The following is a 138,129-nucleotide window of genomic DNA, read 5'->3' as shown; positions in this document are numbered from 1 at the left end:
TCAAGTGCAGGTGTCACACCTTTAACTGCCTCATCCATATTGTTACCCTGAGGAAAACCGGCTGAAGATGAAACTGATAGATGGAGGAGAGCAAGACTTAGAGAATGGCAGAGGCCTCATTGAAGCACATTGAAAAGCTGTCTTTTCTCTGAACTTCTCAATTATGCGAGCTCATATACAGCCCCTATATTGTTTGTCAGTTTGAGTTAGCTTTTCGTGTAGTATTTGCAACAAGAAACAACCTGATGCATGATTCATTTCCTAGTGCTGGCAACAAACAATCCTATAGTCTAGCTACAAACTTTCATATTTCTGGCTCTCACACTTTCACAATCCTTCTAAACTGTTAGAAATATAAGGCAAGTGTGAAAAAAAACTCTTTTGCACAACTGATACATCTTTCAACCTTCGACAGAGTACATAGTAAAAAAAAAGATAATGACAAGGAGAAACTGCATGATAGTTTAAGGCTGAATCAATGGATATACAATAAACTTTATATCTATAAGAGAAGATATACCTTATATTCAAATGTCCATGTAATAATTACCAAACAGAGAAAGAGAAAAATAAAAAACTCATATACTTAGACTGCAAAGAATATTTCAATAAATTTCTCAAAAGTTTATTGGGCCATATTTTTCTGATAAACAATGTAGTTAAATTAGGTATTAATAACAAAGTATTAAATGGGAAAAAATTCATTTCAAAGTTCCAAGTAAAGTCTCTAAATCTTGGACCAACAATAAAATCAGTATTATAATTCGAGACAATCTTAAAACAAGAATAACAAGAACACAATGTATTAGCACTTTTTGAACATGGGCAAAACTAACCTCAGAGAAAATTTCATAAACTTAAAATGTTTTATTACTAAAAATAAAGAACAAAACCAAGAATTTTTTAAAGGACACAAGAATAGAGAAATAAAATCCTAGATACAAAAATCAAAGTAGAATCAATAATCCAAAAGTTTTGTTTGAGTTAAAAATAAATGCACAATATAATAGATAAATTTTATTAAGAAAAGTGTAAAATATAAATAAGCATTATTATTAAGAATAAGAAAGAAAAACAGTCATATATAATGGAAGAAGTTAACATCACTCGAAAACACTATACTAATAAATTTGAAAATTCCAGTGACATGAATAACTTGGAACACACTAATTTCTGTGTACACACAGAAATTTTTCCTGAACTTAGGACTAACTGTGCCTTCTACATAAAATCTTGCTATGGTCTGAATAACTGTGTCTCCCCAAAACTCATGTTGAAATCCTAAATTCATAAAGGTGATAATATTAGTGGGAGGGGCCTTTGGGAGGAGATTAGGTCGTGAGGGTGGAGCCCTCATGAATGGGATTAGTGTTCTATAAAAGAGACCCTACAGAGCTCCCTAGCCCTTCCACCTGTGAGGCTGCAAGGAGAGGTATGCAACCTGGTAGAGAGCTCTCACCCAATTATGCTGGCACCCTGATCTTGGACTTACAACCTCCAGAACTGTGAGTAGTAAGTTTCAGTTGTTTATAAGCTAACCAATCCGTGGTATTTTGGTATAGCAGCGCAGATGGACTACCACAAACTTCTTCCCCTGGATCTTTGGTGGTTCTTTCTTGTCAATGATGTCTTTGCCTTAAATGTCACTTCCTCAGATAAGTTTTTTTCTGGCTACTCATAATTCTCCAACCGTCCCTCAGCCTGTCATTCTCTATCATATCACATTCTTAATTTCACCAAAGCATTTTTTGTTACATGATATTTGAAAATTTTATTTCTTGGTTTATTACCTGTTTTTGCTTCTGAGAATGTAAGTTCCTTGAGAATAGGGGCCTTGTATGTCTTTACTGCCCAAAGCTCATAGAACAGAGGCACATAGCTGGTATCAATAAAAGGCTTAAATAAATAAAATATTTTTTTAGGAAAGTAAAAGGTGATAAGAATCACAAAACATATATCCAATAATCATGGAATTACTTCAAAAAATAGTTCCAAGGCATGACAGTTTTAATGTTGAGCTCTTTAAACTTTCAATAAATGGAAACTCTCCATGTTGTATAAAATGTCTGATAGCCCAGAAAATGATGCCCACTTATTCAGTTACACATTTAGAAAACCTAAAAGAATAAATTGCAAAATTCTTAGAACTAGAAAAAAACTTGTCAAATATTTAGATATAAAATAGATTATTAAAATTAATATTTTATTAAAATAGTAAAATAAGTATTATTTATTTAATTAATATTATTTAAAATTTCAAATTAATAAGGATTTACTTTGAAATTAAAATTTCAAATCAAAATCTGAAAGGACGTTGTTGGAGATGGACAAGTTAGTCTTAAATTTACCCAAATGTGCAGGAAAAAATTGACAGCTGCTAGTAAACAAGTGTACAGTGTTTGAAGAAGGAAGAATAAGATCTTAACAAGAAAGGCTGTGTGTTTTTAACAAGCAGTTTTGGGGAAAAATTGCGTACTTGGAGGAAAAAATATCTACTCTCTACCTCTTATACTGTAAAGCAAAGATTGCAAGCTGGCCACCCTTGTACCATAATTGGGCCACAAATGTATACTGCCTGTTGCATTGTATTTTAAAAATCAGAAAATTTTACATCAAAATATAAAAGTTGAAAAAAAAACAGCTTGGGAAGAAAAAGTAAATCGGAAGATAGAGCAGTGCTGGACCCACATTCCCAGATGGAAGCAGTTGGCAGGAGCAGAGGGGTGGTGGCTCCCTTGGTGCTCAGCAATTCGGCACAGTTCTTCCTGCCTCCCATTTTTATTTCTTTTCTTTTAATTTTTTTTTTTTTTTTTGGTACGTGGGCCTCTCACTGTTGTGGCCTCTCCCGTTGTAGAGCACAGGCTCCGGACGCGCAGGCTCAGCAGCCATGGCTCACGGGCCCAGCCGCTCCGCGGCATGTGGAATCTTCCCAGACCGGGGCACGAACCCGTGTCCCCTGCATAGGCAGGAGGACTCTCAACCACTGCGCCACCAGGGAACCCCCTGCCTCCCATTTTATGCCAGCTTGCCTCACGCATTCAGACGAGTGGCTCCAGTCCTGTAGCCATTTGAGATGAAAAACTCTGGATGGATCAAGAGTTAGATATAAAAGATAAAACCATGAAATAAATTAAAAGAAAACACAGGTGGATATTAAACTGGTTCTTGTGAGTTGGCCTAACTCTTGGGTTATTTTTGTTAAAGAATGGTAACCTCTAGGGGTTAGAGGTAAGTGAAGGTTAACTATTTCGTCACAACCTCTCTATCAGATTATAGAGAAAGCAAGTCTCGGACCAAATTCTTCCCCACAGGCAGCCATTTATCCAATTTTTATTAGAAAGTAGGCAAAACATCTCAGGGATCAAGTTTTGGTGTCATCCCTAAGCAAACAGGATATAGGGCTCCCTAAATTCTTACATACTATTTAAGAAAGGGTAGGAAGTGTCTCTGAAATTTTTTATCCAACATACATATCTCAAATGCCATTAGCTTCACCTATAAGAACTCATCTCCCCAACAAAAATCCTTTTCTACCATTTGTATATCGATTAGCAAAAGTTCTGGTGGTGATTAGAGACAAGCTAGCTGAAGCACTGGGGTTCTTTGGAGTGTGGCCTTTCTGACTGAGTGCTAGCTGGTCACCCTTTGGATGGGAAATTCTAATTAGGGCAAATAGCTACACATAACAAGTAGCTTAAGCTAAGTAGCACATACATTGTAGCACACTGTCTATGCTCAAGTTCTTTAAAGTGAACTATAGATACCACAACACTGGCATTTTGCAGAAAAGCACTTTCCAAGCATAAAAGAAATGGAAGAAATTACAGTGGAAAAGGAAGGTATCTGATACCATAAAAATGACAAGTTTCTGTACATCAAAAATACCATAAATTAAGAGGGGAATGAAAACTGTTGGAAATATTAGAGCAGTTATTTCATAAGTGAAATATGTATTGTGTTTATTATACATACATAAATGTACACATTTATATGTATTACATATATATGTGTGTGTTTCTAGCTTCCTCTTTGTCTTTTTATATGAATCTCATTATGCAAGATATGGTTACATGGATTTTCACTAAATGCTTGCTTTGGACTAAGCTGTTTCTTTCACTCCAGCATTCTCATCTGGCTTCTATGCTATGTTGCCGCTGCTGATTCTCTTGAGTGTTACTCTGCTGGCCACAGACCCTCTGTTGGTCACTATTGAGGAAACCCCATCCTGATCTTAAGCAAAGAAGAAACTCCTGCAGTCCAAATAACTGGGTTTTTTTGTTTTGTTGCTGGGGAGGGCAGTTTTTTTTGGGGGGGGTTGTTTTGTTTTTTGGTTTTTTACCATGCACCAATTATGCACCACTCACTCAGAGGTACCATCCATGAAACAGAAGGACTCCACAACCACTGTCACGGATATAGGAAACTCCAGAAAGTAGCTTATCTTTCTTCATTGTTGCTATTGCACCTCGCATAGCACACAGAGATTCCCTGAAGCCACCACAGGCAGGAGTAGTTCTAAGATAACATCTTGGCATCAGCATGATGCCTGCAGCTCCAGAGAGTGAAGACCCTTCCTCTTCCAGACAGAGGCCTATCTCATTTCCTCCTCTAGCATTAACCACTTCCTAGAATGACTGATCTTGAGAAAATCCTTTCTCTTGCTAAAAAATCATGGTCTTGCACCAAGATTCAACTTGTAATCACAGTGCTGTTCTACATTGGTACATTTCTCAAAACCTGTGTTATTCAGTCATTCACTGGACATCTATTGTATAAGGCTGCCAAAAATCCACTTCCCCATCTTTTGAAATGGTACCCTGAACTTACATTGGGAAAACTACTCCTTCACTATTGGATGCAACCACAGAACTATCAATCAAGATGTCCCTATTCCTGGCCAAGGGATGGACATGTGACCCAAGCTATACCAATCAGATCCTTTCCTCTCCTTGGAATTTGAAGCTCATGTGGAATGTGGGAAAAGGTAGAAAAAGCAGTTGGAGTGGATCAACTCCATCTGGCTATGACTGTCCATTCCTTTTCATTTTCCCCATAGAAACCTTGGCTTTTGACTTTTCCAAGACTGACTCAGGTTGTGTAAAGATGTCCCATGTTCTTCATTCCTCCAATATATCCCCCTGTGCCTGTTAGGCTGGGTTGATTTTTGTTTCTTGCACCTAAAAGTCTAAGTGATACAAGTTCTACTCATGATAACATTTTTATGTAAGTGTGCTTTTTCTCTACATTTCCTGTTACTCAGTTGCATCTATCTACCAGGATAGAATCCTGCATTGACCTTACCAACACCATTCACTGATCTGGTCTACTTTCTCTTGAGATGCTGGATCTATCCCAGGATGAGGCTAAGATCAGATCATGCCTGGAATGTGGTTATTGAGGTGAAATAGCTGTCATGACTCATTTTCAAATGATAATAGTTTTTTTTGCTTTTTCATTGCCTCAAATCAAATGCACTCTTTGAGTCCCTGAAGAAAAGAGAAGAAAATGAATGAAAGTAATGACCAGTGATGTGGAGGGTCTCCTTTCCCCTGTCCTTGCCACCTGGCAGGAAGGAATAGGCCAATGCACGTATAATCAGGGCTGAGGTTTATTAGTTCTGGGTGAAAAGTTGAGTTTACCTTTGGGAAAGACACTCCCTTGTTTTGTGTTAGGCTTCTTAAAAATGTCTCTTTAAGTATTTCTTTAATCTCTTTAACCATAGGTCTAAAGCAGAAAGCTGCCTGTGAGACAATAGAAAAAAATTATATATATATATGTGTGTGTGTGTATATATATATATATATATATATATATATATATATATATACACACACACACACGTATATATCTGCCCCGGGTTCCTGGCACAAATCTCCTAAAATTCTTAGAACTTCCTAAGTGTTAAAAGAACTAGGAGTGTCCTTTTGTCTAATATTTGGTGTTTGACCCTATTCCTGACACAGAGTTCCTAAATCCCTTGGAATTTCCTGGGTGATAGCAGTGTCTTTTATTCTAATGCAGTGACTCTTGGTGGACTGCCTAATGTGGGCTGGTCACTGGAAAGACCAAGACATGATTAGAAGTTTAGAATTTTCAGCCTCACCTTCTATCTTCCAGGAAGGGGAGAGGGGCTGGAATTGAGTTGATGATAATCGCGTCTGCATGATGAAGCCTCCATAAAAATCCCAAAGGTACCAAGTTCAAGGAGCTTCTGGGATGTTAAACAAAGTGGAGGTGCTGGGAGAGTGGTGTGCCCGGAGAGGGCTTGGAAACCCCACAATCCTTCCCACATACCTTTCCTTATGCATCTCTTCCATCTGGCTGTTCATCTGTATTCTTTGTCATATTCTTTTATAATAAATTGGTAAACAGTAAGTAAACTGTTTTCCTGAATTCTGTGAACAGCTGTAGAAAATTAATTGAACCTGAGGAGGTGGTTATGGGAACTCCAGTTTACAGCTGATCAGTCAGAAGTACAGGTAACAACCTGTACCCTAGACTTGCTATTGGCCTCTGAGGGTGGGGGCAGCCTTGTGAGACTGAGCCTTTAATCTGTGGCGTAAGATGCTATCTCTTAGTAGATAGTGTCAGAATTGAGTTAAATTGTAGGACACCCAGCTGGTGTCACAGAATTGCTTGGTGTGTGGAAACCCCCCCACAGCTGATGTCAGAAGTATTGTGAGTCTGATAGTAATGTGAGAGTAAAGGAGAAACACAGGGATAATATAGGTTTTCTTTATATTACCCGTTATTCTTGGAAAAGCCATTTTCATATTTATATATCGCATGTTCTACACTTCCATATGATTTTTAGGATTATTTCTAAATTCCATAAAAAACCTGTTGGGGTTGTTTGTATTATACTGGATCAATAGCATAGGGTTACCCAATAAAATCCAAGATGCCAAGTTAAATTTGAACTTCAGATAATCAACAAATATATATATTTGTATAATTATTATATATATGTGATAATTTTTTTGGTGCAAGTGCATCCCATACAATATTTGGGACATACTTATACAAAAGAGTTTTTTAAATTATTTATTTGAAATTGAAGTTTAATTATTTTCTATTTTAATTTGATGACTCTGGCAACCTAATTTTGGAAGAAATGATATCTTTAAATATTGTCATCCTTTTCACAAACACTCTATCCTCTCCATCTATTTAGTGTTTATATCACTAAATCATTAGGGTTGTATATCTGGCTTATTGTGTTAGATTTATTCCTAAGTGAGTTAAAAATCTTTAAGTTATTGTAAATGAGAAAATTTGTTATTGCAGAGGAATCCTATTGATTTTTGTATAGTGATCTCATATTTAGCACCCTTGTAGAACTTTATTAGTCTATAAAGTATCCTGAATTTTTGTATTTACAACATCACTTAAAAAGAATGAGCTTTATTTCTTTCCTTCTAATCCATATCCTTTTATTTCTTTTATTATTTTACTGCATAGATAGGATCTCCAACACAAAGCTGAGTAGAAGTGGCAATAGCAGGTATTTTTATCTTGTTCCTAATATTTTAAAATCTATAATTTTATCAAACTATTATGTTTATTGAAGATTTTTAATAGATAATTCTTATCAGGTTAAAAATTTTCTACTTTTACTTTGCTAAGAGCTAATTATTATTATCATGAGTGGATATTTAAACTTATCAAAAATACATTCTGTACCTATAGAGATCATCATATGGTACTTTTCTCCTTTAATTCATCAGTGTGGCAAATAGAGTAACAGATTTCCTCATATTCTCAACTTAGTCAAGGCACACACAGAAACAAACACACACAAACATTGGTGGATTCCATTTGTTAATAGTTTGTTTAGAGAGTTTTTATCCCATGTGACATTAGCTTATAATTTTTCTTTCTTGTAGTGTTTATATCTGATTATGGAGTGAAGGCATTATTGGCTTTATAAAATGAAATCACTAGAGAGGAATTTCTGTTTTTACTGTCCTCTAAAATAGTTTGTATAATTTTAGGTTGATCTTTTCATTGAAACAAAATTCTCAAACTTCAGCATGCATCGTGTACAGATTCATCAGCTCATACCCAGGATTGCTAATTTAGTGGGTATGAAGTGGAACTTGAGAATTTGCAGTTCTAACAAGTTCTCAGGTGATGCTGATGCTTATGTTCTGAGGGCTCGACTATAAAAACTACTGCTTTAAATATTTGGTAAAATTTATTTATAAAATCTCATGGACCAAGTTGTTTGTTTCATTTTATTTTCTTAAGTAATGGGTGCATTTGAAACTATCAATATTAATTCACTATCTTAATGACCTAATTCTAGTCTAGTTTCCTTTTGGGTAGATTTGGTAAGTTATAGTTCTCTAAGAAATTGTCCACATTTTCACTTATGTTGACAGGATTATTCAGGATATTCTCTTACAATGTTTTAAATCTTTAGTACATTGTGCTCTGTTTTTCAATTCTAATATTATTTGTTTGTGACTTCTCTCCAGTGGTGTGCTGGAGCTGGATTGTACCAGCTTCCCAGAGCCAACTCTGTGTAACTCTTCCCAACATGTGCACCTCTTCCCAACATGTACACTGTGACATCATGTCTGTAGATTAAAATCAGAAATAGTGGGAATATTTAAACTATGGAAATCAGAAATCTTACAAATTAGCGCCTACCTCCACCCCAGAGAGAGCTGATTTACCAGCATAACTCCTTCCCTCTCTTTCTTTCTTTCTCTCTCCACTCCCTTCTCTCCCTTTTTCCCTCTTGTCCTCTCTGTCTTCCATCAAACTTGTTATATATTTTTCTATTTTATTAGTTTTATCAAAAAATAATTTTTTGAATTATTTGATTCTCTGGTTTGTATTTTTGTTTCTTATATTAATAGATATTTGATCTTAGTTGTATTATTCTCCTTATCTATTTCTAGGACTTATCCTGTTATTATTTTTCTGTTCTTGGAAGGATGACAGGCTCATTAATTCTTAGTTTTTCTTGTTTTGTAATATATACATTTTAAGCCTATACATTTTCCTCTGAAAACTGTTTTGATTGCACAAGTTTTGCTATCTGGGAGTCTAGTTGTAATTCATGACTTAATACTTAATAATAAATACTGTCCGTTATTATTTCTTCTTTGACTCATGACTTATCTACAATTGTGCTCGCTTAAATGTCCAGATATTTGCTACTATGATTTTGATTTGTTTGTATATTTTTTAGGGTATACATTATTGGTTTTTCATTTTGTAGCAGAGTAGTTATGGAATGTGGTATATGTTATTCATTTTGGGGGCATTTGTTGAGAATACTTGGTTGTCTGAAGCCTAATCAACCTTTGAAAATGTCTTATTAGAGCTTAAAAAGAATGTGCAGTCCCTAATTGTCGTCTAAATTATTAATGTTGTTGCTCACTTTAAAAAATAGTTTAACATTAACTATCAGTAACTATGCATTAACTGTCAGTTTCTGGGAGGAGGGTGTTAAAATTTTCCACTGTGAAACACTTTGTCACACTTCAATCTTCCTCTTTGCCTTCGAATCCCAGCCCCTATGATATATCTCGTTGAATACTCCATGGGCAAAGACCTAGCTTCAACTTCCCTCTCTACTATTGCTTTAGTTCTATGTTTATGGCTCCTGGAGTCTTCTTGTCTTCCTTTCAAGCTGAGAGTTGTGTTAAGCGATTTAAAAAATATTTCATTCAGAATTTTCTTTATAGTCAGAGGGAAGCCATCTGTGCCAGCTCAGTTTGCCGTGTTTGTTCATGCTATTCTGCTTTCCAATTCTGCCTTGAATTTCTTTTAACTAAGATAAAAGTTCCAACTTTTATCTTTATTAATTCCTTTCCTCTGTATCTTATTTTCATTTACTATATTCTTTTTTCTAATCTCTTGGATTGGACCCTTATTTTCTTGTCATTATTTTGTACTAATTTTGTGAAAACACTCAAGAGTTTTGATTTCCCTATGAGGAATTTTTTAAGGAGAGGTATATGTCTTGAATATCATTTTCTTAGTTTCCATTTGTAGCATTGCTCTTTGTCTGTTCTTCTGTATCTGTTTTTTAATCTAGAGGTATATGATGACAAGAGACCTGCAAGGCAGAATTGAGAAAAAGGAAACACTGCCAAGAAATATCACATACATCTTTTTTAAAAAGAAATTTTATAAGGGTATAGTTGATTTACAATGTTGTGTTAGCTTCAGGTGTACAGCAAAGTGAATCTGTTATACATATACATATATCCAATCTTTTTTAGCTTCTTTCCCCATATAGGCCATTACAAAGTATTGAGTAGAGTTCCCTGTGCTATACGGTAGGTCCTTATTAGTTATCTATTTTATATGTAGTAGTGTGTATGTGTCAATCCCAATCTTCCAATTTATTCCTCCCCCGCCTTACCCCCTGGTAACCATAAGTTTATTTTCTACATCTGCAATTCTATTTCTGTTATGTAGATACATTCATTTGTAGCCTTTTTTTAGATTCCACATGTAAGTGATATCATATGATATTTGTCTTTCTCTGTCTGACTTACTTCACTCAGTATGACAATCTCTAGGGTCCATCCATGTTGCTGCAAATGGCATTTTTGTTTTTTTTATGGCTGAGTAATATTCCATTGTATATATGTACCACATCTTCTTCCATTCCTCTGTTGATGGACATTTAGGTTGCTTCCATGTCTTGGCTATTGTAAATAATGCTGTAGTGAACGTTGGGATGTATGTGTCTTTTCGAATTATGGTTTTCTCCAGATATATGCCAAGGAGTGCGATTGCTGGATCATATGGTAGTTCTATTTTTAGTTTTTTAAGGAACCTCATACTGTTATCCATAGTGGCTGTACCAGTTTACATTCCCACCAACACTGTAGGAGGGTTCCCTTTTCTCCATACATTTATTTATTCTTAGTAGATTTTTTGATGATGGCCATTCTGACCAGTGTGAGGTGATACCTCATTGCAGTTTTGACTTACATTTCTCTAATAATTAGTGATGTTGAGCATCTTTTCATGTGCTTTTTAACCATCTGTATGTCTTCTTTGGAAAAATGTCTATTTAGATCTTCCACCCATTTTTTGATTGGGTTGTTTGTTTCTTTTGATATTGAGCTACATAAGCTGTTTGTACATTTGGAGATTGATCCCTTGTCAGTTGTTTTGTTTGCAAATGTAATATCACATACATCTTTGTGAAAATTACAGTTTTCAGAGTTTCAAAGTAAATGTTTAAAACCTAAGCCCTTCATGTGTCTATAAATTCTCAGAATTTTAAAAGGGGAAATTAGCTTTTATTTATGTTTTTAAAAGTTTATGAGCACATAATTATTTGTTTAAAAATACACTTTAAAATTTTTAACTAGAAGTTCCTCTTCTAGTCAAGATGAACTAATAGAGACCAGATTTTACCCACATCTATTGTCTTAAACAACTACAAAAAGAGACACACAGGAAATGTAAGTTTTTGGACATTGGATAGCAAATAGCACAGGACTATGACCCCTGAGAGAAGGGAAATAAGCAGTGCAAGACTTGTTTTTACCAGCTTATTGCCCAGAGACAGTTTTCATGCTGCAGTACAGTTATAGGAACCTGAACAGCCTAAGTGTCTTGCTAAATTGAAGAGAAAAAAAGTAAAAGTTTGGGGGGCTGAGTTGGCTAGAATTTGCTCGTGAAATTTCTGAAGAGAAAAAAACTGTGCAAAAAGAGTTCCAGAAGTTTTCAGAGGGATCTCTGGAGTCTTTAGCTGAGAAGTGACCTTCTCAGAGAAAAACTATCTGAGGAACATAGAGAGAACCACCATGAAGGAGTAGGCAGAATAATTCCTAGAAATCACTCAGGGTTGGGAACTGTTCATGTTCATATCAACAAACATGTAAACACCATACAACCCAGAGTTCATCAGAAAGAATTCTCAGAAGAGTATCACCTTAGTGGGACTACATTAGCCCTAGACTGAAGGCTGCTTTGGACACTGTTCAACAGTATCCTTCACTCTAAATTGTATGAGGTAGCCAAACACATGGCGCTCAACAATGGACAGAGGAGATTGGCAGAGGCTTATTGGCCACGTATACTCACAGCTTGGGAGTGGACACCATATGCCATGCAGGGACACATGGGGGCTGAGCCTGGGGACAAAGCAACCCCAAAGGGCTGGGGGGAGCAGTTTCCAGGCCATGAAGAAGGGAGGAAATTTTTAAATTGAAAGGCATTAATTACCAAAGCTCACTCAAGCAGGAATAAATTTGAATACCTCCGTATCTGTTAAAGAGAGAGACTGTAGTTATAACACTTCCCACAAAGATAATTCCAGCCTCATCCTGCTTACCTGGTGAGGGAAAAACAACATTAATGCTACACAAACTATTCCAAAAATTAATGAGTAAGGAATACTTTCCAACTTGTGCGTTAAAGTGATACCAAAACCAGGCAAGGCATTCCAAGAAGCTAAACAAAACAAGCAAATAAGAAAAAACACTCATCAATATGCCTCATAAGCATCTATACAAAAAATCCAAACAAAATTTTAGCAAGTTGAGCCCCTAAATATATTAAATGGGTAATACATCATAATCAAGTGGGCTTTACCCCAGGAATATAAAGCTGGTTTGACAGAAAATAAATCAATGTATTCACTAAATTACAAGATAAAAAAGAAAACTCATATCGAAAACATCTCAACAAATGGAAAAAGCACTTGACAAAATTCGACATCTATTCCTGATAAAAATACTCAGCAAAGAAATAACACAAGCATACTCCCAGAGCCTGAAAAGGAAATCCATAAAAACCTACAGCTGACATAATACTTAATGGTAAAAGAACAAATGTTTTCCCTCTAAAGTCAGAAACAAGACATAAATATTGGCTCTTCCTAAATCCATCATTGGGAGGAAGGGCTACATCATGACGGAGTTGCATATCTGGAGTGAAATTTCCCTCATTTATAACTGTGAGAGCACATGCAAGTGCCTAATTGTTTATTGCTCAGTGATAGAATGAATAGAAAGGTCACATACTGCCATATTCCATACCCTGAGAAAACCATAATGCAAAAAGAGACATGTATCATAATGTTCTCTGCAGCACTATTTACAATAGCCAGGACATGGAACCAACCTAAATGTCCATCAACAGATGAATGGATAAAGAAGATGTGGCAATATATACAATGGAATATTACTCAGTCATAAAAAGAAACAAAATTGAATTATTTGTAGTGAGGTGGATGGACCTGGAGACTGTCATACAGAGTGAAGTAAGTCAGAAACAGAAAAACAAATACCGTATGCTAACACATATATAGGGAATCTAAAAAAAAAACTGTACTGATGAACCTAGTGGCAGGGCAAGAATAAAGACGTAGACATGGAGAATGGACTTGAGGACACGGGTGGTGGGAAAGGGGAAGCTGGGATGAAGTGAGAGAGTGGCATGGACATATATACACTACCAAATGTAAAATAGATAGCTAGTGGGAAGCAACAGCATAGCACAGGGAGATCAGCTCGGTGCTTTGCGATGGATGACCTAGAGGGGTGGGATAGGGAGGGTGGGGGGGAGATGCAAGAGGGAGGGATATGGGGATATATGTACGCATATGGCTGATTCACTTTGTTGTACAACAGAAACTAACACTGCATTGTGAAGCAATTATACTCCAATAAAGATGTATATATGTAAAAAAGGAATACAACCTTTCCATGCTTCTCTTTATTTAATAACTTTTGGTTAACTTCTCAATTTGTAACAAATGATGAATATATTTTGTATCCCAAATTCTACCTAGCATTGATTCAAATTCCATGTAGTATTATCCCAAAGCCTATGTGTTTTGTTTTAAGAGAAAATGATTTTTTTTTAGGGAGGTTACGGTGAAAAAAATAATAAAACACTGGTCTGGAATCAAAAGTTCTGATTGTGGTCTTGGTTCCACCATTTAGGCAATTAACTTATCCCTTCTTGGCCTCAATTTCTCATCCAACAAATAAGTAAAGGGCTAGACTAAAAGACCCTCTAATTCTCTTCCAGGTTAGAGGTGTTTTGTTTGTTTGTTTTGTTTTAATAAGTACTTAGAACAGTATCTCTCATACTTTAGCATGCCTCAAAATCACCCAGTGAATTTGTACACAGATTCCTGATTCCTGCATACAGAGATTCTGATTAAGTAGATCTGTGGTGAAGTCAGATACTTTGTATTTCTGACAAGTTCTGAGGTCATGATGTTATTGCTGGTCTTCAGACTACACTTGGAGTAACTCTTATCTAAACTCTAGAAATTATACTAGTTGCAATTCTGTTTCAAGACACTAGATGATATATTTTTGGATTAAAACTAGTCAGAAATACTTTAGTAGGGATATGTGTTTTAAAGAGTCCATCATAAAAAAATATTTCTGTTGCTATAAAAAGTCAGTATTTATTGTTTTATATTATCATCTGGTTTTGGCTGGTTAATGAAGTACATGATTGGTTTATTTGTATGTGTTAGCAAATTTAATCTCTTTTATTGAATAACTTTTATATACAAAGTCTTTTGATTTGTATTTTGGTTTGTATTTTGAACATAGGTTAAGGGTCTTCTATCTTTCATGAATTCATTAGCAAGTGGGGAAGGCAGGCAAAAACACAAACAACTTTAAATAAAGCATCAAATTAAGATGTCAAAATAGTTCTTAAGAAAACACAACGTAACGCCCCTTACAAACAAGGGAGAATGAAGGAGAGATTAATTCTAACTGGAGGGTACAGAGAGGAGGAAACAAATAATATGTTATGACCTGATGACCAGATTCTGTTAATTAAGAAAATAGGAGCTGCCAGACTAAGGGAACCTATATAATAGATATGGGGACCTATTTTAAATTCTCTTCTATATTAGAAGACAACTAATATGTTTGGAACTTTGTTTTGCAGTACTACATGCATTTTTCAAGTGTATTACTTTTAAATACACTAGGAAAAATTAAGAAATAACACCAAGCAGTCATTGCGGTCATAAAAGTCACTTTTAAATCTATTACAAAGATTTAAAGATTTTAAATCATTAACAATAATATCTTCTAAATTTTCGTGTTCATGAAGAGGATAAGCAAACATAATTAGTCAACTCAGACACTGGTCAAATCAAATTTACAGTAGAATGAACGATATTTCTAAAAATAAATTTTGGTAAAAACTACCATGTAACATATATTTTCTGATTTAATACAATACATAATCATATGAGTTATACATATAAACTATTCACATAATATCTGTGTAATTATATGAGTTACACACATAAAATAAATAAAATACTTAGAAATTAAGGTTCTAGAGGCAAAGAGGTTCAACCAGATCCTAGGGCTGCACCTATGAGTTTTATTCTTTTTTTTTTCTTTTTGCGGTATGCGGGCCTCTCACTGCTGTGGTCTTTCCCGTTGCGGAGCACAGGCTCCGGACGCGCAGGCTCAGCGGCCATGGCTCACGGACCTAGCCGCTCCGCGGCGTGTGGGATCTTCCCGGACCGGGGCACGAACTCGTGTCCCCTGCATCGGCAGGCGGACTCTCAACCACTGTGCCACCAGGGAAGCCCCTATTCTTTTATTCTAGTTCTCTACTTGCTTTATGATATTAAGAATTGTGGTGATATTCATAATGATTGCTATAATTTGTTGAATGACTATTATGTGCTATCCACATAATATACATTTTCTTGAATAATCCCAACAATCCTAGAAAATAAGTAGTACTAATGTCATATTAAATATGGAATAAACAAGTCACCTTTCAAATGGTGTGGTAGATTTATACTTGACACCAGAGTGAGCACTTTGCCCACATCAATTACTTTATTTCGAACGATTCTGTTTTTGCCTTGGAAGAAGAAATTTCTGCTCATTTAATTACTTATCGGTCAGTCCTGTTACCAGGCACATATCCACTCCTTGCTTTGTGTGTGTCTTCTCGTGATGGTGCTATGTACTAGTAATGAATCGCATGGGCCCAGATATATTTACAGAATGAAGATGTATCAGAAATACAAAGGACAATGAAACATACCAGAACTGACGATCTTAAAAACATGGCTGTAGAGTCTGAATGAGAAAGCTATGTAGGAAGTCAAGCCAATATGCACAATGTAAACATGTGATTTAGGACCTGAAGACAACCTTTTGGGCCAGGTAATGCAGCATGTTTAGTTAGTTCTAAATGAAGTATGGGACTGTAACCACATAGTCTGTCATTTTCTTTCTTTCTTTTTTCATAATTATCCAACCCTCAGTTTGCCTCAGAGACATTTTCTGCTCTTAAACTCTAGCTTCCCATGACACCTCCTTCTGCAAAATGTCCAAGGCTTCAGCTTTTGCTGGTTTCTCCGACACCTGTGCATTACTAGCCTGTTTCTGCTTGGATGGTGTGACAGATGAATGACAGCCACAAAATTTTTGACCCTCCTTCTATCACGAGATAGGGTCTACTTGCCCTCTTCTTGAATCTGGGCTGGCATGAGGTTATTTTGACTAATAGAGTTCAGTGAGAGACTATGGCCATTCTAGACCTTGTTTTTAGGAGGCTAGCAGCTTCTGCTTTGGTTTCCTGAAGCCCCAGACCACAAAATAAGAAGTCAGGCTACACTGCTGGAGAGACCACATGGCAGAGCCTGTGAATGCAAGGAGAGGGACAGACGGGTCTAGCTGAGCCCAGCCCTCCCATTGACTGTGGCAAGATGTTAAGAGTGACAGTGAAGCTACCTTAGACCTTCCAGCACAGCCCAGGACAGCCCAGCACAGCACCAGGTGAAAACCCGTGAGTCAGCACCCTGTGGAGCAAAACAATTGCTCAGCTGAGTGTATGCAAATTCCTGACTCACAAAATGATGACATGTAACAACGTGGTTATTGTTTAAGCCATTAAGTTTCAGTCATTTTTAACACAGCAGTAGATAATGGATATTCTGAATCTTGGACTTAATTTTCCTTTTTAGGATAGTTAATGTCAGTTCTTCTCCTCTCTCTATCCAGGAAGATGGATGATTCCCTTCAAATCACGCCAAAAAAGCCATTCCTGCAATAGGTAAAGGTCTGTCTGCCTGAATTCCAGTTCCCAGTCTCTTGTAGCTGGTCCATCCCATTCTTCCTGAGTCCTGCTTATTTATATGTATGCCTTTTCCCACCTTGGTTTGTATATTGGTCTGTCTTTATAAAGTCTGCATGCCTTTTTTGTGTGTATGGATCTCTCTCTGTGATTGTGTTACAGTATGAATCTTTTTATATCAATTTCCCATTGCCTCTGTGGGATGTGTGTGTGTGTTTCTCTCTGTTGATACCCTTCTGCCCAATCCTTTATGTATGGGTCAATTTTTACATGTTAAATTAACTTTCCATTTTTCCTTTTCTGTCTCTGCCACTTTCTACTTACTTCTCTCACTCTCTCCCAGGACAGGTAGTACAGCAGAGCAGATTAAAGTACAGACATTGGAGCCAGATTGCCTGGGACCAGACCTCAGCTCTGCCATATACTGAGCGATGACCTTGGACCAATAACTTCACATCTCAGTGTTACAGTTTTCCCATTCGAAGTATGAAGATGATAATAGTGCCCAATCATAGAATTGTTGGGAGGATAAATATGTACCTACACACATACATATGTATAGGTATATGTGTGTCTGTGTACACATACAAATGTGTGTGCATATGCAAATGATAATTGGTCCCCAAGAAGCACTCTCTAAGCATAGGCAGGATTATAAGTTTTGTTTCTCACTGTGTCTCCTTGTCTGCATTCCCTGTATTCTGCTCTTTTCCTCCTCTGTTTTTCACCTTTCTCTAGAAAGTAACTGAAGTGGAAATTTAATTATTTTCAGAATAAATCAATAGAATTCAACATTCCCATTAATAATTTTAAAAGATAAGTAGATTGTGATACATTTCTCTCTCTTCAAAATTTCAATTGATATAAGAATCTTTAAGCTCATATGGACACTAACTTTTTTTCTCTCTTCTGAGGCACAAAGACTGAATATATAAAAAGAATCCTCAACCAGGCTTAATTTGTGGAGGGATTTCAACCCTTTTTTTTGGAGTGACACGTCTAACAGATGGCATTTCTATGAAGGACGGTTCTGTGGGTGAACTTGGAGCCCTGTGCAGTTTCTGCCAGACCATCTCCATGTTTATCATTTTCTCTTCTATTCAAGACGGCATATTGTCTAAGGCTAGGTTTCTCGGAAGGATAGCAGCCCCAGCCGTGTGATTTGTACAGGAAGTGCTCAGGAGACACTGGGAAGAGAGTCAGGCTAGCAGGACAGGGAAGCAAAAGAAGCCAGGGAGGGGCCTTAGCCTGATCTGGGGGAATGTCAAATTCTCTGGAAGGTGAAATTCACCTCGACATATGTCCTGACTGGAAGGGGAAAGAGCTAGGCCTTCACAGTTCTGTGTCGGTAAGTAAATGGCCAAGGGCTGGGGCTGTGAGAGGTACATAAGCTCTCAGGCACCTTCAGCTCCTTTGCTCCAAGTCTGTGGGCAAAGCAGCTTCAGTTGGCCTTAGGCAGTTTCCAAAAGAGGTTGAGGTACAGACAGGAAACTGGCAGAGGGCAGGTAATGGGGATCCAACGTGCTCTGGGCAGAACACTGAGAGTGTCCCCAGCCCTGCACATATCAAAATGCAGGAAATGGGAGTGATAACATTTTAGGAATAAAATTTGAATTGGTTCAAATTTACATTTAAATTTTAGTCCCTCATAGGTGTTGGTGCTTTAACAGATAGCAGGTGGCATTTTCCACATCTGTTTGCTCTACTTCTTGTGTCATGACGACACGGTTTATATGTAACTAGATTAGACACTAGTTTGTCCATTTTTTTTAAGAACAGTAACTATTGTCTGCCTGCAACTTAATTCAATCTCATTTTTCTTACATTCTAATTATACTTACAAGTTGGCACAAGTAATAATGATGTAATAAAGAGAAGAGGCTTTCCAAGGTTAACACATATCACAGGCTCATTGACATTTTCAGGTCAAGAAGACTTCTAAATGAGCGGGCAATAGCTAACTTGTTCTGACTGTGTTAGGATTTCTGACATGACCCAGGCCACCATGAAACAATGGAAGTTAAGGGAGATGTCATCTCTTACTGATTCCCTGATTTCAAAGGTGCCAAATGGACCATTAAATTCACTCCTAGGTCCTGCAAAGCCTCTCCCTGACTCATTCCTAAGGTCCTGAAAAGGCCAAGTAGTGAGGCAGTAAAGTTTGTACTCAGCAGCCTCAGTCTCTTTTTTCAGAGACTCTTTTTGCCACTGCTGGGGCTCCTGTGAATCTATCACCTTTGTGTTTATCCTCAACCAATAGAGAAGGAAACTGAGTATTAACTATGTCTAACCTGTATGGTGTTGTATATGAAATTGTTAAATAGACATATGCTGTAGTCAGTGTTGACGTAGGACATGTCATATATGATATTCATGTTTTAGTCAATATCAAAGTTGTTATCAATCCATCTGGAGATAACCCTTCTTACCAATGTCTTTGGGACATAATACCAGTGCTTTCCGAGAACTTTCTCTTTCTTTGTTACTGTCTTTGTTCCCTTCCTTCCTTCTTCCTTCCCTTCCTTCCTTCCTTCCTTTATCTTCCTTTCTTCCTTCCTTTCTCTTTCTTTCTTTCTTTCTTTCATTCTTTCTTTCTTTCTCTCTCTTTCTCCCTCCCTCCTTTCCTCCCTTTCTTCTTATCCATCCACGAGCCATCCATTCATCCATCCAAAAAAGAGACAGAGAGAGAGAGAGAGAGGGAGGGAGAGAGGGAGCATTTCAAGGTTAAGAAGTAAAATAGGCTGAAAGTATTTTATGGAACAAATTAGAGGAATCAACTCTCCATAGAAATCAACTGGTAGTAAAATTTGAGCATGTAGATATATATAAAAAAAGATACTCTGAAAATAGTAATGAGGGCTTTTAAATAAGAAAAACACAAATCCCAATGTAGGTGGCCTGATAAAAACTATCACAGCCGTAGAAGAGAATATAAGAGGATTCCAGATTGAAGCAGTACATATACTGTATATTCTCATCCACACTGGCTAAAGGGCTCTCATAAGCTCCTTAGTAAAAAGGAATTAAACGTCTAGTTTAGAACTTTACTATATTAGTATATCAGAATCCCATATGTATGCATACATATAGTTGTAAAAAGGTATATGAGTGTGTGAGTGTGCATAATATACGTATGTGTGAACTGCAACTTTTATGGAAAGAGATAAGGTTAGCCATGACAGAGCATCCCAAGCGCTTTGATTCTATTCTTAACAGGTACCCATACTCACAAAACAAAAACAAAAACAAACAAACAAATGAAAAATCAAGCACAGAAACAAACAAACAAGGGAACACTTTATTGCTATCTGGTATTGATTCCAAACTCCCATGGAGAGCTTCAGTGGCTGGGCTAGCCTAGACCATACTCTAATTCTTTGGACTTGGTTAATTGGTCTTCAGTGACGAAGTCCAGCAGAAGACCTACTTGTTTTCTTTGCTTCTGCTCCAAAGTTCAGATCTGAATTCTGAATGTCAGCACTCTGAGTCAAGGAAAGCATACCGTCAAGCAACAAACAGGAAGAAAGCGCAAAAACCAAGAAAATGTTTGGCCCAAGGCATAGGGCAGAGCTGGTTGTATTCCCTCCCTCTGCATTTTTTTGGGTTGGCTGGGAGAGGAACTCAAGGAAGATCCCTTCCTTGGTTTTTCTTATGCAGCTGGGTGGAAGAACTAACCAGTTAGGCAACATACACCAGATAAAAGCCTAATTTATCATCTCAGTTATACGAGGCCAGAAATATGAAGTGTCTGAAAACTGTTTTCTTTCTATAAAACTAAGCAAAATGAACTTCTTCTCTTAATCAAGAACACCCTTTGTTCCCACAGAGAAATGAAAAGTCCCTTAAATAGGTCTTACTCTTGATTTGCTCCTGAAGAAATATTAAAATTCTAAACTATATACAGAAACATCTATTCTCTTTTTGCCTCTTTTTGCCTGAACTGATGTTCAGGACTTCCAAAGCTGTAGTATAGCAGCTCCAAGTCCAGCAGGCCTTCGCTGAGTTTATTTGCTCTGTTGCTTTCCTCCTTCTTCATGTAAAGCACCCATTCATTCCTGTTTTCATCTACCTGGTTCACTCGGGGGCTGAGAATGATTGGTCCATGGATGGGAATATTTCCCAAACTGGGCAAATCAGAGCCTCTTTCCAGGAATTTAATCTCCTTCTATCTCCTCTCTAGTCAGAAACTGTAGGATGTGACTGAATAGTCAGGAGGCATTCTACATATTGACCGTAATGAGAAACCCAGGAAAATAAAGCTAATTCCCACCCCCTGAAATAGAGGTGAGAAGTAGGGAGAATGTCTTGAGAATATTACCATATACAGAAGAGTCCTCCAGTGTCTGGTTTATTCCTGAGGCAAGTTCAACCCTTATTCTTCCAAAGTCTACGTTGTTTGGTATTTTTCTAAGTTCTGAACATTAGACAAGTATCTTTCCAATAAAACCTCCCCTTTTGCTTAAGCTAGTTCAAGGTGGGTTTCTGTCACTTATATGTGATAGAATCCTGACTAATACATCAAGACTTTCAATTGCTCTATTTTTTTTTACATAAAAAGTTGCTCTACCAGTCCTAGTTGGGCTTCAACTTCAAATTCTATATTGAGAATGCTAGTTGATGGGGCTGGCCCAGGTAGAGCACCCCTTTTGTCTAGACTGAGTTAGCCTGAGTGGCCCAAAATAAAACTGGCCCAAAGCAGAGGACTTTGCCTATTCCACTCAAATTCATGTCTTGGCTTAGACCACATGGCAGAGACTGCTAGTTGCCTACTCCAGTTTTCATTTCCCTTTTCTTCCTGTAATGGAAACCCTGGATTTTATTTACTGCCTGGAAAAAAAGGCTCCATTTTCTAATCTTCCCTGAAGCTAGGTATGGCACGCAATTGAGGTGAATGGTATGTAAGCAGAAGGTTTCTTGGTTTGTTTTTGTTTTTACAGCTTCTCAAAAACCTTCTTTCACGATCAGCTGGCATGTGCTCTTTGCCCATTTCTTCTTCATGCCTCCTTCTTCTCAACTGGCTGTTCCCTTGTACCAATTCCCAGGGAATTTGACTCATTCCCTTGGACCATGAGGTGGAAGGCATGAGCTGAAGTTGATGAAACCTGGGTCTATGATATCATGGAGCTCCATATCAGCCCTGGAACACATATCTTCAGGCTTTTTTTTAAAACAAGATAGAAATAAATGTATTTCTTTTTTAAGTCAATATTATTATGTTATATGCAGCCAAACTAATCCTAAATGATGAGCCGTTGCAGTTGGAGAAAATTCTAATTGAGATCACATTTACCGGCAAAAATATACAGAGATTAAAGAAGGGACTTGAGTGACTAGACTGGGGCAGACGCGTCTTAATCCCCTTACTGGGACTGTGGCCCAAGCTCAGTGCTCTGAGGCTTGAATAAAATTAGACTAGAGTTATTCTTCATTGTGAGTAGAATTTAAGGTAGGCTTATGCAAGAGTCTTGAGTTCTCCCTAAGGCCAACATATTTATGTTTATTTGGGGTAAATAATCCCAAATTCTCATTTCATGAATGGGTCCAGTCAATCTCAATAAACATTAATCTCAATAATGTTCAGTGTCATTTTCTAAAAATGCCATCTGAATAATGTCACTTTTCTGCTAAAATCCCTTTAATGACTGAAAGCTCTTACCATAATTTCCAAAGATTGTATCTATTTGTTTCCTTATTTGTTTGTTTGTTTTGTTTATTTGTTTTATTCTTTCAGGACTAAGTATGAGCTCCGTGATGGCTGAGACTATGCCTGTCTTACTATATGACACCAGTGCCTAGCACTGTGCATAGCATACAGTGGATAGCCAACAAATATTTGCTAAATGGATGACAGAGATGAATGAAGAAAGCAAAAAATTCAGGAATTGGAGAAATCCTTAAGGTAATATTGTTCTATAGTGGTACCCAGACTGAACCAGTCAAGATCTGGTGTGCCAAAAGATTAAACCAAGTTGCACTTTTTATAAAAACTTGTTTTAATTGTGTTATATGTGGGGAGTGGGTGTTATGTACAACAGGCAGAGTTCTAGGCTAATCCCCAATGACCCATGACTTTGTATCGTCATGGGTCATGAGTGTGGATGAAGCTGTGAATATGATGGGGTATCACTCTTATGATAAGGTTATTAACTAGTTGACTGATCAATCTCAAATGGAGATTATCCTCAGTGAGCTTGACCTAACTGAGTGAGCTCATAAAAGAGATAAGAAGCATCAGCAAATACACTCCTACTGACTTAGAAGAAAGCAAACTTCTGTGCTGTGAACTGACTATGGGAGCCACATGGCAAGGAACTTCAAGTGGCTTTTGATTACCAGCCAATAGCTAGAAAGAAAATGGGTACCTCAGTCCTACAACTGCAAGGAGCTGAATTCTCTCATCAATGACTAAGCTTGGAAGAGAACCCTGAGCTCCAAATGAGAACAGCATCATGACCAGCACCTTGATTACAGTTTTATGAGACCCTGAGCAGTGGATCCAGTTAAGCTATGCCCAGACACTTCACCCTGGAGAATTTGAGATAATAAATTTGGGTTGTTTTAAGCCTCTAGGTTTGTGGCAGTATGGTTATATAGTAATAGAGAACTATTACAAACACTTTCACATCTGTTATTTCATTCTTGTAGAAATGCCCAGATTTATGTTTTTATTTTAGTGTTTACAGATAATGAAACTGATTTCAGAGAGGTTAAACAACTTAATGTTTACCGACCTCATAAGTGTGTGGAAGGATAGGGAGAGTTTTAGAAAGACCGTATTAGGAATGGAAACAAACACTTGCATCATGTGTGCAAGTGATGGAGTAGACTGAGAACTGAGGCTGCAAACACCTCCAAAAAGTGGTGTAGTTGCTTCTCTCCAGCTGACAGTGTTGACTGAATATCTTTATTCTAATCGAAGCATAGTAACCTAAGCTAAATCTTTTCAATTTTAATTGCTTAGAGATCAACTATTACAGCTCTGTTGGTGCTTTTTAGGTTACTTATTTGTACTCTTGGCTTCCTATTCCTATTTTCATTTTTCTATTTTTTATTGGGCATGTTTTTATTGAAATCTCTCTCAAATTCTATATAGTATGAAGTATAATAGGAAGAAAGGAAGCAGGAAAAGAAGAAAGAAAGAAGGAAGGAAGGAAGGGAGAGAGAAAGAGAAGAGGTGGAGAGAGGAAGTGAAAGAAAGTACAGATGAATGGAAGAAATAAATAAGATAAACAGGAAGGAAAAAAAGACAAATACTATAGAATGATGCCTTGTAGCTGAGGAAGCTATGACCCAGAGAGGTTAAATGACTTGCCCAAAGTTAGTTTACAAGATATAATGCGCAGTTCCCAAGTCTTCTGACTTTAAAATTTATGCTTTTTTTTTTTCCAGACTGACATAAATATTTGATTATCCTCATCCTGGGACTTTCTATTTTTAAAGCAGTGTGTGTATTTTGCTCGAGCAAATAATAAAGGAAGTACCTATTCTGCTTACTCTCAATGAAAAGAATCATCAGTGCCCCTCTGTTACCAGTTAGGCTTTGTAGTAGATTTGGGTCTTTTTGTATCGCTAACAGAAAGAGGCTGATGAAAATAAAACATGATGATTTGGATGAAGTCTAATCCACACATGCTTCAGAAATCACTTAAGTATAAAACCAACGCCTTGAAAATTTAATAGATCAAAGAGAAACCAGGAAAAAAAATGCAATTTTAGAAAGGAGAAAAGAATAACAAAGTAGAAGGCAATAGAAGAAAGGATGAAGAGGAAAAAGAAGGTTATAAAACAAAACTAAAGAAAAATGGATTTTTCACAATAAATCTCAGAATCCACTCTGGTATTTATATTTTATTTTTTCCAAGTCTTAAACAGTTCCTGTTTGTGACTCATTATTATGGATGCAATTTGGATTGTACTGTGCTTTAGACCATATGGAATATCAGAGTATCTAGAACACAATGATCCACCCAACTTGTAATTATTTCACTGTATAATTTGAGATGCTTGGTTTGGATTATTTTTTCTCCAGGGATCAAGGTATGTTTTCAAAGCTTTGGTACACAATAACAATTACTGTTCATTGAGGAGAAAGGTTAAGCTTGAAGAGAAAGAATAAATGCTAAGACCTTACCTAAAGTCTTCCCTATCACAGTTAATGGCCACTCCATGTTTCTAGATGCTGAAACCAAAACATATTGGAGCCATTCTTAACTCCTTTGTTTCTTTCACACCCTACTTATAACCTATGAGCAAATCTGGTAGCTCTGTTTTCAAAATACTCTAGAATCTGTCCTTCTATCACCAGCTCCATTGGTATCACCCTATTCTAGGGCACCATCTTTTCTCAGCTGCTTCCCTTGTTCTTTATCCTCTAAATCTATTCTTAACCTAGAAGCTAGAGTTATTCTGTTGAAATTTTGGTCAGATCATGGCACGTCTCTGCTCACTCCCTCCATTGGCTCCCCATTCATCCTAGAGTAAAATCCCAAACTCATTCACGTGTCTCCGCCCTGAAATCTCTGAAATCTATTTAAAATTGCCAACTTACCCTATACCCCTCTGGAATGAAGCTTCACAGGTATCGGTGTGTGTGTGTCCATTTTATTCACTGATCTACCTTGAGTACCTAGAAGAATGCCAAGCACAGGGTACGTATGTACTAAATATTTGTTGAAGGAATAAATGAATGATTGTTGACTTGAGCCTCTGAAGAATACAGCATAAACAGTTAACTAACCTTTTATTAACCTTGGTTGATTTAAACTTTTCTACTGATATTTGGGTATTATTTTATTATCCCAATAAAGAATTTATCATAGAACCAACATGAGACAGAATACAGCCATTTGAGGAAATGCAATTAATAAGGTACTGTTGGATTGTAGCAGGTACAAAGAAAAGTATCTGCAAGAAGTGAGGCTGGAGAAATAGACCAGATGGTGAGTTCTCTGATATGCCCTGCTAAAAATATTGGGTTTTATCCTGAAAGAAGTATAATATGGCCATTGCCCAGGTTAAATGAATTTAGCGCTCATCAAGGAAAAAAATATGTTCACGAGAGACAGTAACACAGGGCAAGCTTTATTAGGCAGTGCTTGGACAGGGTTGCATGAGAAGGGAAGTCTCTCACACGATGAGACTCTCCAGAGGCTTCTGGGCAAAGGGGCCCATAAGTACTTACTTATAAAAAGTAAGAAAGGATAAATAGCAATATTTATTTGAATATGGCTCCAGTGAGTTTCAGCAGAAATGATGAGGAACATCTTGTAGAAAACCACATGGAAGGCCAGTGTTTGACAGTAATCATGGAGTAATAATAATAACAAAGTTATGGCTTTAAGGAACATTAAGAAAAAAATTGAGAGGACTTAATCATTGGATAAATGTGAAGGTTGAATGCCATTTCTGACTTTAAAAAATGGATGGGGGGGCTTCCCTGGTGGCCGATGGTCCACCTGCCGATGCAGGGAACACGGGTTCGTGCCCCGGTCCGGGAAGATCCCACATGCCGCGGAGCGGCTGGACCCGTGAGCCATGGCCACTGAGCCTGCGAGTCCAGAGCCTGTGCTCCGCGGCGGGAGAGGCCACAGCAGTGAAAGGCCCGCGTACCGCAAAAAAAAAAAAAAAGTAACAGGAAATCTCATTTTTCTGGCTCTTCTCCTTCATGCACATCCCTCTTATCCTTGGTCACCTCCCCCAAACTGGATCCTTTCTCTGTATAATCTATGTTGCTTCAAGTCTGAATTATCCACTCCTCCCTTTCATCTCTCCCAACCCCATACTTAGAATGCAACATGTTACCAAATTCTTCATAAATTGAGCTCTCCATTTCTTTGCTTTAGCTGAAATTTGACTAATTTTCTCAAAGACAGGGGTGGCCTGGAGAGAGAGAGAGAGTTGGTATTTAATCAGGCAAACCTGAATCCTCTCCCCTCCTGAGAAAATCCCACCTATGTTCTGGGATTCGCTGACCTCCCATTTCCCCATAGAGCTCAGGGGTGAACTTGAACAGGCAGTGGCTTGAGGACATGAGTGAAATGTCACTTTTCAAGATTCTAAGCTAACTGATAAGGGGATTTTATTGTGGGTCTCTGAAGACATTCTAGTCCAGGTGTGCAGACACTCAGATTAGCTAATTCCCAGGACCTGCCCTTGAGGTGGAAATAGCAGCAGCCCTGAGGGATGGCTGGTCCACAGTACCATCCTTCATTAGCTCCTTTACATACCATATCAAACTCTTAGCCCTATGGAGCTTGTGGTCAACTAGAACCTCTATGGGTTGATTTTTTCCATGCCAATGGCTATTAATTCCCTTGCTCCTTTTTAGTTTGTTGTAGTTTAATGTAGGTCTGTGCTTTCTTTTCTTCTTGATTTTATCATTTTGGTGCCAGACACGACATAGCAGTTTATTTGGCTGTTTTCCAATTCTTATTTTCTCATCTGAAGCATCAGTTATTTCTCCCAGCATTCTCTTATATTTTTTTTCAAATTTCTTCAGCTTCATCCAACTTATTGAGATGAAATAACAGTAAAGGATGAAGGATAAAGATTTGGTGCACCATCATAGAAACTGCAGGTTGACACAGAGAATTTTACCAATATTCCTTCTATAACGTTGCTCAGCTAGATATGGGTCCATCTAATTGTAGCCACTTCTGTAAATTTATTCATGAAAATATCCAGAGAAACTCTGTTGAAATTCAAGACAGTGTTTGAAATTTCCCTAATTTATTACTTTATAAACTCTAAAAACAAAACAAAACAAAACCCCCCAAAATCTCCTACACCATAAAACATGACAGGAAAGGAAAAGTGTGATTTGTAAGGCAGAGCCTGATGTCTGGGAGCTGTGGTAATTCCTCGGTGGCCTGTACAGTCTCCCCTGAAAGTAATGTCTGGTCTTCTTGCTTCTGAGTCAATAGCTTAACATGAGTTTTATAATCTTGTTAGATATAAACGCATGACTTTGGTGTAGTCTTCAGAATCTACATTTGTTCCTCAGGGCAGGCGCTGTTATTTGGGCAAAAGAAAATATGTTTTGAAAATAAAGTAATTTTTAAAAGTGAGCTGTTTTGAGGAGGTGATAAAACATAATTGATGTTGTTTTTCAAAAGAATGTACAACAGATTTAAGAAAATTCTTAAAATCTGACTTGAAAGCAAGTTTTTCTCTTTTTTATTTAGGAGGAGCTGTGAAGATATGTGATTTTTACTGGCTATCTGAGTTTCTATCGGGCAGAAAACTAGAATTCTATACTTACCATTGGATCTATACAAAAAGCATTACATTAGGTTTCTGCTTCTAGACATCAAATAAGTTAATGGAGACAATTTAGCCCGATTTTTTGCTGCATATGCTGAGCACAAGATGCTTCCTCTCAGCAACTAAACACATGGGTGAAACATCTAATTTTTAATTGAATAGATGAAACTGTGCCAATATGTGAAAGACAGAGTTACAAACTGCAACAAAATATAACTGGTTTCATTAAACAGGATTGCATACGTTGGACTGCTGCTGCATGTATTTGAAAAAAGGAAAGCAAATATAGAGCCAAAAATTTATGCTTCATAGACTATATATCATACCTAGTAGGTTTAAACTTTTCTTTGTAAAAATTTTCTACTAGGTAGTGATAAGTTGACTTGGACAGCTTTCCTTCTTGTCAGTGACTTTTACTCATGATTCAAACACTGACTTACAATTTGATGGAGGAGGAGATATGGCATCCTTAAAGTGATACTAATAATATATTATACTTCATTATTATACTTTAAGTTTTGCAGTCTTTTATATTTTTAAAAGGACTCATCCTTTTTTGATTTTACTTGTAATTCATTTATAAAGTAACATACAAAAAATAGAAATTAATATAGTATATACAAATTTTGGGCAAAAAGTTGAGTAGGCAATATTGTCTAAAAGTTGAGAAACTTGACCTGGGTGTTAAAGAGGGCAGTGATATAGATTGATTTTGGATAGAAAAATCAGTTAAGGTGAAATAGCATTACCGAATGCACTTTTGTGGAAAAAGAGACAAATAAAGGAGAAGACAAAAAAAAAAGATCTTGCTGAGAATTACAAAGTGATATGGGGATTTGAGGAGAGTTGGAAGATGTGTTGGGAGAAGGATGTTAAAATGGAAATACTGTTTAAATTGCTATTTGTCCTCCATGCTTATTACAATATCTTTTGTTACACTTTTACTTTTATTACAGGTTAGCATAATTGCACTCCTTGTCTGTTAAGCCAGGAAAATCCTTTTTGTCCTTTGCTTTAGCAGGTGAACATGCTCTAGTCCAATTTCTTTCTTTGAAAGCAGACCCAAGTAAAAGATAACTTGACTCTGTGTGGGCCCTACTCTGGGTTCCCTTTCTCATCCACCAAGAGGAGAGCTTCCCCACTGCTTTGCTTCCACATCTGCAGTTCCCTACTTCCCATTCTGTTCTCAACACATTGGAATCTGAATTCTGTCCGTGCAACTTTGAGGAAACAAGTGGAAAGATTACCAGATTTGCAAACCCTGGCAACATGGGGCCTTTAGATTAACTGATTTTGTTGCAGCGTTTGATATTATCACAGCTTCTTTTGATTTCCACCCCTAAATGTCTCTGTGTTGTCACTTTCTTTGTTCTTTATTTACCTCACAGACTGACTTTCACAGTTCCCTTCATAACTTTCCTTTTCTCTACTCACTCTTTAAATATTGCTGAGTGTGTTCAATCTTTTTTCTTTCCTTTCAATGTATTCTGCTCAGGTCCACTCACTCATGCCCTCTTGTTTATTTATTTGATAATTACTCCTAATTCGATATTTCTACATTTTATACATTTTAATGAGACAGACCTGTATTTCAGACTACCTTGAGTTCATCCCTATTGAATGCCTCACACATCTCAAAATCAACAAAGCAAAGAAGCAATCCACTTTTACCTGTGGTCGATTCTCTGGGTAGTGACATCTCTATCCTCAGACACAGCGAGAGAAACATGGGATTCACTTCACTCACCAGCTTCTCCCTACTGGTCACCGCATTTTGTAGCTCCTACTTTCAAATGATGCTTGATATCTATTCCCTACTCTCCTTCACCTTTCTCTCTTCATTAATTCAGGCTCTATTTATTTTTGAGTTCAGTAATATAATTTTATACCCCACACTTAAAACTGCTGCTCATCTGAGTCTTCTTTTGTTCATTCTTTTAAAAAGTTCATCCTTTCTTTGTCACCAAAGGCATCTTTGTAAGCCAAATAGAATCATTCCATTGCCCTTCCTACAACCCTTCCCAGACTCATCACTCTTTTCAAGATAATGTCCTAAGTCTTTCACATAGCTTATAAGGCCATTTGTCACCTGTTCCCTGCCCACACACCCACCAAATCTCTTGCCAGGGAACACAAAAGCTACTTGGATTTCCGCAAACAGCATATGAATGCTCTTTTATGCCAGACTCTTCTCATGGCCTGTGACTCCATCACTTCTCTCCTACCTTGTTTCACTGGCAAAGAACTACATTAGTCTCCCCTTATTCACAGGGGATGCCTGAACTGCAGATAGTACCCAACCCTAGCTATACTATGTTTTTTTCCTATACATGCATACCTATGATAAAGTTTAATCTACAAATTAGGCACAGTAAGAGATTAAAAGCAATAACATAATAAAATCAAATAATTGTAACAATATACTGTAATAAAAGTTAAATGAATGTGATTATTCCCTCTTTCTCTCTGAATGTCTTATTGTGCAAACTTAATGCCTTTTTTATCTTGTGCAAACTTAATGCCTTTTTTATCTTAACTAAGCACTTATTACCCACTGTGCCTATAACTTTTGTAGTTTGAGGTGGGACAGCAAAACTAACACGAATTTCTTTTTCCTTCTTCACAATTTCACAGGTAGAAGATTTGTTCTTACCATAGAAGTTAGCAACCTCAGCATACAATTTTTTTTCTTTCCTTATTGAGAACTGTCACCTTTTCGCTTAAAGGAAGCACTTTACGGCTTCTCTTTGGTGTATCTGAATTGCCAGCATCACTACTCTTGTGCTGCGGGGCTGTTATTAAGTACAATAAGGGTGACTTGAACACAAGCACTGTGATACCAAGACAGAGGTATCATATGATATCGCTTATATGTGGAAGCAAAAAAAAAAAAAAAAGATACAAATGAACTTATATACAAAACAGAAATAGACCCACAGACATAGAAAACAAACTTATGGTTACCAATTACCAAAGAGGAAAGGGGGGAGGGATAAACTAGGAGTTTGGGATTAATGTATACACACTACTACACATAAAATAGATAGCCAATAAGGACCTACTGTATAGCACAGGGAACTCTACTCAATATTTTGTAATAACCTGTAAAGGAAAAAATCTGAAAAATAATAGATATATATACATACAACTGAATCACTTTGCTGTACCCCTGAAACTAACACATTGTAAATCAACTATACTTCAATAGAAAAATAAAATAAAATACAAGAATATTTAGAAATACATTGCTGATATCTACAAAACAAAAATATCTTATTACTAAAAAATGCTAACCATCATCTGACAAAGTAGGGTTGCCACAAACCTTGTTTGTCAAAAACGCAATATCTGGGCTTCCCTGGTGGCGCAGTGGTTGAGAGTCCGCCTGCCGATGCAGGAGACACGGGTTCATGCCCCGGTCCGGGAGGATCCCACATGCTGCGGAGCGGCTGGGCCCGTGAGCCATGGCCGCTGAGCCTGCGCGTCCAGAGCCTGTGCTCCGCAGCGGGAGAGGCCACAGCGGTGAGAGGCCACCGCAAAAAAAAACCCCAAAAACGCAATATCTGTGAACTGCATTGAAGCAAAGTGCAATAGAACATGCCTGTATATATAAGAACTTCCGTTTCGAGTGATTTGGAAATTCTAAATATTTTAAACAAAGCATATATAAGATCTTACGATAACAGCAACAACTTACTGAGTACCCACTATGTGTCTGGCAAGTCATATACTTTTTTAAAACTTTATTTTATTTCATTTATTTATTTTGCAAGCCATATACTTTGCTTCCTTTAATCCTCACAACTCTGTATAGTCTGGAATAATATATTCATTTTATACAAGAGGATAATGAGAATGAAAGAACTTAAATTATTACTTTTCCAGGATTGCACAGTTAGTCTGTGATGGAGGGATTTAATGATAACTCTTCCACTCTCCAAAGACTGTGCCCTTTCCATTAACTTTCACTCAACAAGGTAACCCCAGACTTATTTCCTAGTGTTTGCCAATGATTCCATCTAACTATTCTTCTTGGCTTTTTCTTCTGAAGCACATTTGGATTGTTTCTTGATGCCGACAAATGGACGTTTATTGATCGGGAGAGAAACAGGAGCCAGGAGTCACTGAAGAGGGCAGTCAAGGGGCAGTGGATGTAGACAGATGGAAAAATGGCCAGCACTGTGCCCCCCATGTTTGCACTTCCTCTTCCCTTCTATGGAGCTATGGGATATTTGTTTTTGCTTAAATATGTTTTACTTTGTGACATTTAAAAACTTGTAGAATGAAAAGCAAATGCTCTTTTTGAAACTTGCAATATGAATACCTTTTTATTTTTGTTTGCTGAAGTTTTGTTTGTTGAAAGAGAGGAAATGGTTAATCATCAAAGCTGAGGAAGAGTCTTTTAAATTTATTACAACTTGTAGCCTGGGTAAATTTGACCTACTGCCAACATTTACAGTTCCTGATAGAAGAGACTGGAATTTAAAACATCCTTTATGCAGCCTGCCTAAAACTGGCATTTTGGTTAATCAGAAAAAGAAAGAAAAAAAAAGTAATGAAATGTCTGATGACTTATCGCCCAGTGTTCTCCAGCGAGTCCCTCTAACTATTCATCTTGGCTGTTTCTTCTGAAGTGCATTTGGAGTGTTTCGTGATGCAGTCAAATGGGGTCTTTTTTTTAGATAGGAAAACTGAGTTCCCCATTTTGCTGGTATAGTTTAGGCCATATGTGAAAAATAGAATATGTGTCATCAGGAGCAGACTGTTAGCAGATGAGATGATATCTCAGGCCATATCTCAGCAACATCCTCTGCCAAGCTCTAGTCCCTATGGAAAGAGAAATGAGTGCACTTTTAAAAAACTCTTATGTGAGATTAAACATCCTTACATATTTATTTGACTAATGAGAAATATTTATTATCCCACTAGTAATGAACAGGTTTGTTTCATTATTTTAAAAAAATCAAGATTTATGAACTAGGAAGAAGAAATAACTGAGGGTATATAAGTTCGGAATAATTAAGCTGATTATTATTATTCACTATAAATTAGGCATGAAGATATGTATTTTTTGGAGGTCTTACAATTTACTTACAAAATTACAGAAGTTTCTAATGTTTTTTTCTTTGGCATTGGACATACAATGCCTATGTCACCTACAAAATTTTATGAGAGCTTTACACAAAATAAGCAAAGTGACTCTGGGGCAAGTATCCACACAATAATCCTTAAATTCAGTAGGAGAGACTCAAGCATTCCTTTTAATTATCTTGCATATGAAGAGTGTCTGACCAGTTGCTGTCTTTATAAATATTAACTGAATGGGATCACTACCCACAAGTTGGATGCATATGAGAAGCAGACGGAACATGGTCTTTTTGCTTGTCATTGCAAGGAGAAATAATTTAATGTAATAATAACTATTGTTTTCTTTTAGGATGGAAATGTTGCATCTTCCCAGTACATTACATTGGAGATTTTAGTTTCCCAAGGCAAAAGGGGGTATTTTTCTTGTCTATCAGCACCAATAATAATTAGAGCTAAATACAAACCATTTTCATATCTAAATGAAGTGGCTTAGTAACTGAACACTTAGTTTCAAATAGTAGAAAACAAGAGAGTTAAAATATCACTAAGATCAGCTCAAAGACATAATTACAGACAGTATTACATTATTTGGGATTTTAAAGTAAAATTAGTACATTTTTGGTTTGTGTTTGGTTAATAATGGAAAGCATGTCCTAAGTTTAAAAAGTGAAGCCCATACTTTAGTAATAGAACTAAGAAAAGTCAGTACTCTCTCTCACCCCATCCCCTCCAAAGCTGTGCCTCCAGATGTTATTTGGTATTTATTTTGCAAAGTTTATTTTTACAGTCCAAGCCGTTTGTGTTTTAAAGATACATTGGTCAGTTTATTTATAGAGAGAGAGCTTCTTGAAGTAAAGACAATTGACGCGGGTGTGGGTTAAAGCTACCCAGCACTAGAAAGAATGGGGGCGTCTGGTAACCTCTAGTATGTTCTCTCTCATTCCTCTCATGTTCTTTCATTATGGGGACCCTGGAATTTTCTTTTCCGTTTTTTCTTTCTTTTCCTTATCTTTTCCAGTCCTGTAAGGTTTTACATGATTCATCCTGGGAGGAAAAGCTGAGCTTCTGGACCAGTTATCCTGCAGAGGAAATGAAAGAAACACAAGGCAGAAGGGGTGACTGGGACTTCGAGCATTTGCTTACAAATCTGGCTCCTGTCCAGGTTGAAACTGGAATAGCTGGAGATTTTCCCAAGGCGCCCAGGATGGAGAACAGTTCCTCGTGTTTGGATAGCATCACTGGTGCTTCTCAAACCAGGCTTAGGACCAGGGAGGTGTGGAGGAGGGTGGGCAGTAGGTGGTTATGACTGTGCAGTCGGGCTGGATCAAGGTTGTGGAGGCTTCCTGTGCTGAACGATGCTGTCATTCCTTTCCTTTATGTGTTGCAAAGTAAAACAATATTAAACTGCAAAACAGGGGTGAGAAAGTTCCACAAAGTTCTCACTTTTCTCATTGTGACTACTTCACAGCCACCTCGTTAATATTGAATAGCATTTTTCCTTCAAAAATTGTTTTGCAATATAAAACAGCAATTTTTTTTCAAAGATTGCTTTTCTTTACCTCTGCTTTGCAAATCCTTTAGAATTTCTATTGGGAAATCTAGCACTGGGTTTCTGGGAGTACAGGTTGGACGCCATCCAAAGAAGAAGCTGGGAATGTGGTATCCAATGAAGGCTGGGGAAGCACTGAGGACAGTTATGGATTAGGGCTGGTGAGGTGTCTTTAGAATCATAATGCAGCACTTTGTAGTAAAACTGAAGTTTCATCTTGCAAATTAGAATGTACAGGGGATTCCACTTTTAATTATTTTCTTCTACTTTAGCATTATTTTTCTTTCCAAGCTTTAAGAAGTGATTTGGGAATGAATTTGTCTTCTCAATTCACTTTTAACTTAATATTTGAGTTTTGTATAGTGTTTTAAGTGACACAAGGAAAAGCAGGACAATATGCTACTTTTCTCTAAGGGTCCAAAATAATCTTACACCCACCTACTTCTCCATTTGAAATGCTACTCAAAGGTGTATTTTATTTTTTTCAATCTTTTGAAGCACTGCTTGGATAGTGCTTAGTTTTGCTAGCTAGTTTGGTAGTTCAGTCTTATTTTCATAGATAAAGACTTTTCCTTCAAACTCATAATTAAATCACTTTCTTTGCAAAGTTAGAGTTCTCTATTTTCAAATTTTCTTTTTTTTTTGTATCAAAACTTATAAAGTTATATAACTACAAAAGCAATAATATGTTTTCTTATCATTTTTACAGGCTGGAAAACGTTAATGTTTACTATAGATGCCAGGGATTGTAGAGCAATTATTACAAAATAATATAAGGCTTTAACCTCTACCTGGAGATCTGACAGAAAATTTTAATTGAATATGTAACCTATACACATGGAAATACTAAATCTAATTGGGTAGCTCTATTGGCCCCTCAAAGCACTGTTGCTAATTAGCAATACAATAAGGATGGTGGAATCTATCATTTGACTATTCATTTAAATGATACCTAATTAGTGGATGGTGTCATGGTCTGAATGTGTCCCTCTCCAAATTCATATCTTGAAATCCTAATGCCCGCTGTAATGGTATTAGGAGACAGGGTTATTAGGTCATGTGGGTGTAGCCGTCATGATTGGGATTAGTGCCCTTGTAAAAGAGGCTCCAGAAAGATCCCTAGCTTGTTTCATTCACCATGTGAGGACCCAACAAGAAGTTTCCATCTATTAACCACAAAGCGGGCCCTCACTAGACACAAAATCTGCCAGGGCCTTCATCTTGAACTTCTAGCCTCCAGAACTGTTATCTATAAGCTACTAGGCTCTGCTATTTTGTTATAGCAGTCCAAATGGACTAAGACAGACAGGAAATACATCTACTGACTAGTTTTATATTACTCTCCCATAGTGACTATATTAAACCTGAAACAATTGATGCTTTTCTACAGTAATTTTTCTTTAAACTTATTAATTTTTAATTATTCTTTGTTAATTTAGTCTTAATTTATTTATTATCTAATTGACTGGTTGTTAAGCACGGGGTGGTGGAAAGGGTAGAGGCAAGGAAATTGATACTGGCCCTGAATTTCAAATTGCTTTCGCCTGCAGGAATGGCTGTGACCAAACAATCTATTTTGATGATTGTGGAAAGGACAATTTTCATAATAAATTTGAAAAATCTGGAGACCTGGAGCAGCACATTCTAATGATCTCTTCCTTTCTATAAATCGTAGCATTTCGCATTTGATTGGATCATATGGATACAAATTAAGCTCTATTCTCTTGACCCTTCCTTTCACATGTTGCATATTAAGCTATGCTTTAAATATTCCACAGTCAACAAGCGGAAATATTGGTTTACCACAATAATTCATTTTCCCCCCTCCCACCCTAAAAACTTCAACATTTAAAAGGAGACTAAGATGGCAATCAAGAAAGTTAGGACTCATTTGCATGAAAATGACCCACTTTCCTAAACTGACTCTGCTTGTCTATGACTTTTTGGATTCATAAGTTATTCTCACTGCTGGTTTGGATAAAACTATAATCTATTTTCCTGTAGTATTTGGTGTGTTCCTAAAATGAGTCATAACCGTTTCTTAATAGTTATGGGAAAAAGATCAGTAGGGGCAAACTTAGTGATAAATAGGATATGCTTCTAAATAGTTACCACATGAGGAAAACCCCTTGGGTGTTAAATACCTAGTGTTTTTATTTTTGTTTTTCTGGGTTCCTTGTTTTGATTTTATTAAACTACTTCTTTAAGAAGTATAAAATAATGTCTTTCCTTAGTTTTATATTGAGTAGAGGAACTTACTAAATTACTTCTCCTCCAACTTGTTCCGAGATTAATTTTTTAAATCAAGTCGTTAAAGCATCACTACTTAATGATTTAAAAATCATTTTTTCCTTCTCAAACTAGCCAACCAAAAATCATAATCAAGCAAAGTACAGGACCAAAGCAAGGAAAGAGGCTACTGGCTAGGATGATTGGTATTGCCATCATGGAGACTCCAGTATCCATGTCCCAACGCTAGGAATGTGGCCTTTTTTTTTTTGTATAGCATTCTGGGAGAGAGGGGTGAGGCAGTACATGGTTGTCACTGAGTAGCTAAGGGTCCCCATTCTTTTGGGATCATAAGCTTTCTTTTATTTTCTTTTTTTCAAACCTTGAGACTGTCATGGCCAGATGGTTGACTGATCAGTTAAAGAACTTTCTACCTCTTGGGAGGTTGGGACTCACCAAGAGTGTGCATGGTCAGTCCGGGAACAGAGAGCACACATGGTAGCATCAACTGACTCAGAAATGTGTCTGGTATAAAATCAATATTTAGTGGTAGCTTATGTTATTGTATTTGGCTACCACAAAATTTACAAAGTGAATTGGTGTTTCCTGCCCCACCTTTGATGTAGCTCCACTGACAGCAGCTACAGAAAAATAAGCCAGAAGGAAAAACTGCATGCTGAATTCTCAAATATGGGGTCAACTCAGGAATTTGTGCTTTTATTAATCCCTTCTTGGGAGTGATATGGATAATTTCCTCTAAGAATAAACTCTCCAGTGGGATCAACAGTGTGAGGAATGGAGAAAGAAAAGGCAATGTGTTGCTTTAGTTAGTGACTAGCTAGCAACAATAGTGGTGTATATATTTATCGTGCTTTATAATTTCAAAGCACTTATAAATGTACTGTATTATTTCAGATTTTATTATAAAAGTAGGTGCCTCTGTAACATTTTTAGCAGGTTGTTGAGTTGGTTGAACAAAACTCTCTCTTGCTTAAAATCTATTCGTGATGGAAATTTGATAGGGATAACTAAAATAGTAACTGGTATTAATAGTATAAAAGCTAGCATACCAGTTAAACCTCAGTTAGCCAGAAATCTTTTGTAATTAAAGTTATTATTCACTTTTCTTTAAAAACTTTTCTAATATGTATTTACTAATTTTCTATTTTTATAAGTAAAACTTAATCTTTAGTAGATGATTCAATATCTTGGATTGTCTTAACATCATTTTGAACAGTATTTTTCATTGCATCAATGCAGATATAAAAGTGTAAGATATTTTCTCAAACTGTTTATATATCAGATTATTTTATGGTCATGTAATTCTGTCTTCTAAAATTATCATGTTGCCAATTTTCCAGCTAGTGGAATATTCTTATTAGTTGAGGTTCTCTTACAACTATATTTTGAGAACTATGAATAAAGTTGTGTTTACTATTTTTTTGCCTCCCCCTTTCCTTTCCTCCATACATTTCTTCTTTCTTTCCTTCATTTTTTAAAACCTGTTTATATGATGGACATGCTACATTTGAGAGACAGGATGGGCAAGAAAAGGTATGTGACAATTGAAATATTGATACTGAATGTCTGATGTAGCTGGGAGAAAGTAAGGCATTATCTGAATAAGTTGTTTTGGCAATTCCAATACTGAAAAAGACCTGTTTATGTTTCTTCCTGTATTATTTTAACTCTGAACAAGGACTCAGGGAAAAGACGATAGAGCTGACCAATATTCTGCTTACACTGAAAGAGAATTGAATTGTGAGTCATTCCACAGTCGTGAAGAGCTATAGCAATCCAGAACTTTCCCAAGGAGCCACACTTGCTGTTCCCTTTTTGTCTGAATGTTGGTCTTTTACAGATGGAACATAATTATCACTTCTCCTTTTCCCATCAACTCTCCTACTAGCTAGCCTACAGGCCCTCTGACAGACACACACACTCTCACACTCACACGCACACATGTAGTCACATTTGAGTTCAGATTCAGAGTTGAGTCTTACCCTGGGTTAAGGCCTCTGTGATTTGACTTCTCAGCTTCTTCTTTATGAGATACTAGTTCAGATCACAAGAAAATACTCCCATAATGTGTTCATGGACATTTTTGGAGCTAAGAATAAATAGGATTTTAAGAGCTATGAGCTGCAGTGACTTCCAGGCTTACTGGTTGCTGGTTCTGTGACTTGGGTGCTTCGCTGGGCCTCAGTTTCCTCAATTTAAAAACAAAGATATCAATAACCTGCTCAGAGGGCTTTAGGGATAATTACATGATGTAACTTAGTCAAAGGGTAAGTGGCTAGCACAAGGGAGGTACAATTTTTAGGTTTTGTTTCTTTTTCTAATTAATCTAGAAGTAGGAATATAATACAAAAATGTTAATACTACTAAGTTAGTGAGATGAAATGTCATTGTTTGCAACAGGAACAGTCTCATTTGATCCAACCACCAGCTTTATGTAATCTTACTCTTTCAGTGGAGGGTAAATTTATATTGGCTTTCAGACCAACTCTGTGTTACAAGAAGTAACAAATCAGCCTTAGAAAGAGGCCTTGTCCCCGACTACTTTGCCCAGAAATAGTTTCAGTCTGACTGAGATAGAGTCTAGTCAGTTCTTCTATTAAAATATATTTATGAGAAAGACATAGTATCTTTATGTCCATTTATAAAAAATGCATACTTTAAAGAATAGGTGATTTTTTAATTTTAAGAAGATCCAAGACAAAACTGGTATTTACATTTTGGTTCCTATTATTCATTTCATTTCCATGATTCTCACATATATACTTATTCCTTGAAATTATTACATGTATGCATCTATATGGATACTATCATATATTAAGATAAAATTGATTTATGTGTGTGGCTTGTGGAATTATTTTTATTGATATTTATTTATATATAGAATAATTATGATATTGAGTAGGGAACCTTTTAATTCTCATCTAAAAGCCTACACATTCCCACTTTTTGGAAAAGCAGGGCTGGGGAACCCAAAGAACACTGTCACTAATGCAGAGTCATTAGGGATAGCACCCTGAACTAACAGAAAGGTCACATGCTTCCCTGCCAATGATCATCTCTAGTCTACCTCTTTCATGCTGCACATAAGAAATGGGGACCCAGAGCAGTTAAGTAACTTGTAAGTGGTTAACACCTATGACTGGATAGAAGAGAGACATAGTCTCTATTATAAAGTAGAATCAGGAGACTAGAACAGGAGTGTGGATCAGACATAGATTTCCATTGCTGCACTCCCACGATTTTCTTTGTATCAAGAATTTACCAGCCATCTGTTACCATTAACAGTTTACCAGATCTTAGAGACAGAATCAGAGCAGAACGTTAATGCCTTCTGTGACTAGTGCAGGAATTTTACCAGAAGTTAAACAGGAGATTTTGCTCAAAGTTGAGCAGGCTGCTAGTTTGAAGATGATAATGATTCCATGTGCCTAAAGATCTATTACGTGTGGACTGAGAATTGCAGTTAAAATTGATGTTATCTTTGTCTTCACTTATATTTCCCCAACGTGTGACCATTAATGCTAGTTTTCATTTCTTTTTCCTTTGTAATATTTCTACCTGTAATTACATGCTGCTTCAAGGATTTAGATTATCTGCCATTGTCTGGGGGACCACAGGGTAAAAGTCTTGAGTCAAAACACCTGGGAAGACATGATAGTCATTTGCCACGACTGTTGTGTCCTAGTTTATTTAACCTTTATCCCAGTACTGCATATGCAGGCGTAGACCTTCCCAGTAATTGCTTGTTGAAAGAATGAAGACAGTGGTAAACATAGAAAATACACAAAAATAATTTGGCCACGTATGCTTGACTACGTAAGATCGAGGACAAAGATGGTGATAGAGACCACCCCAAAGTTCTAGAAGATGGGAATATACTTCCACCTAATATAGCTCAGTAGGAAAAGAATTGTTTCTCCTTAGTGACATAAATTATAGGTGAAGATAGAATTATTTTTATACATTGGGAATATATCTAGTTAGTTGAAACACATCTCATGTGGACAAGAAAAGAAAACACCAGAGTAAGAAACAGGAACACATCATTCAAAAATTTTATATCTTGGAAGAGGAAAAGAGAATTAAGCCAAATAGTCCATATGAACAGTACAGCTGGTGGAGAAAGAATGACCAGAAATAAGCAGCCAGAAACCAGATTCATTGCCAGCTCTTCAGAAAGCACTGATCTTTAGAGGGCTAGGAAGCCTGGTGGACAGGCAAGCTGTGTGTCCTTCCATGACAACAGGAAGGTTATGGTGGGTCATGAGATTCTGTGGCACATGCCTCCTTCTGCCCTGGGCTGGCTGTGTCCTCTTTGAAATACTGGTGAGGCCTCCAGCTAGGGTGACTTCAACCCCTAAAAGAGATCCACAGACTTAGAAAATATGGAGAAGAAAAGGCCAAATGTTCAAGATGCAGGAGGAGCTGACACACAAGAAAAGATGCTAATTGTGAGGCAATGAAGGGGGAGTAGTGAAATCATTTAGGGAGGCCCCTGCACCTATAACTAGAATTTTTTGATCAAAATAAGAAAACAAATTGAATAAATATCTCCTAATACCTTGTAAGTAAATCTCCAATGGCTCAGATAACAGTGGATTCCAAAAGCAAACACTGAGAAATGTAATATGTTCTGAATTACATAGGATACAGAATCCTCTTCCCTAATTCAGGAGTCTCTAAGAGTAACAATTTTCTAAAAAAACAAAATGAACAAAGCTTTAAAAACTATCAACAAATATATTTATTGTGGTGGCTTTCCCCCCATCAGATACACTCTGTTAGGAAGCAGTATCCCTTTCAGTTCCAGGTGGACCATTAAGCAGGTAATAAGGTTGCTCCCCACCCCCACCCCCACTGCACTGAGAGAGAAAGAAAACACATGACTCTGCAAACATGTTATATTTTCCTTGCTCTAGTTTTCATTTTCTATGAAATCAGAATTTTCTTCTAATAAGTATGATTTGTTTTTGGAAGTAACTTACAGGTACATGTTTACAGACTTATATAACCCAAGGGGTAGCAGAGGCTGAACCACACAGTGCTGACATAGACTGGAGACCTGTTCCAGGTAATCACAACCCTTCACAGTTTTGGAAAGCACAAAAGTCATCTCCAACTCTATGGTTTCTTCCACATTTTGCCAATCCCATACAGTATATTTAATTCTGTAAATATGTGCACTCTCATGCTTCTTGCAGAAGGACAAATGAGGGCAAGAGAACCAAGCTTATAACAGTTGTTTCTGTGGTGATAATTCCTATGATTCCAAATGCCAGGCCCTAATATCTGAGCACTCTCTAGATTTCCTGCACAAAACAACACTGTCCTTTGAAAGATGTTTCTCTCCTCTGATCTCCTGTTTCTTTTGAAGGGATACCATACCTTTGAATTTGCAGAACTATCATTTGCTTCTTTAAACAAATAGCTCAAAAAAATACTTTTATAGGAAAAAGATGTTGCTTCTCCAGATGTCGTCATTATGTTGTTACATCTTATAGCCTATTGATGATTATGTACAAAATTTCTTGTCTCTTAAAAATGCACAGAAGCGCGTAAGATAACCATTCAAAAACATCCCTTCTTTGAACTTCCGGCTCTTTGTTGTTAACTATGCTTGTATGAAGAATATAGCAACTATCTGGAATGTTGTTTAGACTGAGCAGTAACTGACACTTTGTCCATTTGTGGTCCTAATGGCTAGAGCACCTGTCCTGGGCATCTGGTGGAGATAGCAGCATCACGAGTTTACAACAATCTCATGGGACTCTAGTGTACAGTGCTGACTGATACCGATTTCTGTTGTTTATCTTGGACCTTTCGCTTCTTCTGCTGCTGTTTGTCTTTGTTTTCTCGTTGCTCTGGAGTTTCTCTGCTGGGCTCCAGACCTTTGTTATCAGGTATTGCATCCTTACTTTCTTCTTTATTAAGTTTTTTTCTTTTTCTCTCCCTTCCTTTTTTTCCTGAAATGAAAGGATACACCTTTAAAAAAACATTCAATCATCTTCTATTTGGTTATTCTAAGTTTTTAAAAACTAGTTGAATTTCTTTTAGGTTGCATACCATGCCCACAGATACCAAATATCTACTATTTAAATCATTCATTCAACTAGTCTTTATGAAGGCTGTGCTATATTTCAAGCAATGTAAACATGAAACACATACAACATATAATGAAGCAATTAATATATGATAGTTCTGAATTCCAGATGGTTCTATTGCTATAAGTTTGATATGAATATTATTTTACATGATAGCTATTTATGGATATTTAATAGAAATTATTGAATAGATTTCTTGCCATCTAAGAAATTTATTAATGTCTATACGTTATCTGGCTCCTACATAAGGCACTATTTTGTTTTCAAAATTGTCCAAGTAGCAGTTACATACTTGCAATATGCTGATATATCTACATGCCATCTACTAAAAGAGAATTAATTTGCATAAAAATATGGAAATAAAGGTTCATGAGGAATACCAGGATAACTATATTTTAATGCAAGTATTTATATGTTGAAATTAATTTCCATCACAAATTCTCTACATGCAGGGGTAGCTGTGTCTATAACTTATCGATAACCCTATGGTATTAGCTACCAGGGCAGGGACTTTGTGTCTCTATCAACTAAATGAGTAGATATTGATTGGAATATACTGGATTCCATGGAGGACCTTGACCTTGAACTGGGTTTGAAGCACAGATTTATTCAGATTCACACTCTTAGACATTTTGAAAAGTGGAATCAACACGACTTTAAAGGTTTTGATGCAGAAAAGCATATTGCAAGAAAGACTGGAGCCAGGGTGAAGAAATGGATTTTATTCTATTGGACTTGCGGAACTGTTAACAGTTTTAGAAGAGAGTAATTTGATCAAAATGCATGAGTCTGGCACCAAATTAGATGAATTGTTTTTTTAAATTTCAAATTAGTGAATTAACTAGATATTTTATTATCACGTTAACATTTTACACATACAACCTACAGTGTAAAATAATTTCAAGGGCATGGTTTTAGTAACCTCCATTCATACACATATCCCAGTGAAAAATTACTGATTCAAATCAATATAGTAAATGAAAACTAGGAACAAATTACTCCTTGGTGTGGGAGAAATTCTGATTGGGTGTATCCCTACACACTGAGCCATGTAAAATCTGAAATTAGTTTTGGTCTACAAAAAGTCACTTTGGACAAAAGTATTTTGGATAAATTATCTGCATGACAGAACCAAAATATTTTCACGTCCTGAAATAGGCTGCAAATATTGAATTCAGTGGTTTGGCTTTCCTTTTCTTGAGCTCTGGTTATGGAATTCTAGGAACCAATATTAATACTGCATTCGTAAACTCGGCCAACACAGTCTCCTCGGATTTTATGCCGCAGCTAGCTTTGCCTGAGACTATATTTACAAAACCTTCCAGTTACTTTATGAAAACTTGCCTTGTTGGGCTCAACATAACACACCTCCAAATTTTGGACTCTAAAAGGACAGTTAACAAAAATGAGAACTCAGACCACGTAAAATAAATATCAGTCAAATTATTTTGGATATGTAGAGATGAGCAAACAATATTAGAGTTGACTGTATGTCTAGGGTTGACTAGTTGTATATTGATTCACCAATTCCATTATTCTTTTCACTTAAAAGAATATTGCTGGATTGATAAGATTTCTACAGAAGAAATTCAGGGTGTTTTTTTTTTTTATGCTGGCTTTACACATTTGAAGACCTGACATAAACTTAGTAACTAAAAAGAGAAAACTGAAGAGTTAATTTACTTTCTTGAATATGTACCATAATTTAGTTTTCACAAATCTGCATGAACTGAAAGAGAGCAATGCTGGTTTTTATGGTGTGTGCTTGATTTTCTGAAGGACATGGCTGCAAAGGTTAGATTACATAATATTTCCATTCTGAAGAGCATTTTGGAGGTGTTCAAGCTCAGCTCTAAAAATATTGTCAGTGAAAATCATTCCAAAGTTCCAAAAAAACTACTGACCCCAAACAAAATGTTATTTTTATGGAAAGTATCCAAAAGTTCAGTGTTTAACATTGTTCTCTTGATGATGGTCCAACATCTTACAGCTGTGATCCCAACCATAAAGTTTTGGACATGTAAAAAATATATTGTTTCTTTCTTGGTCAGAGATTGATTTATATGTTTTCTAGCTACATGTGACAATGTACTCAACTTACAGTGCATTTCTGCTTATTAGCAAACTGATATGATTATTTCTTAATATGGGCAGAAACATTCTTGGAAATAGCTTGAAACCCAGTATCATAGTTTTATTATCCAAGGAATAACTATTTAGTCTGGGTGGTGAGTGAAAGAGGAGGTTCTACTAAAGTAACAGGAAACTAGCACATTGTGCATTGTTGTTGCCCAACAGAGGGCTATTGCACAATAGAAAAATGTGATTATTACTTTTTACAGGCCATGTGTTAGTGGTTGGAAATGCTAACTACCCTTTTGCGTAAGTAATATATTTTCCTCTTGTCCAAGAAATAAAAATGCAGAAGAGTGGCTCTAGTCCATTAAAAAATCACATGCAATTTGGGAAATTTGGTAAGGTTTTCATTAAAGAGGATTTCTTTTTCTATTCTGGTGACTTTTCATTGATGTGGTCAATAGTTATTTTTATACTTTTTTGGGTAATTATGCAAACTAAGCATTCCAGTTATCACAATCTTACATATATATGTTTGTGTTTTGTCATTCATTGATTATGTGTGTGCACACACACACGCGCACCAGAATTGTGTTGTAGAGTGTTCCAATGATTAAAAGAATGTTCATCTTCCCTCGATGTTCCACCCTCATGGGTGGACTTTGCATAGAAACCAACAAAAAGAAATTGCTATTAGCAATCAAGTACAATCTGAGCCTTTGCATAGAAATGTAATGTTTAAGAACACTGTCTTACATATGTAGAGAACAAATGTATGGGCACCAAGGGGGGAAAGCGGGGGGCAGGGGTGGTGGTGGTGGGATGAATTGGGAGATTGGGATTGACATATATACACTAATATGTATAAAACAGATAACTAATAAGAACCAGCTGTATAAGAAAAAATAAAATAAAATAAAAAAAAAGAACACTGTCTTTAGAGTCAAAAAAACATGGTGTTCAAATTCTAGGTCTGCCACCAGCTATTTGTGTGACTTTTGGCAAGTTGTTGATATCTCTCGGGATTAACTGTCTGATATTTAAAATGTGGATAATCATTACTACTTGCTAAACTTTTTAAGGATTGCGTGAGATGCTTGTAAAACACTTAGCATAGTGCATGGCACACATTAACCATGGGAGAAATGAAAACGAATGTTAATAACTCATTACACAAACACAAATTAAACCTCTATCCCATGCCAAAGGGTGGGCTAAAACCTGGGGATACAAGTGAGATATAGAGACAGACACAATAAATATAGTCACACACTAATGCAAAATTTGAAGCATGCACAAGATCTACTGGTTGCAGACCAAGAAAAGCATTGAACTCTGCCAATGGAGATCGAAAAAGATTCCCCAGATGTGGTGATGTTTGAGCTGAGCTTTAAAGAATTAGTGAGAGTTTGCCAGGCTGAAGAGGGGAAAAGGGCACGGTAGGCAGAGAACAATATGTCAATGGCATGAAGGCATGCAAGAACATGGTGAATCTGGGGAACTGAAGTAGACTTCCTTGGTTTGATCAGAGTCTATATACAGTATATTACCCAGAGAAGCTGGAACAATAGACAGGACTTGATTGCCATTTGGGGAGTTTGTCCTGAGGACCAGTGGTACTGAAAACTGGAGAAGGGCAAGTATCAGAATCTGAGAGCAAAGCAGAGTTTGGGTGTTTCTGTAACTAGTTTAACATGTGACCTTATTTTCTATTTCAGAAACACTTCTATAAGTAATAAGAACCCATAAAGTGAGTATTGGTAATGACTGGTATTTATTTTTGAGCCTTAACTTTTAAAAGAGTAGCTAAAGTCTATGTGAAGACCATATAGCCGCGTATTATTTAAGATTCTGTTGCAAGACAGTGTCACATAATTGAGTAGATGATTGACATTTTTGAGATCCTGAAGTTACTTTCTATTAATACAGTAGTATATAGCCATTTATGTAAACACCTCCTAGGGCCTTCTGCAGACCAGGTTTCCAAGCGCAGATGACTCTGAAAAATACAGATTCCTAGTGCCACTCCTGGAGATCATGATTCAGTAGTTTTCATGATGGGCCCAGGAACCTACAGTTAAAAACATGTTCACCGCCAGTTTATTCTTATGTGCAGCTTCATTTAAGAACCATAGCTGTAGATAAACAGAAGATCCAATTTCCTTAAACATATACCCTCAAAAAGTTTATTTCATATCACATGGCTTATCATTTCTTTCCTTATATTTTTTCCCATGGATATCAAATATGTTTTTTGACTTACTGTAGCTACTAATTTTTAAGTCAAGTTTTCTGATTAGGTGCATTTGGAATAGACACCTAGATACAAAAGAAAAATTAGTTGCAGATAGTCTTTTTAAAATATATCAAGGAAATATGAACTGAAAAGAATAAACATATTAAAAAGAACAAAGAGAGAAGGAAATGATCCTGAATTATATTTCCTAAATTACATATAACATATTTTAAGTTCCAAGTAAAAATAAAAACCACAGAAAATGCTCAATCACCCTTTTAAATATAATGTGGTTATGAATAAAAGAGTTGTTCTCCTTAGAATCACAAATATAATTTATTTATTGAGAATTATTCAAATTATGAATATCAGTTCACAGTTTTCCAGATGTTTAGAAATATCTGTGTCCAAGTCTTTATAAAAGCTGCTTCTTGGTGAATTTCTTGCAAGATACCACTAAGGGGAGCTATTGAGCTTAAGTAGCTCCACTTCCAAGACTTTTTCAAAAAGCTGAGAATGTATCCTACACTCTAAACTGAGGACTAAATATGACTGAATCTATGATTCAAACCAATTAAATAAATATCCCATCAAAAGTACAAAATTTATTGCTAGGTAGTTTCTCTTTATTGGGTGTAGAAGGAAATTCAACTGGAAAGGCAAGGCTTTATACCTTCAAAAGAACACAAGTGGCGTGAAAATGGGGTTAATCTGATGAATTTTGGATCTAGAGTTGGACCTGAAATTTATGTATAGAGGATGAAAATTCCAACTTTTTTCCTTTTTGTTAAGACATCACTGAAGAAATTTCACAAAGGAGGGGAAATTGCTACAGTATAACCTCTTCAGCAAATACGATTTATCGTGTAAATACATATTTAAGGGTCTTTGAACTGTGGGCACAGGACAGGACAGCTTGACCCAGTGGTGAAGAACAGAGCTGAAAGTCAGCAAGGCCAAATTCCTTCTCAGCTATATTATTCCCAAATAGAACTGACATGAGAAATGCATTAAAACCTTTTGTTTTGTTTTGTTTTTGTTTTAATAAAATAGAAACACTTATTTCTTTGCTATTATTTTAACTCAGGAATTTATTCCAAATAAAGGGAAAATATGAAAGAATGATAGGTTTAAAAAAAAAATAGGCGACAATTTCTCCAAATGGAAATTTAAGCTACCTGATTTATCTACTCTGTACAGGTGATCCTTAAACAACACAGGTTTGAACTGTGAAGATCCACTTATACATGGATATTTTTCAACAGTAATATTACAGTACTATAGCTTCTGGTTGGTTAAATCCCCAGATGCAGAGGAACAATGGATATGGAGGGCGACAATAAATTATACTTGGATTAACCCTCTGAAGTTGTTTAAGGGTCAACCATAGTTTAATACATGAATTAGTTCAATTGTACTTCCATTTAACTTCCAAGATGCTTCTGAGTAACTATTTGCAGAAAAATAATTTGATGTATCATTACATGCTCTGCTACGTGCTGTAATTTGGGGAGTTACCTTGAGCCCATTTTTGCAAAGATATTAAGACTGAAATAACATTTTGCCACCAATTGAAAATGGTTAATGTAAGAGATGTTAATCTATTTGTGTCATTCTTTTGGGGATTCTGAAACAAGTCTGTCCTGACTGAAAGGCACTGAGTGTAAATTTTCTGACATGAAAGAAGATAAACCCAAACTTCTTGCCATGGCGCCCAGGATGCTTGTCCTGTGACCTGGCCCCTGCTTATGTAGTCAGCAACCTTGAAGACCTCATCCTTCTCTTCCTAGTCACCTCTGCACTTCACCTGCCACACTCACAGTGTTTACAGATCCCGTATGTTTGATTCATTTCCCTAGAATGCATTCTCTAGTATCCCTTGCGCTAACTCAGACTTAAGTACTCACATGTCACCCCTTCAGGGAAATCTTCCTCACTCTTCTAACTTTCTCTTAAGCTGGATTATTTATGGTTCTCCTCTCTTTGCTCCTTAAACTCCCAATTAGTAATCCTGTTGCAATAATCAAGGAGAAGATGACTTGAGCTGTCTGTTTTTAAAAATAGTAAGAGCAATGACAGATAACTAAAAATTAATGAACACTTCCATGTGCCAGGCATACTTCTAAGAGCGAGCACTGTGTCTATAAGCCCTATTATAACCTCCATGGGAAGATGAGGAAAACGAGGGCTCTTCTTAACCGCCGTGTTCCTCTGCCTCCACAACTGTGTCTCAATAGAGCACAATGTGACACGACATCCTTGTATTCTTGTTTTATTTCACACTTAAACTACTGAATACAAAAAAACAAAAAAGAAAAGACAGTGTGTGGGTGTGGACTAACAGGAAAACATAGAGGTTTTGTAAATATTAGAACATACTTACTTGACCTCTTGAAACTTCAGTTTCCTGAGCTGCCAGTTGCTCCTCAGAACCTAAGAGCACTTTGCAGTAGATGTTTTGTGTCTTCACCATCCAGTTACCTCATGCTCTACCCTCTTCTGTTTTATTGCTACAAGTCTGTTTAGTTTTCATTATTTCCACTCGTCTCCCAATCACATAGAGGTAGGATATTGCATACATATATATATCTTATCATTCATATCTAACTTAGAAACTTTATTTGACTTTTAAAACTACCACTATTACATTTTTGAAATTCTAATAAAATTATCAGAGATTTTTATACTTTGTTACATTTAATATCAGAAAAAGAGAAAGAAAAACTGTATGAATTTAAATTTCACAATCCTACCGAAGCTTGAAGGCAGTCCCATTATAAATAATTTCATTTTATGGCAGATATCATAAACACCAATAATAACAACTTTTCAGAATCTATATTTCCATAATATGCTTCAGCATAATCAACTTGCTTTTGCCAAATCAAATACTCTCCTTATGAATTGATTGTGGTCAATAGGCCTTTACAGATTTTTTCCCCTGTGTTGCTTAAATAGTTTCATTACTGAAGATTCAAGATCTGAAATTTTGAATTCTCGCTCCACGTCCTAACAGAACTTTCCATGTGCCTTTCCCCCAAACGCAACTCCAGTCCATCTTCATGGTTCTGCTGTCTAGAATGCTACCCTGGACTTCTTGCACTCAAAAGGGACATTACCTAGAGTGCCAAGGGAGCTGTCAGAGATACTGGATACTGCATACTATTGATGCCTTCTTGTTGTAAGTCATCAGTATTAAAAGAACAGTTAAAAGTGCAAGGAGAAAAAAGAAACCCAAAATGTTTTACTATTTGCAATATTTACAATTTACTCATTATAAAAGTAAAGGGTATCCTGTATTTTACTTTATAATATTTAAAAAATATAACAGTGCATTACGATTTACATTACATAACTATTTTAAGCTCAGTATTCTTTTATGTGGGCTAATTTCTTTTGAATCAACTACCTTTTGTTTGAAAGTTCACTTGAAATTAGTAAGTTCAGTGTTGTTTTTTTTTTCAGTGCAAAATTTCTTAACTTCACTTTGAAATTCTACCCAGCATATTAGGTTAGATTACAAAATTCTTGGAAACTAAATCACATACAATTTACATGCTGAAAATTTCCTGATCTAAGCATGTTTGCATAGTGTGTTTTGAACTAGAGCTTGGGTCTTATACAATTTCATCTATTGGATAAGCAAGTAAACTTATTCTGATTTTCATTTGCTGTCAAAGAACGTGTTGGTAAATTTCACCTATTAAATCAGTCAAATTTTGTTCATTACTTTTGCCATGAAATTCATGAGTAGCTTGTGAAATGACTATTACTGCTCTCTTTACAAAAAATGACTCTGCATATGATATTTTGATTGTTTCACATACTGTTTATGAATTTACGAGGATATGTGTATATTGCTTATCTTCAGAAATTAGACAGTGATATGGCTGGCACCGCTATTTCAAAAACCGTTGAAACCTGCCTAGTAGCATTGTTGAGTGTCCTCCCAAAATTTTCAGTAGAGACCAGTCTTCTCGAAGTATTAATGAGTATCTTGGAAATTAATTGATGTGTTTATCTTTGTTGTAACACTCATTCTCTACCTTGTCTCCCTCCTCACAGCCCACCCTCAACTCATGTTGACTGCTGCTATAGGCTACCATCTTATACATCAAGGTAGAGAATATGTATGAGTCTATGGAATGTTTACGTCAAAATTTTTTTCATATCATCCTTTAAAATTTTTATTGCAGCAATTTAAATATAAAAAACACCACCCAGTTTTTTTCTAGGAATAGCCTCTTTGAAAATTCCTATCATATGCATATTGCCAGACTTAAAGTATGTAAGATAGTTTATTATGGATAGGATTTCCTACAAAATTATTTTAAAAGCAGAATACACAATTGTCAGACCATCTTTTGAGTGATTCCTTTAAGAAGTATGGGCAATGATTTCTTTAATACTTCACTATAATGAATGTTTAAAAAACATTTCATATTTTTGTGATAAATTATTTTTCCTACTTCTGTGTCATTAAATTTTTTTTTTTTCTTTTGGCTGAGCTGCGCGGCATGTGGGATCTTAGTTCCCCGACCAGGGATCGAACCTGGGCTCCCTGCAGTGGAAATGCAGAGTCTTAACCACTGGACCACCAGGGAAGTCCTCAATTTAAATTTTAAATGTAACAACTTTATTTAATATACCACTAGTCAACAATAAGTTGAAAGTACTGCCTGAAGTGTTGACTGCTTTGAAAATCTGAGTCTTAAAAATGTTTTTCTTGGTGAACTTTTCTTGGTGAATTTTCATTCTCTTGCTCTAAATCTTTCTGAGTTGACAATCATCCTACCCCAGTCCCACTAACACATGCTAAAGTAACACAATAAAGAACGCTTAAATTTGTTGACTTACCCAATTCATTTACCTTAGAGAACCAAAAACCTCAGTTATATCAATATTTGATTCTGAAAATTAACAATTGATATTTTAAAACTGTTTTTCATCCTCACATATTCCTCTCATGAGAGAACACAATGACAGTGTGTATTCATGTAGAGCTTAGTCAGAATAACACTGGTATTTGAATTTTCCCATTTTTCTTCAGTTAGGTGTGTAGGTTCACAGTTCAGTCTTTCATACTTGAAATACAGGTTCTGGAATCTGTTTATGGTAAATATCCACCAAACGCCTTTTTTTTTTTTTTTAAAGAGAATCACTAAGCCAAGAGCACTGTCTTCATCTTTCATGAAATATAGTTTTCCAATTAACAGGAAAGTCCTTCATTTCAAAAGTCTGAACAGAATGCTACTTGAAAATTCATTCCAGCTGGTTAAATTGAAGAACTGAAAGAATTCCAAAGAAAGAATATTCTCTTGGCATTTATCATTTGACTTTCATTTGGATAAATTTCCATTTGGTCCAAGAACTTGTCTCAGAATTTTGTTCTTCTGAGACAAAAAAAGAAGTGTTGATAGGCATGTTTGACTGTGCTGTACTTCCTCCCTTACCCAAATTGTGTACTCGGTTGTATTGACAGGAGGAGATGGCCTCATACTTGCTGACACATTGGCAGTGACTGATTATACAAGAAATGTCGATATTATTCTAGTCACTTTTATCATTTTATGCACTAGTTGACTGTGCTGTCTAATTCTCATTCTACCACATCCCACTCTTTCTTTCCTTTGAAGCTTTTTACTGCTTGATGGAGGAAAAATGTAACTCTAATCTGGAATTACATCACAGGGGGGAAAACAACTACCAAGCGTTTTATCTAGTGTGTGCTACTCCATATTTTTAGTAAAGATGTCACACTCTTTTATAGTTATAATTTAGTATTTTCAGCAATTTATTGATTACTTATGTAAAGCTAATTTTTTTAATGCAACTTCAGTACATTCTCAAATGTTTTCACTATTAATACTAGTTTCAGTAATACTAGTTTTAGTATTTTCTTTCTTTTTTTGTTACAGATTCTATCCCAAACTATTGACTTCTTAAATAGCTTAGAAAACATAGAGTACCCCATGTAGCCTCTACTATATTAAAATTTGCAAGAAATAAAGTTTCTTCATTAATGTAAATAAGATAATATGGGGTGTATTTCACCTGTAGCAGATAACACAAGCTGTTTTAAGTACTTTTTCTCTCACTCTGTTCGTGTGAATATCTGTTCTTAATTAGAAATACTTTTCACATGCATTTCCATAAGCAACAAGGTAGCTCCTTGTAATTATTTCATCAACAGTGGTTACATATACTTGAATGGAATACAAATGATTTAATTTCTTTAAAAGTTTTTGGCAGTTGAGTGTTCACTAATCTAGAAATATCCACCCTATAATTGAGATTAGTAATATTTTACCACATCTCATTTTACAGTTTTTCATTGTACTTCCTTTCTCATCGTATTGATGCATGTTAGTGTGGGGGAGGAGTTGGGAGAGTAGACACATGTGCAACAAATGTGTGTGTAGGTTTGTGTATACATATAAATACGTATGCACATATTTATTTATAGGCCCCTTCCCACCACAGATGGAAAAGTTCTATTTTTCTGGTGGATTTAAAAATATTAATTCAAAGACAGAAAGCCTGTTTTCCAATTTAATTTTCAGTAAGTCTGAAAGGAGATTTAGCCAATCACAAGAGTTCTTCAGAAACCCGAACCTTTAAAATTAAGAGACTCTGCTAAGTTATGTGACTTTTACCTTTTTCTTATCAAACGTATTTTCCATATGTTAAATTAAATTTAACTTAAGTTGTACCCTTTCTTTTTTTCTTTGCAAACTTTCAAAATGTTGTGGGAAAAATAGAACGTGGTGCTCTAATAAGCATCTGATTAATGCAGAAGAATTTAAAGAATTATGTTCATTCTTTGGATACTCAAACTTTTACATGTAGACTTCCCCTCCTAACATTGACATTATCGTGAGAAGTCCAATTTCACTCTTCTTTCTTTGCTGCTAATTAGTCCATTTCCTTCCATTGTTTTGATTGGGTCCCTAAGTGTATATTTTATGTATTATCTACATATATTATCTACTGAATTTTGATCTATATTTCCAGGCCCTTTTTAATAGGTCATGATGATATTGAATTATGCTTCTACTTTTTATAAAATAGGAAGAACAATGTAGTAATAACTGTAAATATGATGAACTTATCTTTGTAGAAACTCAACCTTAATTTTGTTTCCCTATAAAACTATTCAGAAAGAAAATACAATTCACAGGATGGGTTATTTCAGGTGGGGTGGATAACGTTGGGGCTTCCAGCAGTGGGTTCCTGATTCATTTGCATAATTTTGTGCACAGAGAACCTGGAGGCATAGGAGGCCTCCATACCTGGTACACGGGTAAGCACTGCTACCATTGCTCCAAAGAATGTGGCAGCTTTGCCTTTCTCTTTGGCATGAGCCTGTACACAGTAGTGACTCAATAAATATTGGTTGAAAAAATTAAATGAAAAGATGAATAATGCTCCCTTTTCTTGATTTAATGCTTGTCATTCTATTTGAGGGAGAGACGGGGAAGGACAGACATAGAGAGAGATGCTTTTGGTGTTATTATCACATATGCAAGCATGCTGTGATTACCCAGTATTTTGAACAACTTGTCTTAATAAATGACATTTATTATTATGGAGTCCTCTGCCAGTTAGCCACTTCCATACAATATTGGTTTCAAGTGACTACAATCCACTCCAGAGAGCTGCATCATGGTTGCAGGGAAATAATTTTAACTTGTCATGCTCTAGAAGATCATCTTTGGGACCAAACCAATGACGAATAACTAGAGTATCCCTAAGGCTGTATCAAGTAGAGAACTTAGGAGTCCAGGTTGCGACAGAGAGGTTACAGAGGATCCTCTCTTCTATTGTGAGAAGGAACTTAAATTCTAGAACAGTTTTAGGGATTTGAAGGCTCTAAGGTTTCCCTGAGGCTGGGAATGTGGACAACCTCTCAGCCCAAAACTAGGAAAGAGTGGCCTAAGAAAATTTTTCTGAGACTGGAGAATAAGAGGTGGTCAGGGAGAGAGTGGGGAAATGGAGGAGGAAAGGAAGGGACTTGGATGATTATGAAAAGTTGAAAGATGGCGAAATAGCTTTTTTCTTCCTTAAATTATCTTCTATAGCAGGCACAAATGATGCTTTATTTGGTGGAGTAGGGAATGTTGTCTTCTTTTAAAATAATGAAATATGACCCTGGCTCATCTTGGCCCAATCTTAGGGCTTTTGAAGTGGTACTGCACAGTCTCAGAAGCTTGATTTCCCCTTGAGTTTTGACTGACTGTGGCTTTTGTTGTAATCCATTGAATTTTGTGTTCGGTGGAATTCCACCAAAAGGAAGGGCCCTTGGGTAATATGATGAAACTGTCAATTTAAGAGGGTGTAGCAAGGGCAGCAAATGGCACGTGTAATGCAATTAACGAGAGAAAGTCTAGGAAGGACTTAAGCAAATGAGCTGAAAATGAAAGAAACTGTAACAGTTTCTGAAGGAATGAAATCTGTCTTAACACCATCTCCACAAAAACGAATCCTTATTGTTTAATTGAGTATTTAAGAATCAAATAAGATGCTCTTGGAAATAAAAAGGCCAAATGAAATAGAAAAAAATGTTCTAAAGGAATAAATAGTTTTTAATATCCCATGTTTTGGTTTTTTACCTTCTGAGCAAAGTGCACAATCTTCCTGTGTCCCTGAAGACCATATGAAGGTAGAAAGGGGAATATATGACCAATGATTGATATAAACCCTTCCCTTATCTCCAGGGGACTTTTAGGAAAAAGGGTAGTAGTCAGGAGGTGATTAAAAATGCTGAGGAGTAAGAATATTTAAGGATGGCAGGAGTAAGATTGGCAGATTTATCTCTTTGCTGTGCTGGGGATTGAGGGGATGGGAAGAAGAATCCTTTCTTCTCTATTACACCTTGGCCACCCTTAATCAAGTACATTTTGGGGCCCTGCAAACTCTATTGGTGCTTTTTAGATGCACAGGCCTTGAGGAGTGAAGCACAGAAGGCTGTCTCCCCGGCAGCCTTCCCTGAGTATGAACAGGTCTAGGTGTGGGTGATGAATCTCTCCTAACAGAAAACAATACCCATGATTTCTAAAAATCAGCAAATATTTCAGAGATCACTGAATGCTCTAATAGATGATTTTTGCTACTGCTCACAACACATAATAAGCAGTTGTATTCTTTATGTATGTTAATATATTTTACATTTTTGATTCATACATGGATTAATATATTAACATATTTTGCTGTACTAGTTGTTAAATGTTTTGAAAATCACTCCTTGCCTATATACATCCTTTAAGATACATTTCAAAGGCTGCTTCCTCCATGAAGCCTTCCCCAGTTATTCTCCAGCAGGTGAGTAGGGATGCAGTCAAGTATAGCTTCTATGACCTTGGACTTTGAAGTTAGAAAGATCTGAGTCTGATTCTCTGCCAAACCATTTAGTCATTTTCTATCCTTGGGGGATGTTGCTTAAACTCTCAAGACCTCATTTAAAAAAATATGTGCTTAAAAATATGTGTGGCATTCAATTAAATGTCAAACATCTGAAATGGGTATCAGAAAATGTATATTTTAGACTTGGCTATATTACTTAGCAGCAATGTGACCTTAAGTGAAGCGCTTTCTGTGATTCAGTTGACTCATTTATACACACGAACAGATAATTCCTATTCTTCTCACTACTTGGGATAGGTGTGAGGAACAAATGATATATAACTACTTAGAAAATTGAAAAAATAATAAAATTATAACCGCTAAAATAATGATGATATGATGGTGGTGGTGGTCTCTATGAAGATATAAAACAGTTGAGTAAATCAAATCACCTTTGAAAACAGAAGAGCCCTAATTTGACTAAAATAAAACCTTAATTTTTTAAGACTTTTGGTGGAAGTCCTTAACCCACTCAAGTCCATCTGCTTTAAAATTTTAAAAATCTTACTCCTTATGTATTGCTCAAACATGTTATTGTCTCTTCATTCTCATTTAGTTCAAGCCTCTTACCATCTCCAGAGTGTAATTCTGCAAAACTAGGGACACTGCATTTTTTTGCTTCCAGCTGTTTTCCACTTTGCTGTCAGGTTACCCCCTTATAGCACGGAGGGCTGCTCTGCTGTTCCTGTTGGTCTCTTGTTTTTTGTAATCTCCCCTGTGCCTGTATTTCCAAAGTTGGGAATACATAGCTTAGAAGGCCCTTCAGAATCTGACTCTAGTCTATTTTGTAGTGTTATTTTTTACCCTAATTTGCCTTTGCTTCAGCTATACCACATGTCTCATGAATATCTGATCACATCACATTCTTTCTTGCTTTTGTGCCTTAGATGCTCGTCCTTAATGGAAAGCTTCTTTAGCTGGAAGAATTCTACGTGCTTTTCAAGAGCCAATAACACTTTACCTCCTCTGTTTCCAGAACATTGTACCCATCTGTCTATTTTGCCATTATTTGTTTACAACTAACTCTCACATGAAATTGTGAACTCTTAAGTGAGTCTCATACAGATTTGTGTATCTTCCTTGTCATTTTCACTTCTTGCATCTAGCATGGTTCCTGGCATACAGTAGTAACTCAACACATAAAGTCACAAGAAAGGATGAATAGGCAGAGTGTTCAATGCCAGAATCATACAGAGCTAGACAAGCGGTGATACCACAAGGCTTAAACAGCAAAAGAGTTTAACGACAATTCTGTTCATAAAAACAGATTTTCTAGTAGGACATCAAGTTATTTATCAGACTTAGTTTGCCTTTGCCACAATTATATTGCTTTGTCAGTTTCTTTATATTCTTTTTAGTAAAGGAATCTTTGCTTTTGGTGATGATGTGATCCAGTAAATAAAACTGTTCTATATGAGGCATGGCATCATTACGTCACCCCAGCTGGAAGCAGTAAGGATACAAGGCTTACTCATGGTTCCATCACATCCAGCTTCCAATTTTCTAAGCTTCGGTTTGTCCACTGATTAATATGCACAACACATGCATGATGAGTTAGGGATGATGGATTTTGTCATATTTTCTACAGTCTGTTTATGAGAAGGATTAACTTTCCTTTTTAAATCAGTGAGAGATAGTCAGAGGGGACACACAGGCAGAGTAATGAAAGAACTGGGCAGACTTAGCCGAATCTGTCAACAATTTCTTATGGAGGAAGTCATCACCGTAAATGTTCACTTCATAAAAAGGAGCAATGCTAGTTGATGTTTGGTCCTTGGCTTGGTAATCATTTATTTACCCAGGGTCCATTCAGAGAGCATTATGTAAATTGGGAGCCCTTCAAATTTCTAAGAAGCATGATCTACTTTACTGGAACAGCCGTGTGGCAGGCAGAATAATAGCCTCCCAAAGATGTCCGTGTCCTAATGCTGGAACCTATGAATATGCTACTTTACATGGCAGATGGGAATTAAGGTTGCAGATGGAATTAAAGTTGCTAATCAGCTGACTTTGAGATGGATAGAATATCTGGGATTATCTAGGTAGGCCCAGTCTAATTCATGAGTCCTTAAAAGAACTTACAAGGAAGAAGAGGCAGAAGAGAGGGCCAGAGAGATGCTATGTGCAAAGGGCTCACCCTGCCATTTGTAGCTTTGAAGGAGAAGGAAGAGGCCCTGAGCCAAGGAATGTGGGCCATCTATACAGGCTGGAAAAGGCAAGGAAGTGAATTTTCCCCAGCGCTACTAGAAACAAACACTGCCCTGTGGACACACTGATTTTAACCTAATTAGGCATGTGTTTGTCTTCTGACATATAGAACTGTAAGATGATACATTTGTGTTGTTGAAGATACTATATTTTTGGTAATTTATGGCAGCAGTAGAAAACTAATATGAGCCCAAACTTTGTAATGGTTTTCTCATATTTCAGTTCATAAATATATGCCAAAAATGGTTTTGAAGACCACTATCCTACTATTCAGATGCTCTAGGTAACCTGAATGGATCATCTTGGCTCTGAATAGCATCTAACTTGTCTAGACAGACTGTTAGAACATAAGCACCACAGATTTCTTTCTGGCAACTTTATTCCTCGAAATTTGGAGAAATAGAATTTACTGGTGACCAAGCCTGCAAAAAGCAGCTGTGTCAGAAATACTAATTTTTTAAAAAGTCATACCTCTAATACTTATCCAATTCTTGTGAGAACCGAAAATTTGCTTTTCCTAAAAATGATCTGATTAATTATAAGACAAATTGTGAAACAAGATGGGTCCTTCCCATCTTACTTTTTTGTATATGGTGCATACATTTTCAGTGTCAATTTGTGAACAAGGATTCCTATTAAGCAGAAATTCATCTGGAGTGTATCATCTGCAAGATCAGCTTTAAGAGAAATGAGAAAAATGTGAAGACAGGGAGATTCTTTAAGAATGAAATTATGCCTTCCTCCATGCGCCCACACCAATGTGGTTACAGAACTTTGGGGAATTTATTCCAATGTTTTCTGTACTCATGGTGTTCATTGCTTCAGTTCTTCCTATCAGAACCTCCTGAGGTCAGAAAGTTTTGCCCTTTTCAGAGACTTTTTTCAGCCAGTGAAGGCTTCTGAGCTAACCAGAAATCAAAATGCGATGCTGCATTTTGTCAGAACTGCATGTTTAGTCTGCTTTCTTAGGAATAATCAAGAAAAGTTATATGTGAAAAGACACAGATGCTCCTTTCTCAGTGATATTTTCATACTTTTGAAGTATAATATGAAAAAATCTAGTTGAAATCTAGAACAACATGTATTTTGTATATCCATGTATTTTATTGATTTATAGAAGCTCACAAAAGGTAAATATCTTTTGGAAATGCCTAAGATTATATATATAATATTATTATATTATACATAATATGTAATACAAGGCAATAAATGTTGTATCATGGTGATGTTGACCCTTAGTCCAGAATGTCTTTCTTTGAAAATTTATAGTAAACAGATACTCTACTATTTATTTTGACTTATAATTGAGCATATTTATAGCATGGAGAATATTTTTAATTTATCAGACTTCCAATCATTTTAGGAAAATCTCGAAGAGGTACCTAAAATTTAAGTTGCCCCAAATTTAATCATATTACTTATCTTTCATTTTTATTATTATGTGAAAAAAGTAGGACTCAAATTAAAGCTGCCTTAAGACATATATTCTGTTATGAGTTTAGTAAGTAAAAAGCATGTGTGTATATGTTAGAGAATCTCAAGGAGTTGTTTGTAATATTTAAAGTTGTTGTCCAACCCAAATTCTATAAAATGTTACTACTTAACTATAATATACAATCTACTGCTTAAAAATCTATACAGTGAAATAGAATTAGTTAACATTTCAATATTTGGATTAAAGATGACTATAGACTCTCTCATAGGATGTAAAGCCCTAGAAGAGCAGCTAAGTAAATACCTATTAATATTCTATTAATACCAGTTTCATTTCACACTTCATTTCTATTTCAGAAATGAGTCAAAGGACTGTATCCAACAGACTGAGACTAATACTAGTGAAATAAAATTTATTATTCTATTCTATCATTAAAAAACCCAGCAAAACGCCAATAACAAAAACAAAACTTTAAGACCACTACTTGGCTCTGACTCCCTTCCCTGGACAGCCATTAAATAATTGACTTTTGAGGAAAAACAAGCACATTTGTAAAAAGTTTGGCTTCTTGTGAGTCCTTTCTCCCTTTGTCTTTCATCTCTTTTACTCAAGTTATAAAAAAAGAGAAAGTAGATGCAAATCTTTTTAATTTACATTTTTAAAAACTTCTTTTCAGTTCCTGTTTCATCAATTTAGTTTTTCACCTAGCTTTGATTATTCATCTTTATAGTTCCTGACTTACTATGTTCACACCTTATCAAAAATTCTAATAGAATATAGAGTTAAGTTCTTGTGACCAGAACTTATTACTGGCATGGAACATTTGGTGCCAACCTCCAACGAATCCCAGATTACATTTGTATCCACGTCCTCTTTTTGACAGGGTACTTATCTTCTGCTGTCTCTGGGCAAATACACAGGTCCTGTCTGCTGGATGACCAGCTGGGTTTAAGAAGGAGACGGACTCTCATGGTTGACAGCTAACCAGATGAATGTGCCTCTTCTGTACAGCTGAGGTAAGGAATTGTCATCAGTGAGTGTTTGGTACAATTTGGTAGCTTGAAAGGCTGGGAATTCACATTTGTGACATTTAAGCAGATTTTAGTCTCATTGGCTTATTCCCAAGAATTGGGTAACATGTTATAGTTTTTGATGATTTGTTGGTTATTTGTTATTCTTCTAAATTCCCAAAGAATGAGCAAAATATCCAGTGGGAACACTGACATGAGCAGCAGACTTAGCAGTCACTTTTGTGAGCCATCAGCCGTGGCACATCACATTAAAAACCCCAAACGCAGGCCAACCTTGGGTCAGAATTCTCCCCAGTTAGAGGAAGACTCTACCATGAAGGAAAAGAGCAAGTTCAGAAAGAGTCTTGGCTTAAAATGTAAGGTTTGAGAATCTTAGTAGAGTGGAAGGGGTGGAAACAGGTAGTGTTTATTAGAAATAAAAATTTTCTGCCACAGAGAATCACAGGGATTATCAAGAGTATAGTAATTCAGCTACAAGGAATTCATACCTTGTAACGGGTGTCACCTGAGTTAAATGAAGATGAACTTTGACTTTTATTTAAAATTAAATAAATATATAAACCCTAGAGTAAAATATTTCTTCTTTAAAATGTGTCTTGAGGTTTTTCATTATCCAAACCCTGGATTATCGTAATTTCAACCTAAATTTCTTTCTGGTGACTCCTAAGATAAAGTGCTTTTTTTCCCCCTTTCCTAGACATTAAAACACATTTTACTCTTTTTTTTTTTGCGGTACGCGGGCCTCTCACTGTTGCAGCCTCTCCCGTTGCACAGGCTCCGGACGCGCAAGCTCAGCGGCCATGGCTCACGGGCCCAGCCGCTCCGCGGCATGTGGGATCTTCCCAGACCGGAGCACGAACCCGTGTCCCCTGCATCGGCAGGCGGACTCTCAACCACTGCGCCACCAGGGAAGCCCCACGTTGTGCTCTTTTAAAGGCTTATTCTTTCCATCTGCTTGACCATATTAAGAAGAGTCATGAAAAATGGCTGACCTAAAACAAGTGGGATTTTAGGACACAAAGAAGCTGATAGTAAGGAGTGAGCATTTAGGTCTACTCACCAAGAAAAAGGAAATAACAAGTTCCCTGACACTGGAGCTTCAATTCCTTTTGTTACAGGCTTGTACTTCAGCTTCTTTTTCTGCTTAGTCATTGCTTTAACTCCCACTCTGAGATTAATTGCATGACCCTTGGAGATGAATGATCTTCCACTTAATCTTAGCCAATGCAATCTGGACAACCTCAGGGTTGGTGAGGCTCCTCTTGGGTGGTTTTCATTTGTTTTAAGAACATTAAAGTATCTCATAAATCTATATTTATTATATTGGTGAGTAATCTACTATAATTAAATATGAAATGCTGAAGACAATGTTAAGGTAACATTGGGGTCACAAACCTCTTTTTATGGTGGTTTCATGGCTGCAAAAATACTCTGGAATTTGCTTTTGTCTTTATGTCTGCATCTGTTTAACATTACGAAGCATCCAACAGCATATAATTTTCAAATGGGCACTTTAAATGTGTTTTAAAATAATAGTGATGTTTCTTGATTATAAATACACACTGCTTATAACAAAAAAATTTAAGATGAATCTTGGAGGGAATACAGCTAACAATACCCTCATTCAATATGAAGTGTCTTCACTCACCAGTATTAGAAAATTTGGTGAGCCAGTTTTAATACAGTATTTAAGAATATTCAGGGTTTAATACTAGGTCTGTTCCTACTAGTTTTCGATTGAGACCAGTATGGAGGTAACAGAAATCAGGCAAAGTAATAAAAAAAAAATCAGCTCAAGTCCATGAATTTGGATCTATGATTTAGAATGGACTATGATAAATGTGCTAAAATTGACCTTTGTAATACCTTCAGGGAGAAAAAGGATTTGTTATGCAAATTAATATTGGAACCAACAGTTGTTTTTAGAGGTGTTTAAATTATCAAAAAGTATAAACTTTTCCAGCCCTTTATATCATTTATGAAAAAAAATCAATGTTACGAGGAAGTATTATTTGATAACTGAAGCAGTCACCTAACCAATTTTCCACTTGACTGCAATAGATTAATCATATGCAATTGAGGAAAGTATCACAATTGCATGTTTTTCAAACATATTCTGTAAACACTAGCAAAGCTATTCCTTTGGATTTTCTGAATTTTCAATATTAAACAAGATGCATCCCTCCAACCCTAACAAAAATTAAATACTATGCTTTGGAACTTTGTCTTCAGTAAAGAAACTCAATTTTCTAAGTTAGACAGATGAACAAAACAAAACAAATGTGCATACCCAAGATAAGAGACGCTAAGTGTCAATTATAGGGATAAAACCACAAATCAATAAATAACTCATACTAGGAAAATATATATGTTAGAGGACAAATGAATTATAGAACATAAAGAGAGGGAGAGTGAGTGTTTTCAACAAGCTGGGATAGTCACTTCTTTTTGTATTGAAATGTGCTACAAAATCTATTGACTATAAAGTTTTAAAATTGAATAAATCTTCATGCATTTGTACCTAAATTCAGGAATACAAATGAAAGAGTTACTCACTCATATGATTCCATGGCTAGTTTAAAGAGTTAAGATAAAGCTGCCCAAAGGTAGAAAGCGTCTCCATAAATCTAAACACTATTTCTATCAGACATCCTTGCAAACTGGCCTAGGAAAATTTTACTGAGTACTTCAAATGTAAATCTATTGTATGGCTGAGAATAAACACAAATAGATCACAAAATGGGCTTTGTTAAAGAAAAATGTGTTGGTGACTATGTTCCCAGTTCTCTGACTCCGTATGTTATTAGTTTTAATTACCATGTAGCACACACATACTTAAATTTTGAGCAGAATGAAGTTAGACTAGTTACATTCTAATGGCTCTAGAGAATATGGTGTCAGTGAGGTCAGCTTGTAAAGCCATGGTCCTCATGTTCCCACAGGACAGCAGCAACAAAATAAAATCCAGCATATAAGCAGTTTCATAATGTATCTGTAACCCCGATTTCTTAACATCCCATGTTTCTTTTGCTCTCTTCACACCTCTTGGTCTTTTCCTGATGGGAACATATCCACTATTCAAAAATGAGATTTAGTGAAGTGTTTGTAAAAACACACAGGCAAGGCCAAAATGGCAGCCACCAATTTGTTCTTATTTCCATTAGGCCATCCTTGAAGTCGAAAATCTCTAATTATGTTTCAAGTGCTTTAGAAGGCTTAATAGATCACTAGTAGGTTTTACCACATCTTAATTCTGAAAATCTGTATATAATTTAAAGAAAACATATCCATGTGTTTCTGACTGACTTGCCATTAAGCTTATTTTGTAAGCTCAATTTCATGTCTAAAAAATATTTAAAAGCCTCTTTAAATTGTTAAGATTTTGCCAAGAACAAGGTATCATAAACACACAGTTTATGGGTTGGTCTTTGACAGCCCAAACTAAAGTCTGTAAATAGCTATCTAATAATACTACTAGAGGAAATACATGCTCCCATCTTTTTGCAAACAAATAGCTTCCTGCCCTCTCTTTGCCTATTTGGAGGAGCATGCTATATATTTATAACGTTATAGTGAAACTCTTATTCTGCTAACAGTCAGTTTCCCTTGTTTTCAAAGTTAAGCTACTATATTCTAGGAGGAATTTTGCACCAGCGCCCTAGCCTCAATCTCATGTGCCTTCAGCAGATGTCTACAGCAACTGAGAGCAGCATGTGATTTTTCCATATAGTCGTGAGTTCCCAAAGAACAAACCAAAAGTCATGCTGCATCTGCTTTATTCGTACATGCACAATGTGTTCTCTCTTGGAACTCTGTCCTCTTACAGCTTGCTTCAGGCTTGGAAACCTCCTGGGCTGGGAACTTTGCTCCACGTCTGGCATATCCACTGATTCACACGACACTTAGGAGACCATGTATACTTCGTAAATTGAGTTGAAAATCTGAACCTCCGAAATACATTTTTTAGTAAATTTCATTTTACGTCTTCATTGTTAATTTATAGTAGTTGGATGGAGTATTAATTTTCATAACCTTTTAAAAAACCAAATGAGGATCTTTATTAGGTCCCATATTTAAACATAACCCTGTGAAAATTGCACATGGCACTTAGAGCCTGAAGGTCACTGACTCTACTGACTGGCAGTGTCTTTGTTTAGACAGTGTGATGCTGCTAACATAACCATTTACTCCATTTGAATACGATGTTAGCAATTTGTGAAAACCATTTGGCTTTAAAACAGCAGTGTGATTTGAGGCAAGAGGCCAATTTGCTCATTAAGTTCAAGTTTGTTCTTTGAACAACAAAATGATTGTAAAACAGAAAGATTTAGCAGATTTCGTGATAGAAATAGAAGGTTCTCAATTTTATCAGCAACAAAATGACAATAATAAGAAATAACGGCTAATGCCAACCACATGTGTGCTGTGTATAATTTTAAAAGGTCGGAAAAATAGAAATAAATGGTCATCTTGAATATGTGGCAAAAGTGTTGAAAGAGACAGTGTAGAAAGAAGACTGGATTAATAGACAAAAGGTCCACATTCTAGTCCTGATTCATCTGTTTACTAGCTAACACTCTTAAGGTTGTTATAAACTTTCTTCAGCCTCAGTTACTTGAAATTTCACTGGACTTGGAGTCAGGTCTGGGTTTGGGTCCTGTTGTCTGTTGCTTCCTATGCGTGATTTAAAGTCAACTACTCACACTCAAAGGCTCAATTTCCTCATTTTTAAAATGGAGTAGATAACAACAATGCAGACATGCCCGAAATATTTGAAGAACTACATAAGATAATTATGCAAAACTGCCAAGATTTAGACAAATCATATTGTTAAATCACAGCCCAATCATAAAGAATCTATGTCAATGGTTATGGTTATTGGATTTGAGTAAGGATATACAACCCAAGCAAAGTATTTTCTTTGGCTTTTTGTAAGGTGATTTGGGGTCCACTATAATTACCCTGGAAAACCATTTTTACTTCTTCTTTAATAATTAGAAGTCTCATCTCCATTTTAATCGTCTTATCAAGTTCCCAGGAATAATATAACTAGGTAACAACTACTCTAGCTTTACCCCTTAGGGTCCAGTGGTGAGAAAATTCCCTTCTAGTTGTTGTACTATTTAGTGGGGCTCCATGGAATATTAGGATTTAAACCCACTCAGAATTTGGATTTTTTTTTAATTTGACTATAAAAGCTGTATATGTTAAACAACTTGATTTTAGACAGTAAGATCAATAGTTAAGGGCTTTTTAATTATTCATAAGCTTCCTTTCCAGAGAAATGTAGGCTTGTGAAACAGGCCTTTTAGTTTAAAGGAATAGCATTTCATGGCAAATCGAATATTTAATATCATTAATTAAAAATAGTTTTATGTTTCCTATGGAACTTTGGGTTTTTGCAGTTAGAAGATTCTGGATCACATGTTGGTAGTTTTATTCTTTTCAGTATTCTAAATACATATATTCAAGTCCTTTGGGTCTCAAACTAACTTGTTTTTTTAAATTTAGTATTGCACACACATTTTTAGTTAAGCAATAAACATCTGTCATCTGCCATTTATTAATATTAATTATAAATAGTCAGTGGCTCATGGGATCCAAGTACAGCAGCTGAGATTTTTCTAAATCTGACCTCCTTAGAGTTTATACAAAAAGTGTTCAGAGTACTTCTCCTAAGCTCCTAGCCAATTTAAGGCTGGTTTGCAACCTAGTGTTTTAGATTCTGCATTTAGCAATGAAAAATGACAAACTGACAAAAATGATAAATGACAAAAATCCTGAAAAAAGCATTGTGCTAGGGGATTAGGTGGGACAAATGACAAGAAAAGATGTTCAAAATGATATGGTGCCATTCATTAACTATTACTACAAGCTAAAGGTTATGTGTACAGTGTATGTGTTAGGAACAGTAAAAATGTCATGCCCCTTTTCCATAGTTTTGTTGCTTCAGATGACAAATATGGAAGCCACACTTCTATAAATTAGTATAAGAGAATACAAATTTGGTGAGAAAGTCAAGAAACAAACAAATACAAAGCCAGGCATATTAGTATCTCCCAAGAGAGCTAGCGTTCACAGCTACTTATTTCTTGTCACCCTAAATATCCTACAGCTACAGCAACATATACCCTAAGACATCTGACATGACCTCCGCACAATGCCTTGGGGGGCACACTGACATATTTTTCCTTTCTGAGATTCAAGCAATTTTCCAAAGAAAAAATATTGTGCTATACTGTAGCAGAGGGTTCATAGAAATGTCAAGTTCAGGTTTTACCTGAGTCTAATTGAAAAACATAAAAGATCTTATAAACCATCTTGTTTAACGGTTTCAAATAAAATACCCTAGCAGAGGGCTACTGGTTGGTTAGCCCTTACTTCAATATGAGCACTGCTATTTTCTTTTATTATTTTAACTTGTGGTAAAAGTGCATAACATAAAACTTACCTTCTTAACCATGTTTAAGTGCACAGATCAATGGCATTTAGTATATTCACATTTTTGGGCAACCATCACTACCGTCACTCTCCAGAAATCTTTTCCTTTTGTAAAACTGAAACTCTGTATCCATTTAATAGCAATTTCCATTCCCCCCTCCATGAAACCACCATTCTATTGGGTTGGCCAAAAAGTTCGTTCAGGTTTTTTATAAGCTGTTACGGAAAAAGCCGAAGGAACTGTTTTGCCAACCCAATACTTTCTATCTCTATGAATTTGACGATTCTGGGTACTTCATATAGGTGGAATCATACAGTATTTGTCTTTGTGATAGGATTATTTTACTTAGCTTTATATTCTTAAGGTCCATTCATGTTGTAGCATGTGATAGAATTTCCTTCCTTTCTAAGGTGAATAATATTCCATTGTACGTCTATATACCACTTTTTGTTATCTATTCATCTATTGATGGACATCTGGGTTGCTTCCACCTTTTGGCTATTGTGAATAATACTGCTATGAACATGGATGTACAAATATCTCTTTGAGACCCTGCTTTCATTTATGTTGGGTATATACCTACATACTTGGAATCGGTGGATCATATGGTAATTCTGTTTTTAATTTTTTTGCCAAACCACCATGATGTTTTCCATAGCAGCTCTGTCATTGTACATGATCAGCCTTACTAGTAGTCAGAAAAACAAAAGGACACCATTGTTAATCCATCAGAATGGCAAGTCTTCAAAGGACTGATAACATCCAGTTTGGGCATCAGGAAATAGGCATTTCCTATTTATAAGGAAATAGGCATTTCTGATACACTGCAAATGTGAACTGTTCCAACCTTTTTGAAAAGTAATCTGGTAGAATACATTAATTTTTAAAATGTGCACATCCTTTGGTTTTTCCATCCAGTGTTTGGGACTCTATTTTATATTAGATCTCACAACTACTGAGCACTTACCAGATGCCAGACACAAGTCTCAAGAGTTTTATACACACATTAACTCCTTGCTACATCACTCCTTCACTATAACTCTGTGAGGTAGTTACTGTTATCATCCCCACTTTACAGATGAGGAAAATGGGATACACAAAGCCTAAGTAATTTGCTTAAAGTCATACAGCTAGTTAAAAGCACAATTAAGATTTGAAAACAGGTACTCTGGTTCCAGAGCCTGTGTTCTAAATACTACGATGTATCGATACTACGTCTTTAACCTCTGATAGAAAGGGAGTGCATCAGTTCATTAACATTATAGAGATTTTTACTGTAGTACTAAGAGCAAAAAGGGGAAAACATTTTGCTATCCATGTGTACCATTATGTTATATTGGTAGTATGCCATTATGGTATCCATTTGTACCATATCATATATACCATCACTGACGTTAAAAATAATGCTTTTTGGGGGCTTCCCTGGTGGCGCAGTGGTTGAGAGTCCGCCTGCCGATGCAGGGGACACAGGTTCGTGCCCCGGTCCGGGAAGATCCCACATGCCGCGGAGCGGCTGGGCCCGTGAGCCGTGGCCGCAGAGCCTGCGCGTCCGGAGCCTGTGCTCCGCAACGGGAGAGGCCACAACAGTGAGAGGCCCGCGTACCGCAAAAAAAAAAAAAATTATGCTTTTTTGAAAATTAAACAAAGAAAAAAAAAACACCAAATCTAGAGTTGAACTGAGATGGTTTTGGTTTCCAAACTAGTTTAGTGCTCTTTTACTTAACTAGGCTGGCACTGCAACTATTAAACTACTTTGAAGACTGTGAACACAAGAAGAAACAATGATTCTGTGAACATATAATCCTTTGAAAATGGAGGAAACCTGCAGGAATGGAAGGAAAGGGTGTTAAGGCAGGAAACAAAGCAGGAGGAGGGGCACTAAGGGCACACAACATGGTAGGAAGCCGAAGGGCGAGGGAGAGACATTAACTAGGAAAACTGCCTCTCCTACACATTTCAAAGCAAAATTAGAAAAACTGGACAAGCGTGAATCCACCAAAAGTTTGCCCAAGAAATACTTTAGTAAACTGCATGTTAGCTATTGAAACAAACCAATTTGAAACAAAACAAAATTCCTTTATGATTTTGGTGTTGGTTGGAAACCAGAGGAGCATGACATCAGATGTTAACAGTTTGTACTTATTATTTTGAGGAATATTTCGCTATTTCATACATCCATGGTCCATAAAAAAGTAATTAGCTATCTAATTAGCGTTCTATAAATTAGGATGATAATTTTTGTTCACAGGTTGTAATTAATTAGATATTTTAACTACTGATCCTGAGTATGCATACATTTTTCTATGACTTATTTTTGGAATTAGCAATTATTCATATTTTCCAAGTATGAGTTCAGTATGTTGATATTTCCTTGCCTAAAATGTGATATTATTCAAAACTCAGTGAAAAATAAGTTGCATTGTGCTTCCAGACATTAGATTTCACATCATACAAAAGTAAAAGGGATATCTTATTTTAAAATGTATGTTTTGCATTGAGATATAAAATGTAATTGGACTCTGTTCATAAGCTATTTCCTAAATCTGATCTCTTGCAAAAATAAGAAAAGCAGGCTTTTCCAGCAGAAACAACAAATAAACAAAACAAGCCTTTACAAGATATATTTTTCAATTATGGCAGCTTGGGCTCACAGAGGCTAGAGTTATGACCGGGTGGTGTATACACAGTATAAACACAAGAGTTCAGTAATTAGGTTTGAGTTAATTTTAAAGTTTCACTGGCCTGATGTATAATCAAGCAAAAGGTCATTACCCACACTGGTACATTTCACACAGAACCTCAGCAGCTAGAAATGGAAATGGACATGTCTTTACTTAAGCTTGCACAAATCAATCCCAGAAAGCCTTCATATGAGTACTGGATTCTTTTTCTATTAATTTCAGAGCCAGTTTACTCACAAAAAAAGTTTTCTAGCAAACAAAAGAAATCAGAAAAAAAATTAGTTAAAATATTATTAGCATTATGCTAGACATGCCTCTCTAGTCTAAAACAGATGGACTAAAACTTTGGTTACACTTTCTCACTTAAATGTTTTTTGCCATAAATAGTATTGGACAGGGATTACCCTATAGAAGAGTACAAGCTTCTAGATTTTGAGCTTTTTTTTTTGGAAGAAGATCATTTGCATCTGTTGTTTTGTCAGCCTAGCACTCATTTCTACACAGAACTGCTACTCAAAGTGGCTCACGTGTCCCTTGGCTTCAATAGTGAGCATGTGACTGAGGCAGACCAATCACAGTACTCCATTTCCTCTGCCACGGTGATGGGTTCAAGGGTAGACATGTGAGCCAAGCTGGGTCAATTTTCACCTTCCACGAGATTGGATGAACGGACTCTGAAGGAGAGAGCGCACTATCCTTTTGGACCAAGAGCAGCGTGGATATAGATTTAGGGCTTCCCAGAGCCAGCTTTCCCTGCGAGTAGAGACAGACCCACTGTAGCAGGGGAGAACAAGGCCAATAAACAGACACAGAGGCAGGATGACTTGAAATGGCAAGAAAGAGAGAGGAGAGAAGAAGATGGAGCCAATGATATTGTTCGAGCACTTAGAGCAAACTGTGTCTTCAGCAAATAGTTTACTTTTTGCTTAGGGTAATTTGAAATCTGTCTTTTCAAATATCCTGATGAATACACAGAAGGTAACAGTGACCTTGGTGAAAAAGGACTGTCAATGAAAGATAAACACTCAGATATTGTTTTTCTGTTAAAATAATAATTACATACATTTGCAAATAATTTTTTAGAAAAACTGAAAAACAGTAAGAAAAATGATAGAAAAGCATTTCCAATTTAGGACATGAGGAATGGGGTGCTTTAACCAAAAGGAAAAGGGAACTGAATAGAAAATTAAATGGAAAGTGAAGTACCTGGGGAAGAGAGCAGAAACTTAGTGGAATAACAAGTTTTGAAGAATTTCTCATTTACACCCATTTTGTACATGTTAATGTACACTGATGCCAGCCACTGTGCCGAAAACTTTATGCTTGGATTTGTCCATTAGTACAAAAATATACCACATTCTATTTGGGGTCTGCTTTGACAGCAATGTACAAGAATTAAACCATTAGAGTGGTCTTTCCCTTTCGTGATGCTAAAAATGATTCGGTTTTAATGTAAACAAGTTTGAGGATGTTTCTGTTTCAATGAGGTCAGGGAATTTAATTGTAACCTGGCTGTATTTGCTTGGTCACACCTCTTGGGAGGCCTGTGGCCGAGGTAACCAGTCTTTTCTGTCAGGCTGTAACAATCTACAAAGTTAGTCTGTAACACTTCTATGAAGAAGTTACTGGAGTAGATAAAAAGAGAATAAGATAATGATCTATGGAAAGAATAATTCTTTTGTGCCTTCAAATGTGGGGTGTCTTCTTTGCCAAAGAGGTTTCAGCAACACCAGCAGTTTCAAGGAGTGACTGTGTTAGGGAGGTGGGAAGGAGGACAGGAGCATGAAAGGAGGAAGTGTCTTTTTTGGTGGAGAAATGTTTACTTTGTAATTAGCAAAGGACAAGAAGGCCCTTTTGGAAACTATACTTGGGGGTCCAGAATTTAAATTTATGCTGATGCTCTCTGAGGCTCTCTCTAGGGAACCCTCCTAATTGGCAGGGATCTCAGTTGGCTAGAACAGGCTGCACATGAAGCCAGGGTCTCAGGGTCATTTCTCCAAAGGGCCTGTTAACTCAGCTCTGTTCCACAGCCACAAGCTGTACCTTTAACCCTACTTAGCCATCTCACAAAAACACATTAGCATATCAACATGGTGGTCAGAGAAAAATAGATTTGCCTTGAGACCAAAACAAAAAGTAGGCAGAGATATTTCATTTTTGCCAGCATAAACAAATGTCTTTGTAAATGTGTTAGCAAACTAATGAAACTGCAGCTACCGACAGAAAAAAATCACAAAGATGAAAACTGTCCACACAAGCATATGCTACAAGTGAGCTGATCATCGATTGTCTTTACTTTGTGGACCAACATAAACCATGACACCAATATCTAGATTCATGATGGCAGGGACTTTTGTCTTTCTTGTCCATTGCCATATCTTCAGTACCTAAAAGTGCCTAGCACATAGCTGGTGCTTTAATAAACATGTGTTGAGTGTATGAAGGTATCCTGGCCTGGCCTTTTATTTATTCTTCCTATTCTGCCCTTTACAAACTGGAAAATACAATAGAAATAATCTCCTATATACCATCTCCTGCATCAAACACTGAGTGTTTTTACAAAGGAAGAGACACTACATTAGATAGGAAGAGAATGTTGAATAAACAGCAATCACACTCATCTAATTGCAAACAAGAGAAAGACCTCTGGTAGATGGAGAAAATGGTTACAATTCTCCACTCATCCCTGTATGTGCATGCCAAGTTGCAAAGTAACTATGGGACTTCTCCCCCAAGAGGTGAAATCTATTTCAACTTTTGAATCAGGACTGGCCTTGTAACTTGCATAGAATAACAGAACATGGTGGGAGTAAAATTGTGCCAGTTCTGAGCCCAAACTCAAGAGGAACTGCTTCTTCTCTCCCTCTTAGAACCTTGTAGAACCCCCTAGCCACCTTGAGGATGATAGAAACAGCAGTTTCCTCCGTCCTCAGCCAGTCCACCACATTAGGGAGCCAGCCAGAACTGCACAGTGGATTTATTGTTAAATAAATGGTGGTTGTTTTAAGCCTGTATGTTTGGGGGTAATTTCTTAGTTATGCAGCAAAAGCTAACTTGAAACAACTTCACCCCGATGCACAGGAGCTAAACAATGGCAAGATCGTTGTTTGGTTGGGGGCTGAAGAATGCTTTGTTTACTACAGCTACTACTCTATTCAACAGACTGACCAGTGTGTGTTATGTTACACGTACCAATGGGTTGAAAAGCATTAGATATTTATAAAAATCACAAAAAGGGGGCTTCCCTGGTCGTGCAGTGGTTGAGAGTCCGCCTGCCGATGCAGGGGACACAGGTTCGTGCCCCAGTCCGGGAAGATCCCACATGCTGCGGAGCGGCTGGGCCGGTGAGCCATGGCCGCTGAGCCTGCGCGTCTGGAGCCTGTGCTCCACAATGGGAGAGGCCACAACAGTGAGAGGCCCGTGTACCGCAAAAAAAAAAAAAAAAAAAAAAAATCACAAAAAGGAAATCTCAGAAAGTATAAGCATTTGCAAGAATAATTTATTATAAAAATTGTTTTAGAATAGAGATGCTGCAGTATACACACCAACACAGCACAGAAACCTAAAAATGATTTTTCTACCACCAAAGCAAGGTAGGGACTACAAAGCTAATAACAACACTTAAGTATTTTCCCACTGTGAATAAAGCCCATCGTGAATTTTGACGACTATGAATGTCCCCAAAATCTTAGAGAGCCTACGAAAATGGAATGGTATGAACTTGGTATTGATTATAAAAAGATAAAAACTGCTGGTTGAATTATAAAAAATAGTATAGTACCTGGGATTGCAAAACATGAAATAAAAGGCTTCTTATTTTCTGCAGAACTTTTTCATTAACACTGAGAAATTTAAGAACATACAATGTAATTGTCAAATGTGCTCAAGGCAAGAAACCTAGTAACTGTCATTTTACTTTTTTCAAAATCTATCTAGGTGCTGGATGTGATCCTTCAGCTCCATTATTACAGAGGGAAGTAAACTGTGCATATATAAACAATCTTAGCGTGGTCTTCAACCCACAAACCTGGGCAACAGAGAATGCTTGCAAAGATCCTGCCACTGTAATGTCAATGTCAGAGGAATCAATGAAAGAAATTGGAGCCTGTCACAGAGGTGATAACACCCTTTTAACTATGTGGATAATAAATCCGGACACATAGCTGTGAAATTTGCAAGCTGATTTGATGCTTCAAAGATTAAGCTGTAATTGGTGGGAAAGAAACAAAGAAGAGTAAGAGTTGAGTAATATGGCAAAGGAGAAAATATGTAATCAAATAAATCAGTGCATAGGTCATGAGTGAGCATAACTGAAAAGGACCCAAAGATGAACCATGTTTTTATGAGGATCTTCAGAGGTTAGGAGTGCCTCCATCCTTCAAAAACAATAGCATACCTGTATTAATATTAAAAGCCTAATATTTAAATTAAGTTGTGGCGTATACAAACTGTAATGTTTTCATCAGTAACAATGGTATTCTAGGTCTAGTTCTAGTATTTACAAAATTCAGAGAGATAAAATTTTGGAGTATTAGGTTGAACCCTATGAAACTGCTTATATTTGACCATTTATAATCAACAAAAATGGCAGTTTCATATGGTTTAACCGAGTAGATAGGAGTGTATTAAAAAACAAGAGATGACTGTAGCCACATAATTTGTCTCAGTGGAGAGAGAGCTAAATAGTGATTAAACAAATGACAGCCCTCTCCATTGGGGACATTAAATGAAAAACTGGGCTTAGCCTTTAAGAGAAAGTCCATACATTTGTATTAAGGAACATTGCTCAGAGTGAAAGGCATTATTTATTTGCAATAGACTACTTTTCTTGGAGGTTTTAAACATAGCTAAATATTTTCGTGTGGTACTGGAATATTTGAAATTCAAATAATATTAATTTTTAATAAAATTGATTATTACCTTTGTAATGATTGGGGGGCAAAAATTTCCCCTCTGTTTCACCAAATTGTTCTTGTTACCAAAGGTTTGCACCATGTACAGCCTTCCATTGGTGGCAATGAAAGGTTTTCACTGGTCCTTCCCAGAATCAAAACAAAAAACCCATTTGGGTAAGGACTAACATGGCCTCAAAGAGAGATTGTTGAGTTTATACCAGGGTTTCTCATCTTTGGCACTACTGGCAGATAATTTTTGATGTGCGAGGCTGTCCTGTGCGTTGTAAAATATTTAGCAGCCTCTCCCCACTAGATGCCTGTAGCATCCCCCTCCTCCAAGTGTGACAATGAGAAGTGTGCCCTGGGGAGCAAAATCATGCCTGGTTGAAAACCACAGTCTTTAATGCCACTCTTATCTCAGCTCTGTACTTTGTCGAATTTTCTCTGACCTGTGTTAAAGGGCTAGTGTACTGATTGGGTGTAGGGAAAGAGCAGAAAGCTCCCATCCTCCAGTGCTTAAACAGGATGAGTGTCTGTAGGCCAGCTGGTCCTCCTGCATGAGGTGATGGTGGTGAGAGGCCATCATCAAAATTCTCCAAGCCAGTTGGCATCCTACAATTTTGAGCTAATGACTCCTTCTATTTGGATTTTGAGAACTGTTCTGAAAATCTTGGCTAAATGTCTCGTTTTGAATTTGACTGAAGCTTTAATATGAATCCTTCCTGTATAAAACTCAACTCTTCATCACTGGAGTAGTTGTCATAAAGATTTTAAGAAGTTAGCTAAAAGACAGAGGTGCAAACCTGGGAACAAAGTGGACTCATCTTTTATTTGTTTCCTTTTTTAAAAACAAATTTTACTGTAACTTTAAATATAGTGCTCATGATAAATATAATGCATATTTATAATACTGGTATTTGAAAACATGATTAATAGCAATTTGTAAGTTAACATATAACACTTTTCTTCTATGTAAAACCTAGTAGAATTTTACAACTGTACTTTTAATTTTGGGAAGGCACATAAGGTGACCTTCAGTATGTTCAAATAATGCAGTAATTCCCACACTTGTTTCTTCCCTGGAAATGTCTCTGGACATTTTATTTATTTATATTTTAATGGATTCTTTTTCTCCTTCTCTGCTAGGAAGGATGCTATTTCTTCTTTACACCAAGAAAGTAGACCCTGCCCCATTTCTTCCATGACTCTGTTCTTCTCTCTCCTTTCTATCCCAAGATCATGTACTACATGTAATTAATTAGGATCTTATTCATGCAATTCACCAAAGAACAAAATTTCTTTCATTCTTTGTGAATTGCCTCAAAACCCATTACCTACAGGAAATTCTCTTCAGTTAATTAAAGGAATGTACAAATGAATGAGAAACATTTTGGTGATCTTCCTTTCTTTGCACCCTGCCTTCTGACCCAAACAAAAAAAATCACTCTTTTGCATCAAAGGCGGACAAATATATGCTCCCCTGTTCTGTTTCACTTCCCCTTATCTAAAATGGTTACAAGCAATATATCAAAAGAGTTAATAAGTATGAATTGGCAGCCATTAAAAGTGCATTTTCTCCTTGTTTACTTCTATTTACAATATATTGTTTTAAGGCATATGTGATACTAGTATATATGTTAGCCTTCATAATCTCTTAAAATAAACGTTATATATCTTTGACATTTAAGATATATAACTCAATTGAGATAGGCTCAAGCTAGAAACTACTGCATTGGTAATAACTTGTTATTAAAGCTAGTAATTGATGGAGAATTTAAGATATTAAAAGGCAGCATGCCAGGTAAAGGGCTATAATCCTAAATGTGCAAACAAGTAGTACATCAGATAAAAGTTTAGATTTGGGGCTACAGAAATGACATTTATCTCCTCAGATTAACTTACTATAACTATTCTAAGCATGAGAAGAATATTAGTAAAGAAAAATGTGTGTATGTGTAAGATTTTGCAACCAATTTTTCATATATATATGAAAATTTCATATATATAAATATGCATCTCACAACTAGAATAATCCATTCTGTTACTAAAAACTAGTTCCTCCTATTCAGCTTCTTCTTTGTGTACATTTTAGAAAGTCATTTCTGGATCTTATCATTCTTCCCTGGAGACCTTGCCTTTGGCAATTACAACACAGCAGAAAAATTCCTGAACACATGCTCCATACCTTTTCCAAATATGAATTATCTACTTCTGTCTATTGTTAACCTCTTGGGCAGGGAAGATAGATGTAAGTTTAAATTCAAGATTTTCAGGCTAAATTTTTTTTTTAAAAACCTTATCTTTTAGCTTTCTCATCTGAAAATGCTCAGCCATGAATCTAAATGATGTTATTTTATGAATCTACAATCATTTAGGTGCAGTTCAAGTAATAGCTATTCTAGTGGTAGGAGAAATCATGTCTTCATCACTTTATTGTGTTTATATTTATCACTATTGTATAGCTCTGAGATATACAATATAAACAAGAAGACTCTGGGTAGTGTTATTATTTTGATGTGATATTTGATACAGTGGCATATCCAGGGGTCAAAATTACTTTTCTATTGGGTTTCTTCATATTCAAATAGATATTTTTTTGATATTTGAGTTACCATTAAGAGAAGTTAAGAAAACTAATAGGTTAGAGAAGTAAGGAATGAAGGGAGAAGTGGTTACCTTCCTATCTTAAATTTCTAGGCTACTTGAGAAATTATTTTTGACAGACATATAAAAAGATGAATGAAAATTAAATAAAAATGGAACTAAATCTTGAATTTAATTATACATGTAATCCACATTTCCTACTTAGTAGTCTATGGATTATCAAATTTGAAAAAGAATAAAGCACCTAAAATTTTCTAGTTGTGTAACATTTTCTTTGTAAACATAAAATGCCAATGTATCCTACTCAGAGGAGAAGAAACAAGGACCAGAAAGAAATTTTTAAGTCAAGCTTATGTTACAGGTTACTATTTTAAACTCCTTATGGCATTACTTATCTTAGTTGTTGCTAGTTTAAAAACTAACATTTTCAATGTTAATGTTTAAGTCAGTGCTAGCAAAATATATTAGAAGACCACATCCTCAAATAAAAGAAAAAAATGTAATTAGTATCATAATTTACTTTTTCTATTGGATGAGATTTTCTTCGCTTATATTTTAAAAGCAAAGTACACTAAATACTGATTGGTAATGTAGAATCTTTGTGGAAAGAATAATATGAACAAAGACCACCTGTAAGTCATTAAATTTTAAGAAAATTTAGTAAACATAAGTAAACGTACGACTATGGGAGCTTACCAACAAGTAGAGTGATGAAATATTTTATTTCCAAATCCAACTTTTAAAATCTAAGATGTTTTAAATTAATTGGTAACAAATGCCAGAAAGACCTTTTTCACTAGCCAACTTTCATTCCTTAAACCTAATTTTAATCAAAACCTCTTATAAATTTACAAAATCTTGAAGTTCCCTTAAAATAATCCATGTATTCAAAAAGTTTATCACATTAACTACTTGATTACTAATGGCAACGACATGCTGTATCCATCCTGATGATGGTCAGTTTGGTCTTTCAGTACAGTGAAAGACACTGCAAAGTACGGGGGACCCAAGTCCTTTCTTGTATGAGCAAAGTTCAAGTTTTCACAGCACCCTCTTCTGTGTTTCCATCGAAATTTTCCACACACCAAACCTCCCTTACTATGTGATATTGTGATTATCTGCTTAAACATCTCAACCTTTCACTGAACTCTGAGTATAACTTCAGGATAGGGATGGTACGCTATTCAGTTGTGAATCCCCAGGGCTTAGCACTATGTGTGGCCATAAAATAAAAATTCAATAAAATGATGTTGAATGAATGAATGAATGAAATAAACAAAGGAATTTCAACTACAGAGTCAGCCAAGCTGCAATTAATTGAGACGATCATTTATAGACTCACCAATAGCTACATAACATATTTGTAGGCAGTGGTGCTGAGGATTAGCGAGAAAGATGGAAAAATTATATTTTAAAAGTCAACAACTGCAGATCTTCTATATGGAAGTTTAATCACCTTAAAGCATCAGATTAAATGATATATTTTTCCTTGGCACTCATACGACTTCAGAACAGCCCTTACACAGAGTTATTTAATATTGATTTGGTAGGTTCTATAATCTGATGTATGAAATTACTGTAATATGAAAAAAAATCTGGGGATAAAATGTCACGAATGCTTGTATTATACTTATGAAATATGTAACCTTTAAAATATGTTTAGCTACAAAAGCTTAACACCTAAGTGCACTACTTTGGTTTGTAGGCAATGAAGAAAGGAGTAAGCTGATGGCTGGTATTCACCATGTTCATGTACCAAATGTTATTATTAGACCTTGTGTTTCTGAGGCTTCCCTTAGTTTTCCAGGTACTAGGAAGGTAGATGATAGGAAAGATAATGGCCCAAAAGGAAGATATAGGCATATATTATATGCTTATAATGCAGCCCCCTTCCCTAAGATTCAATTAGCACACTTTTGTGTAGTTTAAAGTTCTGATATCAAGCTCCATTTTAAAAAATTACCACATTGATATTCTGTAATTTACAGCCAACATATTCTTTGTTTGGTACACATTTTAGGGTTTTCAGACATGAGTGATAATAATAAATGTTTCCTAAGAAATAAAGTGAAATTTGCATCAAATCATGAGGATTCAGACAAGCACATGTTAGTATGATTGTACCTCGTTCTCCCTTCTGACACTTCTTTCTCTGCACTGTACACTTTCTTGTCTCACTGGTGGGGGGACACAGGTTACCCTTTGCTGATGGATGCTGTATTATTTCTCGGACCCGTGTTTCAGTCCCTCTTTTGAAGCCACATGTTTTTCCTTTTTTCGTGCATGGACTCCAAGGACTCCATTCACTGGCCTCACAGTGCACTGAAACAGAACACCAGAAACAGCCTCAGTTCGCTCACACATAGTTTCACAATTGTTAAATAAACAAGAAGGCATGCTTCCATCAATACTTGCCCAAATTCTGAGCAGCAATCCTGCAGAACAAAGTTGGGCAAAATGACTTAAAGATAAAACAAAGAGAAAGTGAAAGCAGGAATAGAATGTTTTCCACTTTTTGGTCCTCATATTATCAGGTAAACTCACTCTTGCATTGGGTTTACTTTTCACTGTAGATTTGATTAACCCAGGCATGAATATAATTATTCACAACTGACCAATGCTTTACAATTTCTAGAGCACTGCTACAATTATTGATGGATCCTGACCATAACTTGATAGGTTAGTCATTATTACATACTCGAGAATTGATTCTCAAAGTTTAGTGTGCAACAGAATCACCTGCAGGGAGGACTTGCTAAAACAAAGAATGCTGGACCTCTCCCCACGCAGAGTTTCCAATTCAGTTGCCTGCGGTGGGGCCTGGGAATTTGCATTTCTAATGATACACGTGATGCACATTTGCAGGTACTGAGAACACACTTTGAGAACTTCTGTGCTAGAGAATGATTAAGCAAAAAATGAATTCAGGTGCTTGGCCTACAACTCAGTGCTTTTTCTACTTCATGTGCCTTTTCTTGAGTACTTAAATATTGTCATTTATTCATGGGTGTAGATCAGGCATAGCAGTATCTGTTTTAAGTGAATTCTGGGTCAATTTCAGCTGATAAACTGCTTCTAGAATTCATCTGACAGGCTGACTTTTAGGATGAACTGATACACTTTTTCTAAAACTTCTTTTGTAGATGTTTCCCTTTTTCTGTGTGTATCAATCTTTTCAATTTTGGCTTTACAAGGTATTATAACAGATTTTTGCACTTCTAATAAAAATAAACACCTGCAAGATGATATTCTTATATTTATGTTCATAAAATTTCCTGACTTACAAAGGAAACGGTTTGCAACAGTAACTCTTTCAGATGATATGACTCTCTTTCCACAAAAACAAATTCCCAGTAACCTTGCTGCCTTCTGATTTAACGAATCCTTACTTTAGAGCAGAATACTATTTTTCATACAACCTCAAGAAATATAACCTAAATGTTTCAGAAATTTAAAACCATTCACAATACGTTTGTTTTCACATGCTTTTTCAGTCACTTTCAGGTATCTGAATGCAACACAGAGTTGAATGGAAATGATTAGATAAGTGAATTTAAGTTTCTATGAACTTAAATGAACTTTACTGAACCACTTTCAAAGGAGTCTTCATGTTCAGTTGGTTAAAGAACAGAGCAACCAAATCACTTAATGATATCATAATCTCTTGCCAGTTAAGGTCATATCTCTGATCCCAATATTAGTCATTAAAAAGTAGGGGAGCTTTGCACATACAAATAAAAACACCTCCAAGAAAGCAAATGGAAAAATAAAAATCCAAGTTTGTGAGCTGTAACTTTGTCCAGTATTCATTTAATGCCAGAACTACATGGACTAAATTAGAAAAAAATTACGTGATGTGGAAATCACCCAAACTTTTGTGATTTTCATAAAAGCAAAGGTGGTCTAGGCAAATGTACACCTAGACTTAAGAAAAACAGATTTAAAAAATTACAACATAGGTAGCTATGAGTCTTTAGTCAGATGATGAATGGTTCTAAAAATGAAATTTTAGTGCCAATCTTAGATTATTCCATTGAAGGAGGAAAAATATTCACAACTAGCAAGTTCAGATATAAAGAGCTCTAATAAGATGGAATAGTTAAAAGGCCTTGAGAGGAGAAGAAATTTTCTTAGCTAAATACTTTCAAATGAACCTTTAATGTTAGTATCCAAAAAATATTTTTGGAAAGAATGGAAACTTTGTTGATCATGTAAAGACAACAAATAGGTTGATTTAAGTAGTATTCAGGTCATTAAATGAACAATATAGATCTGGGGCACTATTTGGTTAAGAGGTAATTAAGAAAAAAACAGAACTGCTCAACAGAAACTGCATTTCTTCTATCCTCTGTATTAAGAACAATCTTAACATTGGAACATTTAACTGTTCACTAATGAAACAAGTGTCTCAAAAAATGTTGTTAGCTCCTTGTCCCTGGAAGTGGTCATGGTGTGGTTGATCGTCAGCCTGGAATGCTGTAAAAGGGATTCTTGAACTGGAAGGAAAGTTGAATTGGATATTTCACCAGTAATGGTCTTACAACATTATTCATTTGTTCTCATTCTTGCTGCCTGACTGCATGGTTCCAGAGAGAACATAGCAAGGCCATGTTCTTTGCTACTCACTCTTTGGAGCTAGATATCTTCCCTCTGTGACTAGTTGAACAGCACCAACACTCCAAGAAGAGCAATGAGGATGGCAGAATGACAGTGCAGAAAGGAAGCAAATTTCTGGAGCACAAAGTGGAAGAAATACATTCTCCTATAAAATTGGATTCAGTCCACATTTTTGCTTAATTTGACTTGCAAACCATGAGGAGTGGGTATGTTGTGACATAAATCTTTTACCCTAGCTCTGTATGAAGGTGGTGTTTTCTCTGTTTATGACATGTTCTCTCAATTTAAAATCTGGGTAAGAAACAAGTCATGCAGTATAGATTTTAGCAAAGGGAGAGACACATTCTTCAACCTCTGCCGTAGAGAGCTAGAGTAGAGGTACTAATTATAGCACTGACAATAACTCACGTTGTGTCCTTGGGATCACCATTTCAGCTCTCTGGGTCCTAGGTTTCATATTTGTTAAAGGAACAGCCTTTAATGGTCCTCTGTGATCATCAAGCAAGTCATCATTTTTTGTGAAATTCTGAGGCAATCCCACAGGCATCCACACAAGTGCTTGTAGGCCAGATACCACGTGATGGGAGACATCCCTTACGCAGCAAGCAACAAGAGCCAGCTGGGAACTAAAGTTGTTGATTTGCCTATTCCTATGTCCTAGGTCATCTGTTCAATGAGCCTGATTCACTAAATGGCTTTTAGATTGCTAACCCCTATTCTAAAATATATAAATTTCTTAAACGTAATTGTGTTAACCAAACAGTCTTTGTCTAAATAGTATTATAAATTACCAGGAAGCCTTAATAGCTAATCCAACAGTGCCAGGTGTTAAATGCTCTCTGATAGGAAAGCATTAACACATTTAAATAAATGGACTTTGAAGGACTGATGCTACACCTTCAACAACTAAGAAAATCTAAACATTCGCCCCTTTCCTGGGTAGAGCAATATCACAGACTTTCCGCAACTTATCCTGAATTTCGGTCCTTGAATATTTTCAGAACTGTTTCCTATTTTCTCCACAGTTTGGAAGTTATCACCTCTAATCATCAGCCCTCAGGACCTACAGAGAGATGAACTTGAAGTGCTTTCTCATGTACCTTTTACCCTATTTCTAAGTTATTTTTCTGTGTTTTTATTGACTAGAGGAAAAAATAAGACTGAACCAAATTGAGCCATGAGCTGTTTCAGGAAAGTTGTTTTCCAGATGCTTCTGAGATTATCTTTAAAATATCTTCCATTTGTTTCCTTCTCACAAAAACTTTGTTTAGAAATAAATGTCTCATGTGGACCTGAAATGGTTAAACCACCACTTTAGAGTTATTTCTCCAGTACTTAAGATTCTAATGGATCTGTCTGTGGGGAGCCCAGGGGTGTCCTGGAGACTATCTTGCACTGAATCAAGGGGACAATTGTGTGCATTTGCCAACAGCACTGCAGTTTCAAAAGGTTCTTGAAGCTCTTGCCCAGGGGATTCTGAGATTTAGTATGCTGTTTCCCCATTTGGTTTAGCATCTGCTCCCCAACTGTTCACCAAGCTCGTAGCTGTAGTAGCTGCACACCATTTAAAACAGGGAAAATATAGCCTGACAGTGATCCGTTATTAGGCAAACAACTTGTCTGAGGAACCTCTCCTCCAGGAAACTCAGCCTGCAATTAATCAGGCCCTGGGACTGTGTCCTTCTGTCAGTCTAAGTCCAAAATCCTCTCCTTGTGTCTGAATACCTGTGCAAGCAGGGTGTTTCAGCAAAGCAGTGTGAGAGAAAAAAGTGAGATTTTTTTTAACCATATCAGATCCAGTTCTCGAAGTCTTTGATCCATCTACTGAGTATTAAAGGGCTGTATCCAGAGAATATGTTTCCTCCTTTTGGAAAATAAGTTTGGTCATTGGTTGACATTAGATCTAGGTGGAAACTCTTAACCTAAGGTGGAAATTTAGTTCAAGATCAAATTTGTGTGTGTGTGTGTATGTGTGTGTGTATATATATATATATATATATATATATATATATATGTGTGCATGTATACATATAAATTACTATAAGTAAAAATTCATTAGATAATGATACAAAATAAATCCGTAATGATCACAATAGTTGAAACAGTTATCGATGGTCCCTAAGAAATAACGGTGCACGCACAGGGTGTTAAATTTACTGTGATACACGCTGAGTAAGGCCCATTAGGATGGTATCTTTGTAAAGAAGGAGGGAGCAAGCCTCTTAGAGGTGGTCCCTCAGGCTCTTGTGAGAGAGCACTTTGAGCAGCGTTTCCATGGAGACTGACATTATCATCTCTGGTGTTTCTCATCCCTCCTAAGTCTTAGAGCTCCTCCTCACCAATACTGACGCACTCCATGGTATGGTTATTGGCTTCCAACCCTTCTGGGCAATTGTCAAGGCACTTTCCAAGGTGTAAGTAAAATCCACTTTTACACTTTGTGCAGAAATTTTTGTTGAAACAGGTATCACAGTCAGCTTTGCATTCTGAAACCAAAAAAAGAAAAGAGAAATATGCTTCCATTAGCGTCAGTTAACTATTTATTGTTGGTCCAGTTCTGTATGCTTACAACACAGGCACATGCAACTTGTATGTCAAACAAACACTTAGGCTCAAAATTATTTTGCCAAACCAAATTAAAGGTTCCTCCATAGTCATTTAGTTGAGGTACACCAGTCATTGATTTCAAAATTATTGTATTTATTGCCTTATGAAAAAAATTTTGCTTATAAGACCAAGTGTCTATTTATATTAAATGATAGTGAAAATGTTTCATTAGAACTTTAATGAAATGTACTAGTATATTGCCTTTGTGCTGCTCTTGAGGTCTATTTTTTAATTTAACAAGTATTTGATTGCCTACTGTCTGCCAAGCCCTATTCTAGGTACATTGACAGCAGCATACAAAAGAGAGATAAGGCCCATACCTCACAAAGTTTACATTCTAGGAGGGGAGATACAATAAACAATAATGATAGTTGATCCTTACATGGTGATTACTGTATGTCATACACTGCTACAAGTATTTTACAATATTGTCATTTAAACCTTACAATAACCCAGTGAGGTAGGCCCTATTATGATTCTCATTTTACAGAGAAGGAAACTGATTCAGAAAGGTTAGGTAATTAGCTCAGGACCACAGAGCAGAGTGGTCTTTGAAACTAAGCAGTCTACTTCCAGAGTGATAAGTGCTCTGGAAAAAATAACGACAAAAACAAAAGGTAGGAAAAAGATATAAAAAGTGACTGATGAGGGGAAGAGGTTGATTATTTTGGACAAGACGGTCATGGAGTGCCTCTGTGAGAAGGTGACATCTGAGCAGAATCTTGAATGAAAGGAGAGAGCCCGCCAAGCAAAGGTGTGGGCAAAGAGTTTTCCAAACTGCCAGGACGGTGAGTGTACAACAGTCATTTCAAAAGCCTTGAAGTGGGAAAATCTTGCAAGAAAGCCGGTGAGGTTAGTGCAAAGTGGTTGAGGGGCAGTCGTAGGAGCTGAGTACGCAGAGGAAGGCAGGGCCGCATGTGATGTATGCTAGAGGAGCGATATTTCCTAATTTACATTTCGAAAGGTTACTGGGTCTACAGTGTGGAGAGTAAACTTTCAGTCCAGATGAGATGTGATCTGAGAGTGTTTCCAACATTTAATTCCAACCGATAAATAAATGTTTCAGTTGCTGTACTGGAATCCTTCTTGAAGAGAAAATAGCTGAATTGCTTCTTTCAATCATTAAATACTTGGATTTTGTGATGGTGGTGGGAATTCAGGTGGCACTGGTGCTTGTGGTACCTTTCTACAGGTTCAATGAATGATAACCACGTCCTCAGTTTTTGTTTTTATGATGAAAAAAACACCCCTCAAAATTGGAGTATTTTTTATAGTGGTGAAAATCTTCCTGCCCTGAGGGCTGAATTCAAGTATGGTTTAGCCTAAGTGTCAGGTAAATATTATTATTTACTTAACATTGAATATTACAAATATGGCTAGAGGCCATTTCAAATTTGGAAAGTTCCCCAAGGATGAGATAAAAACATAACTTTGTGTAGACACTTACTTGTACACTTATTTATATCTGGATAACGAGTTCCATAATATCCACTTGGACATGAAGAGAGACACACTCCAATCTGCTTCATGCCAATTCTTTCCAGAACAAAAAATAGTTTGGGCTTACATGACAAACATCCATTGTAATCTGAACATGTTGCACAGCCTCCTTGGCAGCCTTGACTGACGTTAGGATGCACTAGGGGGACAAATGTAGAAAGACAAAAATGAAAGTTAAATCATAGATACAGAAGTTCAATGACATTCTCTGGGCAGGATACACGTTTTCTTTTATTAGCTTTCAACTTGGTGGTAATGGGTGAATAAGTTGGGAATTTTTCCCTCTTTTCTGTGATCTGGTATTTCCCTTTAATACATACATATATTGTTTTAATTTCAAAGTTCTAAAAATTTGAGCATTTGAAAAATAAGAATATATTGCCCCAAAATATTTATAGATAGTATATACCTAGTGGAAGTATTCTCACTGAACTAGCACCCTGGCAGATTAGAGACGGGTATTTTGTGCTCACTCATTGAAATCAACACGTATTAGTTTTGCTTTTCATTTATGTGGTGGATGTCTCTAATGTCTTCAAATAAGGATGACAACATAGACTGGGGCTTAATCTGAGTAATGACACTAATTTTTAAGATATCTTTTTCAACTCTGGTCTATTACAGAACACCATTTCACTCTCTGATTCAAAGCAAACTGATTCTGCAACTATGTAGCTATTCAGCACCTCACTCCCTGCCAACGCTTTCCTGAAACATTTCTTCTCACATGAGTTTAATATTTATCAGTTCAAATTGATATAATGGTGAAAATGTGATTTATCTTATCAGTAGTTCCACGTGGATCATATGTAAGTATTTATAATAATATTTACTATAAGTTATGTTCAATATTTGATCTTTGGGGAGAGAAGTCTTATAGTTTTTGTGCCCTCATCTTTCATTTACTTAAGTGAAATATATATTTGGTGAGGACATGACCAGTCTGTTCTAAGGGCTACTACTACACATATCCCTGAGAATCCCAAGGTTTCTAAGAGTCACCCATATGTGTGGTGAGAATATTCATTAGCAAGTCTGAACAAATACAAACATTTGGAAGATTCATGTTTACTTGAGATCTTCACAACTTTAAACCTTTTTTTATGACTATTAACTGGTCATAGACACCTATGTGTGAGCTCATGGAAAATTGCTGACTGATGTACATCTCTCATGTAGCTGGTGTTTGGGATGATTTCTTCTCCTAAGGTATTCTCTATTCATATACAATATTAATAGCTCTATGGTCCCTTCAGGAATTCAGAAGGGAATAATCCTGACCCTATGAGAAGCAAGGTTGAGGCACAAGAGTGCAAAGGCATCCCCGTGTTTCTCTGACTACTGTTGGTGCGGGGAGGGACCTTGCAATGACTAAGTCTATCTTCACATTGATGTTTGATTATTGCTAAGTTCTTTACTGCAAAAACAAATCCCACCAGGCTTAGTTAGAAGGGGTACCCATAAGCCCGATCAGCCTTCCCACAGGGGCGCACGGGTTAGCTGCAGAAAGGTCATTTGGTTGACCAGCATTCTCTGCCTGGAGGAAACCATCCCTGAATCAGCCACAGGAACCACAAGCAGCTCATTCTCATTCCAAGACGTTTTGTAAATAAACTGAGGAAATGTGTGGGGGAAGGGAAGTCTGCTCTTCCTGTACATGCTCCTCTGCGGGGTGGGGCGGACATCTAAAGTGGCACAGAAGGTTTAGACATTACAGGACCTGGGGGACTTGTAAGTGAATACTGCCTTCCAAGGAACAGGGTCATTTTTCATGCCAGGAACTCCAGCATTGGAGACTTACAGAAAATGTGTACATATTTTAATCTGGGAAAGACCCTAAAAAAAGAAAGGGGTGAAGAGAGTTCCATGTGTTCGGAATCTAATCGAACCATTTCAAAAAGTGAGAGGTGTAGGTCAAAACCTGTAAAATCTTTTCATAAGAATTACTGATGGAAAACGGGACCTCAGTTTGAAAGAAAATCACTCCAAGCTCAGGAAAGTAAGTGACTGAATTTAAATGAAGATGGACTGGATTGACCCACATCAATCTATCTCATCTCTGAAACGCAATTGCTCAAAGGAACACAATTGTAAGTTTAAGCCCCTTGAAACTTTTGTCAATTATAACTTTAAATTGATCAGTTATGAAAATAAATATGACTTACATATTCTGAGCCTCAAAAACTGATATATCTTGAAATAAATTTTATTTAAAAATTTGGGTTTTGAATGTCTGGAAACTTCTGCCAGAGAGACCTCTGTATGGGTCCCAGGATTAGTAACAATTTTGCCCCAAATTATGAGATGTGCCAAAGTATCTTGCTTAATTCCCTCTTTAAAACTTTTCCTGATGAACTGCAGCACATTCAACTCACACATGGTACTACAATCACTCTTTTTTCCCCATATTTTGCCTTTTTAGACAAAAGTTTTGACAAAACAGAGTGTCGAAGAATTAAAGAAGATATAATTGTCCTAACTGGCAAAGAAAATTTCTGTTTATTTTTAATCAGGGAATTTTGAATATGGGCACGTACAAATAATGGCGAACTTTACTTCTTCTGGAAGGGTTAAGTGTTATGCTGTGGGCAGTAAGAAAAATTGAGACTATGAAGCTCAGATTCTATGATTCTAGATTCTTTTACAGTTGAGTAGCATGACATTTTGCTTTCTTGAACCCTGTACAAGAATCACTCAAATTATGCAGTTGGTATGACACAACTAGATACAAATTTCCCAAACTTCATCTTAAGGCAAGGGTTTTTACTTTTTATATGGAAACCACAGAAAACTTTGGTCTGGATTGACTGTAACAGCCCTTTCAGTCTTAAAATCTTATAATTCTAAGAGAGAAAATAGAATTCTACTTTGTCATGCTGCTTCTTTTTCCCCCACTCTAGTTATACCTTCATTTTCTATTTCTGAATCACTTTTTTTGCAAACAATGTTCTGTACTACTATTTTATATGAGCATTGGAGGGGTTGGTGGTGGGGAGGTTTCACAGAATATCTAACGTTTGAACTTAATCTTAGAAAATGTGTTGAAGTTATGAGCATGTAAGTGGCCATGATGGGGCTGGAAGCAGGAACACCACAATTACCCCATCAAGGAGACTGGCACGCGTTCCATGCAACTTATGCTTAAGTAGTGGTGAATGGAGGTATGAGGCACATCAAGAAAATTGGAAGCACAGGATAGATCTAGATTATGAAACCCCTTGTGGGCTCTGCCAAAGAAATTATTCTGTAGATTTGGAGGACTTCAATCTGGTGAGTGATACGATCCCACCTGTATCAGAAAGGCAATTTCCCTGGCAGCTCGGCAGGCATGGAAGCTAGGAGAAGACTAATGTAAGGATCAAGGTAAAAAGACTGATGAGGGCTTCCCGGGTGGCGCAGTGGTTGAGAGTCCGCCTGCCGATACAGGGGACACGGGTTCGTGCCCCGGTCCGGGAAGATCCCGCGTGCCGCGGAGCGGCTGGGCCCGTGAGCCATGGCCGCTGAGCCTGCGCGTCCGGAGCCTGTGCTCCGCAACGGGAGAGGCCACAACAGTGAGAGGCCCGCGTACCGCAAAAAAAAAAAAAAAAAAAAAAGACTGATGAGAGCTTAAAATATAGCAGAGACAGTGCAATGTGGTGAGAGAGGGATGCATATTCCAAGGATATTTAGGAGGTGGACTCAATCAAATATGCTGACCAACAGAATGTGGACTGAATAAGTAAGAGGATTTGTGTTTTATGTCTGGCCAGTGAAGAGAAAGGAAAGGGACGGCTGAATAAAAGCCGCAGTTGAAGGGCTGTGGCAAGTTACATAGAATAAGAAGGTCTACAAATATAAACGTGGTTTGGGATCACTGATTTTGCAGATTTTGTGAACTGTCCAAAAAGTGATGCTTAGTAGATGGAGCTTAATTTCGTGATGGTTGCTAGAGATGTACGTGAGAGTCTTTTAATTAGAGAAGAGATCTTGAAAGGGTGAGGTGCCGAAGATGCCAGAAGAAGGAATTGTAGTCCAAATAAGGAAAATATATATTATCAGCTAATTTTAGTAATACTCCGTGTTTCTATACCACTTTTGCTTTCAATTTTTACCACTTTTTGCATGCATCTCATAGAAAGCTAAATTAACCGTGGAAACTGCTGTCAGTAAGGGTAGAAGCTGTCACAATTATTTATTTTGGAACCCCAAACTAGGACTCAAAGAAATGCTGTAAACTGCTGGACAAATAGTGAACTTAGATCAAAGGTTAGAACCTAGATCTTTGATATCTGGTACCAATCTGTTTATATATAAGTGAACTCTAGGTGTGTAACATGGGTATATATAAAGTGAATAAATGGGCAGAATTCATGGGAACTTTAAATTGGGACCTTCTGATTACAAATGCTTCAAATACACGGTCAAATTTGTATATCTTTTCCTAAAATTGGGAAAGAGGAAAGTATCTTTTCTTAATTTGTATACGAAAGTTAAATGTGAAGAGTATACCTTAATGCATAACTTAAACCAATTTTCAGTGTCTGAATTGTCGATACTCCCTGTGTAAGTGACTTCAATTTCTCTAGCTGTTAGGCAAGTCTTCCTACTATTTCTGTTTGGATCTTGTGATGTGTAACTGAGGCAACTGTTCCTAAAGGCTATTGTCATGATAGTTAATTCAATTTTTTTGATAAAAGGTGCAGAACATAGAGTTTTAAATGGTACTAGAGCATTTGGAAAATACACAATCTTTGTTATTTTCAATGTTTATGATATACCAAACCAACTGCAGCATTGGAACCTAAGTTCTGTTTCTGTAACAATTTAAGTGTAAACTTCAAGAATTTCCCTTACTTTAATCCCTTTCTACAGCCCAACTGCAAATATTAACATCTACTGTAAATTGCTATGCAGAAGAAATCCATTATTGCATGCTGCCAATTACCTCTGAGAGTCATTTATCTGTGGCTAGAGAATTTCCAGAAGTACAAAATTTAACAGACTTTAGGTTTATAATAGATTCCACTAAGTTCAAAGGAAGTGCTAAACACATGAAGGTAACATTGATTTTATAATTCAGATAATCAAAAGTTAATAAATTAACCAATTTGATAAATTTATTTTTAACCAATGAAACATACAGATTCTCCCTAAAGCATTCTTATCTTTACAACATTCACTGTCTGCTCTTCTCCATGTAGTGGCCTTAGGAGACAGGGTAGGGAGAAGAGACAGGTGAAATTCTATAATCAAAGTTACTTTTACATCTATCCTTTCATCCATGTCCTCTCCTTTTACAAGGACGTTCGCATTGACTGGAAGCTTCTCGAAGGCAGAAATATAGTCGATCTAGATGATTTCTTCGTAATTTTCCGGATAATTCTCAGCTTCTACACAGGGTAGCTGCTTACTGAATAGGTCCTCATTAGAGGTGTTTTTTTTTTCCCCCCTTTGGCCATACAGCATGCAAGCTCTTAGTTCCCCGGCTAGGGATCGAACCCGCACCCCGTGCAGGGGAAGCGCGGAGTCTCAACCACTGGACTGCCAGGGAAGTCCCTTCATTAAAGAGTGTTTGATTATTGAATGGATGAAAGCAATAAATATAAAATATAAGCCATTTATTTGTGTTTTTTAAAAAAATAACGATGTTAAAGCAGTAAATATTTAACGGAAAGTACCTATAATAATTGACTTTAGTGAACTGCATCTATGAACACATAGTAAAGAAACCAAGTTTAAATCACATACATTTTGAGGATGCTTAATTATGAAATAAATCATTCAAAATAACATAATGAAAGCTTTTCTAGGTGCCATTTACTTCAGTTATCCATTCACCTGGTGAAAATGGAAACTTTTTTCTTGCCTAAGTAAGGACAGCACATTTCTATCAGATCTTGGGACTTGATTGTTATAAAATCATTTTTAAGTTTAATGTAATCTTTTGGTCATGGAAAGAGATGTTTCATGTTTCCTTTGGAATGTTTGGCAATATTCACTTTAAGAAAAATCTAATGTTAAAAACTTGAATAACTTGGCAGTCTCTTTCAAATTCTATTGAATCAACCCCCAAAAATATTGAGAGTCAATGTTTCTTATTTGTTCATAGGTTAAAGCTTTTAGGGCAGAACTGACAATGGCTAAGATCTCTAGAACCATCTGGGCAACTTGGGAGTATTAGGTATAGACAGCAAAATATCAAAAGCTGCTTAAATAAATATAATCGCTTACTGGTATACAATACTCCTTTACATTCTTAAAAAATGATACCTGGATGAACAGAGGTCTATCATAGTCCTCGATTATTATTTTTGACTAATAATTTGTTAAAAGAGCAACATGTTTATATATATACATATATAGATTTTGCTACTTTTGAAGTACTGTGTATCATCCGATGATTTTAATGTCTTCATATACCAATGTTTTAATCATTAAATGAATTAAAATTCACCTATGCTATTTAAATATATAAATGTATGCACACGTGTGTGTGTGTGTGTGTGTGTGTGTGTGCGCGCGCCTGTATTAGACACATGACACCCACACATTCTATTTGGTCTTTTGTCAGATCAATAGCACAGACATGGACTGACCTGAAGCAGTTAATAAAATCACTGAGTCTGCCACATCTTTTGTCCCAGTGAATCAACTTCTGATACTCTGAAAGTCTGTGCCCAGACCAAAGGGTTCACAAAATTCCTAATAGTCTCAGAGAGGAATGTATTCACCAGCTGCTGAATACAGCCCAGTTAGGGCTCCACCATTATTATGTGGGAAACACACTGTTTTTAATGGAAACTATTTCTTTGAAAACTTGGAAAATCTTTCTTTTTCTCTTACTGAATGATAATTTCCTGAAGGGAGTCTAATATTTATATTCTATAAATACTTTAAAATAAAACCACGCAATAAAACAGACCTAACATTGAGTAGCAATTAGCTAGACTTTCCACTAAAATCAAGCCAGCTCAAAATATTAAGAACATGGCTAGCAAATGATGGCATATATAGAATTCCCGAAATCTAAGATATCATGAATATTTGGAACTAGATGCCAAGTTGGTGGACAATGGCTGTGCTTTTTCTATGCACAGGCTATAGCATCAGAACTAGAAGTGAAAGATGAAAGTGGGTTGCATTGTGTGTATATATATATATATATATATATGTATATTATATACATAATATATATAGTATATATATTATATGTAATATATATTTAATATACATACATTATATATATTATACACACATATATAACATATATATGTGTGTACATATATATGTGTGTGTATATATATATATATATATAGTGGAGACTAGTATTAAGGTTTTTAACAAAAATTTCTGATAACTACTATGTGCCCAACACAACACATGGTACAGAAACCGTAGGAATGAATAAGACATCTGGTTCCCGATCTCATGCCGTTAATCAGCTAATAAGCAAGTAAACAAAAAATTAAAGGATTAAAGATTGTGATGAGTGTTGTGCGGGAAATAAACAGGTGGGTAAAGCAGACAATAACTCTGGGAAGTTATTTTAAATATGCTGGCCAGGAAAGGCCCCTTTAAGAAATTTACCCTTTAGCTGAGACCTGGAGGGCGAGAAGGACTCGGCCATGAAAACCTGAGGGAGAGCACCCCAGGTGCAGCATCAGCCAGTGCACAGACTGTGGGAGGGACCAGGGCATGAGGAACAGCACAAGGGACAGCAATGAGGCTGCAGTGCTGTGACTCGTATGAGATGAGGTTAGAAAAGGAGGTTAAAGCCAGATCCTACAGACCCTTTTCGACCAAAGTAAATAGCTGGGATTATCTACCAAGTACCTTCAGACTCTGCATTGGTAAGCAGATATTAGAGGGAAAGGAAAGAACACATTTTTGCCTGATTTAGTTATTCACTTTAATTTTTGTTAATTTTATGGGTCATGGAACAGAACCAGCATGTTGTATTCCACGAAAACATGTTTTCCTATTAATTTTTATATTAGAGGATAATGTTCTAACTAGACATAAATTGGGAATTTACATTCAGATTGCAATCTTGGAAGAGACTGTACATTGATCTACCTGTACTTTGCTCTTGGGAACATATTATTTCTCTTTTGTTCCTCCCACCTCCCTCTAGCAGTAATTTTAGTTTGTTTTGGGGTTTTAAATTTTCATTCTCTTGTACTGGAGTGGTGTGTGGAGGGGGAGGGGGCGTTGGTGGTGGTGAGAAGAAACAGGAAAGTTATGAAATATGTAAGACGTCATAAGAATAAATAAAAAGAGTAAAACATTTTGCAATCTTGAATATAATCCTTTTGTATTTTTCTGAATTCTTGCCATTAGTGACGCCTACTGACAGTCTAAATAAGTTAGAGCAACAGCATTATAGTTTTCACTTATAACCTTCCTTTTAGAATCTCACTATTATGGGTTTTTTTCCATTAAATGACTTAAATAACCTAAGGGCTAATTCCAAAGTTGATTCTTCAAAAGTAGTGAAAACCATATTAGTTTTCCTATGAGCTACCAGATAGCTATAGTTGACACTACTGCTGAAACTGCAACAAAAAGCATTTGTAGAACCAAAAATAGTGGGTATTTTTCCTAACTACAAGTAGAAAATCTATCATGAAGTACTCTGCTACGGGTGTAAAATGTAAGGTACTGAATCAGCATCTCCAGCTGTTGCTAATTGGGGGGAAAGCTTCCCCTTCTCCAAGTGGCCATGTTCCCAAGTGGAGGTGAATAGACGATAAGAGGCCGTGGACAGGGGTAATGGAGACCCAGATTCTGTAGAGAGCCAGGACCTGTTGATGAGTTAGTGGGTGGTAATAACAGCGTTTTTCATGAGACAGATCCAACAGTGTTCATCCAACAGTGGGAATCATTATGTGCTCCAGTCTGGCTGAGAGAGCCATTCTGGTTTTTTTTTTTTAAGGAGAGAATTAATTAGAAATCAACATAAACAGAAAATGTGATAGTTTAATGGTAATGAATCTGCATGGGTATGATTCTATGACTACTGAGTTCATATTCTTGAATGAAACAAACTTCAGTTTGTGCTAAAAACAAGCTCCACTTTGTTATATTCTGAATAAACCTAAATCTTCTCACCACATAGCATGCTAAAGTAGCATATCTGATGGCTGAAGTCTTAGCATAAGCAAACAGCAGGCAAGGGACTTGTGATATTTTAACAGGCACAAGATGTACAAATAGTGGGTATACCATTAAATAAATCCAGCTTTATGTGTGACATCTAAAGTCCTGAGCAGAAAAAAATAAGTGGATTTTTCTCCTAGATTCACAAAATTGCTGACAGAACAGAAGGAGCTGAAATGCACCTTTGTGAGTATGATTCATTTTTGTATTTATGCGCATGATTCACTGTGGTACCCCCTCATTCAGAAATGGGCCTTGCATGTTTCCTAGAGGAGAACAGGAACTGGGCGGTGGAGAACTGGCTTTGGACTCAAACAGAGTGCTGACGTTTACTAACTGAAAAACCAGAAGGTACCTCTTCATCGAAACAATTAAGTTTTCTAACATCCAGACACTGGGCTAGTTGGTGAACATCCAAAGATGAAAAAAACCAATAATCTGTGTCGAAGAGTTCACAAATAAGAGTCTGATTATTTATTTAGACAATAGTTGCGTAACCTCTTTGAGCCTAAGCTTCCTCATCAGCAACCCGAAAATATCTACTCGATAGACACTGGGGGGATTAAGCGAGACCCCGTGTAAGCACCTAGCACTCTTACAGGCACTCGTTACAAATCAGTAAGCGTAAGACATTTTGTTTCACTCAAGAAGTACCAAACACGTCCTTGTACTATTTCCACTCTTATTCAAGGCAGCTGGAAGCTTTAGTCCATAATAACTCCTCAAGAGCCTCCAAGCAAGGAGACAGGAGAGAGGACAGATGATGAAGCTTCTTTCTAACAGATTTGGGGAACCTCGAGGAACTCAGGATTCACGAACAGTCACAGAGAGGGGCTACATTTTAAGGACTTGCAGACACAGCTTTTAATGGGTATCAATGGTGGTCTCAAACAACATTCTGAGCAAGAAGTCCTCTGGGACTCTAGCAACACGCTGATGACAAGAAACTGCTTAAACAGACTGAAGGAGGTCAGGCATGCCATGGAAATGGTACTAGAATGGTATAGAGAACGTGAAGGTCTATGCCTGTGGTTCTCAAACTTTACTGTATATGAAAACGACCTGGAGTACTTGTTAATAATGCAGACGCATAGGTTTTACTCCAAAAGATTTTGATTTGGGAATGAAGAGGTGGGCCTAGGTAGCTACATTTATAAGAAGCACCCCAGGTGAATGTGATGCAGGTGATACAAATACCACATGCTCAGTGTCACATCATGGCCATCCTCACAACTAAATATTTATTCAGTGATTACTGGAAATTCTCTAGCAGGGACAGAGAGACAAAACGCGGTCCCTGGCTCAAGAATTCTACAATACAGTTAGTAGAATAGTCTGTTTATATTCCGAGGGCTGTAAATACACAGTTTAGAAATTTACAACAGAAATCAAAAGGTAGGAGCAATTATTGATGGCTGAGGTATCTGAAGACTGTAGAGAACGATTAGGAATAGTTATGGCGCTTGAAGGAAGAGAAGAACTTAGACAAGTGGAAAGAGAGGGAATGTTATGAGCAGTAATGTTTATGTAGGAATATATAAAGAACATTTGGGATAATGGTGAACATAAAACTGTGGAATTTTATGGGATCTTAGATTTCAGATGAGAACATTGACATCCACACAGTTAATTAGCTTCCAGCTGATAGAATCATAAACCTTTGGAACTTTAGAGGGATTTAGTTCAAACAGCTTCCCCAGAACAGTCTATTTAATCATGTTTAGTAAAACAAATCTTATGATATTTGGGGGCAGCCAACATAATTATTTTACTGCATCCCCTCATATTGAACATCTTAAAACATCTCCCCACAGTGAACATTAATCTGTCTTTCAGAAAGTTCTACTACCATAGAGCACACCCACTATGCTTTCTGTTTTCCTTCAGACAGTTTGTCAAACAATGCTTGGTGCTTTGGATGAAAAGATGGATAAGACCTAGGAGTTCCAAGTATGGCTAGAGACTATAAACAAGGTCAAGCCAGCATGGTAAACACTGTGTACAAGGCCAGGGAGAAAGGAAACACCTAACCACCTGGAAACACCTACTTGGGAGACCTGACATTTGAGCTGGATATTGAGAAATAAGGAGAAACTGGGTGGGGATTTGAATTTAATCTTACACGTAATTTAGATGAACTGTTTATGGACAAATCAGTGACATGATCTAATTTGGTTCTAAGTAAATCCTCTCTGATGGTGGAGAAAAGAATCACTGGGAAGGAGAGACTAAAAGTTGAGAGAGTCAATAGGATGTTATGTTCTGTACCTGGCATTGCTGTTAGCTGAATTAGAATAGTATTAATGGGATGCAAAAAGAGAGCATGGATTTTAAAGTTATTTTCAAAGAAGATTGGACAGGATTGACAGGATTTGACAATCAATTTTCAGTGGGAAAATGAAAGAGTAATAAATGTTGAGTTGGGGGTTTCTAACTTGGGAAACTAGGCATAAAATGATGTGGTTAACTGAGAAGGGAATTCAGATATCAAACTAGAAGGATAGGTGATTGAGGGAGGGAGAAAAGCAGGTGAAAATGATTGTTTTATTTTGAGGTCCTGGGGCTTGGACTTGTCTTATTTCCCTTCTGTATCCCAAACACATAGCCCAGGACAAGGCACATTAACAGGTTCATAATGCATCATAAAGAATAAAACCCTAAACCCCTTCATTTTATTAAAAAAAAACCCAAACTCCCCAAAAACAAAAGCTGAGGCTTATGGAGTTTTGATGCCTTGACAAGGATCACCTAGCATTAGTGGCACTTTTCAGGGTTTTTTTTTGGGGGGGGTGTTTGACTGGAATGTGAAATTTATGGAGAGAATTAGAGGCTTGAGAAAGTTATGACTAAACATAAAGAGCATGAATAGCAGGCCAAGGAGTTGGTTGTGCCGATAACAAGGAAAAGTCATGGTTTTGAAAGGTGATGGGACTTTAGGAAAAGTTGTTCATGCATAATAGGAGTTCAGAAAACAAAGTTGGGGGGAATGCTTGCAACCTGGCAGTTCAATCATTACACCTGAGCGTGCACGAGTTTAGGTATGGAATCTAAGAGTTCTCCAAAACCAAAGAGAACTAAAATGGTGAAGCTAAGCGTGACTTCTTACAGCATCGATATCCCATTACATTTCCAGTGTTTAAGATCATTCCCTGATGTTCATTTCTTCGTGATTAGTCATTGGGGAGACAGGCCCTGGAAAGTTAGTCATGAATCTTGCATAGAGTAGGAGCAGAGACACCTGACTGTTATTCCTCTGATTTTCCATCTTCCTCACTGGATGAAATAAATGTTCCTGTGGTCCATGATAATGATCACTATACATTGAGACTATACAGCCAAATCTTTAGTAACAAAAAGAGATCCAACTTGGTTCATCTTCCATCATATCCTCTATAGGCATGTTCCTTTGGATACTGTATCACCAGAATATTAATCAGGGAGCAAATTTCAAGATCCTAATTCATTACCCGATATATAACAAAAATAAATGATTATAGTGAAATAACAAAATGGGAAAGTTTTTTTCCTTAATATTTTATCAAATAATGTATCACTATGAATCTTTATTTTTAACTTATTTTAGCTTATAAGGACTATCAGGGGAGCCACGGGCTTAGAATTTTATTCTTAGATTTAAAAGCATTTCTGTTCTGTCTTTAAAATAGCTTATTTGGTACCCTTTTCCCTTGGAATTTCCCCCACCCCACCTTCCAGGATGAGTTCACACATGGTTACTTAAATGGGAAAGAACCTTAAAGAGCCACCAATTCACCTTGTCAGCCAATAAGAATCATCTCATCCATAACAAAGATTTCCCCTAATCTACATGCCTTTATTGTCAGACTCAAAGAAATTAAACTAATAGTAGGAACGTCACAGGAGATAAATGGGGATTCTGGTAATGCAGGAATGGCCATGAACTTGTAAGACAAATATGCGTACAAATATGCATGTGTTTATAAGCTGTACAAAATTATATGGATATGTTATTGTTAATAATGGGCATAATGGTACTTTACCATCTCAGGGCCAGATCTGAACTTGACCATTCCCAGGAATAGAATAATATATTTGATGAGGAAACTGACAACTGTATTTGATGAGAGTATGTATAATTGGTTTGTTTTTTAAAAATTGTGCCCTATTGTGAGTCTTGCTACACTAGGACAGCAGGTTATAGAAACTTTTTAGTGTTTAGATCTCACGGAGTAAGAAAATGAAGAGATTGTGAAATAAGTATCCAGTGAACAAATAATTCTCTTTGAAACGACCGTTAATTAAACAAATAAGAAATCAGATTGCCAGAAGATACACAGAGCGCTCCTCTGGAACGTCAGTCCTTGGAACCATCTGCCGTGTGGTGTCTGGTGTAACAGAATGGCCACAGGACTTGTTTCTCCTGGCTCCACTGCAAAGTGACTTCAGTCAAGTAATTCACTTCTCTGGCCTCTCTTTTTCCTCTTCAGTTACGTGAGGGAATTATGCTGCATGCAGTATTCCCTTTAAAACATGCTGTAGGACTTCGCTGGTGGCGCTGTGGTTAAGAATCTGCCTGCCAGTGCAGGGGACATGGGTTCGATCCCTGGTTCAGGAAGATTCCACATGCTGCAGAGCAACTAAGCCCGTGTGCCACAACTGCTGAGCCCACGTGCTACAACTACTGAAGCCCACGCGCCTAGAGCTCATGCTCCGCAACGAGAGAAGCCACTGCAATGAGAAGCCTGCGCACTGCAATGAAGAGTAGCCCCCACTCGCCGTAACTAGAGAAAGCCCACGAGCAGCAATGAAGACCCAACGCAGCCAAAAATAAATAAATAAATTTAGAAAAAAATAAAATAAAATAAAAAATGTACACCTAATCCACATGGCTCTTTCTCCAGTATTTTCTATTTCAGTAAATAGCACCATTCATTGGCTAAAGCCAGACAGCCGGGTGCCCTCCCCACCCTCATCTCCAATCACCCTTTCCTATGAACGGAGCTCACATCTTTCCATTTCCTACCACCACTTCTGCTCCCATTGAGCAACTACAGTGAACTTTTAAGAACAGTAGTTGTGATCTTATCAGGCCCCTGCTTTAACAACAGTTTAAAGGCTTCTCGTTATACTTCCCAACTAACCACTTCTGTCGGTTAGCCCAGTTTACTCTCTTGTCTAAGGAGGCATCAGTAGTTCTGTCTCAGTAGCAGAAAGAGAATTTCCCTCATTTAAACCTCCTCTGGCCTTCTCCGTCAATGGGCTTAATGAAAAGCAAAGTGTAATGGGGAAAGCTGTGCTTTAGGCCGTAAGATCTGGGTATACACTTAATTCTACCCTTTCTGACTATGTCATTTTGATCCGTTTCCTAATTAGTTTAAGCCTCAGTTTCTTCATTTCTAAAATAGTTAACTATATATCACGAGATTGGTGTGAAGGCTACATGAGATAACACATATAAAAACACTTGATAGTCACCTCTCCTTACGCAAAATCCTTCACAAGTTAGTAATAACATACAGAAAAGAACTGGATCATATTATTTTCAAGGCTCTGAATTCTGGCAACTGACATTTAAAGCTTTCAATTGATGTTAGGAAAGATCACATAAGAAACCCAAATAACTTGTTGACATGCATTTGCCAAACTGGAGCTTTAAGTAGATCGGATTGTATGTTCCATGTAGTGGTCAAGGGTTACCATAAAAGGTTTGAAAAATGCCTCTGAGAGATGGACAAAAATGCACTAATGTCTAAACATACAATATTTTAATGTTTGTCTGTTTGATAAAAGTAATTCCAGTTAATGAACTAGTGTAAAAGTTTAACTATAGGAATTATTCAGTGCCAAAAAAGGAAATTCGCTCAGCTAAACCATGCTGCTCCATTACAAGCTTTACCTAACAATGCCAACCACGTTTATAGTTTGCATAGCAAACTTCCTATGATTGTCACAAACGTCATGCTAAGCCATGACTCCTATTCATCGGTCATAAATTTTCAAGCAAGAAAATACTGGGAGGCCCAATAAATTCCAGTGTTTTCAGTTGATCTTTCCTCTACCTTCCTGTGTCTTCCCCACATGATGTCTAGTATCCTTGTTTTCCAGAGAAAAATCTGGGTGTTCATTAGGCTTATTTGTAAACAATCTGTTTTCCAGTTCTATTTAAACAATACTCAAAAAGAAAAGTTATACAGCTTAGAAAGAGTGCCTAACAGTTCTCACTTATCTTAGGCCAAATACTGCTTAATTCTAGTTTCATGGTTTTTAAATTTTTTTTCCTTAACCACTGTGACATGCTACAAATCACGTGTGTTTTGTTCACTTTTGCAATCTCGGCACATACTAAATGTTCAATAAATAGCTGTTGAATGAATGAATGAATTTATGTTATTTTAGGCTAAGTTTAATTTCAATTTTCCCTGTACTTTTCCCCCCCAACAGAACTTCTTTTTCATTTGTTAGCTTTTTAAAAATATGATCTAAAAAACTCCATGAAAGTACAAAGAGAATCTCATGCTTTTGAATTCAAGCTCTAACTCCACATTCTTGAAGTTTTGACGGATAGTTGTCTAAGGATAGAGCATGCTTCAAGAAGGAAAGGGAAAGCTCTTTGATCTTACTCTTGCAGGGACTTCAAGATCAGTCTCTTGCTTTCAAATAAATGAAAGATTAAGAGTCAGATTTTATAGTGGATGCAACTGAATCACAAACTAAATGATCTGTCTAAATTATACAGCAGAGTGTTAATTAGAAATCAACCCACCTACCCTCTAATGTGGCATTTCTCTAGCTATAGTCCAAACACAAAAAGATCAAGATTCTAAAAAGGCAATGAGAAAGATGTTATTCTCCTACAATGAAGTTTATGAAGTTTCCATGTCATCTCCCTTAAACCTCTTTTTATTTTCTTTGCAAAATCACCAACAAATATAGGATTCAAGTGGGATCCAACTGGAGACTCAGCAGTGAATGATTGTCACTATAAGTTAGAAGCAAAACAAGGAGGAATAAAATCCCATTGAAGATATTTTAACAACATTATTTATATAGCATCTTTTCTCTAAAATGCTTTTCAGCAGAAAAAAGATTCTATGTAAAGTAAAAAGAAAAATCCTACTCCTGTAAAGAAGAAAAAATTACATATACTAATGAGAAATCTTATATTGTGACTTATCAATAAAGAAACTGAATTAAAATTCTTGGCTTTTTATATTTTAGTGTAGGCCTTAAATCAACAAGCAAAGGAGGAAACAATAAGTAGTGTAAAGGATGTATACCTTTTCTAGTCAAGTATCACAGTAATCATCAGTACACTAGAATTAATTTGAAATTCAGTCAGTGAAGCTTCTGATGTTTTAAATGACTTAGCTGTGTAATCCCCTAGTATATAAAACACTTGAAAATGCCATGCAGACAGGAAAGTGCAGAAGTGGAACACTGGTGCGCTTCCACCCCTTGAGGCTAGGTTACCACCCTGTTTTAACAAGTGATATTTGATACAAGTATTAGAGCTTAGCTATTATCCCTTTTAATAGTTCTTGAATAACAACACAGAAACCAGAACTTACATCAGATAGGATCTCAGATGTATTACTTCATTTTGTGGGGAATATGGAGAAATAGCTAAGAACTACACTGAACTGGCAGGGTGATAGAAAAATCTGTAACTGCCCCTCACTTTTTATTAAACCATTAAAACACTAGTAGCCAATTTTTACTATTTTCAATTTAATTTAACTCATTTCCCCTACTTTCTGTGCACATTAAAACATTTCATCTCTCTGGTGATAACTTATATTTTTCAGTTCAGGTTACATAGAGTTCAATCTACTTCCTATCTGGATTCTTTCTTCCCTTAGTCTTTTCTCCAGTGTACAATATTGGAATCTGTGCATCAGATAGCATAAGGCCTGTTGTTGCAAACATTAATAAGATATATCTTTTGGGAACAGTTACTTACACTTTGTTTCATCTCTAATGGAAAGGATTTCTCTAAATATTTACACCAGAACAGTTGTCAGAATGAATCCTGCAAAACTGCTGGCATACTCCCAGGAACAGGGGCTGGTGTCGGGGGAAGGGGAGATTCCTGGTTCCTGGTCATATAATTTTAAGCAGCCCTAGATTTTCAGGAAGCTGCTTGCTAGAATATGAAGGGTTTGTATTAACAAAAAGGTACTTCAGTGTGTAGACAAATTCAAGTAAAGTATCTGAACAGCCACTTTCATTTATTGCTCTTATAAAAATGGCTCTCCATTTGCTTCAGGTTTAAAGTAAAGGGATGGATTCGGTTTCAGAGACCCAGCAAATAAATTGTATATGAGGAAAGAAACTTGTATAGGAAGTGTGAAGGAACACCGAAATCATTCTGTGCAGTGGCCCTCAAGGTGCTTAATTTTATTTTATTTTATTTATTTATTTATTTTTGCGGTGCACGGGCCTCTCACTGTTGTGGCCTCTCCCGTTATGGAGCACAGGCTCCGGATGCGCAGGCTCAGCGGCCATGGCTCACGGGCCCAGCCGCTCCGCGGCACGTGGGATCTTCCCAGACCGGGCCACGAACCCGTGTCCCATGCATCGGCAGGCGGACTCTCAACCACTGCACTACCAGGGAAGCCCAAGGTGCTTAATATATAGAAATGACTTGTCCCTTCCATAAATTGCTGAGCGCGAGAGTCAGCATGCAAGAGTTAGACAGGAGAGAAGTGAAATTTGCCAAGATAAATGCCAAGATAAATGCAGCAGTGTTTCATAAATTAACTCGGCTGTCTGTGTGTTTGTTTTTTCTTTGGAAGAGCCTAAAATTAAGGCTGTTCGACTCATCTTAGTAGTGGTTTAGAATTTGAGGAGTGGATGAGAAAGTAAGTTTGGGCTAGGAAGGGTGGAGAAAATATCCTGCATTGGAAAATCTTGGCAATTTTCATTTGAAATGTGTCCTTATCTGATGAACGATGGTACTTCTGCCCCAAAGTCTGTGAATTAAGTAGTTTGGTTAAAAAATTATTACACAAAGATTTCTGGGTTTGTAAGCTCTCCATTTATAGTATGGGCAAGATATTAATTTCAGAGGCAAACAGTTCATGATGAATTCCTAGAACGTCAATGAGGTGTCCACATGGGTACTGAAAATGGTAGAAGTAGCCTGAAATGGTCTGGACCTACGCTTGCTGGAAATCTCCCTTATTCTATTAGAAATTAAACGTTGAGGTATGGGCACATAATGCTCACAAGTCTGAAAACACACATGAATCAGGGCTGGGCCCTGGAGGCTCAGTGCTAGGTAGAATGGCACATGCTATTGATTGTACTAGGGCCAAGGATGCATCGACATGATCTTGCAAGTCTAATTGGCTTCCAAGGGAATCCCACTGATCTATGTTAAAAGCTTAGATTTACATCAAGCTCTGGACAGAACTGGAATGTTGGATGGGTGTCTTAGAAATATGCTATAGGAGAGACTTCCCCTTTTAAATTGTACTAGTCTTTGTGGAGAGGGCTAAGAGTTAACATCTTGAGGGTGGCATGAAATGAGTCTGTGAATTGAGGCCACTAAGGATACCGCCTTCGGGCTTTATTTCTTGTTACCAAACAGTAATGAGGGTCCTGTTAGATCAACAAATTGCTCATGGATTGGAAAACAAGACTGAATTCTGTACGAAACGAATCTTCTGCAGCTCAGTATGTGCTCATTTAGTTTGTGGCCAAGCAGCACTTGTCTACATCTTCTGTATTGCATGGCAGAAACTACATGCCATCAAAAGGTAGTGAGTGATACAAGTAAATGCAAGGTCACCGTTTTGCTGCTAAATTTCCAAAAGTTAAGATTCTTCAATTCTTAAATCAGCTCGTGGTCAAATTTAAGACCAAATAAAATCAAATATATGATTCCACTAAACTGGTAATATCATATTGATAGCAGATCATTATAACTCTTTGATGTACACAGGACACGAGGTCAGGGTTTTATTTGCCCAGTGTTACCTAGAGATTGCCAGTTGCCACAGAAGGCTGGCCAGAATAAGAATCTGACTGCGAGCCTTTCTGTGGATTTAAAATAAGCAATATCACCCATCCACATGTTTAAACAAAGAGAGTCTAAGGTCACAGGGGTCTAAGGTCTAAGGTCATAGGAGTACTAAAATATACTCACATCATTCTGAATCATAAGAGAATGTGAAACTTACCACATTAAGGACAGTGGGAACTCTGTGACTTTGTTCAATTAAAGATCCAGCACAGGAGGTGACAGAGTAACCTTACTGGGTATTTGAGGCAGTGTCAATAGTTTCAAAGGTGAACTTTCACTGAGGTTATTAAGCATAGATATATTTGTGCTACTTGAGTATTTTCCTATAGAAAGACTTAACAACCTTCTAATTTCTAGCATAGCGAAAGCTTAAAATCAAAGCACCGCTTAGTTCGTAATAATTTTGATTTAGCTGCTTACAGCACCATATTTCAAAATGGTATTGTCTTCAGTAAAAGAAATCCTAAGCTTGCTCTTGGCCTTTTCCTAGATCTGGAGGTTTTAGAGCTCCTGTCCTGTGCAATATACTATTTTCTTATTTCCAAATGTTACGTCAGGAATATTATATCTAAATTGACCTTAGGATGTTTACAAAGATCCTTTCCCCCTTCCCTTCCCATCCTCACCAGACACCTCTCGCACAAAGACTCAGACTACATTCCTTGGGTTCTTTTATCTACTCAGGAAGGGAGGAGGAGAACTTGCAGTGATGACAGCAGGCGTTCTGTATGTGTGCGTTTGCCCTCATGCAGGCAGACAAGGTGGTTTATAAGATGACGGTGATTTGCACTGCGCACGTATACTGGCGGCACATTCCCATCTCTTGCATGCTTAGGATGAATAACCCATTGAGGAAAAAAAAAATTGGTGGAAAAGCATTGTTTTCTGGTGGGTTTCCTGCTCTCTGTAACTCATGATTGCTCCCAATCCCTAGGGACAACTAACTAGGTCTGACCACGGAGCAATGGCTCAAGCGTGCTGTGATGACCCTCCTCTCCAGAAGCCTGGCTTTCCTCAGTCTAATTACTTTTGGCAATTGTGGTTATTGGGATTTGGCCTAGTGACTCACTGGAACCCAAGTTCTCCCAAGGAGCCCCCTTAACAAACAGAATTAAGTCTGACAGGAAGCCCAGACTTCCACCTCACTTTTACATGGAGCTTTCCCTGGTTTATGGCAAGGTTTGAACATCCTTCATGGACTAGAAAAGAATAATAAACAAGATTTAATGAAGATAACCACTTAAAGAAGAGCACATTAGGAGAGAAGTAAGAACAGTAAGTTCAAGAATAAACAACCTACTGCAAAACTTAACCCATTAAGATAGAGTTACAACTATGCTATTTATAGTAGTTTTACTGATCACCAGTAGTCAATATAAAGTTAGTCAGTAATTGTAGAAACCATAAAAGAAAAGGATGTTTATTTCTTATTAGAGGCCATTTTCTAACCATTTCATTTTTCCTGAAAACAAAGAGGACTCTAGGGCACAGTCATCTGGTAAGACATGAAAACAGTTGTTTATGATTATGTAGCTTTGAAAAAAAATTGGGGGTATGGCTGATACCTCATCTTCTATTCACTGCCTCCCTAACCCCTGGTATAGTTCAGCAGCAAGCACCCTCATTCCTGATCGCACCTCTCCTAGCAGCAGGGGTCTTATCTGTGAAAACAGCAGCAGTAGCTGTTAAACTCACCATCATGTTCTACTGTGTGCACTCTGCTATGTCTTCTTAGACCCTCTGGCTGAGACAATTCTCAATCAGATGGTCTTGTCTGCACCAGTCAGTGCCACAAGTTAAACAGTACTCAACTGATAAACAATCTGGGGCTATCAGACTGCTTCATATTTTAAACCACTATCTGTTCGAACGACACATATCTCATCTCTTATCATACTCCACACAAGTCTATTTTTTTTGTCGAACTCTCATGAAACTGTCATTGTTTTCAACAGTTGCTTAGCTGTAAGAGTTATCCTTGAATTAAGGGTCCAATGGTACTTCTCAGTCTTGGCTGTACCTTAGAATCACCAGGACTACTTTTAAAATGCAGATGTCCAGGCCCCATTCCCAGAGATTGCTTCATTTGGTCTAAGATAGAGTCTGGCTTTGTTTTTTTAAGATCCCGAGGTGATTCTAATTGGAAATCAGGGTTGAAAAATCACTGTACCAAGGCCCATAAAGCAAGAATTCAGAGTGGAGGTTACTGTTAATGCTCATAGTAAAAGTAATATAAATAAGAGATTTTATGAAGTACCATAAAGATAACTTTTCTGGACAGCAAAAACTAGCCAGTGAAATATCTATTGTGGTTATAAATTACAGAGAAGGATTTTGATATTTAACTGCAAAATTATAGACTTTGCCCACATTCTCATGCCTTAGTTAGTCTTCTCTTGGAATTATGCACCATAGATGGGAAGAATAATCTTAGATTATTTCATATAAACTGTGCTACTCTATTGCTTCTAATGAAAAAAAAAATCAGCAACTTTCTATGTTTAAAAACCATCAATAAGGTAGGTTTAAGGAAAGAGGAAAAAGGAGAGAGAAAAGAAAGAGATGTGGGAAGGAGTATTAGAATACCAGAAGCAACCTCTAGAGTAAATGTTTGAAGAAGACTTGTGGTTTGTTAAATGAGGAGGAAGAGATAATGAGCAGAGAGTAAAGGAGAGAAAAAGTGGGGTAGCGTTTGAGAAAACACTCCCATGATTGCTTCAAGTACCAATCCCAATAGTTGAAGTGACATGAAAAAATCAAGGAAGGATATGGGCTTTGGCGTCAGTCCTCGGCTGGGATCCCAGGTCCACCATATCTTTGTTGAATGACCTCAGGCCACTGATATGGGACTACTGGCACCTGCCTTACAAGGTAAGTGGGAGGACTAATTGAGATAATATTTGCAAAAACATCAAGGACAGAGTCTGGCACTCACGGGTGACTAAAACACGGCAGCTATTTCAACAATCATTATCACAATACTCACTTTAACATATAAATATAAATGCATATTAAGGTAGAATGTATGTGAATATAACAGTGGCTCTGAGAACTATGGTACCTCTTTCTTTTCATCTAAATGTGGCTGATACTGTCTCTTCTTATATGACAGCTTTGGTCGAGATGACTGTGTGTTCACATATGTGAGGTCCCATTGTATGAGGGTACCTAACAATGAGAAACCAGGGGCACTTTTTCTTACCAGCTTATCAAGCATATGTTAAGAAAACAGTGTTCTAAAATAAGCATTTCACAAATTCTGTTATTTTATATTGTGTGGTGGTGGTTTGTATTATGTGGTTATAAAATGGGGGCTGCTTTACCACTTACTCTCAGGAATGTGCTTTGTATTGGGGTATAATTATAAATATGCTTACCAGCTAGTTTTCTAAGGACAATTTTTGGGAGTGAATATAGTGCATTGAATTATTGTGTATTCATTTTAGAAAGATGTTTTAAGGTAACTAAATGTAATCCCATGCCCCAGCCAAGTGCTCAGAAGAGAAGTAGGAGAACAGACCACTAGAAAATATAACCTGCTTCCTGATTCGGAAGACCCAACTTGTCTAGAAGCAGCAAGCGAGGGCGTGGAACCTGGCTGTTACTGAGGCTAGACAATTACTCTGTGGGGATGTTGCAGAAGTAGTTCACGTATCATATAGATGGACTGAATTCCTTCAAGTTTCATTCCAACCTGAGAATTTCTTTCTTTTTTTTTTTTTTTTTTTTTTTGTGGTATGTGGGCCTCTCACTGCTGTGGCCTCCCCCGCTGCGGAGCACAGGCTCCGGACGCGCAGGCTCAGCGGCCATGGCTCACGGGCCCAGCTGCTCCGCGGCATGTGGGATCCCCCCGGACCGGGGCACGAACCCGCGTCCTCTGCATCGGCAGGAGGACTCTCAACCACTGTGCCACCAGGGAAGCCCGAGAATTTCTTATTTTAGGAGAGCACACTTTGTTGAGAAATCTGCTTGAAAGTAGAATGCTATGAGTAGATGGTAGATCCAAGTGGAATGATATAAAAAATCATTTTTACACCTTAAGGAAACTAATCTTTCCTTACTATAAAGTTTTTCAGGTCTCCTAAGATCCTGTGGCAAAGGAATATCGTTCCACAGGTGATGAGACTTCCAAGTATGATCTTCAAGTGGAAGACTTGGCAACGTAAAATTACCGCTCCTGATACCAGTGACCATTTTCTTACGTAGCACAAAAAGGGCTATAAACATGAGAAACCACAGTTGAAAATGATATATTCGATTCTATAGACAAAGTACCTTAATGTAATTAATCTTATTTTGATACTACCAGTAAGAGTGAGTCTCAATGTCAGCACAGCAAACATTTTAATAACAATAAACAAGACACTGCCAGATTTTTATCTCATGTATTCAACTATCCCTTCTCTGGGAGTGACTCAAAAATGCTATTTTCAGCTCCGGAATCTCTCTGCAACTTTGATTCAGTGTTACTAAATGCCCTGCTGGCCCTCAAAGGCAGCGCAAAAGGAAAATAAGTTTCCTAACAAATCTGCTTGTCTTACTTTCCTGTTCTTTTTGATTATCTCTAATCAAAAAGATAGAGATAATTGTTTTTCACCCAGACATGAGTCCTTATAAGCCAAAGTTTAGTGCCAAATATGGCTCTCTTCCTCTTTTCCCTTCATATGCCCTCTCGTGCTCAATCAGTCACTGCCATAGCACAGGGTCTTATAAGCTTAAACCTGGGCCTTTGTAATTGCCGCTTCCATCCCATTACAGGGCCACTTCTAAAATCCTGTCATGGTAGGGGAGTTCTGATGCATCTCTCTAGCTGGGATTCCAAACCAGCTCCCTGTGACTCTAAGCCCAAGGACAAAACAGCCTTGCCAAAAATGGAGTATGTGGATTGACGCTATGGCTATGGTTTTCAGGCACTAGATATTGTGATGGGTGAGGAATATCATAATTAATTCAGTCTCTATGTTGATAAGTTACTTATTAATCTTTATATGATGGATTTACTTATAATAAGTGAATACTTATATTTGTATTCTTTTTTTTTTTAAGATGACCTCTTTCCTCCTCTGAGTCTTTCTTTCTTTCTTTCTTTCTTTCTTTCTTTCTTTCTTTCTTTCTTTCTTTCTTTCTTTCATGGCTGCATCGTGTCTTATTTGCTGCACATGGGATCTTTCATTGCTGCACGCGGGCTCTTCACTGTGGCGCGCGGGCTTCTCTAGCTGCGGACTGAGGGCTTAGTTGCCCTGCGGCATGTGGGATCTTAGTTCCCCGACCAGGGGTTGAACTGGCATCCCCTGCATTGGAAGGTGGATTCTTCACCACTGGACCACCAGGGAAGTCCCTGTTTGTATTCTTAATCTTCATCCACTAAACTTGGTTGAATAAAACAACTAAGTTTAGAAGAACTAACTCGCTGCTCCTGGTTCATGTTCTTATACCAAAAGATTAAAAGTTGAAGAACCTATAAGAATTGCTCAGATCTAAATTTTTAACCAACCGCCTTATTTCACAGATGAGGAACTGCAGCTTAGTGTGGTAAAGGGGCTTGTCTGGGTTATTCAGATATTACTAGCAGTGCTAGACGTAGAACCCAGGTCTTCTACTTCTTAGCCTACTTTTCTCAACATACACTGGGAATTCTCCTTCAATGACTTCTTAGGTCTCAGTCTGTACCATGAATTTATGATGTTTGCTGCTATCCATCAAATTCTTAAAGGTCAGATGGAAACCTAATAAGGTAGTATTTTGAAGACTGGGTTAGATACTTGCATAAGGCATAAAGCATAAAAGCAGTTAAAGGCCATTAAATATGTATTTAATTGGGCAATCATCTCCTTCAGTACCATTGAATTTTCCCTAAAAACTTCCAGAACAGTTTTAGTGACAGCAGATGGTAACTAGACCTAGTTACCTAGGTTACCCAGTTACCTAGTTACCTCGCCAAGAATATAAATAAGGCAGAAATATTATCAGAGAAGAGGCACCTGCAGCCATTTTTTTAAATGAGTTTTTGAAATTATTCAAACTTTTTATATGTAAAAATAATTCAGGTATTTTGCCTAAAAGCTGCATGTTGTTGAAACATCTTCGGAGCAGAAAATGGGATTTCTTAGCACTCAATGGCATCCTCAGTACCCCGACAATCCTTGAGAATGGAACATTCCATTCTTTTCATCATTGCTGGGTTAAGTACTTTAGTCGTAATGCTAGTAATAGTCCTGAATGGAAAGATCTGATGGACAGAATTAAACAAACAGAAAAAATGGGCAACGTCTTTTACAGATGTGTATTTTATACTTTATATGTTTTGTTAAGGTATAACTGCAAAGCATTTCAAACTTACTAGGTTGGCCAACAAATGGTAAATTTTAAGATAATCAAATCATTTTAAACCTTAAGAAAAAATTCACAATCAAAAAAGCAGCCCACGTTTTTCCTCAAAATCAAAAGCAAGGCAAAAAATATCTATATAACTTATGATGCGACACTTTTTCAAATGATCATTCTCAAAAGATTGCCAGTGTATGATGCACGGTTCAGAGAAGAAATAGTCTTAACCAAGTAAAACATATAATTTCAACACACTGTCTTACATGATCCTTACCATGGTCTCAAAACTGAATGATGTTTTCCTAATGGTAACCAAAGTTGATTCTTACATTTCATGAAACATAATACCCACTCTGATGGCATTTCAAGAATTCACTGCTTGGAAAAGGATGTTTTGGGGGCTGGGGAGAGTGAATAGTGAGGAAGTGGGAAGAGAGGTTAGGACAACGTCCAAAATGAAACATTTGGATAGAGATAAAGGGGGGAAAGACGATTTAGAAAATTGCTGTATGTGGAATAGTTTTATTTTTTGATAGTTCATTCTTATAATTGCAAAGAGATCATGTGGTCTTAACTCTACAAAGGTTTCTGACAACACACAGTATTCTATCAATAATATATAAAATTCAAAAGAACTATTGCATTTTTAAAAAAAGATTAACCATTTAACTGGAAAATATTTGAGATACTCAGTAGCAATCTGGAGATCCCTGTCCAGATTAAAATAGACTAAAATGATCAGATGACTAATAAAGTTGTTTTGTAGTAGTGTGGCAAGAGTTTCCCCATAATAACTTGAAAATCAAATTTAACTACATGCTGTAATTTCCCATTCATCACTTTCTGGGGACCTAATTTGTAGAATATTAAATTCCAGGAAATATTTAATGGAGAAATGATTCAACAAAACTTATCCACTTGCAAGTTAAAATACCGTTCATATTTCATGCTTAAAAATATTGAAGTAGGGCTTCCCTGGTGGCACAGTGGTTGAGAGTCCGCCTGCCGATGCAGGGGACACGGGTTCATGCCCCGGTCCGGGAAGATCTCACATGCCGCGGAGCGGCTGGGCCCGTGAGCCGTGGCCGCTGAGCCTGAGAGTCCGGAGCCTGTGCTCCGCAACAGGAGAGGCCACAACAGTGAGAGGCCCGTGTACCACAAAAAAAAAAAAAAAAAATTTGAAGTAATGCCATTAAATCAATTTTATGATTATTATATTCTCAATTACTTTACATAGAATAACTTGGGACTAAAAAGACAATATTCAAAAATTATCATTCTTAATGTTTTTAATAAAATCCTTTTATTGAAGTAATAAAGAATTAAAATAGTATAACAAAGAGATATTTTAAGAAACAATTTTGATAGTGCAATGATGATTAAATTAGAATTCACAAAAATAAATGTCTTTTGTTTATATTTAGATGTTGCCATCAATGCCTAAGAGTTTGAATTTGGGGCTTGGATTCATACAGATATCACATAATATGTTGCAGAATATACTTTCTCTAGCAAATTTTACTCATATCTTCATCTATTAAACAGTGTTTCACTCAAAAACAAGGTAGACTGGTGACAAAAGTAGACAGGTGAAAAAATGCGTTGTAGCCAATATCCAAACTATACACTTCCATTCAAAATTAATATGACAAAATGCATAATAGAATGAAAGATTTTTCTGTCTTGTAGTTAACCTATTATTTTCCAGGTTAGCTGTGTAAGAGTGTATCAGGGGCTTCCCTGGTGGCGCAGTGGTTGAGAGTCCGCCTGCCAATGCAGGGGTCACAGGTTCCATCCCTGCTCCGGGAAGATCCCACATGTCGTGGAGCAACTAAGCCCATGCACCACAACTACTGAGCCTGCACTCTAGAGCCCTCAAGCCACAACTAATGAGCCCGCGCGCCTAGAGCCCGTGCTCCGCAACAAGAGAAGCCACTGTGATGAGAAGCCCGCGCACCACAACGAAGAGTAGCCCACGCTCGCCACACTAGAGAAAGCCCGCGCACAGCAGCAAAGACCCAATGCAACCAAAAATAAATAAACAAAATAATTAAAAAAAAAAAAAGAGTGTATCAGAATCTCAAAGAATGGCTTAACATCCAAAACGGTATCATGAGCAATGGCCACTGTATTCCAATAAATCGATTTTCATTTTATCACCATTAAAATGATTTCTCTTATGTTCTTACTCCTTTATTTCAAACATCTTTATGAAAGATTTTTAAAAGTTTTATAGATTGTGCAGTGAGTGCTTGGTAATTATTATGCCTACAATGGCTTTTCAAAAGTTGGATCTATCTGGAATCTAAGCATTTAAAAACCAATTAATAGATGGCATCAAACTAAAAGGGTACTACAATGGCATCTGATGTTTCTCACAATAGTCTTCTGGCATAATATGATCGTACAATGTTTTCTTAATAACTAAATAATATTATATTTAGCAAGCTTCATTATCATTATCAGGTATTTAACTCTTTGACATTGGTCATTAATGTATAATACATATAAATACCAGTTCAAAAATTTCCAGTCAATTAGAACAGCTTATTCTACAAACATAGGATAAATGATGGTTTTGAGACCATCAGATTTATTATTTAACACGCATGACATCTTCTCTCTGACATGGGCCAACATATAGCATAAATAGCAGGAGATAAGTTCCATTTAGTAGCTGTATGGCTTTGTATAGGTTACTTAGCCTCTGTTTTTTGGGTTCTTTCCCTGTAAAATGGGGATATTAATACCTGCCTCTATACTTCAAGTGGCTATTTAGGGATCCAAGTGAATAACTCAAGTGAAAGTGTGGTGCAATTGTAAGGTACTGCGGTTATTATGGCACATATAACCTTTACTTTTATTAGCAGATAAGCTAGAATTCAGAAGCTGACGGTACCAAGCAGTAAAGGCTGAGCTGGAAACGAGTTTAAAACTCCGTTCAGGATTCTTTATTTAACATCCTCTGAAAACATTTCTGGTTCAGGATTTTTGAATAAGGATTGCATTTCATTTTTATCTTGAGTAAATTCAACTTAGTCAACTCTAGGAGCTGTATATGAATCCAAGCAGGTAAAAAAGTTATTGAGTATTTATTTATCCATAACATAATAGATTTTTTTTAAAGTACAAAATTCCTGTTTAAAATGTTATTTTTTCTATAAGAGGAAACAGGATCACTAGTTTGCAACAAAGTAGAGATAAATATAGCAGTTCCTTTAGGGAAACAGGAGATTGCTGATATAGATAGCTTTATCTGCTTTATCTGCGGATAAGCCATGGTTCCTTAGAATTGATCATATTTAACACTGCAAATGAACGTGTTTTTGCAAGAAACTTTTCTACCAAAACATTCAAGAGACCACTTTAAAAACTCTGAAAAATAGTTCTTACACCCCAAATTTCTATCATTAGTTAAGATTTAAAAGTTTAGGAGAGTGAACCTATTTAACTATAGGCCAAAAGGTTAAATACCTTAATTGTCTCTTGAAGCAAAAATAGGAAAGACGGTTTCTTTCTAGAATACCTTTGACTACTACCTTATTTTTCATTTAAACAACTTTTTCCCAGTCCCTATTTGAGAAAACGTTTTTTTCAGAGATTTCCAAAGAAACGAGTTTGTACACCTGCAATTTGACCTTGATTTTCTGGACCTTACCCTCTACTCCTTCCCCATTCTAAAAAAAGCTAACAAACAAACAACAACAACAAACCCCATGCTGCACCTGCCAAGAGTCTCCTCTGTCTCCTCGGAGAACGCAAGGGGTCGCCCCTCTCCCAGGATTGCATCAGGAAACCCCAGGAGCAAAGGCAGACTCAAGTGTGAAGGAGCAAGGAGCATCCCCTGTTAGGGGAGCTCTCTCCCGGCCCCACACCCACAGAACAATCGGAATTTCAACACAATTCCACCCACTCCCTTTCTCATCCCCACTACACAACAAGAGGGCGCCTTTGGCTTGGCATTGGGAAGATTAAGGCAGATCAAAAAGCAGCTCGCCTTTGGACTCTGTAAATCCTTTCTAATCGGAGCCTAGGGGTGCTCCGTCCCCCCTCTGCTCCCAGAAGACTTGGGGCAGCACCACTGGGCAGCTTCCTGCACCGCTGTCCTTGCTGGGGGGAAGTGAGAACGAATGGATGGCCAGCTTTCTTTCCGGTGTCTTCCATCAGAAACAGGGGCCCCCAAACTGCAATCGGAGACCACTCTGACACTCAGGACCCCGTCCCTCCCCTGAGATTGTGTGGCTCCTGGCCCTGGGGTCCTCAGTGGGGTGAAGGAGGGTGTGGGCCATGGGCGCCGGGTGGGCACTGGCTGGAAGAGGGCACTGGCGCTTGTGCCCAGCATCCCTCTCTCTCCCCACCGACCTGCGATTCAGTTCCCCTGGCCGGACTCTGCGAGAAGGGGACCTGGGGACCGCCAGAAACGAGGGCAAGACTCGAGCTCCAAGCCACTTCTTTTGGGAGGCGGCCGCAAGTCTCGAGTGAAAGGGTGAGTGGAGGAGTTTCGAAGAATACAACCATCCAGAGGCCAAGCATAATAAATCGGATGCCCCGACGTGCTTGGATTAGGCCCTCCTGCCCCCCGGCTACGCAATCCTAGAGGCGCTGAGGCCGGGCGGGAGCCCCTGGCGCTTTGGTACAGCGTTTCTTAGAGGCAATTTTCAGGTGAATCAAACCTTGTCTGCCCTAGGCAAGCGGCACAAAGGGAGCTTTCAGCGGTCACTCACGTCCAGAGGCAGGGCACAAACAGTGGCGGAGAAGCGATTACTAAAATCTCCATCTCACACAAGACTGTGCTGTGTCCTCTGCGCTGTACCCGAGCTTGCCCCCAGGGGCTTCGCGGGCCAGCGATCCGAGGTGGCTCTGCGCACGGGACCAGGCGCCGCCAAGCGTCATTGGCTCCTGGGCGGCGGAGGTCCAAGTTGGTCAAAGCAATAGCATCGCTCTCTGCGCCCCGGGAAGTTTTCTCCCTCCCAGTCCCCGCCAGCGCCCCCCACGCTGGAGCCAGGGTCGCCCTCGGTTCTATCTGCGAAGGAACTCCACACGCCTGCACCTACGCCGGAGCGGAGCGGCCAGCGCGCTGGGCTACACACGGGCAGGGAGGTGCCTCTCTCGGGTCTGTCTCCTCATCTATGGAAGATGCCACCTTGAAACAGACCAACCCGGGTTGAGGGTGCCCTGGTGGGGGGGCGGTGCCCGTTTCATCCCAGCTAGGGCACTGTCCTAGGAAGTCTTCACAAGCCAACCTTCCAAGTAACTGGAATCGGGAAAAGGGGCAGCGAGGAGGCGAGCCTGAGTCTTTAGGGGAACCCCACCCTCAGTGTGTGTTTGCCCCAGGGGACCCACTTTAAAGGGCCTGAGACGGTAAAAGCGCTCACGCGTGACAGGCAAGATTGTAACTGGAAACCTGGCACCTCCAGCTCCCAGCGGCCGGTTCGGCAGCCCTCACATCCCTCGTACTGGGACGCAGAGCGTCTCCTTAAGCGCGCAGGCACGCGAACCCCGAGCGCCCCGCGCGCCCTTCGGTTCCACTCGTGCGTGGCTGGGGGTATAGCGGCCGCGCAGGCGCTCGCTCGCCATTTCCCGAGGGGCGGGAGAGTTCCTCGCGACCCCAGCGCCGCGGGAGGACCCTGCGAGGTCTCCCCAAGCAAGGCGGCGACGCAAGGTGAGCGGGCGCCGCGGCCGCGCCTTCCCCGGCGGGAACTCAGTGGTCAGGGGCATCCAGCCGGCCGGGAGTCCGTGATGCCTGGGGGCTCGAGGCACCCGTCCACGTCTCGGGGGGAAAGCACAAATCCCTCGAGCTAGTCTAACGAAGGGCCGAACTTTTCCGCGAACCTGAAATTATGAGGGTGCGGGAGCCACCTTAGCGCCGGGTCCGCCGGACCCTGGCACCCAGAAGGATGCGGGGGAAGAGAGGGGCGCGGAGAGGAAGGCGTGAAAGACGCCAACACAGGCGCCTAAACGGTTACCTCCTCTCGAGGCGTGGGGTGCTGGGTGGGAGGACCGCTGCCTCTGGGAGCCGACTCAGGACAGGCAAAGCGACCCGACAGGTGAACGCGGCGGGAGGGAGCAAATGCGTAAAAAAGCCTGCACTTACTTCTTCGCTGGCGCCTTCCCCGGGAGGCGTTTTGGCTGCCGATGTATTCCAAAAAGTTCAAAATGATAAAAAAACAAGAAATCAGTCGCAAGTGCATAGTAACCCAGTAATATTTCCCTTCCTTTTCTCCTTTTTCTTTTGATTGTTAATTAATATTGAATGTTTTAGAAATACACGTAGGTGTTAGGCGTATATGGAGAGCAAGAGAGAATCCAAGCAGCGGACTCCTCCACTCAGATCCGATAGGCGAGCTGGGATGGCAAACGAAGCGGGTCGGGTGGTCAGGGAAACCAACTACTGTACTTTCAAACTGTCCGAGCCCTGAGCTGCGGGGGCTCCTGTACGGTGGCTGTCAGTGCCGCAAGTGAGGGTTCCAGAAGCAGCGAGCGGCCTCGCCAGGGCGGCCGCAGGTAGCATGGTGCGCGGCGGCGGCGGCCGCGGGCGGGATCCGGGTGGGCGGTGGCGACGGTGGCGGCCCCTTGGGCTTAGAGGTTGCTGCGGCAGCGGCGGGGGCCCCGGGAGCGGAGGGGAGCGGGCGCCGTCAGCACCGCGGCCATGGCCAAGGGGCGGCGGAGAGACCCCGAGCTGCTTCTGCTGTTCGCGAGCAGGAGCCGCTCCAGTGGTGGAGGGAGGGCGAGAGGGTGGGTGGGAGGGAGGGAGGGAGGGACGGGGCGAGGGAGGGGGGAGGGGAGGGGGATGGCTGCTGGGGGCGGGGGGAGCTCGGGGGCGGGGAAGGAAACTGCTGGAGCAACAACCCTGAGCGACCTCAATAACTTTCAATTTCAAGAGGGAAAGAGGGAGCTGGAAAAGTACAGGCGTCGCGATTTGGCAGAGGGACGGGAAGAGGCGCCTAAGGGGTCCCGGGTCTGCGGCGGAGCATCTCTGGACACTGCAAAGAAGGCGGGAGAACGGGAGCCGGAGGGAGTGGGGGGAGGCACAGCGTGCCCAGAAGAGCCCCTCTTCAGAACGGTCGCGGTCGCGGGGAGAGGCAGGCGCGCTCGGGCTGGGACCGTGGAGGTGGACGGTCCAGCGGCCGCGGGACGCCCCCCTCCCCGCCCCCGACTCCGGCCGGTCTCAACCGCCTCAGGCTGGGCGCACCCCGCTCCCGGGGGCCCGCGTCCCGGCTCCCTCGCGCCTCCACTCCCGGCGCCGGCGCGCAACCACTGCCCCAGGGCAACTCGCTTCTCGCCCCCTTGGCAGATCGTTGCAGGGTTTCTGGCTGCGGACTCCTTCCCAGCTTTCTTGAGCCCCTCCTCTGTTGCTTTTCTCCTTTCCTTTCTTTCTTTCAGTAGAAGTAGCTGCAGCTGGGCGCCGGGCGGGTGGTGCTGGGGAAGCTCAGTGGGCACTGGTGGTCAGGTCGGCCGCCCGTTACCTGCCCGGAGCGGGTAGGACTCAGAGGTGTGTGCGCTCACACACCTCTGGAAATCCAACTGTGCTGAGACTTTCTCCCAAACGGAGTCTTTGCTGAGGCTCTGGAAGATTCCTCCTCCCCTCAGGCAGTTCCCTCCGCAGTTTGCTTGCCCTCGCCCAGCGCCGCTCTCTCTCTCTCTCACTCGCCGTCTCTCAAATCTTCTCGAGATCTCTTGTGCAATTTGGTTTCTCACCTGGGGGACTGGGAATGAGATTTGGAAAGATTTTTCCCGGCTTGGGGAGGAGAGGAGAGGGTCCAGGGGCCCTTGGCAGCGAAAAATAAGGTTCGTTGGTCCACCCCGGGGTGGGAAGGCCGAGGGCCGGCCCTTCAGAGCGGGGAACACCCTGGCTCTTATTAGTCGGTGGTAGCTTCCCACCTCTTTTCTCCAGTAGCACAAGTCGAAGAGCTTCCAGTGGTTTCTGAAGAAGTATTTAGTTGAAAGTCACAAGCTCCCGAAGTGATTTTTAACATAAATCTGTCCTATGTGTTGTATTACACAGACTGTCTCAAGGACTGCACTCTACAGCATTACAGTTTTACACAGCCCCAGACTTCTGAGAGGTGGCTTTGAAAAAGTCCCTGATTCAAAGACACCTTGCTAATTCTTATGCTCAAATAATTTCGGTTTAGAAAATAGCTAAAGCCTTGCAGGAACAATTAAGATTTGTGTTTCTCTCCCTTTTATCTATTTGTAACCCCTATTACCAGATTGCCTTAATTTCTGTGTTGATAAATGAGAGGAGAAAAAGTGATTGCATCTAGCCATTCCATTTTCAAGCTTGCAGTGCTTCAAATTGTTTTGTCTATGAAGACTTCTATGCTGTAGCTGTTATACATCCCAAAAGTGAGGATTGAGGAGGGGAAATGGCCTGGAAGCCAAAGGAAGGGAACATGAAATAGGCACTCCTGTCAAGGTGCTAAAAATTAGAATCTGAGAGACTGGGTCTTCCCATATGAATTCCTTAATTAAATATCATTTATTACTTTGCATTCCTGTATTGGAATTTTGGAGGCAGGAATAGTTTTCTTTAGGTTCTTTATTATGGGGAAGACAACAACCCATCAAGATTATGATTTGGGGCTTATTTAAAAATTCCCATTTGCAAGATTTCTGTTTCTGTGGTGGAACTGTATTTTCCATACATCACACACACACTCCCTTCCTTTATCTGTTGCATAATGTCCAGTTGAGAATGACCGAGGTTATTACTTTGAACCAGAAAAGTTGCAGACAACAGGACAATTCCAATAATGATTATCCAAAAAAGAAGCTACTCTACTTTTCTATGCCCGTCTCAGTCAGCTTTGCTTTCCTTCTTAATACCTCGGATCCTGAATATCTGCACCATAAAACGTGGGGGATTTAAAGGCTGTGGGAGGCTCCCTTTGAAAAGGACTCCAGAGACGGCCTTTCTAATCCGGGATACTTGAGCCGGATGGGATGAGATTGCAAAAGGGGATGTAAAAAAGCAATTTGGTGAACAAGTTCAGGGAAATAAACACGAAGAAAGAATTTACTTTTTTCACTGTGTGTTGTGCAGACGTATGTTAGTTTGGATGAGGACAGGAATGGGCGTGTAAATAAATAGACAAACACAGTGAGAAGCTGCAGTTCTTGAGCCATCCCAGAAAAGAACTAGATGCAGTGGGCAGGAAAAGCTTGTCAAGGAATAAGTGCTGCTCTGAGGAAACATAAGGAAAACATTAAATAAACGGCGAGTGTATTCTTTCTCTCTTGACACTATGCTTTAGAATAACTTTTTCCTGATCCATGTTACCGTTCTATTAAGTGTGTATTTACTTCCCTGGCTGAGCCTTGCGTCCCTCGACTGTCCTTACAGCTTATGGAAAGCTTGCCATGGCCTATTTTGTGCAACATAGCACTTTTTTTTTTTTTTTAATCAAGAAAACAGCGCTCACAGAAGCCTGTGGCTGCCAATGAATTCCAGGGCCCAAGCCTAAAGCAAGTTAAAAACCATAGGCTCAGCATAGAAGTCAACATTTGCTTGCTATTTTTCTCCAGAAAACATCAAAGTCCCAGGGAGTTTAGATAACCAGGAGTTTGAGTTGGGCCAGGAGAATAGAATAGTTTTGGATAAAGATAGAGGGTTAAACACATCCAGACTAGTTACCGCAACGTCTCATCTCTCCTTTTCTACCTCCCCCACCAGGCAGTGACAAAAGTAACAAGTTATTTTTGTCACTTGCAGCAGTGCCACTTTAAGGAAAGAAAATGATTGTCATATTGTTGAATCCATACTGCAAATATGTGAAAGGGGGGTGTGCTCCAGAAAGAGAGAGCAAGCCCAATAGTTTGGAATGGTACATAACTGGTAGTGATGAGAGATGTTTGGCAAAGTTCGGGCTGACATCAGTCATTATACCACAGAGCTAACATGCAGATCCTGAAAATGCTCAACTCTCCAGTTACTCAGATCTGGAGGCATCTGAGTGAGTAAGTCAAGCAGGGTCCTCCGGGTGGTGTCTGTGTAACTGATGCAGCTAGAAGTCATCCCTGAAATAGAGAGCAGACAGCAGTATTTAAAAGCCATTGAAATGAGTAGATGAAGGAAACTACTATTTTTAGAAAGAGAAATAAAGGAGACAGAATTATTATAGCAATTTTAAAAATGATTAAATGGTTATATAGCATTAAGAACATGAGAAAATCAAGACCCATGATGAATTACTTTCTGTCAACAAGAAAGAATGTTCTTCCTCCCAGATGAAGTTATGGGACACTTATAAAATTGTGGTGAGCACTGTCTGGTGTGCCTATTTTTAAAAACTTTCACAAATCAGTTCTTTGCTGGGCTCATTTAAAAAGTGAATATCTGGTAGTACTTAATATAAATTATTTACTACCTCAGAAAATTTTGTTTGACTACAGAGTTTTAACAGAAAGAGGCTGTGTGTTGTGGTAAGAAGGGCAAGAAATCTAGGGATCAAGGTGAGTCCTTGTTCTGAATTTATTGTTGTGTTTCAGCTTTCTTTATCTGAAAAATGAGGGATTTCAAGTAAATCATCTCCAAAGTCCCTTTCAGCTCTGAAAATAATGGCAATATATCCAAAAAAGAAAGACAGACTTGTAATTGCAAATGTCAATGCTATTTCTAGTTATGTGACATCACATCTTTCACTTACGGAATTATGTTTAACTGAATAGGTCCAGATTTAGAAATCTGCCTGTAAACGCGTTGATTTTCTGGAAATGCCTAAACCCTTAAAAGAATCCTAGATGACGCTGGCCTGGCAAATTAGGCCCAGGACTAGTTTAATCTGTCTAGATGTCTCTAGACTTTGGGACAAGGAGGAACACATTTTAAACCTCAGATTCTGGGCAGACGCCCATAGAGATTAGAGTAAAGGACTTTTGCACTTGCACCTCATGGAGATACTACTCAATCTCCTTTTGTTTTTAGGAATTGTAAGTGAGGAAGGAACATGGATTTTACTGAGTGCAGCCTTTCCTTTTTATTCTGTGTTAGTCCTTTCTTTTTCCTACTTATATTTTTGGATGAGGACTGATATCCATGTCTCCTTTGTCCCAGGAAACGCTTCAGAAAGTCAACAGTGAAGCTTGAGTGGCTGTGGTCCCAGACTTAGGCTGAAGGATTACTGTCGACGACATACAAGTCCGATAAGATGTCGTGGGCAAGGCTACATGAGGGATAATTTTAATGAGCAACACTTTTGCAGTTGCTCTTGCATGTGTTATCTCAGAACAGCCTCAAAACACATTGTTTCCTAGATGAGACAACGTAAGCCAGAAAGATAAAGTTGCTTGCCTAAACTTATATAGAAACTACTCTGGTTATATTACCCCAACATCTATTTTCTCTGCCTTCCCTGACCCCCAGGATGTTGATTTCTATGGACAAATCCCCAGAACTTTCTTCCTCTGATTCCTGGTTGAGTTCAGTCAGTGAGGGCACCAGCAGGAGATCAGAGTATGGGAGGAAAGAGTGATTCTGCTCCCTCGCTTCTTCGACATAATTCTGGAAATGGCTGTATCCCTAGGGGTGACCACAGTTCCGTCAAGCAGCCCCTTTTCTGTAGCCCTAGTTCTTAACCAGGTTTCAATAACACCATTGACTCTCCCTGCCTCTTTACCTAGGAGTGGAAATGACTAGTTCCTGGGTGCCTTAACATCTCCTGTTGTTTCCCTTCATTTTGTGCTATTATAAATAGTCCTTTTTAAAATTATCTTCCAAAAACTCTTGCGGGGTCCTGAAGTGACGCATAAGTGTCAGAGCTGGGTCTCGAAACCAGGTTGCCTGACTTAAAGCCAGTGCTTTTTCTACCATGTTGTCTGGCCTTTCCAGAGGAATGCACTCTGATTAAAACTGAGTTGGGTGAAGGGGAGGGAAATAGAGGAGGCTGCAGGGTTACAAGCCAGGAAGGCTTCGCAAGTAAAGAAGCAGGCATACAACAGACATCAGAGCATGGCTGTGGGCTAAACCAGAGGGAAAAACTAGAATCAGAATGGCAAGGAGCAAAGCGAAGTTCCTGTTCAAAATTGTAGCCAGGCGTCAGCAACAAGGTGATACATAGGAAGGGAAGGAGCAAAGTAGTCAGGATACAGCAGTAGCAAAAGATGATGTTGATTTTAAGGCTGTTTTGAATAAGTCATTTTTTATATTTATTTTTTCCTGCTACGTCTAAAACCAGTCTTTTACAATCCATAGGTGAGTGAGGGTACTTTATTGGAAAGGGTAGTGAAGGGTGGCAGCTAAGGTAAATCAGTCATCCCTTCATTCCAGAAAGGTATGTTGATGGTGCCTGCTATGAGTGAACTCCGGGCTGGACAAAGAAGCAGAGACTTATGCGAGGTCTTTAAGATAAGAATATGCAAGGGATGACTTTATAGGTTGTATTGGTGCTGTGGTTAAAAACAATGTTATGGTTTATGACAGAAATAAAATGGCATGTAGAGGCACATAAGGGCATGTTCAACAACAAGCTTTAAGGAAACATTCATCAAAGCAACTCTTAAAAAACAAAACAAAACAAAAACACCCTCTCTCTATCTATATATTTACCTATCATTTATGGTTTACATTTGTTGTTACCAATGCATTTGGGTAGCTACTTTTGGTCAGCTGGTTACCCTTATTTCAGCATTCACTGGACATGTGGCAAGCACCACGCTAGGCTCCAGGGATACAAAACTATGAGGATTAGGGCCTTGCCCTCCAGTAGAACACCCTCAGTGAGGGAGACAGCCACATAAACTATTAAAGCTTCCACGAGATAAATGCTATGTGATAAGGCTGGTGGTATGTTGTGGGAAGAGGAAAAAGGAACAATGCTTTGGGGAAAGGTGGGGGGAGATAAACTCTGTGTCTAAGATGGGCAGCATTTAAAGGACTAATGGTGAGTCTTAAAATGTGGATAAGGAGGGATTCCTTCCCTTGCTTAGACTGGCCCTAATTCCGAGGTGGAAGGATAAGCTCTCCTTCTATCTTGTTTTGTGAAGGTCGGTGGTCAAGGTTGGCTGCCCGCTTGCTAGGGAGGCAGCCATGCTCCTGGAATGGTATCAGACCTCCTCCTCCGGCAATTCAATGTGGCTCAATATTGACTATGTGGGAGTGTTGTTAATGGCTGATACCTATGCAGGGGTCTTTGTGGGTTAATGATTTGACCAGTTTACTGTAGCTGCACTGTGGGTGGATTCCTCTCATGGGAGAAAAATGACGTTTCATTTCTCCAATTTCTTATAAGTGTTTGAGTATATTTACAGTAACCAACAAAAAAATGAAGGTCAGCCTTTCTAGGTGTCTGGCTGCTCTCATTCTCCCACCCTAGCTGCAACGCTCCACCATCCGCTACACATTCTGGTATTTCTTTGCAACATGTTCTCCCAGACAGGATTTTGGTCACCCAACCTTACCCAAACGTCCCCTGCTGAGTCTCATCCATTAGGCAATCTAGCCCTCCCCGCTTTATTTTATTTTATTTTTATTTTTATTTTTTGCGGTACGTGGGCCTCACTGTTTTGGCCTCTCCCGTTGCGGAGCACAGGCTCTGGACGCGCAGGCTCAGCAGCCATGGCTCACGGGCCCAGACGCTCCGCGGCACGTGGGATCTTCCCGGACCGGGGCACGAACCCGTGTTCCCTGCATCAGCAGGCGGACTCTGAACCACTGCGCCACCAGGGAAGCCCCCTCCCCGCTTTAGAAGCGCCCTACTCTGAAACCTAACCCTAGCTCACACGTTAGTGATGGCAGGGGTCCCCAGCTGCGGCCTGTTAGGTACCGGCCGCACAGCAGGAGGTGAGTAGGGGCGAGCAAAGCTTCATCTGCCTCTCCCCCGCTGCGACCGTGGAAAACTTGTCTTCCACCAGACTGGTCCCTGGTGCCAAAAAGGTGGGGGACCGCTGTAAAGGATTAGCTTAGCTCTGCCATTCTTTCTTTCTTCTCTACCCTCACGTAAACCTTTCTTTCTACAAACATATTTTGATTTTGATTTCATGTTGGCCTGGGTGGTATGCCCCAGATGTAGGGAAGATGTAAGGCTACTTTTTCTCTATGTGTGCATATGACTGTACATATTTTTCATCTGTCTAGTCCCATTGTTAAAATTGTTCACATGTATACTACTTGAAATCCTCATAATTAAAAATTTATTTAAATGCAAGCATTCCCAAGAAAGTTAAGAAGCAGTGAATTATTTTAATTAGATTGTTTTTTCTTAACAGATCTCTGACATGTGGCAAGGGAAGAAGGTCCAACATGTGCAGGGCATTATGAAACGTGAGTATGTGGAGACTTGTGTTGAATAAGGATGCTCAGTGACTATGGGAGGTTGAAAAGTAGGGGCAGAAACAGAAGCTGAAAGAAAAAGCAGCAGAAGGGGAGGTGTGACTGTTTCAAGGATAAACTTAGTTTTCTAGGGGTGACCCCAATGAAGCATTAACAAAAATGTAAATTAGACACCTTACTGCAATTCCCTTACCATAGGAGGAGATTATGGCAAAGATTAAACAATGGATTGTTCTGAAAGTAATTTAAAATTCCCTGATACAGCTTCACCTGAGAGTAGGCATGTCCTATGACTTAGGAAAGAAGAAAAATTGTACAGAAAGTGCTCTGAAGATTGAAAATAGATGAGTATATACTCTTGAACACAAAAAGGTGAGGCAAAACATACTACGCTATTTTTACGTTTTATCCATTTTCTTTGAAAAATTAATTGTTATCAAAATTGCTGCTATTGTTGGTACCTCTTAGTGAGAATTATATGAAAGGATTTTCTCTGATATGAACAACTTCCAAATGCTTAACTGGGGGAACCCTCAATGACAACATAGATATTTCTGATTGTATACTAGGACCCATGCTACATTTTAAATAAAGACTGTATCAGCTAGTGAAAAGCATTTTAATTTATAGCCCTGAAGTTTAATATTCTACGTTGCTTAATTTGAAGATACCAATTTTGAAAATGTTAAGCACATGAACTTTTCATTCTCTTGAAAATTATGCTGCCCTACGGCTACTGTATCTATTGAATCAAGGCTATTTATTATTTGTGGGTTAGGGCAGATATCACCTAGACCACAATTTCATTGTTCTGCTTTGAATCTCAACGTTGCCTTTCTTGAATTCCCAGTAATATTCACCTTGCCCTAGATTTTTTGAGAGTCAAGATATCTCTATACTTTAAAACTTCCCTTTATGTATAGAAGCAAAGTTGGAGACACAAATACAGAATTCCACTGAAAGTCACAAAAGACTTCCCTGTCAGAAGGAAGAGGACATGGAGAATTCTTCTGGAACAGGAAGAAATACAGTAGGAGAGTAGGACAAAGAAGTCAAAGTCTAGTCTCCTCTTGACAGGCAATCATTCATGTCTCTTTTCATATAGGAGGGATACAATTGTTACGGATATCTAGGGCCTTGTGTAAAAAGTTCATAAGGAACTTATAATCAAAGATCAGAGGATGAACTAAAATTCCTCCCTATGCTGGTGGGACCTAACATAATAGTTCAAGGACAGACCTTCTTGGGAGCCGGAGACATCTTGTACAGCACTCAAGTATGGGTTGAAAGTGAGCACAGGAGTTTCCCTATAATAATTGTAATGCCAGCCCTGGCATGGCTTCATGTGGTAGCCACGTGAATGTTCAGCAAATAGTCTTATCTCCGTTCGCTATGCTTTCTAGACATGTACAGAGATTTCATATCCCTCCCCCTCCCTCCCTTTAAAGTTAGGCATAGAATGTATACGTGGAAAGAAATGAGAGTAGAAGTGACACTAAGTCACTTCAAGATAAAAGCTTTAAGAACCAGAGTCAAGTTTACCACATTTTCTTTCTAGTGCTGTGATGTTCATGGAAGCACGGGACAAAATGAAGCCTTCTTCAGACTAGGTCCCTGGGGGACTATGGTGAACAGCCCTCTCATTCTCTACGTGCTGTTGGCTATGTTGGACATACAGCATGAGTGAGAAATACAGCTTTGTAGTTATTGGGCTACTGAGACTTCCCTTAAGTCAAATTCTGATTCCTTCAGTCAATATAGGTCCTAGCATATGTAAGTCAAGACAAGTGTGCAGAAGGAGAATAAATAAGAGAATTAAAATAGACAATTTCCATCATAATAAAAATAATGGATAATTTACAAGGTAAGATTCAATAGGCTCTTACTGATAATGGGCAAAATTGACTGAAAGATGGCACAGCTGAATCCCCTGGAGTAAGATATGTTTGCTATTGATGAATTAATATATATGTGTTTTAGAGAACTTGAAGGGTTTGGTAGTTAATCTAATTTTTCATACTTGGCCAATATTTCAGTCTGGTGCTACAACTCCCTCCCACTGAAGTGTACCTTATTGCTTGTGACTGTGGCACCCTGGAACACCAAGTCCTAAGGGGCTTCAGGCTGCTTTACATACAGGGCTCTGTGCTGTGACCGCCATTGGATGGGAGCTGGAATACAATAGGGAAACCTGTTTGACACTTGAACTTGAGGCAGGAGAACACAAAAGGCATCCTTGAGATGCAAAAGTCTGCATTGTTTTTAAAGACCTTGCGGGGAGGAATTTACAATCTTCTTTGCAAGCTTTAAAAAATACAGAACAAATTTTATTTCACTCTAATGCAGCTTATGCCAACATAAGTTTTCTGTACTGAATTGAAATTTCAAAAGCAAACTAGAATCTTTGCTTAAAAACTGGTAAAACTTCTGGTTCTTAATGAAAGTTTTAGTTTAATTTGACTCCCCAAATTCATGGAATTCTAGAACTGGAAGGGCTCTTAGAGATCACTTAGTGTATATATATATATATATATATATATATATATATTTTTTTTTTTTTTTTGGTACGCAGGCCTCTCACTGTTGTGGTCTCTCCTGTTGCAGAGCACAGGCTCTGGACGCGCAGGCTCAGCGGCCATGGCTCACGGGCCTAGCCGCTCCACGGCATGTGGGATCCTCGCGGACCGGGGCACAAACCCGTGTCCCCTGTATCGGCAGGCAGGCTCCCAACCACTGCACCACTAGGGAAGCCCTATATATATTATTTTGTTTTGTAGATGAGGAAACTGAGACCTGAAAGATGAGATGACCTGCCCAAGGTCACACTGGTAAAGCTGACACTAAAGCCCAGTCACTCTCATTACTAGGATATTTTTGACCACACCAAGATTCTGAACACAGTTTCATTTAGCATTCAATGTTTCATCACTTGTGCTGTTTTAGAAATCTGTATCCTTTTGTTTCACGTCAGTGGAGTCTGAGAACAACTCATTCATTCACTAGTTCATTCTTTTGTTCACTCACATCTATTCAACATTCCTTTACTACCTTCCGTGGGCATTGCCTTTGTTTCTCATTACCATTTTCAAAGGAAGAACTCTTAATACAGTTTAAAATATTATGAATTTACCCATTTCCTTGAGTTAAACATTTTAATTCTGGTTCTTTTAATAATTCCTCATAGACTTTCATTTACTTGCATTTGCAAAGTCTAGGGTCAGATGAATTCTGAATATAATAGAAGGAAGAGCTAATATTTTTGTATTTACTTTCCTAACTGAAGCCCATATTTGTTTTTATAATAGAGAATTCCAATATGGATTTGCTATACAAGTGCCCCTGTTCTGTTTTTTTTCTTTCAGTTGTACTTAAGGAAAAAAAAAATTATACCCTCCTCAATTAAATAAGGCAATGTGTTTATTCCATGTAATACCCTATACTTGTACTGCTGAAATTATCACTTATTTTCAAATTACTTCAATGTATGAAAATCACTTGGATTCTGCTTCCAGACTAACGATTAGTGAGAATGATGAATGTCTGCTATGTGGACAATAAACATAAATGTATTAACTTTTGTGAAAATTATACCAAAGAAATGATGGACACAGGTCTCCAGGGGCTCATAATTTAGTTATGAGGAGGACATAAAAAGGTTACAAAGGTTCCTCTTTAGACTACAGAGAAATGAGCAGAACTAGGTCAGTGCAGTCAAGGTATCAGTCTTTAAAGACTTGGGTGTTAAGCCAGATTCTGAAGCAAATCTGATGAAGATGTAGGGAAATGGTAGTTCAGGTGTTGAAGTTCTTCCTGTTCAAAAGAAAGACTTACGCTTGAATTTTTCTCTCTCTCCTTTGAGACCAATTGAATGACCCAGTCTGTGCATCTGCCCCTTCAGAACATTCAGATTCCCTTTCAGCAGCAATTCCTGAGAGCTCACGTTCCAGTGTCCACACAAGGCGCTATGGCGTGTTGTCACATTTGTTCACCTAATCGTTTTTCCAGCGAGGCAGGTTGCCAGGTTATTCTCAATCTTCCCCTCCATGCTATTAGTCTTACTCACCACTGGAATCTAAAATATATAAGTAATGTATGTGGGGGAGAAGGAGAGCGGAAGGGAAGGCGGGTGAGTAAGTGCTAGCTCTAGCTCTGGCTCCGTTCCCAAAGATGTCAGTTTAATAAGCCTTGCTGCTCACATGTGGTCCACAGAGCAGCACCCCAGAGATTACCTTGCTAGAAATGCAGAATCTCAGGACCCACTCTAGACCTGCTGAATCAGTCTACTGAATCATTTCAACCATGTTCCTGGGTGATTTGCATGTACATTAAGGTTTGAGAAGCTGGTTCACAATATAATCATTTGAGGGAGCTTTTCAAAGTACTGATGAACGAGCTCTATTTCAACACAATTAAAGCAGAATCTCTGGTTGTTGGGCATCTGTATGATTTCAACATTTCCCAGGAGGTTCTAGTCAGTGCCCCTATATCCTTTTACCAGATGACGAGAGGGAATAGACCCACAAAGCAGGGAGGTAAACATGGAAAGGAGAGAATGTGAGATGAGATATACGTTCCAAAATATCTGATATGGTCTAAGCAGACGTGGTGGTGGGTAGAGCTCAAATCAGTCTGTGTCCCCTTAACTTTATCAAGAGCCCCTGCTGCACCTAGATCAGTGAATAATTTTCAACAACTCTAAATCTCTTTGTTTGGGAAAGGGGTGGTGCTGAAAGGGAACATTTCAGAGAAGATAACCAGAGTATTTCAGGGAAGACAGAGAGCAAATCAGAATGGTTAACATGACTGAGAGTCTTAGGGTTCAACGTGAAGGGAATGAGTAGGTGTTCTTCAGTACTGTGGAAAGCTATCCTTTGGATTTCTTTTATTTAACCCCCAAATTGAGGAATACTGATTTCAAGAATATGTAGTCTTTTTATTGGTATATGTGACGCAAAGGGCAACAACACATTTCTAATACTGGTGTGGAGTATGCTCATTGCATCTGTTCAATATATCTGCCCTCTTGACATAGAACACCAAATTTGTCTGACAGATTAATCCTTCATAAAATTGTTAGCTGTTGTTTAAGACCTTGTTCTTTCTCAGACCTTGCATTGATTTATATAATTATTTAGATTTTTATTTGTTATAGTTTTGTAGTAGGAAAATACCGTGTATTTTAAATACCTACATAGAGAAATGTGTGGAGTGCTCTGCTATGTGCTACAGATTAAAAAAAAAAAGAATATTAAAGGATACAGCCCCTGCCTCTGAGGGAGGTGGGGCGGATGGTCAGAACTTGTATGCACAAGAAAATAAACAACATTGAAGTGGAGCACATACTGAAAGCCAAACTGGAGATTCAGACAATAAGTGCTAACGAAGTTGGGAGTGCTATTATGCCTGTGGGTATTGAGCTTTGGGCCTCTCCCGCTAAAAGATGCCTATGTGAATGAGGAGACTATATTCTATTTCATCACTTTTTCTCACTTATAGCTTTAACAATCATTTAACTTCTCTTAATCTTAGTTAGCTGAATGCAAAAGCTCCTTGGATTTCCCCTGTTGCTAAACTTAAATGTACTTCAGAGACACAATGAGTTATCTTACCAAGTTTGAATATCTAGGGAAATTACAAGACCTTAAGATAATTAGCCTTTGTAATATGCTTCCAAACTGGACATTTGGCAGATAACTATTGTCCTGCTTTCTCATTCTAACAAGGGGTTGTGATTTTCCCAACAAAGGCAGAGGAGTTGCAAAACAGCAGGACTTTGCTACAGTTAGTAATTAATGAGGTGCTAAAAGTGCCAGAGCAGAGGCTCCCAGACACAGTGTGTGACTCAAAGGGATAAGAAGCACCCAGAATTTCAAACAAAAGTGTCACTTAAATAAACAGAAAGTCAAGTGAGTCCAGTCTGTGGAATGGAAAATGGTCTGTGGACGTCAGGAGTCATCACATAACTGTGTAATACAATATAATAAAGATTAGTCACTACATTTTGCAACTTGTGAAAAAAGGAGTTCTCTCTCACTCCTGCAGAAAGTGAGAAATTATCTGCTTTGCAGTATTCAATGAAGTCAAAATGAACTCTCAATATACCAGAGTGTCCAAATAAATAACCAGTTCGTTACAGGTTCCTACCAGCATGACTTTCCTCTGCACCTTTAATGTATATTAATCAATCAAGTTAATTATTAATATTAGTAGACAAGCCAAAGTACTTTACTAATCATCTAATAGCTGGGGACCCAAGGCCTAATGAGAAATTTCTACACCGAGAGGAGCATTTTTGAGAGGGAAGGACATAAGGGCCATTTTGGACCATGAGAGCTGCCTAAAGTGGAATGTGTTTTCCTGCAGAGTAGAATTCCTACATAAATTCGGGTGACTGTTAAGGTATTTTCAAATTAAGATTTTATGGTTTCTTCTCTCATGTTATTTTCAAGTTTCTTTAAATACTCTTTTTAGGGAATTCCCTGGCAGTCCAGTGGTTGGGACTCGGCGCTTTCAATGTTGGGGCCCAGGTTCGATCCCTGGTCCAGGAACTAAGATCCCACAAGCTGCATAGCATATGCCTCTCCCAAAAATATGCTATTTAAATTTTGGGGTGGTAGATACTAAAATAACACTTTAATAGGGTCTACCAACCTAGAATAGCAGAAGCTCATTAAACAGGTCACTAAAATATCTATCTATATCCATAACTACAATACATCTATATCTGTATACATATATATATACATATATATATGTACTTTATGTAGGTTTCCTGCTAGAAAGAACAAAAATGATTAGATGTAATTTGATTATCCTAGCATAAGTATCATTCCCTTGAGGGATTTCATAAATACCTCCATTGTTATTGATGTATGATACTTAATGATTCAGTGACCTTGAGAAAACTTCTATGTTGAATAAGCCTACCTTAGATTGAGAATGCAAAACGGGTGAAAGAATCTCTTAAATGTATTCAGATGTTATGATTTTAGGAGAATTAAGCAAGTCCCGGATTTTCCTTTTTGCACTATGGAAACCATACATATATATCTTGCCATAAAACAACACATAGCATTTACACATTTTACAAATGAATGTATGTTCGTTATACATGTGAAAAAGCTGAATATCATTTGAATTTGGTTAGTGAGCTTTAAGTTGTAGAAATAAAGGCTTCATGATAGGTTTACTTGATAGCATTTATTAAATGGTAGCCCATTAGAAAAAACCACTAGCTGCCTCACACTAAAGCTATTACTGTGAATTTGGAATTTTAATACTTTAAATCACAGAGCCAGTATTTAATGACTTGACTTTAGAGATCTCTGGTCCTGGTATCAGCAGGTGATGAGTTAGAGATATAAATCAGGAGTTTACTCAGCCGGAAACATTTTAGCTCTCTCCATTAAGAATGACTGAATTGTTTTGGCTTTTCTTTTTAAAGAAAACTTGTAGATTTTGTGGAGGAGGGGGAGTATTGTATCAAGAACTTTCCATGTTTTAAAATGTGTATTGAAAAAGAATTCCCTGGATCAAGTCTTTCCCTCCAACATACTCTAGAGGGAGTCAAATCTAAGAAAGTTATATTTCATGCATTTCAACTGCTATTGGTTCTTTTTAGAAATTCCTTTTCTTGCTGACATCGTTGTTTGACCCTCTTTGTTAATAAGGGTCCCATCCAGGAGTTGGTGAGAAGCTGGAGCTAATGAGGCCAAGGTAGGGAATGACTCCTTGTGTGAGCCAATTAGCATCTTACAGAGAAAATACCCTGTCCCTCCCTTACAGACTGCATGGGTCAGCCTGTGAACCAGTGCATATTTTGGCATGAATGGGGAGGGAAGGTGTGGAGTAAGAGAGTATTTATGGACCAGGAAAAATCTTTCCTTCCAGACCAGAATATAAGCTCCACTATGAGTCTCAGCGCTGCCATTAATTAGCTGTATGAACTTGGAAATGCCACTTATCTTCTTTGAAAGTCAGTTTTTCAATTCTGCTAAAATAGAGGGTTGAGTTAGAAAGGCCCAGATCTAAATTTTATGATGTTATTTCAATAGAAGATAGTTTATTGTTTGTATAAAAGCATGCCTTGAAAATCTGAGTATGAGCCAGGAACTTCTAGAAGAATTGTGAAGTCTAGAGTTTTGTTCTTACAATACTTGTACCATCATTAAACATACACAACTGGACTACATGTTCTTCCCTTAAACACTCCTTGGGTTTTTTCACATTTGCTCCTTTTATTGCACTATTTCATTCATTTGGAATTCCTCCAGTGCTCTCTACAACTATAGAAATCCTACATGTTCTTCAAGGTCCTACTCAGCTGGTGTGTGCTCCATGAAAAACGTCTTGTACCTTCCAACATTACGGGAATGATTTCTGCTTCCTCTGAACTTTCCTGGCATTTTGCTTTCATTTTTCTTTCGGCATTATCATCTTCTACCTTGCCTTAGAGTTGTTTCTTTGACATGTCTTACCTCAACACACATTAAAGCTCCCTAAGTGTAGGGATCAAGTGATCTGGTTATATTCTTCATTTTAAGCAACATGGCTTGCTCATGGGACATGCTCAACAAACATTTATTTAAACATGAAAAAAAGAATGCTATTGAATAAAAACCACCTCGTTTTAAAAACTTATTTAAGAAGACATGTTTTAGTATCACTAATTGAAATTCTTCAGGCTTCATGCTTGAATGATGAGACAGCTCTTGTATCTGTAAGGAAATAGTTTTAGGAAATTTTCTCTTTAGGGATTGAGGGAGGAAAAATTATTTTGTATTTCTTTGTCCTTTACATATTTATTTCTAAGAAATCACACAGCTTTGATTTTATTCTCTGGCAACTATAAATTGGTATCTACTCAAAGCTGATTTTGAGTGAATGCTTTTTAAGATCTGCATAACGTTTCCACATAGTTAATTTCCTGTAGATGTAGCTCTTGGAGATGAGGAGTTGCCAGCATTTTTCTCATCAGGTACCAATTTATTTCCATATCACAACAGGATCACATCTCTAAATAGAGCTGAACGTGGAATTAGAAATTCTCACATTTAGTCCAAAATGTGTATTAGAATTTTGCTTCACAGTTTCTTAATTATTGTAACCTTGATTTCTATTATTATGTCTCCTTCTTTTCTTCCTACTTTGATTTCTACATTTTGTTTCTTCCTTACAGCCCACAGCTACAACAAGACATTTATATGCTAGGTGTTCAATACGTATTTTATTTGCTTTGATTCTTACTGGTCCTTCTCCTCTACTAGGAAATGGAATTTTATCCAGGGAAAAGAATGACACATGTGGAATTTGTCTTTTTTTTTTGTAACTTACAATTACCTGCTCTCTCAGTGGCCTTTTTCATCACAAACCTTTCATCCTGTATTTTAGCTTTTCTGGATTTCTTTCTTCAAGTGGCTGCCATTTCTTTCCTCTTGGGTGTCAGCTTACACTGTGGGATCCCTTCCCTTGGTAATTGCAAAGGCATAAATCCCTGATGATAAAATATTAAGTGGTGGGGTTGAGATTTCTGGACATGAGGGCCTTGTGCATCATCATGTCCTTCATATTATCATGCCATGAACATATATGGCTTTACCAATGGGCGTGGGCAGAGTGTTCTTCCTTCTACTCTGATATTGAATCTCTTTCACGTAGGGGTGGCCTCCTCACCTCTCAGCTCAGCTCGGGGCGGAAGGCAGAGTTCTTATCCAAGTTGCTTAATTCCAATCCCTCCATTCCCCCCTCCCTCCCAATTCTTTTTGCCTCCTCTGGACCGATGTGATGACTAGGGTAAGAAAACTTTATCTCCATTTAAAAATATATCTGAAAATTGTTATATTAATGGTAATATAGTAGACTAGAGTCAGTAGTGTCAAAAAGATTGATGTTAAAGGCCAGACTGAAACACGGTATTAAAGAGGGATAAATGCCATTTGCAAGGATGAGCTCTGGTAGGAGTTCATGGCACTCTGTATTTTAGTTTTGTCCTTTGGATTTATGTTTTGTTCAGCTGCTCTTTTTTGGAGTTCTATAAGGCTGAGCAGTGTGGAGTGTGCAATGTCTCACGTAGACTGCAGAGGCTTTGTGATGACTTACCTTCCAGGTTAATTTCTAAGTCTTTTTTTTTTTTAACATCTTTATTGGAGTACAGTTGCTTTACAATGTTGTGTTAGCTGCTGCTGTATAACAAAGTGAATCAGCTCTATGTATACATATATCTCCATATCTCCTCCTTCTTTGCATCTCGCTCCCACCCTCCCTATCCCAGCCGTCTAAGCACCGAGCTGATCTCCCTGTGCAATTGCTAGGTCTTCATTGTAGAATGAAGATGTTTTCATTTATGAAATCAAACTATTGATATGGTAGAAAACAAAAAAACATTTTTATCCCTTACCTTAAAACTCTGAACAGAATTTCATAATAGAGATAATTAGTATCATCTATGATTTTAGAGTCTCAGTTTCTGTATCTTCTTTGATGATTCCTTTCACAGTTTGAGGTGTACCTTTAAATGATAGAGGAATATTTTAAATATTAAAAAGCCATTGTGACCCTACTAAGGAGCAGCTGGCTCTCTGCCCTCATGATGTGGTTGGTATCATTCTTTTCTCTTGGCTTCAGAGCTGACTTGGATTTCAGGCTGGTACTTTATGCTATTGATAATAATATAGGTGGTAAAGTATAACATATTTATGGCCAATATTGATAAAGTGAACATAAATGTTATGATGTTGTCATAGAATTGACCTACTTTCAGTATTTCAGGATTTTAGATTGTGTCCTCATCTTTTTTCCTTCTTTCTTCTCTTCTTTCTTCATTTCTTTTTCTTTTAATGTCTGAAAAGTATGGATTAACTGACAAATGGATGTGTTTATGTGTACTGAACTCAAATCTTTTTGGAAGCTCTTAAAATGAATGGCTGATAAAGCTAGTGCTTGAATATCTTGGAATAAAGACACTAATACCATAAAAATGTTCAGAATCTAGAACTGAACACATCATAGCGAATGTGTTTATCTATAAAGACTTATAAAGCCAGTGCCAAGACCATTCCTTGGGAAAAAATTAGGGCCAGAAGAGTAGTCTTCATAGTAACCTATACACTACTTATAGTCATGAGTCTCTGTTGCCTTTATGCTGGATATATGGTTTTAATTCTTCATATTTTATATGTTTTGGGGTGCAGTTTATATCAAGGATAGAAATAATGGAACAGAAAAAAATATCTTTTCTTTTAACTGTAATATTTCCTGAGGATAAATGGTAAAGACTTTGATGGCATATGTAAATTTCTGTAGTGCAATAATTATCTCAGACATTTAGATATGGCTTTGG

At 37.8% G+C, this 138,129-nt stretch overlaps 1 protein-coding gene across 1 annotated transcript; it reads right to left on the bottom strand.

Annotated features, from left to right (window-relative positions):
- Positions 1 to 42,068: 42,068 nt before the first annotated feature.
- On the bottom strand, positions 42,069 to 118,726 carry RSPO3 (R-spondin 3). Its single transcript, XM_022556029.3, has 5 exons — positions 118,617 to 118,726; positions 86,999 to 87,190; positions 85,284 to 85,430; positions 80,452 to 80,649; positions 42,069 to 43,179 (listed from the first exon to the last, which is right to left on the bottom strand). Exons 1-5 carry the CDS (start codon positions 118,711 to 118,713, stop codon positions 42,986 to 42,988), a joined length of 828 nt encoding a protein of 275 aa, XP_022411737.1. The 5' UTR covers positions 118,714 to 118,726; the 3' UTR covers positions 42,069 to 42,985.
- Positions 118,727 to 138,129: the final 19,403 nt, after the last annotated feature.

This window comes from Delphinapterus leucas, chromosome 12, assembly GCF_059928025.1.
Source record: "Delphinapterus leucas isolate spDelLeu-1000000601 "Yukka" chromosome 12, BTC_Dleu_Yukka2, whole genome shotgun sequence".
Taxonomy (NCBI): Eukaryota; Metazoa; Chordata; class Mammalia; order Artiodactyla; family Monodontidae; genus Delphinapterus; species Delphinapterus leucas.
The sequence above is the reverse complement of the archived record's forward strand: the minus strand, read 5'-3'. Positions and strand labels throughout refer to the sequence as shown.

Coding starts and splice junctions, on each gene's coding strand:
- RSPO3 (XM_022556029.3), bottom strand. CDS start 118,713: ATGCACTTGCGACTGATTTCTTGTTTTTTTATCATTTTGAACTTTTTG. Junction 85,431..86,998: donor AGATATAAATAAGTGTACAA/GTAAGTGTCTAC, acceptor TTTTGGTTTCAG/AATGCAAAGCTGACTGTGAT. Junction 43,180..80,451: donor GTGTCAGAAGGGAGAACGAG/GTACAATCATAC, acceptor CTTTCATTTCAG/GAAAAAAAGGAAGGGAGAGA.